This window comes from Epinephelus moara, chromosome 5 (assembly GCF_006386435.1).
Source record: "Epinephelus moara isolate mb chromosome 5, YSFRI_EMoa_1.0, whole genome shotgun sequence".
NCBI classification, from domain to species: Eukaryota; Metazoa; Chordata; class Actinopteri; order Perciformes; family Serranidae; genus Epinephelus; species Epinephelus moara.
The window spans coordinates 35,794,187-35,938,365 of NC_065510.1; the positions used below are offsets into that span (position 1 = coordinate 35,794,187).

Here is a 144,179-nt window from a genome sequence, read left to right on the forward strand (position 1 = left end):
GGTCCATCCGCAGGCTCTGCTCCATTATTAATTAGCTCATTAGTCCCCCTTTCAAATTTTGCTAATGTGGCACTAAGAAAGTTCAACTTTCCCATCAATACTGCCTGTGTTTACCCCGTTTATAAAAATGTTATAAACTAATTGACATTCATTTGACTTATTTCACTTATCATTCACATACTGGGAATGGTCGTACAAAAAATAACAGGATTGTATTAAAATAAATGTAATAATTGTCTATGAAATCAAAAGTAATGCGATGAAGACGTTGCTTTAAAGTAGGTTTTTTGTTACTTATTGTTGTATCTGTATGTTTGGTTCACTTTGGTGTTAGAACGTGGGTCTCAAAAACAAGATATAATACACATTTTTAAGTTATAAACACTGGTGGGTAGAATTAGAAATTTAGATAAATAGCTGTCTTAAATTAGACTTTGCGAAGTACAAGAATCTTGAAATAAACTTAAGGCCTTCCTTAAATTTTATGTTTTGTTTTGTTTTGTTTCTTAAGTGCACCAGACCACAGTGGTCTGTGAATTATTAAGACCTTAAGTAAAAGTGGAAATACCACAATGTAGAAATACTCTGCTAAAAGTAATAGTCCTGATTACAAATACAAGTGTTAGCATCCAATAATCTTACTGTAACAAGAGTAAAAGTGCCCATTATGCAGAATGGCCCATTTAGAAAAATGTTGATATTATATTACTGGGTTATAGTTAGTGATGCAATAATATGAAAGCATTCCTTTAATGTTAAAGCTGCTAAAGGCTAAGCTCATTTCTTTCATTTTATATACTGCTGGGTATTTTAATCTATAGGCTGACAATATGTCAGTGGATTAGATGATTAAAATCTGTAATAATAATCTAAATCTGCAAAGTAACTAAATAAAGTTGTCAGATTAAAGTACTGGGAGTAAAAAGTAATATTTGCCCCTCAAGTGTTGTTGGAATAAGTGTAAAGCAGCATATTAGTACAAGCAGCTCCACTTTGTACTTAAGTAGAATACTTGCGTAAATGTACTTAGTTACATTCCACCCAGGGGCGTAAATATAGATAGTGCAAGCAGTGAGGTCGCACTGGGGCCCGTGGGGTGGGGGGCCCTAGAGAGTGATTCAGATTGCCTTCTCAAAAATACAACTGTAATTACATAAGAAGTCATAGTAAACTATAAGTGGTGCCATTTGCTATTTGTGCCCACAAAAAGGCCAAGAAGGCCAAGTCAGTAGCAGTCTCTAGCAAAATGATGTGCTTATTCTACATAACCTATAAAAACTAAAAACTAAAAATTAAACTACAGTACATATATAAAAACACTGATGACACAATTATGACTGCTGGGTAATATTTATGTTGATGCTGTCCTGTGTAAAGTTGTTATTTGATCATGTGCTGAGATGCTAGGATGTATGGTAGCTAGTTTAAACTCAAAATCTGGCTCTAGGGCCCATCACAGTAATATGCCCTGGGGCCCATCATGACTACCTTACATGACTGATTCCACCACTGGCAAAACATGCACACAAAATATGACCAGTAATTTATAAGACGGAAGAAATACATGCTCGTGTTAGTACTGTAAATGGTAGTGGTGAGGGGTGACCTCACTTGGCAGGCCTTAAAGAGTGGAGCGCTGGAATGGCAGTAATGTACAACTTCTAAAAAGAGATGTCAAATTCTGTTTGATTTTAAAGCTACTTTTATATAACTTTTATAAAAAAAAATTTGCTTACCCTGTCATTATTCACACAACAGTACATGACATAAACTTTATGTTCCTCTCCTTGTGCTTTAATATCATTTGCTGAAATCTACCGCAGCTCACAAAAAATAACCAATAAGCGACTACCAATTATGCCAATAATTGCTCGTGAACTGCAGTCAAACTGTCAAACTAGGCAGTGCTGATCATATACGAATCAAGATTCTACAACTGCATATTTCTCATCTCAAATGTTTTCAGAAACAAATTTTAGCGCACTGTTTAGCTGTAAAATGAGAACGTTTTCTCCGGCCAGTGGGAGGTGCTTTGTTTTGGCTTGACTGTTTTCAACATGGCGGCAGAGTCACAAATGTTCTCTTTTTAAAACACAAGACACAGGACATTCAGTGAGGATAAAAATGAGCTGGAAGATCAAGTTCATCCATTTTGTTGGTAATCAACAAAGATACTTGGAAGTGTTAGCCGAGCCTGTAGTCTTGCTGGCATCCTCTCTTTCTGTCTCTTCTCCCTCCTTCGCCTCCATCGCCTGCTGGGCCAGCTAACAAACCACTTTGACTCTGGCGGTCTGGCGATGTCCAGCGGGATGTTGTTAGCCCTCTGGTTATCGCTTGAAACACATATAATATAACATGATCTGATGTCGCTTAGCTCTTGTCTAGTCTGCCTGATACAGAGCTGAATACGCAGACAAAAAACACACAAACTGGAGCCACTACACAAGTGCGCGCCGCCATCTTGATCCCCATTAGAAGTGCTGCAAGACAGAGTAAGCAGAGTATTATGATTGTTTTATTATCTGTCTCGTGAACTGCTGTGTGGCTTCAGAGACCGTTTCAGCAAACGTGACAAAGTGTTTTTTTGTTTGTTTGTTTGTTTTAAATAAAAGCTTCCAGTAGTTTTAAAGGGACGTCTTGTAAATAGTCACTTTAGAGCAGCGTAGTAAGGGAAACGTAAGAAAGAGTCAGTGCAATGCTTGTTTTTGAGTGAATGCCAAACAGTGCTATTCCAGGAAAAGGCTCAAACAGTCTGTTAGTGAAGGAAATATCCAATTCCACTAATAGACAGCCTCTGAGAGTGCCACTGTTGTGTCTGGAGAGAGCAACAAAGAAATCAACACTCATTGGTATGTGAGCATTTAATTCCCTTTAAAGCCTGGCTCTGTGTTGTAATTCAAGCCTTTCCTTTTAAATCCCCTTTATTTCGTTATGCATATCACCAGTGTTTAACCACACACCACTCAGTGTCTAACTGCTCCCTCTGCTGGCCTCTTCCTCCTTCATCATCTGCAGTGGGTGGATCCACGAGTGACAGCTGTGCCACGATTGGCTGCTCCAGGAGGAGGCTGCCATGACACAGTGGATGCTGCACGGAATCAGTTCCACAGCATCAGCAGGCAGCGGACCTCCATCCTCCTCGTTATCCCTCTCTCTCTTCTCTTTTTTCACCTCCTTTGCCTCTCCTCCTCTCACCACCACCACCCTTGCTCTCTCTTTTCTCTCCCTTCTCCTCTCCCTGGGACAGACACGCAGGCCTGCCTGGGCACTCTGCAGCAGAGGACGTACACACGCCAGCAGGAGCAGCAGCAGCAGCAGCAGGCGGATTGGTAGGTGTGTTGAGGCCTGTCTCCTTCCTGCAGCATAGGCAAGACATCGCGTTCTCCTCTGATCTCCGTCAAGGACTATCTATTTGAGAAGTGTGTGTGTGTGAGAGAGCAGGGATCTGGAAAGTAGGCAGAGAGGACTACCACACCCTGAGAGCATTTACTGCCACTGCTGGAGCTCCACTGGTTGAATGTTGCAGTAGATATTTTCATCCTCACATCCTCTCCCCTGTGCTTGTTTCTGTGTGCATACACAAGGATGTATATTCTCTGTTTCTCTGCTGGAGCTGTTTGTTGTTTTATCTCCATGCTACAGCTCTGGGATTTGCCTCGGCGTTGACTAGGCCTTGTGCGTCTGCACACGTGTGTTTTTGCTAATGAGTGTGTTGAATGTCTAACAAAGGTCACACCATTTGGCATGCTGTGTGCACGTATTGTCAGCCCACCTAATGACAGCCATCCTCTTTTCTTCCCAACTTCATCACCAGCCTTCCCATCCACTTTCTCCCCGCCTCACATCTTCTACTTCACCACTTTCCTCTTTTCTGTCCTCCTGCATCTCCTTTTTCTCTCATTCCATTTCCTCTCTCTCCTCCCTCTCCATCCTCATCTCCATCTCCTCTTCACGCCTCTTCTCCTTCCTTCCTGGCTGGCTGCTTTCCCAGGATGCCCTGTTCCAGGCCGTTCCGCTAGGCCCTAGCAGCATGGGCGCAGTCTGGGTGGGGAGAGAGAGCACGGATTGGAGCCTTCCCCTCAGGACGGGCGCGCTGGCGGGTCACCCTCCCTCGGCTTCAGATGGGCGAGGACGCTGAGAGCCCCAAAATCAACCACACCTTCCTGCGAGACTACGTCACTGAAGGTAGAACAGACGGTGTGTCATTGCTGTCTCTGTGGTGTCAGATAACATGCTGCTATGATTGAATGGATTCATTTCAGCGTCATGGGTGCATTATCCCTGCACTGAGAATGGATATTGACATTAATCATTCCATGACTTACTGGATGGCTAATGAAAGACACTTAACTGTTTTACATATGATTTTGGCATTGTATTCTCTTATGACAGATAAATATTTGATCATTATCATTTGGAGTTTAAGGAGCTGGTAGCAGAATTAACATTTGGTGCTTATTTTATTGTCCTATTGAGAATGTATCCACATCAGGCCCAAGCACCATGAGTAAGAGTTATTCTGGTTAAACAGGATACTTTCTATTGATCCAGTATTTTTTTTTCCTGTCCACATTTCTCTTAATTCTCTGTGCCTAATTTTCCCTGTGCCTACTTGATTTAATTCCTATTCTATCCTCTCGCATCTCTTCTTCAACCCTACATCTTTTATTCTAACCATTATTCTGCCATATCGCCTCAAATGTTCTTGGTCATCTTCCAGCTGATGTCATCTCTACGGTGGAGTTTAACCAGACAGGGGACCTGCTGGCCACGGGGGATAAAGGTGGCCGAGTGGTCATCTTCCAGAGAGAGACTGAGGTCAGTTTTACATCTAAAACTTGAAATAATCACCACCATTCTATATTCAGGATATCAGCATGGATTAATAGTTACTACCTACACCATAACTACAATATTCTGTGCCTCACTTTTCCCCAAAGAGATGTTCTTTCTATTATATCTTTACACATAAGTGTTCTTTCAAAGCTGTGTTATCTTCCTTCTCTGCCCCGGACAGTCTAAAGGAGAGTCGGAGGAGGGAGGGGAGACGGGTGACTCTGGGGAGTACAATGTCTACAGTACGTTCCAGAGCCACGAGCCGGACTTTGACTACCTGAAGAGTCTGGAGATTGAAGAGAAAATCAACAAGATCAGATGGTTGCCACAGCAGAATGCAGCGCATTTCCTCCTCTCCACCAATGGTGAGAAACCACTGACACCAGGAGACAAACCAGGAGCCCCATTACAAAAAAATATCCCCGGTGCTTGTCCTTTCTTAAGTGTCTTCCCTTTACAGATGCAATTCCTAAACTCTGTATCCTATCCTATCTGAGACCTCCTATCTTATGTTAAGAAATACTAACTGTAATTGTAAATTTGATTTGTCAATCGGCAGTCGTCCTGTTAGACATGTATCTATGTTTAAAATGTACCAGTAGGCCACTTGTTTTATATTTAGGACTGGCTCTATGCCATCCTAACTTAAGATTTCTAACTTGGAAAATCCCAAAGTTAGGACAGTTCTTAAATAGCTAAATTTCTATCTGGAGATAAGAGGATTTTTCCTAAATGTAGTTAAGAAACATAGTCCTGTAATAGCAGAAATCCTAAACATCATCCTAAACTGGGTTGAGATATAATTTCAGATTTAGGAAGTTTCAGTAATGAGGCGCCAGATCTCTTATTCCTAGCTAGGCTAAAGCTCAACTTGTAGACCGGTGCACAGTTGTACTGTGAGATATCCATTGTGAATGTGCATGATTTTTGATTGATATTAGAAATGACATGACTGGCTTCATCTTCTGTTACCAAAGTGAGATAATGTAACATCAAGCCAGTCGTTGAAATCACATTTGTGGCTACAGTATTGGCACCAAACTGCCAGTGTAAAAACCACAGAATCTAATCTGGGCTTTAATGATATTCCTGTCATGAGACTGAATCGTCCTAAAATGCTCATCTGAATTGCCATAGAAAGTTGTCACTTGAAGAGGAAATCATTGTCAGGTCTCTCCTCCGCTGATACCCCTTTTCCACCAACATGAATCGAGTTCCGTTCAGGTCCCCGACACTTTTTTCGAACCATTAGGAGCATTTAGACAAAAAATACATTGGTTTGGGGAGTTGGTTCCAAGCTGGAACCAAAAAATGTAAAGTTTTTCTTACCTGAAGTGTGAACTCAGATGACATCAGTGGGAGAGGAGTCTTGAATGTAATAGTATTCTATTTCTTCTTATCATTAATTGGTCCATGCTTGCTTTTTGGATAAAAACAAATATCTGTAATAACAGAGCAAAAGCTTGCAAGTAATCAATCAAATCAGCCATCTTGCTACTATCAAGCGCTTCTATTGTGCATCGTGCGATGCCCTCTGTTGTATCACAATCTTGATTACAATGGTTTCACTCAAATCTGGTGGAAATATGAGCTGGTTTGGTTTGATAGTACCAAGTTTTCGAAAAACCTGAATGGAAGTGGTTCAAGAACCGGAGCTAATATGGTGGAAAAGGGGTATAAATTGTCTGTGGCATTTATCATCAGCTTTCTCTCAACATAATCAACTTGTGGTGATGTGCAAATCTTTCTGCCTGTCACAGATAAGACCATTAAACTGTGGAAGGTGAGCGAGAGAGACAAGAGACCAGAGGGATACAACCTGAAAGATGAGGAGGGACGGATCAAGGACATCTCTACCATCACCTCTCTGCAGGTGCGCGCACACACACACACACACACACACACACACACACACACACCTTTATTTTGGTCAGCACGTATCAGGTTGATGCCCTCATATGACCCCTTACTCTCATGTCCTCTAATTCTGTCTTTCTAGTCTGTCTTGTTGTCTTTCTATAACCCTAGTTTTTACCCCTGCTCTCTTTCTGTCATCGCCTCTTTCATCAGTCCTCTCTATTGATGTATTTAAGGTGCCGGTACTGAAACCCACAGATCTGATGGTAGAGGTTCGTCCCAGACGAGTGTTCGCCAACGGACATACCTACCATGTTAACTCCATCTCAGTCAACAGTGACGGGGAGACCTACCTGTCTGCAGATGACCTCCGCATCAATATGTGGCACCTGGGCATCACGGACCGCAGCTTCAGTATCCTTCCCAACACTAACTCGTTTTATATTATACACATTTTATCAATACCACTCTGCTTGTAAACATCATGCTCTGCTTTGTATAACCCTGTAGTTCACCTCTGATTTTTGTGTGTAATGTAATCTTTTACTGGAGGAGGTGACTCAGATTTCACAGGGTATAAAATTCCCAGAAGTGAATCAAAGGGCTATCTTTTTCGCTGTTATGAAAGTATCAGTGTGTGTCATCACAAGCAATTCTGCAGCATCAATGTGAAAATTGTAATAGGATAATTTTTAAGTAAAAATCAATTGTCATAATGAGTCAATATTTTGGGGTTCAGTTTACATCCATTTAATCATTTTTTAAACCTAAAATGTCCCTATGTATGTTAAAGCGTTTGACTCGATCACATGAACTAGTAGTGTTGATATGCACCACATGCAAGTCTGCCCCCATGTATCCACATGCTCTCTGATGCTCACACACACAACTCCACCTCTTGAAATATACATTCAGATGAAATATACTTTACATTCCTGCTCATCTGAATTCATCCTTTATCTATATTTAATGTAAACAGCCCATGACTATGTTTGGATTTATGTTTTTCGATTAAAGTGCTGCGTGTCGCCTCAGAGTGTGTATTCAGCGCAAGCTGTAGCGTGTTCGACGGGGGTGCATTTGGTGATTTCCCATTCAAATGGAGGCTGACCTAGAAAATCACAGAGGCATCTATGGAAGAAGAGTTTAAATAATTCACTCAGCAGTACACTTTCTACTGAACCACACAGGACTACCACAAATAGAACAGAGAGAGGAGCAGAGTGTGCATGCATATTGGGGGTTGGTTGGGGAGCATTTTTTTGGGTTGTAATATGAAGTGAGGTGAAAGTGTGGAGAACATGTACTGAAAAATATGTCTCATCACTCTACTGCAAAAATATGATAACATACATCATGCCATGTGCATAGTCTTAATACCTTGTCTGTCCTGGAATACCTTTGTTCACTTCGATACCTCTTAAAAATGTGGTGCTATCTCTGTGGTGTTTAATCCCTAACAGACCTTTTTCTCAGATATTGTGGACATCAAACCAGCCAACATGGAGGATCTGACGGAGGTGATAACAGCAGCAGAGTTCCACCCTCACCACTGCCACTTGTTTGTGTACAGCAGCAGCAAGGGCACCCTGCGCCTCTGTGACATGAGAGCCTCCGCACTCTGCGACAGACACACCAAACGTGAGCATACTGACATTAGACATTTTATTCTCAGTGATGAAAACTTTGTTACATAGAATGGAGCATGAGGCATGTTGGTCACCCAAAACATAATCTGCAACTCCACACACTTAGAAATAAAGGTGCTTACTAGAACCACAAAGAGTTCTTCGGCTTGTCCCCATAGGAGAACCATGTAGAGCCTTTTATAAAGGTTCTACCTGGAACTATTTCAGAGGTTTATACCTATAACCATCTGTGAAAGGTGCCACAGAATCCCCTATGAGAGATTCTACAGAGAATTCTTGTATAGTTTAATTGTTCAACCCAGATCCCTGTTTGGGGGTTCTATCCAGATCCTTCCCACCCTCCAAGGAGTTTTACAGGAACCCACCCAGGGGGCTTTACTGAGAATCCTTATATATTCCAAGGGTTTTATCAAGAGCCCATTCAAGGGGGTCTCTAAAAATATTTTGTTGACTCGATAATCCACGGATCTCTGTCCCACTAATCATGGGACAGAGATCAAGGAACCCATGTAGAGCAGTGTTCAGGGTCAGGAGCTGATGTTGTCCAGCTAGACCAAATAACAATAATGGTTCACAACCATGTTTTTAGGGAAGTGGAGATTTCCTGAAATCACTACTACCACTACAGCCTTTACTATTTCAATGGTGCAGTAGGGTTGGGCATAAAGGACTTGGTTCCAAATTAGAATTGAATACAAATTTCTAAGTACCAGGTACCGTGAAGAAAAAAAAAGAGACTAGGACAGGATAGGATAGGATAGGATAGGATAGGATAGGATAGGATAGTGGCAGACCATGTAGTATTGTATGGCATGAAATGATGGTAAAGATATCAACTATGCCAAAAATGAATTGATTAAGTGGAGGCCGGACACATCTGCATTAAAAATACCATTTGAAACCTGGGTCAACATTTGAATATTTGAGGGTAAGAATATTCAATTTCAACAATCCTTGAAGAACTTTTTCCACCACAAAAGAGTTCCTTGGATGAAAAGGGTACTTCATGGAACTGTTAGTGTTACAAGGAACCCTTGAAAAATGCTTTTTTCAGAAAAGGGTCCTTCAGAAGCAAATTGTTCTGGGTAGAACCTCAGCCCTTCAGGAAGAATCTTTTGCAACCCTTATTTCTAAGAATGTATTTGTGAATAATCGATCACTCTTTTGTTGGTCAGTGTTTGAGGAACCTGAGGATCCAGGGAGCCGGTCCTTCTTCTCAGAGATTATTTCCTCTGTGTCAGATGTTAAGTTCAGCCACAGTGGACGGTACCTGCTGACCAGAGACTACCTCACCGCCAAGGTGTGGGACCTGAACATGGACAAGGGCCCCGTGGAAACATACCAGGTAAAGTGGCGCATCTGTTTCCTGATCTGTGTCCCTTCCATGCGTCAGTTACAATCTGTATCTGATAGAACGTATGCTCACCAATCCAGTTAATGCATTCCTTGTAGCCTGCGTTTGTCGTGTTGTTGAGGAATACGACATCTAAGCAGAATTTAAACTCATGCAGTCTGCTGTAGATGTTGTGCTTTGCCTGTGGTCAATGCACTGGACCACCATGTATAATTCTGCATCTACCCCAGAAACTAAGGTTGACTGTGTGTTTGATCCCCAGGTCCATGAATACCTAAGGAGTAAGCTGTGTTCCCTCTATGAAAATGACTGCATCTTTGACAAGTTTGAGTGTGTTTGGAACAGCTCAGACAGGTAAGTGGCAGAGATAAAAAGGAGTGAAGGACAGACAATGTACAGTATATTTAAGTCCACTTGAAAGCAAAGGAGCAGGGAGTGCATCAGCCTGTTTCTGCTTGCAGTGATTCCCTAAATGCTCTGCCTCTGCCATTATCCGACATTTAAATCAATCCCAGAGACAAGCTTTGCAGACTTCTAATCAATCCCTGCGCCTTCAGTTTTGTTTTCTTCCTCTCCACTTCCTCACCCTTCCATGAACCGTGCTTTTCTGCACTGCATTCACTTGCCCTTCTCAATATGTGACATCAATATGACATCTCATTATGCCAATCTCTCCTCTCCTCAGCGTGATCATGACAGGGGCATACAACAGCTTCTTCCGGATGTTTGACAGGGAGACGGGGCGAGGCGTAACCCTGGAGGCTTGGCGAGAAAGCAGCAAGCCTCGGGCCGTGCTGCGGACCCGCCGCGTGTACACCGGCGGCAAGCGTCGCCGTGGAGATGTGGGCGTTGACAGCCTGGACTTTACCAAGAAAATCCTGCACATGGCTTGGCACCCTTCTGAGAATATCATTGCCATAGCAGCCACCAACAACCTGTACATCTTTCAGGATCGAGTCAACCCTGAGACGCAGGTGCAGTGACAGGGCTTGGAACATGGACAGTGGCAGACACAGAGAAACACAAACAACGACCCAAATATATTTGGATGTCTTAGAGACAGCATGGGGAATGGACAGCCTTTATGAGAAGATTAAGTCAGAGCCAAGCTGTTTCACAAAATACTGCAACATTTGTTTGTGTTGATAGAAGGTCGGATTATTGCTAAAATCACAAGACTGTTAATTTATTTGATCCCCAAGAAAGGTGTATAATCATTTTTGTTCGATGCTGACACAAACTGACATCTCCGGTACCCATCAGGACATGTTTTTGGTCCCTATTTTGGAAGATGTTTGTGTAACTGCTCCACCGTAGGGGCAGTAAAAGAGGTGCGGGGACACCTCTCCATCTGCATTGACTCAGTGCTGTTGACCACACAATGTTGCACTCCTCACTGATGTGCTCTGGTACCTTTTGACACAAAATGGAAGATAGGTAATGACAGGGAATCATGCTACAAAACATAAAGGTCTTGAGTTGACGGATTCCCAAAAGACTTTGCCAGACAGTGCATCTAAATCTAAGCATTTTTTTTCACTATTGTGGAACATTAGGAGTGGTGTTATTGTACAGCTCTTCACAACAACATCCCAAACCTTTTTTTTTCTCTTTCAAGCGACAACAGCAGCTGAACCCCTCCTTTAGAGCAGTGCTCTTGGAGATTTCACTCATAAATGCCCCATAATGTTTGCCCTATTCACTTTGCAATAATATAAGCACTAACAGAAACACAGTGCAGCAGTATTTCTGCTTTAAAACATGAGCTCTTCTTCTACAGGTATACACTCTTTTTACTCTTAGCTGTAAATATTCTGTGTTCTTTTTTTAAGGTGGTACCAATTTTGGTTCCAGAGAGCTAAAAGATAAAAGATGCATTTTTATGTCTAGTACACTGCAGATGAAACTGGGATCTCATGTATAGAAAGATTGCAGAGTCACACTATTTCTGTTAAAGAAGGATTTTTTTCTTGTAGCAGTACATAGATAGGTATTGCTGGCTGTGGAGAGGGCGGATTGCATTGTGCACAAACCAACACCTACAGTTTTGTTGTGTATATTAGGCCCGTATTGGGTTTTAATTGATGTAATTTCATTGTCTAAAGTCTACATACCCATGTGGTAAATTACTGAAAATGAAAGAGACGTTTAGCTCTCTCACAAACGCTTAAATTGAGGTTGATTGGCGGTTGAAAATAATACGTACAAAAGTTTAATTTGTGTTAAGTGTTATGCTAATTTAAAATGAGCTGTGTTCATTTTATAATGCATAAGCACATCTTGAAAAAGTACCTTACAATCAAGAAAAAGATGGAAGCACATTGTTCCTAAATGAGGCCCCTGATTTAGCCAAGTTTTGTTGAGTGAGTTTGTGTCCAGTGTATTTGAGGGTCAAAGGTGATCATCAGTGCAATAGCTCATTATGTACATTGCTGAAATGTCTTTAACATTCAAACAATAATGTCATCATGTGAATTTATCATATCACAGATTCATAATGTCATTACACCGTATACCTCACAGTGCCACACGCTACTCTGGAGTGAAAACCCCGGTATGTACAGCAGGAGGTGGAGTCTGTGTCGACTGAATTCTTGGTCAAGATTTGATTGTTTACAGTGAAGTGCTTTGTTTTTAAGTGACCTTGGCCCTGATGGCATAATAAGTGGTCTGGATGTTAACTGTAGCAGGTGGAGTAAGAGAATACAGTGCAGAGGTGGAAGTTGCACTTTTTCCAAATCTGTCTCTGTCTGATAGATCAACATCAGTTTCACTGTGTAAACCGTAAACCCCAAGAAAACAAGGCAGTTGTTGATATATATATGTTCCACTTGTCTGCTCTCTCCTCACTTTCCACCTCTTTTGGTTTCAAAATCACAGCTCACAGACATTTCTGCTACAGCCTGTGGTCTAGCGTCTATGTTTTGGTCTTCACCGTCCAAGTGTTGTTGAATACAGACACAGTCTTGCACTGATTGGTTTCACAAAGTGTATCACAACAAAATCCACAATGACAACCCACAGGAAAATGGTTTACATAGTGACAGGCCACCTGAAGCATTATATAAGTTCCAGGGCTCAGTCCTCCAATGGTGAACTGTAGTTTAGAGCAGGTCAGTTGTAATCGCATCATAACCACCAACACCACAAGCAAACAGTGAGAGGATTTGTATTCAGGAGCACAGCAGCAGCAGCAGCAGCAGCAGCAGCAGCATGTTGCCATTACTCAATGCTACTAGCGTGTATATCTATCATACTTTAAAAAAGACAAATCTAACAATACAAAAAACATAACTCAAATGAGGTGAATGAAAGGAATGTGCATTAATAAAATAATATGAAATCTGACAAAAAAAGAGTGTTGGATCCTTTTATGTCTGTGTCTCTATATTTAATGGAACACTATTTTTTCCCATTCCTGAAACACATCACTGAAATACTCAATCTGAATCAAAGCATCCACAAGGTGTTTTTTTTTTTGAAAGACAAGCACTTTAATAGTCATTGCACGCTCCCAGAAACTCCATCACCAAATAAAAAGGCACTCAATTTCACAATATACAGGCTCAACATCAATGATTGTCACATTTCACATGTAAGTAGAAGTTTAACACTGTTCACATATATGGCTTTTAAAAATGTCTTTAAATCTGTGTATCTACAAAAACAAAAACAACAACAAAAAAACTAGAATTACCACCATGTGGTTGTATGCCTCCGTGCACCAGTCAAGTTGCAGTTACAGTTTCCATCCATGTCTGTGAAAACATGGATGCTTGACACGCATCTTCCCCCGGCAGCACAGAAGATCTATGAAGTCAGCACAGTTTCTAAGTGGACACATTATGATGTCACAGTGAAGTTGACCTTTTGGACATATAATGTCATCAATTCATAATTTTATCCTGTCAGACATTTGTGTGAAAATCTTATCATAATTAGTGTATGAATTCTGAAGTTTTGGCCAAAAACATATTTTGTGTGTGACCTGTGACCTATGACCACCAAATTCGATTAGTTCACTGTTGAGCCCAAATGGACATTTGTGCCAAATTCGAAAAAGAAATTCTCTCAAGGCATTCTTGAGATATTGCATTCAAGAGAATGAGATCGATAAGGTCATAGTGACCTTGACCTTTGATCTATGACCACAAATTTCGATCAGGTCATTGTTGAGTCCAACTTGACATTTGTGCCAAATTCGACAAAGAAATTCTCTCAAGGCATTCTTGAGATATAGCATTCATGACAATTAGACGGACGAGGTCACAGTGATCCTGACCTTTGACCTCTGACCACCAAAATCTAATCAGTTCATCCCTGAGTACAAGAAACAGTTGTGCCAGATTCTAAAAAATTCTCTCAAGGTGTTCTTGAGATATCGTGTTCACAAGAATTAGACAGACGAATGGATGGACGGACAGACAACTGTAACCTTAAAAAGGTAGGTGGAAAAAAGCCCCAATTTCAGCTTTGTGACTGCATTTTTCAGATAATCAGATTTCAATAATTGCTTTATACATTGTTTTTTTTTTGCGTAAAAAGTAGGAGAACTTTCCAAACCCTTAGAGAAACACGTAATACATAATACTTGTTTCTCTGCTGTGACAAAAAGCTAAGTTAAAAACTGTGACATTTATTTTGTCTTTATAAATGTGACTAAATTATCATGACATCAGAGCAACAAAAAGGCATTCAGTACTGTAAAGCAAAACAAATTACTTAAAACATTCAAACTATTGGCACTCTATTTCTACGGAATGAACAAAACAATGTTTTGTTGGTATGTCTAAAGTCGGAGATACCACCAAAAATAAACTTTAGGAATTAATATGCTATTAAGTTTTGATAAATGTTTGCTTCCTAGTTGATTTATTTATTTACATTTATTTTGGGTTTGTACTAGAACAACATGCTTTGATGGTTAAAAAACACTTTATTTTCCTCATACAATTTCTGCTGGAACATCTGTATACAATTTCTGCTGGAACATCTGTATACAATTTCTGTCACCCTGTCTGAGATGCTCAGTGTAAGCGCCTGCGTCGTTAAAATTCAATAACAAAAGTGTCAAAATCTTCATAACCAGACATGTTCCAACAGGAATATGATCTGAAATTGGGGTGAAATTAACAACATTGGCAACCAAGATTACGTTTCCCTGACGACAGCATGTAGCTACATTTAGCAGTGTACTTGCAGCCACGGGGAAGACTGTAACAGAGTATAGCTGCACATTCTACCATGAAAAATCCACAACAAAAGTTTTTAAATCAAAAATTTTACAACTGGAAATGTTCCAGCAGAAATATGATGCCATATCAGGGAGAAATGAACAACTTTGGTGACCAAAATCACATGTTTTCCTGACATTAGCATACAACTACATGTAGCAGTGTACTTGGAGCCATGGGAAAGACTATAACAGAGCACCATGGCCCTTTCTACCATGAAAAATCACCAATAAAAACTTCTAAACCAAATTCTTCGCAACCAGACATGTTTCAGCAAGAATACAATCTGAAATTGGGAGAAATAAACAATATCTGCAACCAAGATTGCATGTTTCCCTGACATTTAGCAGTATACTTACAGCAATGGGACTGACTGTAGTGGATGAAACTTTCTACCATGAAAAATCACCAATAAAAGCTTTTAAACCAAATTTTTCACAACTGGAAATGTTCCAGGAGAAATCTGATCTGAAATCAGAAATTATCAACATTTGCAACAGAGATTACATGTTTCCCTGATGTTAGCATATAGCTACATGTGGCAGTGTAGGCTAAGTGATGTGAGCACTTGCAGTAACGTGCCTGGAGCAGATGACCATATAAAGAAATCTGTCACAGCTTTTCTAAAACGTAGGGGGAAAAAAACAGAAACAGAGCATTTAGACCTGTCTGAAGAATGGTTTTTGCTCACAGGGATTACTTTTACATACATTTATCTTATTATTTTAAACTTTGGCTACGTTTAATATGAACATCCGACACTGCAACATTATAAATATATATGACTGAAAATAAGGAGAAGCATAATAGGTCCCCTTTAAGTTGCTGTGGCATTTTGGTGTGTGAACGTGAACCATGACACAGATGACAGCTGCATACTTTGGCAGGTTTGTGAGCTTATAAACAGCAACAAAAGGGATCAGTGTGTTATATTGGCTTTCCAAATACCATTTTGTGTCCATTGTAGCTCAAAGCACAAAAAACCTGATCAATAATGAAAAAAAGACTAAGATCAGAGTGTTTAAGACAACAAAGCTAGAGAAATCTTGGCTAACAGAGCCAAAAATATATATTTTGTGACACAACCTATAACCAATAAACACCTATAAATGAAGACATAAGTAAATGTGCATTTAAAAATGTATTCATGTACACACACAAAGTCACACACATACTGTACATGCAAACTCATTCCTCATACATGTAAGACATTCCCTTGATATAAAAGCAGCTGTCCTACAAAGGTCAATTTCGTAGTAATGAAAGATAAATTTCACTCTAATAATATTTCATTTTTAACAAATGTACAGTATCTAGGCATTCAGAAGGGGTCAACACCCAACATTGGCTTCCCTGCATTTAATCTGGCACCATCAAATTATAGGCTTTTATCCAATTCTTTAAAAACAACCCTGGATATTGAAACACAAACCTTATGAAAATATGACCCAGGACACAAACACTCTTTTGTTTTCTCTTGGCTCATCAGGATATAAAAACCGAAGCAACTGTGACATGGAGTCTCAAGCATGAACCGAAACAACATCTTTGTAAACTTGTGCTAAACGTATGTAGTAGTAAGTACTTCAAATATGAAATCATTTCCTAGACTCTACCTTATTAAAATTTCAATATATTAACATGAGCTGTAGATCCATGTCAGATCAAATTGTAAACAATACAATAAGTTACATTAGTAACATAATCACACAAGAAAGAAACAGCATGGCTTTCTGAAGATATTCAAGTGAGTCATTATTACTTCAGTTTTACTGTCTTTCTTCTACTGTGTCCTAACAGCAAGTGAGTGTCAGTCTATCGCACCACGTCAGATTGCATCGCATGCTCTCTGTCCTCATTGAATCTCTGTTATGATGTGTAAACAAATCACACTCCTATCATCTGTGTGCTCAGAGACATCAGACTGGAGATGTAACTACTGAAAAGATGGGTGAGTATTTACTTAATTGTTGTTGCTACTATACTATATCATACCACCATTTCCACTTTGTAAAACAAGCTAGCTAGCAAGCCCTGCTGAGAATCCCACACAACAATGCTAAACAGAAATGGTTAGTTACCTGCCAATCTCCCTCTAGTCAGATGCCAAATTAAGAAGGCTGGCATCTGAGAAAGTATCGTACAGATAACTCCTCATTTTAACCCTGTGAATCAACCGTTCCTCGTCCATCGTGCCACTTCAAATGTGAGCAGTAGGAATAAAATAGAAATGGCATGCTGCATAACGCTGTGTCACTTGCAGACAGTTAGGACATTCCAATAAAAAACAATGCAGTCAAACTGATTTAGTCACTGACGCTCACTTGGGTCGCATTTAGTTAGGACACATTGTCAGGCAGGGATTTTTGCCGATAGAAAGGGAGAGAAGAAAAAATCAAACGCAAACTTCAGGGCTCTCATTGTGGTGCGTCTCCAGTCTCTCTCTATCTTCACCTGTCTGCCCCCGGTCAGCAGGGACGAAACACAGTCCAGACAGTGGATCGCCTTTAACTCAAAGGCTGGAGCTTTGGATCCTAGACGGCCCTCCAGCTTGGTGCTAAACTCCACCATATCTCCAGGATTTAGGTTTAGCAAAACTTGCCTGAACTCATGGCTGGCCATTAGGATTATATCCCTGGCTGGGTCCTCTGTCTCCATACTACCATCCCGGAGCATCCCCACTGTCACCTCAAAGCGGTGACTGTCAAAGCGCTTGACATGGCAGGTATGTTTTGCCAGAGCCTTTATCTGACACATCTCCTCCTCTTCTTGCATTCGGAGCAATAAGGGTAGTGAAATGGTAGCTGACTCAGAACCGGCTGCCAAATTGGCAGCTGTCAGGTTTGCAACTGTAGCATTCTTTGGCTCACATTTGGGATACTTCTCTCCATACAGGCAGCGCAGCCAGTCTCCCATGAACACTGGCAACATGCTGATAACCGACTGTGCCCCGTTGTCTGTCTCGACCACGCGGACGTGTTTGAAACGTCCAACCCATGTGACTCTGTGTCCATTAAGATGACTACAAAAGAGCTGTGTCTGGGCCATGCCTTTGGTTTCCCAAGCAGGGGGCCCGCATGCCTGGCTGTACTGTCTCCAAGTCATGGTGGAATTGTACACCTTCTGTCCCTCTGCATGGTACACATAGATAGAGAAGAATAGGATCACCATGGAGATACAGAGTAAGATGAGTTTGACCGGGCCGCGGTGAGTAAGTGAGCTGAAGACATCCAGAATAGACGTGCTGAAGCGCGTCCACAGCCGCAGGGTGACAGGGATCGCGCAAACTACCAGAGTCACAATTACCTTTGTCAATTCCAGCTCAAGGAACCACTTTAAGACCTGTATCAAGACCATGGCAGCAAGGCCAAAAGCCAGGACAGGCAGGGCAAATAGGAAGAGGAAGTAGGCTACACAGGTGCGCATTAGACCCACAACAGAGGAACTCTGAAGGAGCACCACAGAGAACTCACACCACATGAAGCACACAAGGTATGGAACCAGGAAGCAGTAAGTCCCTCTAAAACCACGCATCCTGGCCATGCTGAAGGTGGAAACAGACAGAAGAGGAAATAAATAATTTTGAGGGCATGAACTTATCAAGACTGTAGTGGACTTTAAAACCCATTGACACAATATAGTGTCTGAAATAGTGTGTATAACATATCCAATCGCCCATATGCTCACCTGAAGAACAGATAGAACAGATAGACATAGAGCAGGCAGGGGAGACTGAGCTTCAGCACCACTGACTCCCCCAGTGGCAGTGTGGCGAAGGTGCGCCCCAGGCAACGCAGTACTGTCATGTTCTCTGGCAGAAACTGGGTCAGGCCACACAGAGATGATGCAACCTGGATCAAAAAAGAAAGCATGTACATAAACTAGATTTTGTTGCTAAACTTTGAGGGAACAATTTAATTTCATAATCAAGTGTGTTAGATTAAGAAGGAATAAAATAACCACTTTAGAGACTGTCAAATACAGATCATGTATGTGTAAAATTCCTGTTAAACATTTCTACAAACTTGCTTCATGCTTTGTAAGATTGTAGTTATGATGGTAACAATATTAAAGGAATACTTCACCCCCCAGAATGACCATGTCTATATTAATTACTAACCTCATGTTACATTGAATTTGGAATATGGATGCACAGTATTGGATTTTCTGCCAATATGCCCATATGCAACCACTCATTTGACCGATACAGATATCAATACATCCACTTTTTTCCCTACCTAATTTTAGTGATCATCAAGTCTCCTCTGTAGTGGAATTAACATGATATTATTCCCTCATACTCTTACTGTGATGGCCCAACAGCAGATGGAGACATGAAATACAATGTTTTTCAATGTACGTAATATTCATTCATTGTGCAAAATAAGAAAGAGCATGTTGGCCGATTCTGATAGTTCATTTTAAAGCTGGCCCTTATCAATGATGTGCTGATATCATTGTGTATCCCTAATTTGGGGAGATTTTTCTTGCATCACTTGATGGTGAGCGAAGAATCCAAAGACAGAAAAAATTCTTGAAGAATTTTCAAGAAGAATTGAAGTCGAACAACGATGCTGGACCTTAATAGGTTACTAGTTACTAGTAACACGTAAGAAAAATAATATTACCTTTCCCAATAACAAGTAGTGTAATGAATACTAATAAAGTTTCAGTGATAATATTACAGTTACCCCCCAAAACAAATAATTTGTGACAACCTTACTTTTGTTGTCATCCTCCTAATGATTTGAAATCCAACAATCCAATCACATCCCCAGTTTTATTTTCATAATCATCTCCACATGCACACCATAAAGCAGCCAACTAGTCTGGAGAATGGAATTGCTTATGTTCAGCTGCTTGGTAATGTTCCCATTACTTTGAATTTGGGGGGACGAAAGATGACGAGGACATTGTTGTTCCAGGTGGTGGTGATAAGACTATTAAGACTGTTTCCACTGCAAAAAACACCACAATCTCAAACCTCCTGCAACACCTACTATAACTGACAGCACAATAATATAAAAATCCACCCCACCAAAGGTGAACCCTCTGTGAACGCAGAAGATGGCTGTAGCCCTGCACTGGCAAAATGACCAAAACTTAATTTTAATTGTGGACAGCTGCAGGCTACAAGCAACAAGGAACCAATGAAGCTTGTGGCTGGATATGTGGTGAATGAAATGTTGCCTATCTCCATGATTGACTCTTGTCCTCATATTTCAAGCCGATCCTTGGGGAAATATCAGCCGCAGGCAACAGAGGGTAAAGAATCATTTGCAAGTTAGCCTTGGCTGCGCTTACTGGCTCATATGCTAATCTCTGTTTTGAGGAGAAAGGACACAATTACCATCTTGTGGTGTGTAACTGAAAAGTAATAAAAGAGGAGTGCTGGCAGGGAGAAAATAGTAAAATTATTTACTTTTGAAAAGAGTAACGAGTAATGAGTAGTACATTGTTTGAGTAACAAGCCCAACACTGAAACCGCACAGGTGCGCTGTACTCCTTGTCCGTGCCTGGGACTGTTTATGCTAAAGGATTTTGAATAGTAAGGTTTTAGCCAAACTGCATGTGTCTGAGCACACAACTTGAAAAATGAGACTTGTATTATACTGTACAAGTTAAGTATTCCCTTAAATATATTGCGTGATTTGCAGTTATTAGGCTACAGCATGCAAAACTGCAATTCAAATTTTTTTAGTCACGTTATGGCAGTGTCATGCTCTTCCTGACCTCTATGGCCATTGCTCGGTGTGCGTATGTGGCAGCAGTGGGGCTGAGGCTCTTGTAGCTGACAGCAGTGAAGAAGATGGCCACAGTGGAGAGCTCAGAACAGGGGATCCAACCCTTGTCAGCTACAGGGAAGGAGAAAATAACAAAGAAAACAGAGAGAATAAAATAGAGGTACGGTTCTAGGTTGTTCCAGCCAAAGTTGGTCTCTGCCTGCTCCACATCCAGGCCTGGCTCGAAACGTGTCAGCAGAGATGTCAGGGCGCTGAAGTTCTCCCAAGCCTGCCATAAAAAAGGGAAAGAAAGATGTTAGATCAAAGAGTGAAGACGACGCTGACAGATAAGATTGCAAGCATCCATATCTCTTCACTGCATTTCTGCCTGTTTTGAAACATCAGCCAATAGCCAACTATACTCACCTTGCTGCTCTGTAAAATACGCAGTGTGCAGATGATCATGGAGATGAAAGAGAGGTAGAAGACGAGCAAGGGGATGACAAAAGCAAACAAGTCAACAGTCAGGTTGCTGATAATGAAGAAGAAAATAAGTGCATTAACGTGTTGCGTGGGGATGACTGTGCTCAGCCACTGGACACCAGCCCGCGACGCCCAGTCGACCAGGTGCTCCTTCATCTCAATAATGGCATGCAGCGGGTACTGCAGTATCTGAAGTGAAGAGAGACATATATAGAGAGAGCCCATAATAATTAACATTAAAAAAACAAAAAAAGAATTAAGAATTGAATAATTTAACAACAGTAAAAATATCCACAGCAAAAGACCTTCAACAGAAATTTAAAGTCCCCCTCCAAATAAGAATATGTTTATGATTATTTCTATTGGTGCAAAGTTTGTCACCAGAGGTTTTCACATTCCTTTTCTGTGCACTTCCCTAAAATCTGTGATTCAAATATACGTTGGGCAAGCTAGATTGGGTATGTCACTAATTGAAAAGCCAATTTTTAACAGAAAACACAATGAGTGCTGCAGGGATGATATTCGTTTGTAGGCCGATGTGGAAGTTAGCGTCGCCCTGGTTCCCTCATCAAAATGCTAATGGGATTTTTCCATTGGGTTTTGGATTACTGGAGAAAATAAGCTCTGTGGCAAACAAAAGTTCATAATACTTACATGTTTTGTTCAACAAGATGAACACCACTTTTACATTTTTTAAAATGTAAATGCAACCAGCAGAAGTAAAAAGCTAACATTAGGCTTTAGACGAAAATGAATTTTTTAAGACATTTAAAAGCTTAAAAAATCCTGAGTGCTGTATTTACGGACATATTTTATGTTGCAGAACAAAATGTGGCTTAAGCAGACCTCAGGTAACTAACCGAAAACCCATTCAAAAAACCCATTTAACCCTAATTTTTGGGTTTTAGGACTCATTCCTGCATCACCTCCAGTGCAGGGTGGATTGGAGGTGGGTCCCCTTCAACAGGGGGGACTGCAACCCCTGGGTCTTTTGCTTTTTTTCAAAAATTAAAATACTACATATTGACAGGAATCCAACATATTATTAGCACAGATTCATTAAACCAATTTCATTTACAGTACACAACATTATGATAGGCTAACTGATATCCATGAATTCCTTTGCAATCATGTTAACTAGCACTAAATCGCTGAGCAGCCCGTCGGTTACAGCGAGATGAAGTGCTTAGCTAACGGTTATGTGATATTGAAACATACTGGCCAATAAGCTGTATCAGTTTTTCAAGATTATGGACATTACTCTGAAATACTGTCCACCTCAGGAACAAACATGATGTATCAACATATGAATCTGCCAGTGATTATTATTTTGAAAGCTTAGCATTGTATGCATCATTAAGGTGTGTGTTCATACATGGCACTTTATATATAAAGAAGAAAGCAGGAAAAGCTCGCACACTGATCAGAAAAATGGATTGTCCACTCCAGAGGTTCATGGATGTTAAGGTAGCATGTTTAATGGTTTTCTTTTTATTTGACTCCTTTCACTTTATATATAAAGTCATTTTTACACAATATAATAGGGGGTCCCTGCACTGTCTCTTTCAGCTAAGGGGTCCTTGGCCTGAAAAATGTTCAAGACCCGTGGTGCAGAGAGCACAGTTAGCATTAGCATAGTGAAAGTTTTGACAGCATTCAGAATTCAGAATACTTTATTAATCCCCGGGGGGAAATTGTTTTTGTTCCAATGCTCCGTGCATCGCATGGTAGAGTGTGCAGTTTTTGGAGGCAAACCAACCAAGATAAACAGACTATAACATTGTAGCAAATATAATTGTATGTTTCACGACTACTAACGCTGTGTTAGCCGCTATCGTTTAGCCTACAAGCTAACAAGCCAACAAACACCATTAAAATATAAAAGATCCCAACTATACTACTTAGTATTGTGATTTGCTGGTTGCCAATTTTGGTGCACAACCAACTCCTGGTCTGACTGAGGCTCAAATGTGTATGGCTGAATCTCTCCCATGCTTCCTCTAATGCTAACATTAGCTATCTCAATGCACACTGCTCTGTCGCTGATCAGCCTACTGCTAGTAGCGCAAAGCCAGACCTGTCTCCACACTTGGTTTCAGCACACAAGCAGCAGTGGTGGGCGTGGCATGAGGCCAGTTCCAGTATTTCTCAATGAGGGAGAAAGAGATTTGCTTCTGACCCCTTTTCAGAGTTTTTTTTTTGGTTTTACTTTTTATGTGCAAAAAAAACATGGTAAACAAAATAATCATAACCATAGCAGAGGATTTTACATACTTTACAACATGTCTGGAGGAGGACTTTAATATAGGATAATTCAAGCTATGAATTCTTATATTAGATATGATTACCATTAAGCGTGATTTCATGTCCATGGCTTTTTTCATGGCCCCATTCTCCCTTGTGTCTCCCAGCATCATCCCACTTCTGGCAAAACTCCATGAACGTCTATAGACCTTCTTGTATCCTGGTGGTACCAGCTCAGCCTTGTGCTTTGAAACATAATATTCTGAATAGTTACAATTAAAAATACAATGACATCTATATCCTTATGATCACAGATTATTCCCATTTTTGCTGATTTGGCTCTTTTACCTCCCGACTGCGGTTGTTAGGTGTAAGGCTTTCAGTCTTGGCTGTGACCTGGCTGCCACTCTGGGGCGAAATACCTTGTGCATACTTTTTAGTCATCTCAACAAAGTCATCCAAGTCCACCAACTGTGCGGCTGAGAGGACACAAACAAAGCAGTTACAGAAAAAGACACATTATATTCACTGTTTCTCTCTCTCTCTCTGTCTGTCTCTCTGTGTCTGCATACTTACCCTCATTCTTAACCATGCTCTCCAGTACTTTCTGTGTCTGGCCTGAGGTTGGGGCAGGAATCCTGTTTGCAGTGCCACCTACTGGTGAGAAATGACCACAGCATCAGTGAGTGATAAACATTTCCCTGGAGGCCAGCATGCAATATGATATTCTTCACCCTGACAGCTGCAAATACTGAAATCACAAAGGGGAATATATGATATATTTAACAGCAATGGCAGCTCTCATTATAACAACATGCCACAGCATTCTGGGCAGTCTGTAATACATAAGGCTGGGCTGTTGTCACAATTCAAAAAATACTTGATGGTGTCTTTCTCCACGTCTGTGATTGTGCGCAAGCATCCTACCTGGCACTGCATTGACCTGGCTGACATTTTCTAGCATCTCAGCCACAGCCACCTTCGTCTTCCTGTCTGGGTTGAGTTTCCAGTACATCATCATGGCTGCTTTACGCACTGCCAGCTCAAATTTACTTTCTGTTGACAACCTGCGCACATCGGCCTCATTCTCTGGGGTGATTCCTAGGAAAGGAGGACAGAGAAGGAACAGCTAATGAACCATAAACCTGAATACACAAACAAGCATGTGCTTTGTTGAACGGTGGGACAATAACCTTTTTTCTGGATCCAACAGCGCTGCAATGCTCTTGCTGCACCTTTTCTTCCCTGTTTAGCTGCTTTAATCAGCCAGTCAACAGCAACACCATTATTTAGCTCTGCGTCCTTCTCTTCAGCAAGAAGCAAGTAATGCTGACCCAGCTGTAATACAGAATAGAGGGGATAAATTCAGCGTGTGTGAGCTTGGCCTAACACAGTGGTGCTCAAACTTTTTTCAGCAATTTACCCCCTTTGAAGTATGTTTTCATCTGAGAACCCCATGACCATCACAAAAGATCTTTGGTATAAATACACAGTGAACAAGCGTAGACACGAATGTGATTGAATTTGTTGCAGCAGCTGACAGTTTACAGCACATAAAGCAAGGGTAATAACATGTCTGGAAACGGCAAAAAACCCAGTAGTATTTGAAAATACACCCCCACCCCCCCAGCACAGGGTGTCACGGCGGGCTGGTAGCCAGCAACAGCTCGGGATCTAACCAGTGTAATGGCAGCAAAAGAAAGTTTGCTGATCTGATGAGGAGCTGTCTGGTCCTCCAGAGCTTGCTGGATTTGAGTTGCTGCAGTGTTGACTGGGGGTCCATCTTCAGAGCTGTTGCCTGCTCTCCTCCTGGCGAGGTGGTCTGTAGCGGTCAGGGATTGAAACGGAGGATACACTGTGTCGAGGCTTTAGCTAATGTTAACTACATACACATGAACTTGAAGCTGCAGCTATAAGCCTTTAGCTCCTGTTAGCAGAAGGCTAAACTGCTAGCAACATTTTCTGTCCATGTCTGAAATGCTTTGCTGATACTGACGTGTTTTATGTATCTTACTGTCTGTCTCACATTTAGGTTGTCTTTCTGATAAGTCCTCTTTTCTTTTTTGGGTTTCCCTGCAGTGTGCGCAGTTGTTGCCGATGCTGACACAGTAACTTTCTCTTCAGGATTCTCAGCTATTAAATCAGGCTTTCACCGAAGAAACATGCACGCACATCTGCTTTTGTAGAACATCCAGCAGGAACCCTCTCTCTCTGAAATGATCTATGATTGGCCAAAGTCTTCTGTCACTGGCTAGATTGTCTAAATTTTGAAAAAAAGTCAAGAGAAGGTGCAGAAGTCAGGTTTCTCTCAGTCCACTTGAATTACTATACGCTAAAAGTTAATTATGGGAAAATTAAACCGATTACCCCAGATTTAATGACTGGATTGAAAATAGGAATACTACATGTATAATGACGTTCATCAAAATTACATTTACATTTTTTATTGCACTTATTATAGTATAATTATTATTATTTTTTTATATCTTTTTATTGATTTTCTTGAGCAACAATACAAATACAGATCAGTAATACACATCTCTACAAGAGACAACCAGTGTGACCTAAGCGTCGAAGAAACAAGAGTAACATGGCAATTGGAACTTCATGTGATACAACAGTATTCGTATAGTGCCTGTAACCCCCCGCCCCCCCCCCCTCCCCCCAGCCCCTCACCCTCATCTCCCATCCCTCCCGCCCCATCCCGTGTTGGTCACAACATCACAAAGACAAGAAATTAGGTTATAGTATAATTATTATAGAAAATATGCATGACTGATATTTTGAAAATTTCCATTAAAAAAAATCTACCCCTAGGGGTGCCCGTACCCCTGTTTGAGAAGCTCTGGTCTAGCTAAGTACAATCGGACAATGTCCCCCATTACTTTGGATAATCCGCAAGGTACATTGGTTTAATAGGGATCATTTCTTTGTTAGAAAGTGGCTCTAATCAGTTTACAGTGAAGTTCATGGAACCACATAGGCGACAGATGACTAAAGAGCCCATAATTCCCTTTTCCCGAGGCCATCAGGGTCTCTGTCATGGCTAACTACCAGGGGTGGAAGAGGCCCAGGGGTATATCAAGTGACTTGTTTTCTAATCTTAACTGTCATTTCATAACTTCCTTCTCTCACGGTTATCATTTAATAAGTCTGTTTATAGGGGGATGAGATATCACAGGAATATATTCCTGCTTCTCAGTAAGTATAATCTCATAAACTTGCTTAATTAGCATACTTTTTAAATTGTCCAACACTCATACTTCCCTATGTATGGCTGTAGGTGTATAGCATGTCTATTATGATATATGTACGTTATTGGAGTGTCTAATCCACTTTCACTGCATGTATATCTAACTACTGTCCCAATTTGGTCACTCGTTTTTGACATGTTCACTTACACACCCTGTGGTTATTTAGGTGCTTGGTATTTGCAAAAACGTGACGTATAGCATGGGAAAGTTAAAGCCATATAACAAGCCACTTAGGAATTTACCCTTTCAGAGCTGACAGGTCTTATATGCAACGTCTCAGCTCATCTTCCACCTACACCCCCCCCCCCCCCTTTTTCTTCTACCAGCACAACGTTTTACATTTGTATTTGTTGTTAGAGAACGAGGTGTAAAGAGAGTGTGAATATTTCATTATCATTTGTGCGAATTCAGTGTGGTGCTGCAATGCACTGTAATAATGTTCAGAATGATTTGTGCGTGTGACAGTATCTTGGTGTATCATATTGAAAGCCTAGGATCATCTTCCAAGGGGCCAAAAATAGACACATGCTCACAACCAGACTGAGTCAACCAGTAGGACTGAAAACAATGCCAAGTGCCAGTCTGTGTGCATGTGCTTTAACTCACCCGGGTCTGAGCTCTGGCATCACCAGCTTTGGCCTTCTCCTCCAGCTGCTCCATGGACAAATCTTCTTCTGGTTCTTCATCTGGAGGAGCGAGAGGAGATCAATGTTCACATATCCATCTCGATCAGTCTCTGAATCAATGGATTACACAACACGCTCGCCTCCAAACTTGTACAGCGGTTTAACTTTACTAAAGGAGCAGTGTGACTCAGTGCTGATTTTTACACATACTGTGTTCAAAGCCAGCGATCAACAAATCCCTCCTGACATATATCGTGTAACGTGAGAGTAACAAGAAGTCAGAGGTGGAGTAGATGTGAGAGAGTCTGTGCATCTGTCTGTCTGTCTGTGCAGATCATGTGACGACACCCCAGAGCTCCATCAACACCAAGCCCAGCTACTATGTCACACTATTAGTTGTCACTTGCATTGAGTTTCATAACGGTTACTGTCTCCCTAGTGTCCTTTAAGCAAAGGGGTTCAGGGGTTCGTTGCCTGTAGGGAAAATGTCAAATGTCATATTCTCCTATGCACAGCAAGATATCTAACTGGTACACCAGTTTGTTGGTTTCACTTCCAACAGCTCTGCAATATGACAGTGTAATATCACAATGTTGAAGTGACTAACTAATAATAATTGTTTCAATGTGGGTATTTTAGTTATTGCTGACAAAAGGCTAACAACAGAGCTTAAGCATGTTCAGATTCACCAAGACAAAGAGGCCAGTCGCCAGTAGGAAATGTTGGCACTGTACGTTTCTGCAAACCATAAATATGTTAAATTTTAATGTATCATATGTATCATATCATCATTTCTAAAGTGACTCAACATATGAACTGACTGCTACTCTGTAACCGCTGACACAACCGTTGAGTGGTCGGACAACTAGAAAGGCACTATACAAGTGCAGCCCATTTACCATTTTTACAGAGACATCGCTGTGTTTCCAGTGGGGATTAGCCCCCAGAACTGGGTATTTTAAGCCACCACATGGTCTTATCCCATCTGTAACCAAGTTACTGGTTATGGCATTATTGAAATGTAAAGGTTCAATGTATCCCTAATAACATGCAAAGTGTAATGTATCCATAGTTTGCATAAAAGTACAATGCCAACATTTTTTCTGGCAGTTGAGCTGAGTGGCTCTGTGACACTTAGGCACAGCAGTGCTTTGAGCTCAATGCTAACATCAGCATGCTAACATACTCACAAAGACATTGCAAACATGCTGCTAAGCAGGTAGACTATGATGTCTACCATACTCCCCATCTTAGTTTAGCCTGTTAGCATGCTAACATTTGCTAACATAAGCACTCAACACAAAGTACAGCTGAGACTGATGGAATGTTTTGCAGGTATTTAGTTATAAACCAAATTACAAATCAAATTTGGAGCTTATGATGACACCACATTAAAAGTTTGGTCAGAGAGAGGACCACCAAAGTTTTAAAAATCAATCCTAAGAGGAGCATGAATGTATGCACCAATTTCAATGGACTAACAATTAGCCAATCAGCGCCACAGGTGGGACCAATGCCATTGTCAAGCGTTTGTCGAGCAGTGCACCGAAACCACTGAAGAGTAATAAAAACAGTGGTGAGTGACGCTGCTATCGAGGCAACTTTGTTCCACTCCACTCTTAAAACCCTGGCTAAACAAGTAAGTTGGCATGGTTACACATCAGTAAGGACTTAAAAAGACGTTAGATTCAGAAGGTTATGTTGGTCTATAGTGGTTGGTTAGAGAATTGAAACCCTCTTCCCGAAGGAAATCGATTACAGTGGATGCAATGTCAGACTGAAGATGAAAACAGAGTGTAATAAGTTGACCCTTCTGTCTGATATCAGGCAATTGTAAACCTTGTGGTGGCACTACATGAAAACTGAGGGATCACCAAAGTTATTACGATTTATCCTCTGGCGACCATGAACGTCGGTAGAAAATTTTGATGGTAATCCATCTAGTAGATGTTGACATATTTCAGTTTGGACCAAAGTAGTGACTGACCAACCATTTTCATCCCAAAGGGCCTTGCTGCTAGCATGACTAAAGCATGCTGCAAGAATATTTGTACGCATGTTCACTACTCTGAGCCTGCCAGTCATACGGTAAACAGGAGAAGGTAATGTATATGCAAAGGCCTTGCTCTTTTTCTCTGTGGAATTTCTTTCAACACAAATCAGTCACTGAGCAAAGCCGGTGGTCTAACAAGCAGGGATTCAGATGTTGAATTTAACTGAACCATTGGATGATGAAAAAAATATTTAACTTTATGTATTGCATTAATTTCTGTTCTTGTATGACACAGAGATGCAGCCCATGGTGCTTCATAAAACAAGATTACAATGAGTAATACTGCATTCTGGCCAAGAGAGATGTTTATCCAAGGGTTGGGTTACCCTGTTACACACGGAAACACACTCCAAAACATAGCTCAAGGCTTAGCACCACAACACTGCAATTGGGTGCAACTTCTACTCTCAGGCCCATTAAAACTCTCAATATGTCATTTAATTCCAAACTCAGAACAAATATTCTTACCATCCTCTTCATCATTGGCGTCCTCCTGTGCTTTCCTGAGTCTCTCCTGTATAATCACCCTTTTGGCCATGGATGCAAAGGTACGTTTCGCGGGGGCGGATATAGTAATTGCAGGAGCTACAGTGGAAGCAGTAGTAGAGGGAGGAGGAGTAGGGGAATCTGTTGGAGTGTTACAGGTCAAGCTCGGTGATGTAAAGGAGGCAGATGTGAGCTTAGAAAAGGATGACATTTTAGGGGTTTCAGGGGTAGAGAGGTTAGAAGACATAACAAGTGGTGTTTTGCTGGGAGGAGGCGAGGACGGTTTAGTGGGAATAGGTTTAGATGTGGGTTTAGAGGGCCCAGCAGGAGTTAAGGGCTTTGACCCCTTCACAGAATCCATCGGTTTAGACGTGACTTGAGCGGATGTTTGAGAGGAATAAGATAATTTTCTAGGTTGTGCAGCGGTCTCTGTTGAGGATGGAGGTTTGGCAGGGTGAGAGGGAGCAGCAGAGAGGTCACTGGAGATCACTGAAGGAGGAGTCTGTATGGGGGAGGGAGGAGAGGGTCCATCCATGGCAGGGCATGACCCCGGGGTGTTGACACCAGTAGAAATTGATGCCGAATCCTCCATATTTTCTGGAATTAAAAAAAGGGTGTGAGTCATTTTTCATGTAGCTAATAACAACCATGCACTGCAGCAAAATAATTGAGGTCATTTCTAATAGTGAGTCATAAGTGAAAACACAGCTGGGGGGTTGAATCTGTGAACACCCTGTCAGAGAAATTGGAGGACCCTATCCTCTGGAAGTTTTGCACCTAAATATGATACCTTCACTGTGAAAGGAGAGGAGTTTTGACGAGGATACAAACCTCAGTCAAACCATGTTCTACTCAATTTCAGTCCACATTAGGAAGGGTGTTAGATATCTAATAAAATATATGTTGCAATAACATGCAATTAAACAAAATAAAGTGGCAAATAAAAATAGAATCACTCTCTTAAGGCTATTCAAACTTTGAAAGAAAATTATAGAAGAGTATTATTAAACTAGTTTTTACAAGGAGCACATGCGGACACTACGTGTGCAAGTAAAAGAGAACTTCATGCAAAGTTCTCCACATGAGACCTGCGCCGTGGCAGCACTGAGTACAACAACAGATAGAAACCTTACCTTGCCGATTTCTTCAGGATAAAAACTCAACTTTCCTCCTGAATTTAAAAGTTGTGTCAGTAGTCCATGCTGAGCTCCGTGCGCTCCGCACAGCTCCGAGAAACCAGAGACGCACTGGCCGTGGTCAAACTCTCATGTGTCTGGTCTACAACAACACCGCAACTTTACGGTCTGCCCTCTTTAAATAGACTCGGCTCTGATAGGAGGAAATAAATGCCCATCAAACGGCTGACGTATCCGATTGGTTATTAGTGCGCTCTTGGTTCTTGAACTTTTGAAATTTGTATTCCTCTAGGAACAATTTGTCTTTAATTATTATCTCAACTCATTCACTCTATGTCTCTTCCTGTAGCTTTAAAAAGCTTTTAAAAGGAGGGTTCAGTGATGCTGTATGTGCTGTTATTTCCACTGAGCGGCCGCTGCATTTAAGTAGATTATGGGGTTCCAGGTCAAAGGCCTGCTCTTAATCGAGTCTGACTCTCTTCCATATGGCACCCGCAGACAAGAGTGATCACTGAGATGTGGGGACAGGCAGCGGTCTGATAGTAAGGTTACACTTTATCATAAAGGTACACCAAGGGGCTCTCATGATTAAGAAATGAGGATAAGCTTACATGTTTTCACCTGACTACTAAAACAGCCTGACAACACGTACTGTTCATAAAAGACAAGGGTCTGAAATGTCATCTTCCATTGGATTTCATGAAATTTTGAACATCAAAGTGACATGATTATTTCTTAAAAGTGAGCAACAGGAATTCGAGATACATTAATTCATGCATTTGATCATAATGAATCATGTTAGTTATGTATTGCTTAAGCAAATGATTTACACTATCTAATGAGTTACCCAGTAATAACAATAACCATGTCATGTGTATATGGAGGAAGGAAGCTGCCAAAATCAAAAATAAATCAAATTCAATAAAGACTTGATAAATACCATTAAATGTATGTAAATATGCCATTAATTGTACCAAAATAATATTTGAAATCATATTAAAAATAAATGTAAACATGTATTAATTGATAAAATGTGACATAAATTAATAAATAAATTAATTAGCTTCTCTACTTATTTACCTTTAAATTACCTCCCGTACTTATTACGGGAGGGAATCACCAGAGGATTAAAAAAAAAAAAAAAAAATTTATTTTTTAATTTTATATACTTTATTAATCCCCCTGAGGGGAAATTCAATTTTTTTTACTCTTTTGTCATTAACACACAGGTCCGAAAGAGGATCCATGATACTATACTATCATGATACAATATTGTTGTGATTTTAAATATGTTGCGATATGCTGAGTATTGGGACAATACATATTGCAATACATTGCAATTAATGACCTTTTTTTCAGCTGTAAATTATGTCCCCGAAGGAAAACTATGTCAGCGCCTGTTTTATTTAATAAGATAAAGTTTTCAGTCTGTTCATCTGACTTCAGCCAGTTTTTAGCAGCAAAATGTATCTAGTGGACTGAAAAAACAATAAATTAAGCTACATTATTCTAGTAGGCTAAAGTTTAATTTGTATTTGTCATATTAATAATTTATAAATGATAATTAGCAAAAAATGATGTAATGATACAATATCGCCACACAAAAATATTGCAATACTATGCTGTATCCCCCCCCCACTGCTACACCATGTACCTTTCTATTATAAATTTCCTTGTATTTATTTATTTTTTATTAAATTTCAAATTTAGCTATATATGTTTTCTGTATTTATTTATTTCTGTAGCTTTTGCAATTCATACACACACACACACACACACACACACACACACACACACACACACACACACACACACACTCATATATATGTATATATTGACAGAAAAAAACCATGTATCAATTAATTAATGCATGCCTACATTTTTTGTAAGAATTTTTTTTTTTTTTTTTGGTTGACTCATTTATTTATGTATTTATCTATCTATCTATTTATGTTAGATTCTGGCCACTTCCATCTTCCATGATAGGCCTGTTTCCAGATATGTGGTATACATGTATTTTATGTATGTATGTATGTATGTATGTATGTATGTATGTGTAATGCTTTCCAATAGGCTGTGTGTGCTGTGTTGTGCTGCTGCTGCTGCTGCTGCGCTTCATGGTTTGGTGCATTGTTCCTCTGGGAGCTGTCCACCTGCGTGAGTACTGAAAAGACAGCTCCCAGCTTCTCTCTCCTTCACTCTCCCTCTCTTTCGCCTTTTCCCAGAATCCCCATGGGCCACAAGAAGGACAGTCTGTTGCTGTCTGGAGCAAGACTGTCTGCTCACATCAGCAAACATCCCATGAGTACATTCAGGTCACTGGTTTCGGCCCAGATGAGATACCTGTTGCAGCCTGAAGTCTCATACCTGCAGGTTGCACACATTCAAGGCTTTCTTGCAGGTTGCAATAGACCAGCACCCCCTGTATGTGGTCAGCTCTGAAAGCACATACACCATTTAACAATCTGTTTTTCCCTCCCTCCAGATGTGGGTTAAAGCATGACACATGCTGGTTTAATCCTCTGATGGTGTGACCTGCTCACGCACAGCCCCCCACATTAAAGGATGGGTGGTAGGGAGACTTGCTTTCCTTTTATTTATCTGTATGTCTGTGTATGTGCACGTGTGGTTATTAACTAGGCGTTTGCATACTGAAACTAGTTCACTGACACTCCACCACCCTCTAAACTGGAGCACTGCATCATTTCACTTGCATGTGTGCGTGTGTGCGTTCATAGGTAGCCCGGAGAGAGCCGCTTTTCACAGTTCACAGCATCAGAGCGCGCTCGAGGGGCGGGGCCGTCAGTGACCCGGTTAGACGTAAGACAACCGAGGCTTCTGTCTCCATCGTTTCAGATTTTGGGGGGAGTCTCCGTCTGCTGTGGAAGCCACAATGTCTGACTGCAGAAGGCAGTGGAACCGGGAGGATGAGCTGCCGGTGTACCTGGCGGGGCCGATCACCACCGGGCCGAACCAGCGGAAAAGCTACGGGATGTTCAGCTCCGTGGAGGGGGCGTTTGAAAGCAAGACCATAGACTTCGATAACTACGCAGTGGGAAGGAAAGGGAGCCGCACCCCGAGAAGCGGGAGCCGGGAGAGGGTCTTGGACGATGGGGTCACCATCGGCAAGGCGTCCAGCGAGGTCCGGGAGGGGTCACTGACCAACTCACCCGGGGACACAGACGATGTGCGCCCCGGTGTTGAGATTAGATTTTCCTCGGGGAAGGAAAGCCCAAATGGGGAGGTAGGACTCAGGATTTTGCTTCTTGGTTTTTTTTCCCTCTGGTTGTCTTGTATAGATAGATTTCCCTAAAATATGATTGATAAATTAAACAGAAACAAACACGCCTGTAGACTGGTAGAGGACTACTGGCCTAATTAGAGGAAGAACAAAGACTATTGGTTAATGACTGAAAGCATAAATTTGAATAATTAAGTCTTAATATGTGTTGTGTTAGCCCAGAGCTGACATCCCCTCAGGAGTTGTTCTTCTGATACAAGTCTGCATAAATGATGAAGTTTTGTGCTGCATTGCAGTTTGGCCATTTTGGTTTACGACTACGTAGCTCGTAAAAAATCTCCAAAAAGATGCAAACGCACGCTGACACAGTGAAGCTCCTCTCAGTGTGTGGTGCTGAACCGGACAGCTCCAGACAGCGTCTCTCTCTGTATTGTTTTTCTGCTCTCACGTGAGCTGTTTATGTGCGTGTAGAGGGGGGTGTGATGTAGCCTACACCGTCTTTCTCGGTGCCGTGAACGCCACCGGGCAGGCGCTCGCTTTCCGCACGCGCACGCACAGGATCGGCAGGTCTCGTGACGGCGCGCGCTCCACGCATCCCGACGCAGCCGTAGCCTTCGGCGGCGGATTCATCGCTGTCCCTGTCTCTCTCTCTCACACACATACACGGAAACAATAACCAACACATATCGGGGGAGACAAAGGGGCGCAGAGCGCAGCGCAGGGCGCCGGAGTCATCGCAACCCGCTTCTGAGTTGACTGCCCGGGGGCAGAGCGACAGAGAGAGCATGTCTGGGACCGGTTACCAGGGGAAGAACAGCATCCCCCATCTGACGGTAAGAGACCCGGCCTGGTCAGCGGCGTTGGCTGGAGAGGCTCTCCGCTTGTATGCAAATCCCTGCTGCCAGTGCCGGCAGTGAAGGGATTAAATTCTTAGTGAGGCGGCAAAGGGCAGAAGGCCCTCCTACAGTTTCTCCTGTGTGAAACAGCAAACCCAAGATGGAGAGGTGACAATTCTCAGTGTCTGTGTGTCAAATCGAGCGCCTGGTATCACTCAGAGCTGGACAGTGTTGTGTAATCTCGCCGCCTGTCAGAGGGATTAACTCGGTTGACGTGACGGTGTCACCAGGACTCGCACAGGAAACAATGACTTGCATAAAACAACACAAAAGTGTGAGGCTGGATTTGTGCAAAGATTCATCCCTTTTCAGCTACCTATATTAAAGCATGCACTCTGCAGAAAGCCTCTGTCATTTTTAGAGTAATATCAAATCCCAAATGAATCCAAAGGCCACTCACAATTTATATAACTAAGCATTACATGTCATATTGTAACAGCGAAGAACACATACTGTTTTCACGTTCCTCCTTTTGTTAGCATCCTTGTTGGTTAAAGATGCTGAGAATTAAACAAGGCTGTCAGCTGCCTTCATCTCAAACCATGGGTGATCACTGGTTACCATGGAGATATAACATCTTCCTAAAGCTGTTGCTAGGCACTCTGCATGGTGGTAGAGGGTGTGGACATATAGTAGTCTGAGGAAAAGATGTGCTTTTTTAACACTGCTTTTAGATATCTATCTGATTGTACTTATAATATCATCCTACCTGCAATGAATGCAAATGAAAGAAGAAGCATACAGCACTAATATTAGCTTTTGTGAGACCCCACCCATGCACAGCGTGTCTCTCCGCTCTCATCCACTGCACTGTCATAATATTACTCTAAGGTCAAGGATTACATAACGGATTGTGCAACACATCAAAATGTCAGGATTGAATTCAGCCCCCGTTGTACCTCTCCCTCCCCCCTCTCTCTTTCTCTGTACTCCTCCCCTGCAGAGTGAAAGGCTGTTGATCAAGGGAGGGCGGGTGGTCAATGATGACCAGTCTCTCTATGCAGACGTCTACATTGAGGATGGGCTCATCAAGTGCGTATATAAAGAGTTAAAAGAAACATAAAAATGTAGATTTGCAAAAAAAAAATGCAGTTGATAATGATTTCACTTCACTTATTAACCCTCATATTCCACAACCTGTTTTCATCCACGCCCAATTATTTTCCTGCACTACACTTTATCCCATCCCATCCCTTCTCTACATGCATCTGATCCTTGGCAGGCAGGTGGGGGAGAATCTGGTTGTACCTGGGGGTGTCAAGGTGATTGAGGCTAATGGCCGCATGGTGATACCAGGAGGGATTGATGTCAACACCTGTCTGATGAAGCGTTACCTGGGCACACAGCCTGCTGATGATTTCCTGCAGGGCACCAAGGCTGCGCTTGCTGGCGGCACCACCATGATCAGTGAGTGTGGATGCCGAGATGCACGCATGCAGTCACAGTAACCACATCTTCATTCAAATGTTGAAGAATATTAATTGCATTCTTTCTATCTTAACCTTTGACCCCCTCGCACCTCCCAGTTGACCACGTGACCCCCGAGCCTGGAGAGAGTCTGCTGGAGACGTTCGAGCACTGGCAGGAGGCTGCAGATAAGAAGGCGTGTTGCGATTACTCCCTGCACGTAGACATCCCCCAGTGGGATGAGAGTGTTAAAGATGACTTGGAGCTGCTGGTGCAAGAGAAAGGTGTGTCACTTTTTAGTTGCTCCATAACATTTCAGCACTACGGTCTTTGCTGTAATTCTCGCTTCAGTTCCATGTTCATCCTCCTTTTGGACCCATTTCACAAAAACAATAGGGACAGATTTAGAAACAATTTGGCCCAGTGTTGAATCCTCTTATAGCGAAGGCACGGCGAAAATCCATTGTTCTCTACAGCGCTGTCATGGTGGTAGTGTTTGAATTCTACTTGTAATCTGTTTTAAGTAAAAAATCACTTTACTTCTGGGGCAAGCTACAAAATAATTCAGTAACTGAGCCAAGGCAGCTGCTTGTGTGACCAGCTCCTTTCCAAGATAAATTTGAGAGTTGTAATTCTTGGCTCAGATGCGAGACAAAAACAAGCTCTGGATGCTTTGTACGTCAGGCGAGGTAGTGGATCACTTTCTGTATTTTGCAGCTCCAAGTTTTCCTTTTATCTCCTCTTTATTTATTGCATTTCATGATACAATATTTTGGCTACACTCAAATTGTCTTTGTAATCCTTGCTGCTGAGTTTTCCTTTTATTAGCTTCTTGTTATGAATACATTTTCCACTGTTGTCAGGTATCAACTCCTTCCAAGTGTACATGGCTTATAAGGACATGTACCAGATGTCGGACTCTCAGGTGTGTTTCATAATCACTACTACTGCACTAATTTCTCATGTAAATCTGTGAATTTCTTTCACTATTAATCTCTTTTTTGGACTCATCCCTCCCTCAGCTCTATGAGGCATTGTCCTTCCTGAAGCAGCTGGGTGCTGTGGTGTTAGTTCATGCTGAAAATGGAGACCTGATTGCTCAGGTAAGTGCAACATGACCTCCTCTATTTTTGTCTTTAAGTGCCCACCAATACCTCTTGTAACATCATCATCACCTTTTAGTGTTTTAACCTCTAGACAGAGCAGTTTACTATGGTGAAATAGCGAACTATATATAATGTCTAGAATAAATCATGCCCAATGTTCTACTTTTATAGTCTTTCAACCTCCACTGCAGTTGAGAGATATTCTACTTACATAACTCCAGCTCTCACACAGAGAGAGAGGATTAATGCTGCCGAAACCACTGAGCATGACAGGTTTTTTCATAGACCACCCTGGCTGGTGATCGTTATTTTACTAATGACGATGATGTAACGGTGATTAAGATGGCGAGAGCGAAGGTGCTGATAATGCTGACAGCGGTGATGAGAAGTGGTAGTCGCGGTCACGGAGATGAAGGTCCTGATTAAGGGGACAATTAAGGCGGAAACCATGATGTATGTGAAGATGAATGAGGGTAATGAATGATAATGGGACTGCTGATGAATAATAATGACATACTTGTTGCTGTAACTGTAATGGAAATAGAGAGATGGGGGATGAAAAACCTTTAGAAGCACCAACCCACTTGTGAGCACATTATTAAATTTAAAAAAAAATCTGAAAGAAAGGAGAAACAGGAAGGGGGTGGGGGTGGTTTTCATCTCAATTTTGCCGTTCTCCAGACAGCGCTGTCAGAAGCACAACAAGTGCAGCCAGCAAAAGCTTCCCACAGTGCATTGGCATTCTAGGATTACAATGCACACTTTAGTTTCTTTGATAGTATGACAGACCATGAGATTTTCATTTTACAGCCATGAGATAGCAGCGAAGGCACTGCAGAATATGCAAAGTGGGTAAAACATGATTTGACAGGTACTGTATGTATTGCTGACAGTTATTATAGTGGGCATGAAGATAATTATAATTAAATTAAGTTCATTTGTGTTTCAGGAACAGAGAAAAATCCTGGGAATGGGAATCACCGGACCTGAAGGCCATCCTCTGAGTCGGCCTGAAGAGGTGATATCATTTTTGTATACTCCATTAACGTATCCTCATACAATGATCATATAATATTCTATGAATTAGGACCCCATGAATTGGCGCCCCTACCAGTTAGGTTTGGTTTCGGAGAAGAATTGTGGTTGGGCGTCATCACATTTTGTACTTAATGTAAAGTTATGCACTTAATATGGATTAGGTTTAGAAAAATAAAGTTACTTAGGTTAGGTTTAGGAAAAGAATCATGGTTGTGCATAGTGACATTACATACTTAACATGAAGTTACATCCTTAATGTAAAGTTATGTGGGTTAGATTTAGGGTTAAGTTACATCGCTTAGGTTTAGGAAAGTAAAGTTTAGTATGTAACTTGACACACACAACCATGATTCTTTTCCTAAACCTGAGCTACATAACTTTATGTTAAGTACGTAACTTAACATTAAGTATGTAAATGACGCCCCCAACCATGATTCTTTTCCTAAACCTAACCTACGTAAATTCACTTTCCTAAACCTAACCCATGTAATTTTACAATAAATATGTAACTTTACGCTAAGTATGTAAATGACAACCCACAACCACGATTCTTTTCCTAAACCTAACCTACGTAAATTCACTTTCCTAAACCTAACCTATGTAAATTTACTTTCCTAATTCTAACCTACTTAAATTTACCTTCCTAAACCTAACCCCTTTATGTTACGTAGATAGCATTATGTTAAGTATGTAACGTGACGCACAGACCCATGATTCTTTTCCTGAACCCTGCCTACATAGATTTACTTTCAAAAACTTAACCTACATAATATAATATTATGTAAGTAACATAAGGTTACATAGGTTAGGTTTAAGGAAAGAAAATTGGTTGGGCATCACCACGTAATGTCATGTTGTCACATGTAATGACATCGTACCTTAGAATAACTCAAACTTTACTTGGTTTTACACTGGTCTTCTGGGGGAAAGTCCTGTGTCTGTTTGACCCATCCACCCCAACCTACATCCTTATGCAGAGTTTTGCTCTTTAAAGTACTTCCATCTTTACTCCAACTTTACATCATTTACTCCCATCTCATGTAATCACAGTCATCATGATTACGTGGGTTATATTTGAATTGTGGTGCATAACTTTTTGTAGGTATATGTATAAACAGTGCATGAGAACAGCCTGAACCCATCCATCCATCCATCCATCCATCCATCCATCCATCCATCCATCCATCCATCCATCCATCCGTAGGTTTTAATGTTTTCTTTACTCCCTCTCCATGCAGCTGGAGGCTGAGGCAGTGTTCCGTGCCATCACTCTTGGTAACCGTGTAAACTGCCCCGTCTACATCACCAAGGTGATGAGCAAGAGTGCAGCTGACACCATCGCCCAGGCCCGTAGGAAAGGTCAGCCTCTCTTTCTTCTCACTCAAAACATTTCAGCCATTTCATGTATCTGATTCTATTTTAATGACTCTTTCTGAACATCTGCTTTTCACATCCTGACCTGCGCTGCCTCACTATCCTCCCATCCAGGTTCTGTAGTTTTTGGGGAGCCGATCACAGCTAGCCTGGTCACTGACGGTTCCTACTACTGGAGCAAGAACTGGGCCAAAGCAGCTGCTTATGTGACCTCTCCACCCTTGAGTCCTGACCCCACAACCCCAGACCACCTCAACACACTGCTGTCTTGGTACGTCTTAAACCTTTTCACCAATGGATGCACATGATGCAATCTAAGTAAATGCACCAAAGTCTCCTTTTAATCCAAAGCCCCTGTGTTTTTCGGTATGTGACGATCATGCTCTGAGAAGCCTGACTAAATATGTAGCCTTCAGTATATTTCACTAACACTGGGACTTGTAAAAACTTTTTTAATTAATGAGGGCAGCGAGAGCAGACCAAGTGTTTAATTTAGTTATAACCTCTGCAGAAAGTGAAATGCAAATCAGCTTTATGACACCAAAGGTGACACCTACAAGGATCTAACTCTCACTCTTTGTCCTTAGATATTAGTTTGGTATTCACGCCACAAACAATTGCTTATGTAATGCACAATATCAGAACAGTTTCAGTGAAAAAGATAAACAGATGGAGAGAGGGTGAAGGTGTGTGTATGAGGAGAAAAGGGACAGACAGAAAGTGGAGGGAGTGACTTAATAATGGATAAGCACTGCACTGCATCATTTGCAAGTCACTGTAACTGCATTTAATACTTCATACTATTATACTTTATACATACATTTATACATGTATAATGTATAAAGTATACCAGTGTATGTATACTATTATCAGTGCAAAACAAATACATTTTATTTCAGTTTTAACTCATGAGTGTCACAGAGAGGGATGAAGTGCCCCAGACCAAACCCACCTCACTTCTCACTTTACACACTCATACACAACAGCACATCCTGATACACTTTTGACTGTCCCCGATTCCATAAATAGCACAGGAACTAGAATCCTTCATCATCTGTTGCCTTGGCTACCAACAGCCTGCCTCCTCATCCTCCTCCTCATCCTCATCATCATCATCACTCCTCCTCTCTCCACCCTTCCTCTGCAAATCCAGCTTCTCTAGGCGGGTCCGTGCTGTCACACCGGTGGCGTGATACTGCTGGTGTCTTTGAGCGTCTGCTGAGGTGACAAGGTGTATTTTTAGGTTCTTTTTTTTTCCCGAACAAAAGAACAACACTTTTCCTCTCATGTCTGCCATGCTCGTTATTTCCATAATAAGTACTCTCATGGCATTGGGGCCGATGATCCCAAAGCTCACTATCATGAAGTAATCACTATAATTAACGAACGACTAAAAGACCTCAGATGAGAAATTATCCTAATCATAGCTCTTCAAATCCAGCCTCTTGTATATTAACAGGTAAAGGCAGTATATATGTTGATAGCTTTCTGATGATGCAGTCTCTCTTGTGTGTGTGATGTGGTCTAGTTAAGGCTGTAGGGACTGGTACTGCAGCTGCATTGCATCATCCGGACTAGTTCAGCTGGCTGTTTTTTTTTTTTTTTGCCCCAGGCCACAGCATGACTTGTTCTTTAACTCCGATGCTCAATGAGGACACCTGATGGCTGAAAGTAGAAATATCCGTCTTTATGTTCATCACAATTGCTTGAATGTGAATATTGTCTTGAACCATAGACAATATTCAAAGGCTAGGCTATGCACTTTTGATCTTTTCCCGTCCTGCTGTAATTATTTACACTGACCTCATTCCAGTCAGCCATTACATTACCTAAAATGGCATGCTTTGAAGACCATCTAATTTTTTTTTTCATCTGAGCCCTTCTGTCCCCGCTACTCTTCAACACACGCCCTTGTCTTGAAGTGATTTGTGCAGCCTCCTCTTTTAACTGACCTTGTGATCACAAAGATTGAGCTGCCTTCAATAGGTCGAGGCATTTCAAAATCCTGTGGTAAAAAAATATAACAATGTACAGGTTAATCACTGCAGTGTGAAGTCTGTGTTGATAATTATATATCATTTTGTTTCCTTGATCCAGTGGGGACCTCCAGGTGGTGGGCAGCGCCCACTGTGCGTACAGCACTTCCCAGAAAGCAATCGGTAAAGATGACTTCACCCTGATCCCAGAGGGAACCAACGGAGTGGAGGAGAGAATGGGTTTTGTCTGGGACAAGGCCGTGGTGAGCGATGAGGACATATTTCTATGTGTTTGTGTCTTTTGTAAAACTCTGACAGTGAGTTTTGACTCTAAACGCCCTCTTCTCTGTCTCTCAGGCCATGGGGAAAATGGATGAAAACCAGTTTGTGGCAGTAACATCTACCAACGCTGCTAAAATCTTCAACCTGTACCCACGCAAAGGACGGATAGCGGTGGGTTCTGACGCTGACATCGTCATCTGGGACCCTGACAGCATCAAAACCATCACTGCCAAACTCCAGCAGTCGGTGAGTAAAAATAATATAGGAGAAAAGAGATAGGAAATATGGTAAAAGAAAAAAGGCAGGATGGATAAATTGTTGAATTGAATTCAAGGGATAACAGGGTAATGAAACTGATGTTCTGTGATCCTCAAATGCTGCTTTGGTTGAGGGAGCAGAAGCACATGAAGGAGAGGAGGCAGGAGAGAAAGGTTCATCTGGGAGATGGCTGTGTGTGAAATAGGATTAAAACCAAAAGCAGAAACACAGGAGGTGAAGTAGGAACCTGAAATGTACTTTGAAGTCGGAATATATTATTCAGTCAAGCCTGGCATTACTGTGAGTGATATCATGGCATATTGCACAGGTGTGGTATCAGAGTAACACAATACATGCATTACATTAGATACAAGGATACACAGCCTGTTTAAAAAAAGCTGAAATCCTATTTGACAAGTGCATAAAGGGTTTATCTTTAAATGGTCAGTTTGATCGTTTTTGAAGAGGCATCTGGCCATGCAAATGGTTTTTGGAACTTTTTCTTTTTGGACAATGACATTGAAGTTTCCTCAATAGAAAATAGTTACAGTAAAAGGGTTTCATAATGAGTTCTGGGTTTTATTGTGTTTTGTAAACCTTCGTTTAGAAGAGCCATATTCTGTTAAACACCCTTGTATTGGGTTGGCATCAGAAATCTCCATGACCAATATTTCAAACCTGAGACAAATAAAACAAAAGCTCTATGCATGGCCAGATTCACTAAGAGCTAAGTATGGAAATATGTTCTTTTTTTCTTTATGCAATTTAAGTGATCCCAGCATTTCATTATTTTTTTTTTTTTGGAAAGATATGTTTGAGGGCTTTTTTGCTTTCAATAGATAGGACGGCATTAGTATGAAAGGAGGACAGAAAGAGAGGGGATGACATACAGTAAAGGGCCATGGGTCGGAATCGAACCCTTGGCCATTGCGGCAAAGGCAAAGGCTTTGTACATGGGGTGCCTGCTCTACCAGGTGAACTACTGGGTGCCCCCCAGCGTTTAAATTTCAAGAGAAAACAACACATTTAGAGGAACAGTTCATCCCCAAATTAGAAATACATATTTTTCCTCTTACCTGTATTGCCATTTATCAGTCTAGATTGTTTTGGTGTGAGTTGCTGAGTGTTGAACATATCAGCTGTAGAGTTGTCTGTCTTCTCTCCAATATAATGGAACTAGATGGCACTCAGCTTGTGGTGCTTAAAGAGCCAAAAAATACATTTGAAAAACTCAACAGCAATGTCTCTTTCCAAGAACCATGACCCAGTTACACAAGATAATCCACAGACGTTGTTGTGAGCAGTTTCATGTAGGTGCTATTTTGTTTCCACCGAACTACACCTGCCAACCGTACCACTGCGCAGAGGAAAGCATGCTTCTACTCAAAGACAAGAGGCTCGTGCTCGTGACAGTGTGAGATGAGATGGCATCATCCTTGGCTGAGCTGTAATGTTAGCTAGCTCAGTGATTCCAGGTGAACTAGCAGTAGATGCACTCTTCCCTCTCCATATTGGCACGGTTAGCGGATGTAGTTTAGTAGAAGGAAAATAGCACCTACATAAAACTGCTCACAACAAGGTCTGTGGATTATTTTGAGTAACCAGGTCATGATTTCTGGAAACAGACATTGCTGTTGAGTTTTTTAAATGTATTTTTTGGCACTTTGAACACCACAAGCTGAGTGCCATCTAGTTTCATTATGTTGGAGAGAAGGCATCTCTATGGCTGATATCTCCAACACTTGGCAACTCACTACAAAAAAATCTAGATTGATAAACAACGCTGCAGGTTAGAGGATAGATATGTATCTTTGATTTTGGGGTGAAATGTCCCTTTGAACTCAGCAGCATGGCCTCAGAGGTGAAAATTGGCCTCGAGCAATGTGACACAATACAGTGACGACATTAGACAGTGAATAATGTATTTGGTCTGCTGCGGTGCTCTATAAAGCCCTAATCCAGACTGGTGCCAGCTTTCGGTTATAATCCCCCTTCACCCCTCACCCATTCTTTGCTCCCATCTCTTTACCCATCCCCCTGTATTCACACTGTCGCTCCTCCTATATGCCCCAAGCCTCTCACTTATTCATCCCCCATCTTCTCAAATGCTGCATTTTACTGCATGTATTAAACCCTCTGACACAATGCTTGCTGAAATAGCACAGTGGGCCGCGACTGTGCAGTATATCTGTTCTGATTGGTGGAGGGGGGGAATGAAAGAGCTCTCCCTCGTTTATCGGCTTAATTCCCTTTTCACACATTTCTTTGTCTTGTATGTTTTATCACTCTCCATGCAGGCTGCAGAGTACAACATCTTTGAGGGTCTGGAGTGCCGCGGGGGTCCAGCGCTGGTGTTGAGTCAAGGTCGGGTGGTTTATGAGGAAGGCAAGCTGCAGGCCCAGCAGGGCACCGGTCGATTTATTCCCCGCAAGCACTTCCCAGACTATGCTTACCAGCGTATCAAGTTCAGGAACCAGGTATTTTAAAGACATTTCTACAGTAGGGGTAAAACATGAAATTTAAAATTCCAGCTGGGCAGCCAACACCCAGTTATCGTTTTTCATAACTGTTATCAAAAAAACTTAAAACAATACATATTAAATACACTGATTTATAATTGTTTAATTTGGTTTTGTGTGCATTCAGCAACTTAATACATCCTAAACAAACAAAAACAAACAAAAAAATTGTAAGTCATCTTCTCTAAAAATAATGCACCAACATTGGCTCATATAGGACTCACACCTCAGTCCCCTGTGTGAAAGTCCTGTGCTTGACCCACTCACCCACCACATTTTACTCTCTCCATGGACTGGTGTGCTCTTTATATCACGCCACCTGTCCTTCTGGCAGTACATTTGTAATTTTTCCATGTAAATTTACCACTTTAATCTCAGAGAATACCCAAAATTGGCTCATACTTGCCCTAACAATGTCCTTTTTGCCCTAACCCTGACCGCTGCTGACCTTGATGCATCAACGTGATGAGTACTAGCCGATCAGAACCCACAGTTGGATCCAGGGCTACATAATATGCAAAAAAAAAAAGTCATGTTGCTATTATTTTTGACGGATTTTGCGATTTGAGTCACACTTTGGGCGAGAATGGTAATTTTTACATTTCATTTTTCAGTGTATAAAGTATAATAATGATAATGTGATTTTTGCCGGGGTCTGTACCAAACAAGAAAATCCCTTATGTCTGGAATATAAATTGTAGGCTGGGGTGTCTGTGCAACACTACAATTCTTTATCTATAATGATATGTTTTGACACGTTTACCATTTTTAAAAGATTGCAGCTTCTGGGATTTGAATATTGCACTTGGCGATATTGAGATTTTGATAATATTTTGATAAATTGTGCAGCCCTAGCAGAATCCTTAATAATGTGTCATAGGGATGGGTGTAAATATTCGAATAGCAGCAGTGTGCAAGAAGACAAAGACACTCCAAAAGATACTCAGAAAAAGGTGAAATATATAAACAATTGCTAACTTTTTTTCAGGTAGCAGTAGGTAGTGGGTTTCAGGCCATTTTGTTTTTGAAGAATTACTAATAGGTTTGTTTTATGTTCGTGTCTGTGTGTTTTCTATCCAGGTGACGTGCAAGCAGGGCGTTACTCGGGGGCTGTATGATGGCCCTGTGTATGATGTCGTTCCTACCCCCAAATATATTACTCCTTCTCCATCAGCCAAAACTTCACCCACCTCTCACCAACCACCACCCATACGCAATCTTCACCAGTCCAACTTCAGCCTATCAGGTAACAGAAATAATATATTCAATCCAGCGATGCTTTTAATGTGTTAAATGGAGGAAACTGTAAATGTCAAGTATGATGTCAAGATGTTCTGTATTAAATAGATTTATAATATTCAAGTAAATAAATCTAATGTTTCAATTTTGTCTTCATTTCCCAGGGGCACAGATTGATGACAACATCCCTCGTCGATCTGGTCACCGCATTGTAGCACCCCCCGGTGGTCGCTCCAACATCACTAGCCTTGGTTGAACACTTGACTGTGCACAAAGTGTGGTTGTTGTGGGGTTTCACCTCTTGAGTGTGTGTGTGTATGACTGAGAGTGTGAGCACAACTGGCATGAATGAATACCTTTGTATTTTTTCGGTACAAAGGTGACACGCTCTTTTTAGACCTTTATGATTTTTATCCGTTCGCCTTGAGTCACAGAGAAGAAGCACATTAATACTTCCAATTAAAAGAAGAGTGTGATATACAATCAACCAGGTCGTTCAAAAAGACAAAAAAACTCAACAGGCTCATGACTGAGGCGCTCACACACACACAGATCCAGTGTGGGACCCCCTTCAAGCACCCAAATATGACCCTGGTGTTATGTCATAATGTTGTTACCTCCTTTCCCATGAGCATGACTTCCTCCTTCTTCTTCCTTACATCCCACGTCTTACTGTGTGGGTCTGCTCAGACACGGTGCTCCCAGCTGAAGAGAGAACAGATTTCTCCCTCCTGCATCTGTTTTTCAACATCTCAGCAATATTTGTTTCAATGTGGCTAAAGTGGATCAGTTATACATATTGCATGGACACGTCTTTAGATGTTGCACTACTTGTGGTTTATTGTTGCTGTGGAGGAACACTTCAAATTGTACTCAAGGCACATTTGTATTCAGCAGCACAGACATATTCTTATACTGGTAAATGTATGCTTTGGACACATAATGACATTCACTGTGGATAGAGCCAGCTGTTATTAGGTTCAAAACACATTCAGTCATGTTAACATTACTGTGAATTTCAATAAAAGCAATGCAGTGTCCTCTCCACCATCAGATCCTATATGCAAACGTGTCAATACTCTCCTATAAAGTGTGAACAGTAGATGAGCAGTTGGAACAAATACAAAAATGGCTGTGCACTGAAAAATGAATTCCTAGATTGCTGTACCTACATAGAGTTTCACTGTAAAGACTTGATGATGTGTGTGATAGTTTTCTGCCAATCACTCATGCCAGAAATAGATCTTTGTTGTAATGACATGCTCGACTCACTGCTGTAAAGGGGCTTCAGCTCCCACCCCTGCTCTTTAAAACTTCACCGAGAATCTTTTTAAGCTGTTTTTCATTTTATTTGATTGATTCTGGATGTTTTCTTGGTACATTTAGTGTTTCTATGCCGCTCTGTTTTGTTGCTGTTGTCTGGTGTCTCCAATGGAACCACTAATGATCAATAAAGACTTGACTGTTGTCAGAAAATGATGGTAAGACAAACATTCCTGAGAGTTTAATGCCAACTGTGTCCTTTCCCATGCCATGTCTTTGTCTTTGTTTGCTGAATTTCTCTGGCACAAATCATTTGCGCCAGTTAATCCTGTCAAGTTAAATTTGCAAGTGCTTCAGCTAGGACAATATGGGTTCAACACACAGCCCCTGAGACACACACACACACACACACACATACACACACCATGCAAAAGGGAACTTATACACACCAGGTGGGGTGGAGTGTGAGGGATAAAATACCAAGTGCCACATTTATTTGGCATTGTTGGGGTGCTTGATTTGCAATTAGAGCAGCCCAGATTATTATGGCATAATAGACTGCAATTATTTAGATATGCACATGCTATGCTCTATGCTAGAGTAGGCAGTCATGCACTGCCATGTGGAATAATCATTAGTAAATGTAATCATAAAAAGTTATAAATAAAAAGTAATAAAAGTCATAGTGTAATATGTCATAAAAAGCCATAGTATAGTACATCATGTCATACATAATGTCATAGTACGTCATAAAACACTATTGAAATTTCATAAAAAGTCATAGTATGTCATAAAAATGTCATAAAGTCATAAAAAAGTTAGTCAGTGTGGGAACTTTTCCTCTGTGACCCTCAATGATATACTGGCTCCCTAAAATGGTAATGTTTCAAAATGCTCTAAAATAGTCTGTTTAGCTCGTTGAGTTTCTGACGATTTCTCCTGAGGTAAACAGGCGAATTGCAGGTAACCTGCAGGTAACATACTTATGATAACTAACATTAACGATGGTAGATGTATTAGAACTCGCAAATTGGCCCATTTTCATCATAGAAGGCATTTTGAGCATATTTGAATGTTGGGGGATGGGGCCCCCCTAAATATATATCTGATTTTTTTTCCCCCTCTTCTTTGGGCTTTGCTCAACATGGGCGGAGCTGCTCCAAAGCTGCTGTCTGCTCTCCTCCCATCTAAGTAGTCTCATGTGCTGCAGTGAGATGGAGTGACTACTGGTTGCAGTATGGTCTATCTCCATGCATTATGAGTGCAGTAGGTTGGAAAATAGCATGATGGAGCACTGAATTTAATTAAAATACGCATTATTATGGATCCCACTAATTTTCTTGCCATGTCCCACCCCAAGAAATCCCCCCAGAAACAGACTAAAATCCGCAGCTCCACAGCCAGGGGAATGTGGACACCGAAGGGAAGCTGACAGAGGGGCATGGGCATGAGCCCCGCCAACCTCCCGCCCTCCCTCTGGTTCTCTGGCAGAGAAGCAGAGCACCACCTGTACAGAGGGGCTTGCTGAATGTGAGAGGGGAGCTGAGGCCCTAAGGACATACTGGAGAACCAGAGGGAGTGCAGGTGTCCACACACCCTTGGATGTGGAGCCTTCAACATGCTCTGCAGGCCTTGGCTCTCCTCTCATTCGCTGTGACTGCCCCTCCAGCCCTGGTAAAACCTCCAGCATGCCCTGTAGGCCCTGGCTTGACTCTCAGCTGCCTGGCTCTATCCCACAGCCTCAAAGCAGCCTCCAGCTGACCCACGCTGCTCTATATGCAGCCAATGATTTATTATGATTATGTTACAAATACACTGGTTTGATATGTTTTCCAGGCTGCAGTGTCCATAATTTAGTATTTCATGAAGTATTGATGTCCACTTTCAGACAGTGCCATTGAGTTAGCTAAATTTGCTCTATGTGGGTGGGGTTAAATGTTTGACCCCGCCTATGTTGAGCGCTGTCTAGAACTGGACATGCCAGTGAGGGGTACTTGACTAAATCCTACACACTAGAGCTAAAATCTAACATCTAGATCTAAAATCTCTTTATTGCCTGCCTGTTGTGTATAGGATCCAGCTCAAAATTTGTATTCTTGCTCACAGAGCACCACACTGTCAGGCTCCCACTTAGGTGGCTGAACTCTTTTATCTGTATTCTTCAGCTCGCTCCCTTAGGTGCGATGTATTAAACTTGTTGTCTGTCCCTGGCACTCACCTTGAGACCCATGGTGATCTAAGTTCTGAGGCCGTAGCACCTACATTTTGGAATGCTCTGCCTGCACGGTCTGCTGACTCTTTGGTTCCTTTAAAAGCCTACAAAGGGCACACCTGTTTAGACAGGTGTTTGGATAACTTGTTTGCACTAGCTTTGCATTTTCTTCGTATTTTGTCTATACTTGTTGTGTGTTTGGCTTTTTTTTAATTATTTATCTTCTGAGTTTTTACTCTTGTATTTTGCACTTGTAAAGGACTTTGTGAGCTATGTTTTTGAGAAACACTATATAAATGCATTTTACTTACTTACCTACCCTTAAGTGGATGCTTTGTTATGGTAAAAGTGCAATCGGGTGAGTTTTGAGGGTCACTGTGCCAGGCAGCCATGAACTGTGTCTGATTAATCTCCAGGCATCACTTCTTTTTTGACAAGGGGAAATGCGTCAAAGCCTTGAGAACTTTGTGACAATGATGAGGATAAAAGGATGCCTGAGTACAGACCTTGGAATCTGCCCGCTCCACTGAGTTGACTGAAGATGAAGATGGAAACTGAGTGCAACAAGTCGACAATTTTGGCTGATATCAGGCAAGATAAAAGGTTGGACCCTATATAAATTGAAACCAACAGGGAGTCTGCACCATCAGGTTCCAATTCAATTGCAGGCTCCCTGTAGGTCTCAATTCAATTCATGTCAGAGTGGTTTGATTTAGAAAAATGTATAGAACAGCAGCACACAAATGACTAAAACCAGAAATCTGTTACCTCAGAAGCCAATATTACACTGTGTATGAAATTAACATTCTACATGGATCAGGACTGAATGTATGCTATAATGACATTTTAAGCTTTATAGCAATGAATTTAGTTCTGTGTGGGGAGAGGGAATGGATAGATAGTGAAAGAAAAGGGAGGACGAACAAATTGTTAAATAGAATACATAGAATAACAAAGTAATTAAGCTAATCTTCAATTACTCCATCAGTTGAGGAAGCAGGGGCGCATAAGAAACGGGAGGCAGGAGAAAAAGGTTTCATGTAATGACATAGTAAAAGCTCTGTGGCAATGAAATTAGTTCTGTGTTTATAGCTTCCTTTCAGAAATTCATTCTGACAAATTAAACTGAAAAATACTTTGATGGAAGTCTTTTGTGTCTGCTGTTGGGGAAATAAATGGACAGAATAAGGACAGGAGAGGCACTAATTGTCATTTCCTTCCAGTAGAACTATTAAGGTGGATATGTTTCATGATTTAAGGCTAATGAGTGTGCTGGAGAACCAGGTTGAAACGTAACATCATTACTAAACTCATGTTGAAATAATGGAATATTAACATTACACCTTTTTTAGTACTTTCTTTTTAAATGCAACATATTAAATTGTGTGTAAGAGACACCATCCAATAAGATGACACACATTTGACTTTTTACTTTACAACCCATTGAGCACACTTTACCTCACAAGTGGTGGAGCCTGAGGCTGACAAAGTCTGTCAGTCTGACCCTCTGTTCAACATGTCCACAGAGAGATGTTTCAGTGAACAACCTTCCAGACTGCAGTGACATTTGCTATAAAACTGAAAGACATGTTGCAGATATAGACATTACGACTGTGTAAAAACAATACTGCTCGTGAACAAGCAGTTAGTAAGTTAAACCTGTCAGCCTGTGGTGAATAAGTCAGGTATACTGGTAAACTATAGCTTCTTGTTTTACACAGCTAGCAGAAATAAACAGGCAACAATAGGTCACCTAAGCCTGCCTGTAAGTTAAAGAGACAGTTCCATCCCAAATCAAAAATCTGTTGCCAGTGCTATTTATTAGTCTGGATTGTTTTGGAGTGAGTTACAGAGTGTTGCAGATGTTGGCTGTAGAGATGTCTGACCAGATGGCACTCAGCCTTTGATGCTCAAAGCACTGGAACAAATACATTTTAAAAACACAGCAGCAATGTCTCTTTTTAGAAATCATGACCTGTTTACTCAAGATAATCCACAGACTTTGTTGTGGTGAAAGTGAAAGTGATATAACTGATCAATGTTTTGGCTCAGTCCATTGGCCGAATAGTGCAGGATAAAGTAACTCAGGAGACAGTCACTTTTCTACATGCTCCCTGCCTACCAACTGTTGGGGCAGTCACAGGCACAATAAATCATTTCCAAACTAGAATTACCATCTTGCAGTTGTATGCCTCCACAAACCCGTCAAGTTGCAGTTACAGTTAACATCTATGTCTGTGAAAACATGGATGCTTCACACAGAAGATCTAAACAATCAGAACAATCAGTTCATTCTTGAGTCCAAGTGGATGTTTGAGGAAATTCCCTCAAGGTCTTCTTGAGATATCGCATTCAGGACAATGTGACAGATGCAAAGTCACATTGACCTTTAACCTTTGACCACCAAATTTGATTAAATTAATCCTTGTGTTGAAGTAGATGTTTGTGCCAAATTTGAAGAAATTATGAGAATGAGGTTTTGAGAATGCAACATCTGAGGTCACAGTGACCTTGAGCTTTAATCTATGACCACCAAAATGTAATTAGTTCATCTTTAAGTGGATGTTTGTGTCAAATTTGTGGAAATTCCCTCAAGGCCCTTTCGAGATATTGTGTTAACAAGTATGAGATGGACACAAGGTCACAGTGTCACAGTGACCTTGACCTTGACCACCAAAAATAATCAATTCATCCTTAAGCACAAGTGGATGTTTGTGGCATAATAATTTCCTCAAGGCATTCTTGAGCTATTGCGTTTGTGAGATTGGGACATACAAGGTCACAGTGAACTTGACCTTTGACCTATGGCCACCAAAATGTAACCAGTTCATCCTTATGTCCAAGTGGACATTTGTGACAAAACAATGCTCCAGCCATGGCTGTCCTCGGTGTAGAGGCATAAAAATAAAAATACTTCCATGAATGTGTTAAGTGAAGAAGCACAGTGGTGGATATATAATAATACACAGCAATTCAATAATGCCAATTTCTCTGGAAAGCTATCTTGAAGGCGTTTACAAAGTAATATTGATCTTCCACATTGTGAATATTTGTAACTTATATCACTTACAGTCTTCTTCTGAAAAAAAGTTTGTCTTCTGTAATCTGGGGGATTTGAATGTTGCTGACATTTCTGCTGGGCTTTGAGACTGGAAAAAGTGTGTGGGGGTACAATACGGTCCTCTGATATAGTGCAGGGGACATGTCCCCTGTGTCCCCCCCTGTGAATTACACCCCTGCCTTTGACTAAAAGTTCAGGCCAAGACAAGGTATCTTAAAATGTAACCGCCAAGGCTTTAAACCACCTGATGCTTATAAAACCACATTTTTCACTTTTACTGTATCAAAATCTCACAGGCAAACTGTCACGAGCACAATGCGGTTACAGTCTCAAAGTGGCATTACTTATATAACAAGACATAAACCACAAAACTTTTAATCTTGTTGTATACTGTAGTTGTCAGCTTGTTATCATCTTTAAAGTGCTTTCACTTCCAATGTTTCATAGCACCGTATATAATTAATTATGCTGCATCTGTAGTATATCCACACCCATCTGTGGTCCCAGAGGAATGTTTCCCTTCATTGTAGTCCCTGACAATAACAGCTAATTTACTTCACTTAATTTTCACGTTTCATCTGGCAGAGATTGGCAGCACTTGTTCTTAAGTGTTTTCTCCAAGGAAAACTCTTCGGTAGATGAGTTTGTTCAAGATGTTATTCATAAGACAGTTGCATAGATATTATGATAAGTATCACATAAAAATGCACTCTTTCATAAACTGTGACACACTTGAGGGTTTATTTAGAGTCATAAGCTACTAAGATTCTTCACATGCATTTGTAAGGTTCAAGACCAGACAGGAAAATGACTACACTGACAGTGTGTGTGATGAGATGTTTAATTTCTTTCCCACCTTTAATGCTCAACACATTATACATCATTTCCAGCTCAAGCTTTGTCCTTAATCTTGCCTTTACAAACAATGGAGCAACTTTCCAATCAGCCCAGTCACTATAAGAAAATGTTGGCACTGTACATTTCTGCAAACCATGAAGACATTACATTTGCACATTTCATACGTATCTTATCTTTTCTAAAGTGACAAAGTGTATTAGTTGACTTTGCCATCAGGAAGTGGAGGGGATGGGGGATGGTGTGTTGCCAAGCTGCAGACCACTGTTCAAGACCAACAAACAACAAAAACATATGTGATTTAATGTTATTGTGTTGTTTCCAGCAGTGTTTTTAGGCACGAAATGTGGGGGATTTACAGTTACCACCACTGTTTTTCCAGCGGGGATATGGAAAGTGGTTATTTTTTCCAGAGACATTGCTGCATTGCCTGCAAAGACTATGGCACAAAAAGCGCTAATTTTACCAAGTCATTGCTTCATTGTTAGCCGCAGTAGTGGCACGAAAAGCGGTTGCAGACATTGCTGCATTTCTGGCATGAAAACTGGCTGTTTTTCACCAAGACATCACTGTGTTTCCTGCCAAGATAGTGCTACAAAAAGCAGTTGTTTTTTTTACTTAGACATCACTGCATTCCTTACTGCAATAGTGGCATGAAAAGCTGTCATTTTTTTAAAGACAATGTTGCATTTCCTACTGGTATAGTGGCATGAAAAGCGGTTGTTTTTTTACAGAGACATCACTGCATTTCTTGCAAGAATTGTGCCCCCCCAAACTAGGTATTTTAAGCCAGAACGGTATCTTTTCCTAACCCATAACCATGTGGTTTTTGTGCCTAAACCTAACCACACATTAACGTAAACGTAAAGTTTCAATGTACCTGCTACATCATAATGCACAGTTGTAATGTATCTGTGGTTTGCAGAGACATAGAGTGAAAACATTTTTTTCTAGCTATTGGTTTGTTCCCATTTTAAATGTTCATTAAATATACAAAGATCACAAAGACTGTCAGCGAACCAAGTTTTAACTATAAGGGATTTGAAATTATGTCCCAGCAGATAGAGATGTTCTGTACACATGTTAAAAATGTATTGTTAAAAGCATGCTCTAATGCACAGCAGAGTAGTATAGCACATACAGTAGTTTGACATTTCTGCAGTTATGTGATCTCCCCAGTGAGGCCTCTTTGAGTCGACTGGCTTCAGATATTTTCTATTTATAACATACAGATATGTGAAAAGAACATTTTCCAGCTTCTTCTCCAGATGAACTGATTCCAGACATCACCTTCACAGAAACCAACAGAGACCTACATTCTGCCGCTGCCATCTGCTCTGGGAGCAAACCAAAGAGATGTAATATTGAGCTCGTGAGACTGAAATTATGCAAGTTTCCCGTTTTATGCAGCGGGTCATGAAATCACAGTAATGGAAAACAGTGGAAAACAGAGTCAGTGTGTGTTTAGGGTATACAAAAGTCTAAACAGGTGCCATAACAATGCTGAAACTTCCTATCCCTTGAAGAAAACGGGCTGATGTTTGGGAATAACAGGGGGTTGACTGCATCCAGGCAAATTACTGAGCCAGCTGTGCCATTCTTCTACGGCTGAAGGTCCCTGCTGTGCATATCAGAGCTGTATCCAGCTACTATGCAATAAGCAAAAAAATATGCTAGATTTCTCTTCTGAATGCAGCCAGATTGTGAGTAAGATCCAATCAAAAACTAACAATAAAGATGTCTATTGACCTTCAATAAATTCAATGGATTTTATAGTAATTTCAAGGGAATACAACAAAGAAGAATTTTTCTCTGTCAGCAACACATTTCTGGTTAATTCAGGGATCAAAAGCAATATGTGATGTAAAAAAGTCTTTATTTACTTTTTTTTTACATATCAAAGTGCCATTCATATCACATTATTTTCAAAGTATTGCAAAAGCTGCATGATATTGAGGCTGTAGCACTCCCATTTGTCCAGTTGGTGTCCATGTTGAGCTTTGTTAAAAGGTCAGGCCTGTCCTTGAGGCAGCCCTACAGTCGATGGATGAGGATTCACAAGACGTTTTTAAAAAATTTACTTCGCCTTGACCAAGGTGAACCTTACTTATCTGACATGACATGGCAAGACTTTTACCAGATGCTCTCAAGGATGACCAATTTATATCGAGTTTTAAAGGACAGCTTTTATTTTTATTGTGAGACCTTTGTCAAGGTGAAGTATGCCCAAAAGCAAACAGTCACACTTAGTTTCGAAAATCCCCAAATACACCCACAAGCCCCTTGACAGCTTAACTCTTACCCCTGAGTTTTTAAAAAAAAGAAAAATAGTTACAAGTTTCAAGTACAGGCTTGAGCTGCTCAATACCTGCCTTCAAATCACAACTGTCACAACTGCAGCATGAAGCTGTCACTTATCTACACACAAGCCAAACACTCTAACAATTAGAAGTTAAAGCACACAACAGCAACAGAAAAAGATAAAAAGAGAGAGAGAGACAGAGAGATTGGAACCAGAGTCTCAGGTCTTTTAAAAGCTAGAAGCTGTAAACTATCTGCCAATCAGCAGATGAGACTCACCTCTGCAATCACTTGAAGCATCAAATCACACATCAGCACCTGCAGGTCATCAGCTACACACGCACATCTATACAGGTCTTTATTACTTTCTGAGGACCCCAATCTCAAGGTGAGGACACTCTGTCTCACTGGATGTAGACTGTGGCTATAAGCTAGCTATTGGCTGGTTATTTATGCCGGCGTTCCCCTTCTGCTTTGTATGTGTTACCGTTTTCAAAATCCCCTTTGCCACAGGAAACAACAACTTCCGAGCTAACAAGGTACGCACTGAAACTGGCAAGTTTTGATGAAGACTGACCCACCAAGGCATACCTGCTTTGTTCTTTCAGTGAACTGTTGTGAAGAATTACAATAACTAAAACAACTTGTCAATGCACCTCAGAAAAGCCCAAACCATGTCTCGCAGAACTCTCGTGCCTGATGTTGATCTGTTTTCAGACACAGCAGGCCAGAATTGATTTGCCACAACTTTTGAAACATCTCCAGTAAAATGATTTCTGAATACAATCCTGTTTGTGCCAGGAGTCTGATTTCAGACCATCCCGAATCCCTACCAGATTAGCAAACTTTCTTTTTGCTGCTGTCAACAGAGTCACTCTCCTGCCAGAGACTGTGGTTAGCATGAACTAACACACCAGCACTGCTAACACCAAACACTTGCTGTTAAACGGTCCCAACAAACTCACACCGATAATAAAACGGCTTGTTGTTAAACCTGTTTACAACTGTAAGATGCTAACAGTGAGCCCTGTCACTGTGTGTGCCCTGTGTAGCCCTGTCATTCTATTCTGCAAGGGCACCGTTGCTGCATCCTGGGCTTAGTGCCGCCCTGGGTGATTGCGATTGGTTTAAAGAAACAAAAACAAGTCAGAATGTTTTTTCCCCTACAGCAGAATGGTAATATTGTGACTCCAGACCTTTCTCAAATGCTGACACAGTGCTGTGGTGATAGACCTGGCTCTGGTAGACTACTGTGAGGACAACCTGTTCTTGCCTGGAAAAAAAAGCTGGTACTGTACATTTCTGCAAACCATGTTACATCTGCCTATTTCATAAGTTTCTCAACAATGTCTTTAAAGTGACATTGTATTTCAAGGAGCTTTTTAGACAACAAATGTGGTTGTATTGTAGAGACCAATTGCTGTTTTTCCAGCTGAAATTGTGGCACAAAAAGCAGTTGTTATAATTACCAAGACACTGCTATATTTCCAGTGGGGATTGTGCCCCTAAATTTGTGTATTTTAAGCCAAAACATGATATTTTCTATGCTAAGTCAATGTTTTTTGTGCCTTACACTAAACACAAAAGTTTCAACATATCTGCTACGTAATAATGTGTAAATGTAATGTATCTGTGGTTTGCAGGAACGTACAGTGCCAACATTTCTTTCTGGCAGTTGGGTTGGTAAAAGCAGTGTCAATGTTTAGTCTTCAACAAACCGCTGCTAAACAAATAAATTAGATGTAGGCTAGTTTGGAAATTAATGGTGGAAAAATAACAAGCTAAAAGTTAATAACTGCAACAACATCTTTTACAGTGAACACCTTTTCTCATAAAGACTGAAGAACATGAATAAACCCTAAAAAAAATGTGAAAAAATAAATCTGAAGTATTTTTCTTTGTGGCTGATACATACTGTACTTATCTCATCCTGAGATACGCTTTCATGTAAAACCACGCTGTGTATGAGTTATTTCCTGCTATTTTACCAAGAGTAGTGATGGCGCAGCTTTGATGAGTTCAAGCTGATGTGACCATGAAAAGATGAAGAGACATAAATGACAGCCTACGGAGGAACACAGGAAGGATCAAATCTCACATCAACCGCCCGCATATCAGGGAGAAAAAATGTTTACAGCTCAGCTGCAAGGCTTTCCTGAACAGAGGAACACAGCACTGACAGAATTTATCACATCTGCAAGGCTTTATGCTCAGCTGTACTGATGCTGGATGTTTCTTTGGTGTTGGAGGGATGCAGCACCCTGCTACAGATGTTAACTGACTGGACATCAGAAAACATTTCAACATATTACACGATTATATCTTTTCCACTTTGAAGCTGTGAGCCCTCTCTTTCTGCATGTAAAGGCAATTCACTTCAGCTCACTTTTACTCGGAAAAGGAGTTTTCTTAAGCCCCTGAAAGCATCTGACAACTCCAAAGACCATTTGATATACTGGATAGTGCGTGAGGAGGTTAACATTCTGCGGTTTACTTCACCAGGCACCTCCCTTGCAACCTTTTCCTCTATCTTTATAAAATCCATAAAATTCACATCCACTGGGTCTATCCCCAGGATTTAATTAAGAGTTCAAAGACACTGACATTCTTTCTTTCTTTTTTTTTTTTTTGGAATCACCAACAACTCCCCGTCCATTTATCTGGTGAAACTGTGTGATTTATTTACAAAGCCTTTTATGGTCAGCACTTACATGAAATGTCTTAGGACAAGGAGTTGATTGATACGATACCTGATGCTTTTGATGTTTCAAAAAAGGTTGCTAATACCTTTTATTGTGTGGTGTAATGATTTTTCTTTTATGTGTGTTTTTATGGCTTTATTGCAGGCTGCAGAACAATCGGTCCTTCGGGGATGGTAATGTCTGGACTGCTCTTTCCCGAAGACCTAAAATTGTGGTCAGTAATTCATAATTTTCAGTTGAAAATAGACTTTTATTGGATGTGACACATGCTGGCATTTTAATACAAGCGATTACACTAATTGCAGATAATGAGGATACAAAATTATATGGCCTTGGAAGTCATAAATTGACATTTCAGCTAAACCCATCAGCCTAGAAAAACACTGTTTCAAACCTTTCCTGAAACAACATAATTTGTTGAACCTGCGATGTGAATATTAAGTTGAAATTGTTTGAAAATTTTAATTAGTAAGTTGCAGTGGATCTACATTGAGTGATAGGCCAGGTACAAAGTGCAGACCAACTTCCTGGCCTGTTGGAATGGAAAACAGTCTAAATTTTGCTTTTTCTGTTGTTTTGATGATAATAGGTAACTGAACATTAAAAGATGTTTGGTTTGTTAGTACCAACCACGCATCACCAAATAATGATTAGCATGGTCATTATGAAAACATCATAATCATATATATACTTATTTTTCACACTGATTCTACTATTAAGGTGCACTGGTTGTGGAGGCAGAGGTGGTATTTCTTATAGGTGACAGAAAGGGCACCAAATGTTCTAGGTCTGGCACTACCTGCAAGTGGTGTTTCCATAACCCAAAAACGTCATAAAAATGTCATAAAAAAGTCATAGTGCAGTATATCATTAAACAAGGCATTCAAATGTCATAGTATGTCATAAAAAAAAATTCACAAAGAAGAAACAGTGTGTGCACTTTTCCTGTGCGGCCCTCAGTCATATGCTGGCTTCTCCAAATGTAATTCAGTCATCAAAACTTTGAAAATCCCTGATCAATTTTTTTTGTCCAAAATGCTCCAAAATGATCAGTTTAGCTGTGAAACTTCTAAAATTTGTCCAGAAGGCTGAAAATGGTCCCCCACCCTCATGTAAAATAAGTGACTACGGCCCTGGTTGGTATCATTTGTAATGGTGGTTTAGCTATACACAAATGTAAAAATAAATAATTACTGTGCTTTAAGCCTTTTAAATCTTTATGCATATAACATCCAAACCATACAGGCAGTCACAACTCCCTCACTTTTTCTCACATTTACACTTCTACATTACACCTACAGTAAATGCATCATCCACCTATTATCCATTTTCATATCTGATATGACATAAATTGTGAAATATGAAGAGCCTTATACTCATAAATTTTCCAGATTGCTATAAATTAAACTAGCAGGTGGATCTTCCAGCTGCTGGCTCAAAAGAAGCAGCCTTCAACTGAACATTCAAAGAAATGTATTTATAGCTCTTCAATATTGTACTCTCTGAGATTTATTTGGATAAATCAATTTCTTCCTCGTCCTTCTGCTTCTCTGCTGTCCTTCGCTATGACCAAGGTGAATCTGACACAAAGGAGAACTGCTCACAACATGCTACAGAACCATCATGTGCACTGCTAGAAAACTAAAGTAATATTAATTCATGACCACATGGTGTCAGTGTTGTATATTGGACTAAGGGGAATACAGATTGCGGGACTTTTTTTTTTTTTTTTTTGACATTTTGAGTCCTTCACACTAATCTTTGCAGCAGTTAACACCTCGGAAGCGTTTTCTGATAAGTCTAAGTCCAAATTGCCCTCTACATTTTAAAAGTTTTCTTGCAGCAGGATCCGGTTCAGAAAATTCACCTTTCAAAGATAAAGCTGATGGATTGTGCCACATTTAAGTGATACTCTCCAAATATATTCTATTCAGCTGGCATTTCAGCCAGGTGCAATTTGACATTACACATTAAAATAAGAGTATCAAGGTGTCATTCTGTTTAATGGGAGGATTTTGGCTCTATTGGTTGGGCATGAAAACGGTTTAAAAATTGAGCTCCACAGTTCAGTCTTGACCTTGTTAACAGAGGATGTCAGTACCATCTCCACTCACTCAGTCGCTTGTTTTGGAGCTTTCAACTGTATCACATGGTCTTCTCTGCCAGATGAAGTTTGCTCAGTTGTCATGGAAATGTCAGCTGTAAAAGCCAGTCTGGTACCATTTTCTAATGAGGCACCCTTAAGTTGGAAATGTTAGCAAAGCATGAATAAAGGGTCAAATGTTTCTCACATTGTAATGAGCCATCAGCAAAAGAACAGCCAGTCACCTGCAATTATACGCCAATCATTTATAGAGTTTCTACAGCTATTCATCAAGTCTGCATGCCATACACTAGAAGATTTTGAAAAGACTTATGCAAGACTAAAGTCTGAGACCCTATCACACCTAAAGAAAAGGTCAGTTTTAAGCCACACATTTTAAGACTTTGCAAATACTGGGAATCTTGCAGAATCACTATTTGCAAAGCTACAACTAGATTTCTTTTGAGATTATTTCCCATCCTGCTCCTGGTGGAAAATATTGTGCCAAACTCTGTTTAGGATATATGATATATAAACAAATGTAATGTATCCACAGAAACATATAACTCTAGAAACACAAGATAAAAGGTGTCACATGCTGACAGTATTCTTTCAGCATTAATGTAATCCATAAAGATAAACTGTTTTTGCGTACGAAAGCAACCAGCCTCCGTTGGTGAGCTGCGCTATCTAAGTGGAAGGAGACCGTGGGAATGAAAGCTAAGATTCAAAAACTAAGATTTCTCACTGAAATATGTGCTGCTTGGAGGATCTGATACATTCTGAATTAAACACCGACTCTTGTTTACTCCAAAACTCCACCAGTTTCTCCTCCTTTTCCACAGTATGAGAGAACTTGTTCACATTCTTGCTCCTCCCTGGTGTGCCCTCCATGTTTACTGTCTACCCGATGTGCTGCTCCTTGTTTGGTGCTGGAGAGCATGCAGCTATTGTTTGTTGACAGTGTTCACATTTCTGAACTTCAGCATTTGCATGAGCCCAGACTGAAAACTTACAATAATATAAAACATGTTTGATTTTGTCAGAATGTTAAGACAAGAAAAACACTTAAAGCTACAGTTACAGACATATTTGCTGTAACTCTCGCTGTATTCTACGTGACAAAGATCAAAATCATGACCCTCCTCCTCTTCCAATTGCCTCTGGCATTCACTAGAATTGACAGCAATGCACCAAAAGCAACCATCAGAGCCCAGGAGTCTCTAATGCAGCTGTCGATCATGTCAATCACTGCTCATGAACTGTGGTCAGACTGTCAAACTGGGCAGTATTGATCAAATATTAATCAAGATTCTGTGACTGCGTTGCCTATTTCTCTCCTCAAATACACGTTAGTGAACTGTTTGGCTGTAAAATTAAGAAGTTTGTGTCCTGGATGCCATGTTGGAAATAGTCGGTGAACTTTGGTGTTTTACAGCTAAACAGTACACTAAAAATGTTTATGAAAACTTTTGAGGTGAGAAATAGGCAATGCAGTAACAGAATCTTAATTCATATTTGAGTAATGCTGCCTAGTTTGACAGTTTGACTGCAGTGCACAAGCAGTGATTGACATGATTGACAGCTTTATTAAAGACTCCTTGGCTCTAATTGGTTGTTTTTGTTCACGTACAGTAAAGCTGTCAGATGTGCAATAAGGCTTCTGACAGATTTAAGCAAATATGAAAAAAGTGGATTTCATTAAAGTTATCAACTACAGCTTTAAGACAATTCGGCTGAGTTTTATGACCACCTAAACCAAATGATCGAGATCCTGAAAGTGCACATCGACTGAGGTAAAACTCTCATGATTTTTGTTTATGTCATAGTTACTGACTGTGCGAGTTCTCTAAAAGTTAACAGACAAACGAGAAACAAGAGTGTTTGAAGTTTTTAATGTCAAAGTCAAACCTTTACATGATTCATCTTCATACCAAACCATTCGTCGACAGCTCCTCTTCCTCGTCATAGCAAATGCAATTAGTTCATTATGTAATTACAGGAAGGGAGCAGCAAAAAACAGAGCCAGCCCCCGTAAGAAAAGAAAACAAACAAGAGGAAAATAAAAATAACATTTTTTTTTTTCATTTTTTTCTCAAGTGCAGATTCGAAGACCTTAGGCATGCCATTGTCTGTTACGGGTTCCAGTTGTCTGTTCTACAGTGTAGTTTTATCTGTACATGGCTATAAGGGGTAACAGCACGAGGGGGATGACAGGTACATGATGTGCGCTGAAGTGTCTTGTTTTTAAAAATGTCTCCATTAGTGGGTGATGGTAGATCTCAGACGGTACGCTCTTCTCTGTCTGTCTCCCCTCTCTGTTTTGCAGTAGACTGAAAGATATTCATGTTTAAACGTGCAGTATAAAAAAAGATACACACCCACACAGATTCATGTACAGCAAGTTCCCTTAAATCCGGATGGGAGGGTCTGAAAGGTGCCATAATGACACTGCCATAAAACAGCAGTTTGAAGAAATATCTGCCACTGTGAAGAGGCAGGGCTGTGTCAAGAGTCTCTTTCCAAAGCTTCCAAACTAGACGTTTGTTCTTTAAGACCCTTCTGGTGTCCAAGGGATTGGGACACACTTATCTTTCTCCCAGAGAAACAGCGTGTGTCCTTCTGTCTTTCAGTGTATGAACTCCGCAGGATGTTGTGATTGTTTTCACCAATCCCTTTTCAACGTGAACTATCCATAAACAGATTAACTCCATGCGTTGGGTTACATCCTCAGCACAGTCCATCAATGACAGAGCTCAGTAAACAGCCATGTTGGGGATTTGGGGGTAATGAAGGCTTAGGGAGTAAGTACATCAGTGGCCTAAAACAAGCTAGAGGGAGTCAGTCAGAGTTGTAAAGTTGAAGGTATTTACAGGTATACAAAGTGTAATCACACACATGGAGCACACCCATTTGTCAGGACGATAACCATTGTAAAACGAATGTACAGGAGTACTTTACTGTGTCCACACGTTGGGTTACCTTTCAGTGAGGGGACAGTCAAGCAGCAACAGTGTGTGGGTTTGTGTGTGGCCAAAAACCACAAGTAGTTAGTGAACAAGTTTGTCGCACATCTTACCTGAGTGTTGCTCTTCTTTCTAACTCTACAAGAATCTAGGAACTAAATTGTAGCACATCCTTAACAAGCATGTCTCCCTCGCCTCACCTCATCCAAAACAAGCAGAAAAATGAAGAGACACACTTACTGGCAATTTCCAGCAGTGTTACATTCGCCAATCCAGACATTAATGAGATCAGTGCAGATCAAGGGAGGAGAAGAGAGGAGAAAGGAAACTCATTAAGACCACAGGGACGACCTAACCCTATTATCCCTATCACACCACTGAACCACACACTGATGATGGGAATTAAGATGTGCTGGCCTCGATCCACACCCACTCTTCAGCCCAGTGCAGCAGAGTGTGTCTGGAGTCGTGCAGTAGCTGCTGGGAAGGACGAATGTGAAGGAGTCTGTTATCTGTGCAGTTCAGCACAGCAGTATGGGCGTGTTCAGGTCGGCACTGCGCGGTGAAACGGGGTGCAGCAGTACTCTGCGCTCCCACTACATTGTGTTCCTTTTTGTTACAGCCTGCGGCACCCTTTTGTGCCAACTTTGGGCCGTGGAAAACTGAGAGAAAAGGCCCAAGGTTACCCCCAAACCCGCTCCACGATAAAGCAGGAACAGTTTAATCCACTAAAGCTAACTCCCTTGCTGCCATCATTATCTCCATGTCCCCATAAGCACACACATATAATACAGATTTATCCAAATAGGCGTTGTATCCAAAAAAGGCGTGTGGTTTAAAAAAGAGAGACAAAAAGTTAGCATTATCTTTCTTTCATGCAGAGTCCTTTTTTCGTGTCCATTTTTTTTTCTTACAGAAATTTGGTTTTTCTATGAGTCCTACTTACAGTATGCAGAATATCCCATATTCCCACATTGTCTATCATTACATAGATGAAATGTCTGAAATTCCCTTTAATGGAGCCCCACGCATCAGTCAGAGAGATGAGTAATTATTATTTAAATACATTTCATGTTTAAATACTGGCTGGAGGGGGAGCAGGCAAAATGCTACAGCTAGTTCAATGAGAGGCAATATGTTAAAAAATTATGATTAAGAGCACATACACACATAGTGCATATGAACTGCGCACATCTTAACATGGGTTTGTGTCTTTACTTAGGTCTTAATATGCTGAATGTGTGTGTGTGTGTGTGTGTGTGTGTGTGCTTAATGTACTCTGTATGAAAGTTAATGCAAGTTATTATATACTTTATGTTACATGGCCACTGAATCATGTCATAAACTGTGGCCCTACGCATGTTCACATTCTGTAAATGCACTGTATGAGTTCGTGTTTACATGCTTAGGTCTGTGTGTGTATGTCAGTGCGTGCATGCGTGTGTGTGCATGTGTGTGAAAGAACATTTATGATACATGAAACACTGTTAGGATACCGTAGGTTTGCAGTGAACTCATCACCTCAGTCTACTCTGAAACGGTCACAGAGAGATAACACTGCCGTCTCGTCAAATACACACATACAATATATACATACAGACTGGGTGTGAAGGCCAAAATAATAAACACATATTTTCACACACGCCGGAATTCTGTGGCACTACTGACACTCTATGAGAACCATGTATTCAGAATTACAGTTGATTACTGTAAAAAAAACACATTTTCACATTGTTGCAGTTTGTTCTGAATTGTTCATGTTTTTAAAGATACCTGATTTTAGAGATCAGCACATTTTTTTCTACCGTGTAACTGTACAGTGAGAACAATTTTGTCCGTACTTTGATACTCTGTTTGTTAAGATTCTCACGGGATTAGCAGTTTGATTGGTTAATATCCCCGTCTTGTGTTACGATAGAGTCAATTAGACATTAAAAAAGTTTGATTGGTTTGAATTAGATCCAAAAAACTCAATCAAAGACCCGTTACTTCTTTTCATCTATTTTCGGCTGTTTAAGACCTCGGTGATATTTTCAGCAGATGGTTCACCAGTTGAGTCCAAATCTTGCCTGCTGTAGCCTCGGTGAAAGTTTTTATATGCACCGAGGCATTTATAGCATCAGGATTTACTCAGTCTCAATCTCTCTCTTCTTCACACAGATCCCTCTGTGGCAGAGGGTCAGGCATGCATTGGATTCAGGTAAAAAGAAGAAGAGATGAAGTTGTCCTCCTCCACATGGACATAATAGGATATTTGCCTGTAGGCAACTTTCACTAGTAGTTAAAAAAGACTTCATTTTTTTTAGAAAGTACTCGTGGTCAGAGCTCTCCAAAGAGTCGATCCATCACTTGCTTGAGTTTAGGTGCCTATAAATAATAATCAGAATCCAAGAGTTCCAATTTGATATACGGCTTTTGGAAAACATCTTTTCTGACATTTTCACATCTTCGCGGGTTTAAAAGGCCTTCCAAACTGACGACTTTACAGTAAAGTCTTAACCCTCCCTGTTTTTCAGAAAAGGGAGTGGTGCGGTGATGATTGCTCCATTGCGAGGCTGTCACAGGTAGACCTCTCGGCGTGACAACGTGAGGCAGGAAGTAGTCTTGTAGTCCCCTCCCGTCCGCGTCAGTGGTATGACCTCAGGTGGGTTCTGGCCCTCTCCTCCTTCCTCCTCTTGCTGGCGCCTTCCGAAGCCTGCGCTGCTAAACGTGTCATAGGATGCTGAAGTCATCTTGCGGTTGAGAAGGTTACGGTTGTGATCGCCCATGTTCCTGTTGCGGTCTCCGCTACCCAGGGTGCCGAGAGGATCCCCATTGGCTAAGGGTAATCTCTGACCTTCTCCGCTGACGACCACCCCAGGTTCTGAGCTCCCTGCGCTGCCGGCACTCTCGCTGTCACTCTCATGGTCATTGCCACGGAGGTTGTTATTATCGTCTCCGGGGGCGAAAGTTGAGAGCCGTGGGGGATCGCTGCCGTGGCGCTGACGCTGGCGAGGTGAGGGGCGGACGGGCATCCAGCAAGTGTCAGAGTGGCCAAACTCATCACACTCCCTGGTACACTTTCCTGTCAGAGCTACGTCTGGCAGCTGTCTGGCATCTGGATAGAGGGGTAAAAAGAAGAGAAAAAAATAAGGATTTTTGCTGCCTTCATTTGATAGTTTTCAGTAAACACACAGACAAGAAATATGGGAGGAGGGCATGACATGAAGCTAAGGTGCACAAGCAGGATCCAGTGGGGAGGCTGCCGTTGCACAGTATGTGTTCTAACCATCAGGACAATCCAAGAAGAGACAATCAGGATTTCCTCACATTTTTACCAATATTCAAAATGTCTCCATAACTTTCCCACAATATTTTACCCCATTTCTATGACCTTTTTTTAAGTAGTTTAAAATGGGTAGGCCTATATAATGATGCAGCCATACATTTTAAACATGTACTCCACTGGCATTTGCAGATAAGCAGACTGCTAGAGCCTGCTAACTTTACTCACTTGCTTGACATTCCTGCCACCAACTAGGTGCATTTAACAATAGAGCAGACTGGCATATAAGGGTACTTTCATAAAATGAAGGTCTTGCCCCTTTTTGGCGATAGAAAACCAATGATATCAATGCAATTTGATGTGAGTTTGGATTATAATTTTGATCTTTTTTGGATTTATTTCTTGATATTCAATCAAATATGTATATTTGACTGGATCATCAGATATCGTTTGGCTAAGTGTTGCCTGTAAATAACTGTTAACAGCCAACTGTTTAATCTATAGGCTGAGATTTAGCTGGAGACAACAGTCTGATGCTGCTATACTGAATGACTTTACTCAAGCTAACGTTAGCTATCCATCAGTAGTAACTGTCACCAGCATCATTTAGCCATTTACCAAAGTGACAGTGAATATTTATGCATATTTTGTTGCTCAGATCTCAGTGTGAAAGCCTTGGTTAACCCACTACACATCAGCTTTTAAGCATTTTCTTGTTTCTCTCCTGATGTGACAACACGTTTCTTCCCCCCTTAAGAGGTGCAGCCTTGGCGATGACACAATACTGGTCTGGTATATGTGTCACTTGATACTAGTGATGTTTCAATGGTTACACAGCGCAGTACCAGATTTTAAATAAGTATAATACCAGGAATGCATTTTGCATAATGTTAGGCATGGTTTGGGTTTTTATGGACATAGTTTAAACAAGTGGTTCTTCACCTTTTTTGGTGTCAAGGTCCCCTAAATTGATACACATTAGGTGACAAGACATCGCTTCAGGGACATCCATCTGAAGATATTTGGGTTGTCTGACAAGATTCAAACCAGAATTCTTTAGTTGTCAACTACAGTTGAAAAGATAAGTGTGGAGGAAGTGAAACCTATGATTAGAATCATCACCGTTGTGAGTCTTACTCACATTGGGCTCACTTCTATAGTGAATCAAATGGTGAAAATAAAATATATACCCCTGGGAGACCCCTTGGAACTCCCTCAAGGACCTCTGGTTGAGAACCACTGTTTTAAACAATAGCCAAAACAATGTATATCAACATTTTTACAAAACAATCTATTTATTCAAATACAATCCCAGGCCTGGAAAACAATTCTACTTTCACAGCTTTTCCAGGAATTTCATGACCATGGGAACCCTGGACAGTCGAATAAGAAAGTAAAGCAGACAGAGTACAAACAGAGGAGATAAGCTGAACATTGAGGAAGACAAGACAAAGAAAAAATGGTTAAAAAAAACGGGACAAAGGTTATAAGGGAGGGGATGTAATTTGAGGGAAGCAAGAAAGGCAAGAAAAATGCTGGTAGAGCAAAATGGAAATTGCTGACTTTGAAAGAATGTTTATGAAAAAAAATAGCAGCTGTGCTCAGCATTACATGAAAGGTGAAAGGTGAGGTCAAAGCAAACAACTACTGAGGCCAAACTGAAGATAATTGTCAGAAATTTGAGTGACAAATCTAAATTTCTTCACATACAGGGAAAAGATTAAGTGCCATAAATGTTGGTTCAAAAGGTGAGTGAGGCCAACAGAGATGCTGATGCTGATGATCTACAGGGGCAAGTGTCAAAGGTTCTGGTTATTATCTATGTAAATCAGTCATTTATGAATCAGTACTGACATGGTGTTAAATGGAGACAGGACATATAATGATGATAGATGAGGTAAATGTGACTTTCCTGTCAATTACAGAAACTGTGTCATGTAACAGATAGTTAAAGTTAAACATTCCATGCACATCTAATGAGAAACTAAAAACAATGCATTTATCCACTGTTTGAATTTCTAAATTCTGCCTTACTTGAATTTAACACAAGAAATTAAATATTCCTGTTGTATTCTGACAACTAATTTCAGTTTAGGTGCCTATGTACAGCAGCAGCAGCAGCAGCAGCAGCAGCAGCAGCAGCAAATCCATGTGAAACCAAACAATCATTATACAGTATAATTATAACCAACACAATAAATTCTCTGTTCAATTCCTCTCTCAATCTGACCGTGAAGAAAATGCATTAAACCTCACAAACATCCTCAAGATTTCCACGTCAGGCAAAAAGCAGCATTTAACCCTGCAGTACAGTCAATCACAGTCCCCAAGGTCATAGTGACCTTGGTGTGTTGCTTCAGTTGTTCCCACTTTGGCGAGACCAAATAAAAAGAAAAGATATAATAAAAAACCTTTTCTTTTTGCTTTTCTCCATCCTTGACAGAGACCCGGTTGGAAAAGGTAAAAACACAATTTCATTGGTAAAAGGGAAAGTTTGGGCTGCTGACTGACAGCAAGGCCACTGATGAGCCTCTGGCACAATGCACTGCCGCACATTAGCTTTTCTAAAGAAGCTTTTCACATAACACACAAGCTTTCAAAGAAACATATGTGCAGCACATGCATACACACACAGGACAACTGCTTTATTCATAAAAGAGAAGAGAAAAAAGGCTTGAAACCTTGACAGCAAGTCAAAGTTTCAAAGTGTTTGACTGTGTGTGTGTGTGTGTGTGTGTGTGCATGTGTGTGTGATTGAGAGTGTGCGTATGATAAGAACATGTCTATGGCATTCAGAGAATACAGTACATACAGTAAAGCCTTGAGAGACATAATACGAAAGCAAATGTGTGTGGTAGCCTCTTGACCACAACTCTGAATGAGTTCAGTGAATTTTATTGGCTGTTTACTGTATGATGTGTATTGGTGTGTGTGTGTGTGTGTGTGTGTGTGTGGTTGCTCTAACCATTCTCCACATGCTCCTCCTCCCCCACACTGCCCTCTGGTGTGGTCCGCTCGTAGCCTTCCTCAGGCAGCGGCAGAGCACCCAGCCGCGGCCCAGATGAACTCTTGCTGCTCGGCGTCTCCGAGTCCTCCAGGCCACTGTCATAGCAACCGCCGTCCTGGGGCTGGCTCACTACCGAGAAGGTCACCCGGCGAAGGGTCCCCTACGGGGAACATACAAACACAATATGGGATTAATCATCCTGCATTCCTAATCTGAGATTCTAAATCTGGGGATTAGGCTGGTGGGCAGGGGTCTGCAAAGACATATTGAGATTATCTGATCGTGTTCGCCTTGATTATGAGCTTAGCTGCTACAATGGAGGGTAATAGTCATCAACCAATCACGGAGGTCTTTCAAAGTTTTCAGTTGGCTTTTAATCCCAGTTTAGATTAATGCTGCTTGGACATGGCTGATGTTTACAAACCTCTGGCCAGCCTGGAGACACTTATTTTTCATCTGGAATGGTGCCCAGTAGCAGCAGCTGGGTAATAGACTCCACTCTCAAAAACACTTACTTGGTGCTCCATTAAAATAAGTGAAAGGTGTTAAATGAAAAGTCTGGTGATATTCTATATTTTTATTACAGTCAACAAATCCTGCTGAAAGAACAAAACCAGTAACGCATTGATCTTATTAACAAGACTTGACAGTGTATCCAAAGCCTGATATAGCTCCATCGTAGTCAATTAAACACACATCAATGAGCCATACTGTGGCAATGGATGACATGTTACTTTATAAAAGATAACATGGACACTGTGGTCTATTTTAAGTCACTCCCAACTACTGTGTTTACACACACACACACACACACACACACACACACACACACACACACACACAAAAGAAACAACTATGTATTTATGACCTGTTTTTACAGATTTACATCCTCAGAGGGAACAAATGGGCTTTTGGCTAAGTGCCACAGACAGGGTAGGAAAGTTGGAAACTATGGGAGGCAAATTATTGCATTGATGGTTTAGCTTTTTTCGTTGAATTTGTTAACAACAACAGAAATAAAGAATATTTTTCTCTGCATACCTCGACAGTGAGTGAAGAATCTGAAAAGGGCAAACGTTCTTCATGAAATGAAGTCATTGGGATCCACAAAACTATATCAAAAAATCCATTTACAAACTTTGCAACAACTCGAACAGTATAATTAAAATCTAATTTTGGTGCAGGCCTGTGTTGACAGGTTAGAGCAGCCACAATGCCCGTGTGAGCAGTGCTGCTCAGCTGCAGCACATCTAGAGATTTGGAGGCTCACTTATTTTTTCTGTGTGACGTGAACAAAAATAGACAATGAAAATGGTCTTCTGATATTCATATTTACATTATACCACCTTCATCTATCACCTTTCACTACAGTTTCAATGTCTAGATCACTCACAGACATCAAGACATTTAAACACTTGTGTCTTACTCAACCTTTCCTGTTTCCGTTTCACAATAAAAGCACTCTGACAACGTTTCTATGGACAGAATCCCTTCATTGGATAACACAAGGCTTTTTGTTGTGAAATATTTGCATGACCGTGTTGTTAACAGTGCAGTAAGTTGCTTGCATGGCTCCATAAATGAGTGGAGTATCGGCACAATGCTCTCTGTGTGAACACCCCAAGCGTGTGAGCAGCAGTAGTTCAGTGAGGCAGCCATCACATGCTGCACATGCATACAGCTTTGGCCTGGGCCTCATCCATCCATATGCTCGGTACTTTCTAAACACATGCATTTTCACAAAAACATTACATTATAAAACACTTGCGCCTACAAGTAGATTGATCTGAGTTTGCCTGAGACTGTTTGTACTGGCATATTTCAAATCGTAACGTTTAAATAAAAATGCATGTGTTTGGGAAGTACTGAGTGTACGTTTGGATAAATGAGACATGAATTATACTGCACCAGTTGTTTGTGAGTTTGTCAATTGATGTTTTGAAAGTTTTGTTGTTGTTAAATGCAGTCACTGTTTACTTCAATTTATGAAGAATGATTGCCTTTTTGGATTCTCCTTTCACCTTGTGTGCCTATGAGAAAAACAAAGTTTTCTTCACAAATTTCAGGTAACACTTGGTGTGTAATTGATATACAGATGGTATTCCTTAAAGCAATGTTGAAGTCAACTGGGATGTGAATAATACAATTTGTGAAAGCTTGAAGTGCAACCATGTGGCTTTGAAAAGCAAATCACTGTGAACACAGAGCAACAGGCCATCTACCACCACTGACAAATATCCCAATCCTGCAGTGGAAGTGGTGGTGATTCAGTAACAAATCACATCATTCACTCAAACTGAGCATTACACCTGCTGTGATTTCACCACACAAATCACCCCAGTCTAGTTAGCAGACCAGTTTTCACTTTGGAAAGAGAAAAAAGGGACTGTAATAAGTCCATGCTGAGAGAATATCTGAGGGAGTTAAATGACTCCGTCTGGCCTGAGGGATCACTCTGCACCAGGAAGCCTGTTTCCATACAACACCCCTCCTATCTCCTCTCATACTCATTTATCTGCTTGCAAAATTATAACCCTTTCAATTTAGATCTGCTTTGTAACACGCGGCGTATAGCGAGGAAGTGAGGGAACAGAGGGAAGACGCAGATTAAGGCGGTAAAAACTTCAGCTCGGAACGTCGCCTCGGGATAATCTGGAGGGAAACGGATGGACGACTGGCATGAAAGACCAAACTGAACCAATTCTTCTTTTTCCTCCAAACACCAAAAGAAAAGGGAACATTTGAACATTTCACCTAATGAACATGCAAGACAGGAGGAGAGAGGAACACAGCAAAGTTAATTAAGCAGGAGAGGGGAAATTAACAGAGCACTTGTTTCTTCCGCCATTTCTTGACAAGGCTTAGATGAAAAAGGGATGAGAGAAAGTGACTCAGACAGCAAAGATTGTGAGCACAAGCAAGACCGAGGAGGAGGAAGAGATATTAGATTCTAATGGAAAAGGAGCAGTTCTTGGAATCTCAGTGGCTTCATCTTAACTCTCCACAGAGAGAGCAATGTATTTTTAGAGCATTAGTTTAGATGAAGCAGCCCAACCTCTTTTCCACTCGTTCAGACCAGGGGCGATGGCACAGAGAAGAAAAAGTGGGTGAATAAGTATAAGGGGCTGAGTATTAGAGGGCCAGAGAGGGCACGGGTAAATATCATTTTTGTTGTCATGCGATGAGAAGAAAGTTAATTGTGTGATCTCACCATAAGAAGTTTTTGAAATCAGTGATGATGACATCACAAATAAATCCTCTATTTCTTGACTTAACAGGCTGTCAAAACTGTTCTTACGATCATAGCATAATGACAATTCAACATCATGGCTGAATGTTTTTTCATGTTCACAGAATAATTATTTCATGATGATGATGGTGTAAAATGATAATTATTTCTGATCACAAGACAACAAGAGACATTATTTCTCTGCACACGTTTCCGTCTCTTCTAACCATCTGGAGGAAATGATATTCCATAATTTTTAACCAGTTTCTGGAGATGTGCCTCATTTTTAAACCAAAGACAATAGCTGGAAATGTCATCTCCTTGCTCAAGTTTTATGGAGCCATGCCATTGTTCAGACAGCTAATAATATCAAGGCTCCAATAGTCTGGAAAATGTCCCACTGGACCAAAAGCCCATTTGTATGACTGCTTGGTATCTCAAAAACAAATGGCATTGCTGTGAAGGTCCTGAACAAGAGCACATGGCTAATAATCATGCAGGATGAAGTCATCTAATGTCCTACCACAGAAGGCATGACCCAACCTAGTCTGCCTCTAATGGGCCTATCTTGATATTCTTACCCTCACCCTAACCAATCTCACTCGTCATGCCTCAGTCTAACCCACCCAAACAACAAAGGCGACAAGTATTTGCCAAAAATAGGGCGTAGGGCGGTTCATGCCTTTGCCATAGTAGGAAGGTCTGATGACATCATTCTGCATAATAATTAGCCATGTGCTTTTGTTTGGTAGACTGTTTAGCACATTTACACAGAAAAGTCCCTTTTATTTTATGTTTAAATGCAAAATAACACATTCATATTTGCTTGTGTTTCACAAAAACAGCAAGGGCATGTGTAATTTTAAGCTACCTGTAATAGGAAATACACACCCTGGAAAATATGTGAAGGATGAATTGATGTTTTACTGTGCAACAGATATTTTTTCATCCAGATGGTTAGAAGAGTCTGTGAGGATTCTGGAAATACCTTCAGAGCAGCCGTTAAGTTCTATTAAACAAGAGGCTCCAGCCATGCTAGCAACTCTCTGAAGCCGTACTTGGGCACAGTGGCGCTAATGCCAGCATGGTAACAGGCTTACAATGGTGATGCCAAGCAGGTATAATGTTTACCATGTTTATCTTAGTTATCTTAGTTTAGCCTGATAGCATGCTAACATTTGCTAATTTCTCTGTCAGCACAAAGTAGACTACAGCTAAGGTCAATTTGGAATGTACTAGTATTCAGTAGGTGATTCGTTAATTTTGGGGGATGGACAGTGCCACAAATGCTGTGCTGATTCAAATATCATAGAAAAGCTCTGTCAAAAATGAATAATTCTCAAAAAATTATCGCTTATAGGTCATTATAGGATCTGCATCTGGGGGATGGAAAGGGATGGCAGCCTAATGAGGGGGATGCATTTTGTCATTCTGCTATCAAGGGGGATGGCGTCCCCCCTTGTCACCCTCTCAAACTGCCTTAGTATTAGGCAGATTGAAATGTTGTCCTGATGATGGCACCAGCATGTCTAAAAGCCATCTGGATTTTTCAAAAATTGCTGAGTATTTATTTTTCTGAATAATGGATGCTTAACTCTATGACTCAAATGTAATGATAATACATGAGAGGCACAAACTGTGGATATAGGATTACTATACTAATGCAGAAATCCAGCCTGCGCCACAGGGCCAAACTTGACTGACAGACAAGAAGAGGCACTACTATTGGAGGCCTGCTGGTTGCTCTGTGTGTGTGTGTGTGTGTGTGTGTGTGTGTGTGTGTTCTATTACAAAATTCATCTGTTCAGCCATGATTCCATCTAATTCAATTTCCCCCTAACCCTCTTTCTGGCCAGAGCTGCCCCCTTTCATTCCTTTATCCCGATAATTTTATTTTCTATTTCTCTCCTCTATCCTCCCATCCTTCGGACGATCCTGCAGTCAACTCTGCTTTTCACAGCTGCAACTCTCCCTCTTTTCTCTGTTCCTCCCTCTCACTTCCTCCGCCCCCTCCTCCCCATCCCCTCTTCTCTTGCTTGTCAGCTTTATGATGTGGCGATCGATGATGTGTCCTTGACCTCGTTATGGGTCCCTCTCCTCTTCCCCACAGCAGGCTTTATTGACCCATAACTCCCCTACACTCCCTAACCCCCTTTTCCCCTCCTTTTCTCTCATCCTCCGTCTTCTCTATTTAAAAGTCTTTTGCTCATTGACAAACCTCTCTAGTATTCTTTTGCCAAATCCCACATTTTGGCATCTTTTAGTCATTAAATTCTACTAATTGTGCAGTCTACACATTCTGTCCCTGTCCCTCTGGCCTCATATAATTGTAGTTTCACTTTTCTTTCACTTACACCGCTACCGCTCAATACTTATTCTAACATTTCCCATCAATTTGGTCTTTATTCAGCTTTTAAGATCTCTGTCTTCAATGCTCATACCTTAAATTGATTTTTATTTCCTCTCTGTTTACCCGCTTCTACCTTCCTCTAAAAAAAACCCTCTCAGCACCCAAGTGCCCCTTGATGTTTTCCAATCTGACTCACAAAGCACAAAGCATGTTTGGCTGAGCAACTGCAATAAAGCCCAGATTACTGAATATCCCAAATATCTACTGAATGTGGGCACACATTCATATGTGTGAGCACACACACACTCACTCACACACTTGTGAACACAGACACATACGGATGAATTGGCGAAGGTCCAGTGTGGCCTATGAATTCATGCCTGATGGAATATTAATTGAGTTTGACGGAGGACATAAAAAACCTTCCCCTTAATCTGACACGGGCCATTACAGTTCAATACTGACATGGGAGCTTCACTCATTTGCAAGGCATAGAGAGTGTGTTTGAGTGGGTGTGTATGTGTGTGCATGTAATGCAACTGTACTGTACAAGGATATGAGCATCCTAATACAGTATGGGAGTTACTGTGAAGTTATTTCTGGCGGATAGGTATGAATCAAACAGATGCATGATGGATCTGAACTCAGAATAAACTTAACCATCTGAATCTTGCAGCTCTGAACAAACTGTGAAAAAAAGAGTTCCTAATATAGCTTTCATTTCAGGGCAAGAGTGTGTTGTGGCGCACGCTTGTGTGTGCATATGCTTATGCTTATGAGTGAGATTTCGCACCTTTATGTTTGTGTTTTTTTACGGCTGTGTATGAGTGTGAGACTTTCAAAGCCTGCAAGATGTGTTATGTCAGCCTGTGAGAATACACGTGTGTGTGCGTTTGCAGTGTGAGGAGGTGCACGTGTGTGTGCATGCGCAGGTTGGCTCAGTCATCAAGGTAATTAGTGTGTAAACCTCCTTGCTGTCGGTTCAAAGAGAATTAACGAGCTCTAGTTAATTAACAGTCTCCCTCTCTTCTCGTTACATGTGTCTGCATATTCAACACATGTGTGTGCATGTGTGTATGTGCAACATCTGCACATCTGTGCATGTGTGAGCACATGTGGATGTGAGTGTGTTCGTATTTGTCTATGTCCTGCTACACTCTGGTCTGCATAATGAATTGACAGGATGCAGCTTATGCATAAACCAAAACTACAAATATGGCTGTAGGACTAAAGCCACTTTTCTCTTTGACTGTCTGCTCAGTCTCATTCATTTTTGACATCATCTAGGTTCAGGAGAGAGTCACTATGTAATGGCTGATTCTATTATTTATTAGTTTGTTCAACGAATCTTCATACAACAGTTTGTGTGATATTTTATGTAAAGTTATGTACCTGGTTCTTATGATATCTTATGAATTAGCACCCCTACTTGTTAGGTTAGGTTGAGGACAAGATGATATGATAGGGTGTTATCATGTTACATGCTTTATGTAACTTAAAATAACTCAACATTTACTTTTATTTTCACACAGGAGTCACGACACGAAGCCTGGTCTACTGGGCGGAGGTCCTGTGTTTGATTGCCCCAACCAACGGCAAGTACTTGGACATTCTCACTCTGTCTACTACGTTACTGCCACAGACAGGTTGACATTGGCCTTGTGTGTCGCTACTAGAAGCTGCGAGCCACTGACTAAACTGCTGTATTTGACACCCTGTAAATGAGAACTGGTTGTCCTTACATATACTAAAAAGACTGTGGTCCTCATAAAGTAATAAAGGTATGTGTGTGTGTGTCTCTCTCTCTCTTATATGAAAGATGACAGTCTGCCGTGCATAGGTCATATGATCACAGCCTCCTGGCTCATGATTAGATGGGCTATATATAAATTATAGTGCATTACTTTTCATAGGTAACAAGTGTTTTAGTCATACCACCACTCAGAATGGAGGTAAGATCCCCTCTGCAGGCACTTATTTGTTCATCCAATCACTAAAGTCATGTTGCATGCAAGCAGAGAGAGGATGTCATGCATAATCCATAGCTGGCTAAAGTGCATAGACCAACATATTCCATTTTAGATATACCACTACATTTACTTTCCAGTCAACATTGCCATACTAAAAAAAAACAGCGTATTTAAGGCTAACATTTTTTTTTTTACAATCAATATCCACTGACAGTGTATGATAGCTTTTTGCTCCTGAATTGATATTTGATAAAGTGGATGTACCCAAATTAGTTGACAGAAGCTGTTCAATAATTACATTTGGACTAAACAGCTCTGAGATTTTAATTACATAAAATATGTGTTTTTTCTTGCCTGCTTGCTTTTCTTTATTAAAATGTATCAGACTGTGGCAGAAGGAATTCCTACGTTTTACTGACCGAGAATGAGGGATGATATTTTCTAATATTTCACAAATGTTCATCAGTTACGATGCCGTTTGCCATTCTGATGCATGTCTTCCAGCATCACAAGTGATAGATCATGCTTTTATATTTCTTCATCCAGTACATTTCACTTGCTTCCCTCCTCGCTGCTGCATGTTTGCATTTGTAACTGTGCTGAAATGAGCAAGTGGAGGCAGAAAATATATACTTTCCTTTGTGATGGTCATGTTTTTGTGTTGAGGCAGGCAGATGTCGGACAGTTTTGTGAGCCAAATGTCAATCAAGCAGACACCTGACATCCAATTTGTAATCACTCCCTCCAGACACCTGGAATTTTCCTAATGTTGACTGAGGGGTGTAGCTTTGCGTGCTAATATCCCTGCCAGTGGTCTGTCACTGGCAATTTCAGCCTGTGGGTGCGTGATATTTAATGCCAAGTGTCAATATTTCTAAATGTGATTATTTTCATGCCAGAAATAGGATTGTGTGACCCTCACGGGATGCTGAAAGTCTCAATTAAAGGGCAGACTTATGGAATTTTTTAAGTGGCTTGGCAGCTCTAGTGGGCAGGATGACCTATTGAATGTTTAAAACACCCCTGGCATTAACACACAAAATATGGTTTTAGTAAATCATTACTTTACTAAAAACACATTTTAATAAGTGACTAAAACTTTTAACATTTTGATGTAGCTTTCAGGAAATCTCAACTGCACTCGACGAAGAGATATCTGATATGCAATGCATGATCAATATAACAGTCTGACATAACTATTTATATCATCAAATTATGTCGCCTCATCCTGTTTCTCATAACGTGATAGCTTATTTACTACCTAAAAATAATTGAGCTGATAAAATGTCAAGTCTTCTGCATATTACAGCTATAACTGTGCAGAATATGTAAGGTGATATTGCACTCTGCTACCACAACACACAATGAAAACTAATATGCCTCTGTTGACACCACATTGGTATAGTCCCAGACTTCATATCTGGAATGCTGATCAGTCAAAATGACCTTTGCCTCTGCTCTCTTGTTTTAGAAATCGTGTAGTGCTAATGCAGCCAGCAAATGTGTATGTGCTCAGAGTGGAGTAAGTGTTGGAATGAATAAGTGAACTACAAGTTTATTATATATCAAATGTTATTGGAAAATAATGAGTTTGCATTGACTGTTTTTCTATTCAAATTATTGAGCAGTTTGACAGCAGGAATGCCATCACTTTGCATGATTAAACTGTCATGTAAAGACGCTTTGTGTGGTGATAATAACTACATAGATCGATTACACACTATTGTCTAATCTGTATATTCAAAGTGAAAGGTCTAAGTGGCTCTACTAATGACATGTTTCATTACTTGCACTTAACCTAAAGTGTGATTGTTCTTGCTGCTCTTTACTATTGTTTTCTACCATTTTAACTGTGTTGCCATTGAGATTCTCAAACACACTCCTGATGTCTTCATTTTAACAGATTTTTTTTTTTACACGCACCTAAAGTGTGAACTTTGGTGGTGAAACATCACATGAATATCGTGAGTGTTCTTCAGCAAGACACTTTTTTTCTATTGCATTTCCTCTGTGATTCGTCACATTGCCAATGAGGCCAATTAATAAAACTAAACTTTGACTAAGCGATTGAGTCAACTGGTCAGATGTCTCTGTTCTTAGGTTACATCTGCCCAAAAATCTTTGAAACGTTTGCTTGAAAATCCTTTGAAACCCTTTGCTGTCGACTGTTAAGTTATGCATCAAAGGCGAGTGAGGGAAACAGTGAAATATGCTGACAGAAAGCATCTCACAGGGGCTGTGTGTGAACAGGACAGACGTGTTAACAATTCATTTGACGATGATATATTTACACTGGTTATTTAAATATAGAACTGATCTAAAACCACGTTCAAAATCTTGTGCTGTAATGTGGGGTGACGGATGCGGTGTTGGAATGCGGTTTCCCGAGGCTATACTGAAAAGACCAGACGTCCTGTTTACACGGCATACCCATTAGGGTCAAGCAGACAGGTAGAGACAAGTGTCGGGAGACCAAGTGGGAGAAAGAGGGCGACAGCTGATGAATAAAACAACTGATAAATGGGTGACTGAGCAAAAAAAAGAGAAAAGGACTTTTAATCAGTATGTGTGGCAGGGTACAAATGCTCTAGGAAGAGAGGAACAGACTTGTAAAACTTTGACCACAGACTGTCTGAAGCTGAAATGAAAAGACAAAGAATGCTCTTTAGGGGAGAGGGGCTGGACTATGGTGGTATTTGCAGAATGCAGAAAATGGCTTTGAGCAGGTTGAAACTCAGCTCGGGGAGGGATGAAGCAATATGAGTAACATTTCTTCAGCTGTCTGACTCGCAGATGTTGATGAGCCAAGGCGCCTCGTTACCACAACACAAACAGTCACACAGCTTCCATGCAGATATGGTAAAGCCACACATTAGGCACACCTGCTCTGCTTATGCTCACACTTGCAGGTGTGCACGCGCACATTTATAACCATGCAGCGTGTATGTTGCAGTGGGACCACCTCTGCAGTAAGAGCAATCCTCCCTTCTCCATGCTTCTGCTTTTTCCCCCCTCCCATATTTCTCTGCTTCCTCTCACCCCTCGTTCACTCTCCCTTCTCTCATTTCCCCTTTCCTCTCCTCTTTCTCCTTTCATCCCTCTTATTCTGCAGTCCACCCCCCCTCTCTTCTTTTCCACCCTTCCCTTCTCTCTTTCCTCTGTCTCTCTCTCTCTCCATTGCTCCCTCTAGAAGCAGGTGATGTAGAAGGGTGCTCAGCAGTATCTGACTATCAGGCCTGACTCTGTGAGAGGAATGATAATCACTGTGCTGCACTGCAGAGAGAGAAAGAAGAGAGGGAGCAAGGGAGAAACGGGGAGAGAGAGAAGAGGGAGGGAAAGGGGGCATGAGATAGAGCGAAAGGGGGGCAAGTGCGGCAGTAGAAAAGAGGGGGCAAAATAAAGCGGGGAGGGGGTGAGGGGAGGAGGGCAAGTGAGCGGGACAAAGAGAAAAGAGGGTACAAAGAAAGAGTGAGAGGATTACAGAAACCGAGCACTGCTTTAGTAACATATACCTCCTCGGTGTCATGCACCCACTTTCCCCTAACACAAGCACCACTTTCCCCTCCTGCACACACACACTCACTCCAACAACACCACCCCTACCACCACAATAGCTTGTAGTACAGCAGCCCCGCGGTATGAGGGAGAGCCTTAGCCTTGTGTCTGAGCGCCAGAGAACATTAACTGCAGCAGCGAGGTCATCTGATCGGCACTATGCGGTCCCTCTCTCTCTCCCTACTCCTCTTCACACTGCTGCAGTCTGCTGCCGGCCCCCCCGTGGACGCCAGCGGAACTACCTGCCACGCTGTCCACTGGCACGCCTGGTCCGATAAACAGTTATTGCGGCGTACAATGTATGTATGTAATTTGCCGGAGCTCGCTGTCCATAAATCACTTCCTCTTACCGGGAGCAATTAAAGGCAAACCCTGCGGCCACTTCTCATTATCATTTTCCTAACTAGTTACTGCGAGCGTGTGTGTGTGTGTGTGTGTTTGTCTTGTAGGTATGTGTGTTTGTGTGGAGAGGCACAGACAGAAAGAAGCGCTTCACCGCATGCGGGTCTACTGCATCGCCATCCACCACAGCTTTGTTACCATCAAGCTGTCCACTCTGGCATTGAGCTTTCTCCCTTCTCCCTGCCTCCATCTGGGCTCTCCACCCTGCAGATACACATTGAAAATCACTGACTCTATTCACAGCATCGGGGCCTTTGAAATGTTTATCCTTTTGTGTGGCCGTGGCTGTCTATAGGGGGATGAACAAAACAGAAACAAAAAGCTCATAGAGTGAGACGTAAAGCGAGGCTTACCGGACAAATGCCCATGATTCAGATTAGCCCCTTTGTTGGTGTGTTTGTGTGTGTGATCGTGATGCTCATCGCTTTCCACTGCCAGTCTCTAAAACAGTCATCTCTCTTAATATCCATGACAGCGGCCATTGTTTGGAAAGATGCAAACAGGATGGTGGCGTACAACTGGCCTTCTGTGTGCGCGTGTGAGTAAGAGAGACCATACATATGTATGCGTGCTATTTAGATGGCATTTTACTGCCCATTCTGTGTGTGTGTGTGTGTGTGTGTGTGTGTGGACCATTAGACTAATAGTATGCGTGTAAGGAGCAGGCTTTTCCCACCCACTGCTATTGTCCATTAAGGTTGACCAGAGGAGAGTGAACAATGGCTTCACTGTGGGGGCCAGTGTATGAAAGAGTAAAAGTGAGGATGAGGCTAAAGATGCGTAGTCTTACAACACACGGACAGGCACACACACACTCACACACACACACATAGAAACACAACCTCCCTGTTGAGAGTGATTAGGAGTGCTGCTGTGAACAATAGACAGAGTCAATAAAGGACCTCGGAGACATCCGGATACAAGCGCAAGGTCTCTATCCCTCCACTCCCCCTCCACCTCCACCTCCACCTCCGTTTCCTCCTCCATATTTTCTCTTTTTCTACATCCTGCACACTTTCTTCTCTTTTTTTATCGCAACAAAAACAGCTCTTTTCCTCCACTTTCAAAGCAATTTTATTTACCTTATCTGACCCTGATTTGCTTTGTATCTCTCTCATTTTCTTGTTGTCTCTGTCCTCTTTCTCCTCTCCTCTCCTCTCCTCTCCTCTCCTCTCCTCTCCTCTCATATACCCAGTCTCCTTTGTGGCACTCCTGTCTTTTGTAAAATGGGCGGACGGGGCTGAGCTGACAGAGGCTGACACGGTGGAACGCCACGGCAAACTGAAATCCATCCTGTCAGTTTAGAATCAGTGTCACTCATTTTACAAGGTTAAAGATAGCTTTGCCTAATGTGCTGTCAGATACAAACAAACACGTACGCCACATCGGCCTTATTGCCACACACACACACACACACACACACACACAAGTGCACGTAAAAGCCATAAAGTGCGCTCACGTGCACGCTCTGCACTCCAGGAGAAGACCGCATTAAGTCAGCCACCTACATGACCTAAAATGGTAATACGGCATATCTGTGTATGAGAATTGGATATTTCTGAGTGTGTGTGTGTGTTTGTGCGTGTGTGAGTGAACCCCATCTCAGCCCTATCACCCCCGTGACAGACACAGTGCCACAGAAATGTCTTGGGGCGCCTCGCCCAATGTCTTGACAATAGTCTCAGTGTGTGTGAGTGACAGAGAGTGACTTGGGGACACAGAGGGGGCGTTATGCTGGGTAGACGACACGCACGCACACACACACAAACATTAAAGAGGGAAGACAGTGCACTCTTTCTCTCCCTCTGCGCTATTTCTCATTCCCTCTCTCCCTGACGCAGAGAGACTCAATCATTCTCACACTCTGTCTCCTTTGACGCAGAGGAAAAACATAAAACAACTGCTCCCTCACTCTCTCTCTCTCACTCTTTTTTTCTGCGCTTGTGTGTGTGTGTGTGTGCATGCACAAGCGCAGACTGTATAATTAATACGGCTTTCAATTTCTTTGAGCTATGAAGTATGCTTTTGGTATGCAAACAGACTTCTTGCATGTGAGCGTGCGGATCAGTGTGTGCGTGTGTGTGATTGTGTGTGTTTGTGCTGTTCGATACACCAGAGACCAAGTGCAGAGTCAGGCCATTGAGCGGAAGGAGAAGGAAGGAGGAGAGTTAATGAGAAAGCAGGGGAGAATCCGACCCGTTCCCATCGATAACCCCACACCACACTTCAAGCATATACGTACATTGGCTCCATATTTGCAGTCCCCTTTGAAAATTATGGTTCAGCATTAGGGTTAAGAAACGACTTCAGTGAAGTCATATCCAGCAGAGTTTCAGAGAGCTGAGCCTTTGCTGAGGAGTCGGCCTGATGATTATGCGACTCCTGGCATTAAGAAAAAAAAAAAGTTTAAAAATGCAAATTATTCCACAGCTACTGCGGTAAAGAAGTTAAGCTGCAGCTGAAAACATGTTTGCTGCATACTAAAACTAAAGGTATATACTGCACTAATTACTGACTTATAATGAGTAAATGTATATTCTCTTATCAGTATGTTAATGTATGTCTACCTCAGCTGTTAGCAGAACCTTATGGGGGTCATTTGGGGATATGTAGCATTAAAGGGGGCGTAGTGTGCTTTTTTTTTGTTCCAACGTTACAATGTCAGACGTTCATATTAAATGTACGTTTCAACTAATGAGGTAAACATATGTAAAAGTAATCCCTGAGCAAAAACCTCAGACTTCAGACCTTTCTTAATACCTCAGCTCAAGATGGATTTCTTCGAATGGTCATCTGCTCCAGGCAAGTGTTTACATAGAGTACCCCAGGACTGAGTCCTAAAACCCAGAAATAAGTTAGCTTTTTAGTACTCCTGGTTCCCTCGTCTTAAAGTCAATGAGTTTTTTGAATGGATTTTTGGTTAGATGCCTGAAATAAGGTCTGTGGTTAACACAAGCTTGTGCCCACTTGTGAATTTTGAAGCTTGTAGGTGTCTTAAAAACAGCAGTTGCTAATTACTGGCGAAATGAGACTACAGAACATCATCACGCCAACCTTGTCTTTACAACATCGCTATGGTAGAATGCTGAGCCACGAGACCAAGGTGTAGTTTGTTTATTGCCAAACATTAGCTTTTTACTTTTGGCAATTGTATTGAGGATTCAAAAATCTTGAAAGTGGTGCACATCTAAGCAAAATGTGTAAGTATCATTAACTTCTGTTAGCCACAGAGCTAATTTTCTGCTGTCATCCAAAATGTATTTGAAAAATCCTATTACCAAACCAGGGTGGCACTAACTTAAGTGTCAGCACACACTGCTACATGTAGGAACAAGCTATAACATGTAGCGTAATCATGGTTGCCAGTGTTAAATTTCTCCCTGATTTCTGATCGTATTCCTGCTGGAACAGGTCCAGTTGTGAAGATTTTAGTTATGAAGCTTTTATTGAGGATTCTTCATGATAGAAAGTGCTGCTATTGCAGGTTACAGTCTTTCCCCAGCTGTAGATGCATTGCTACATGTAGCTACGTGCTAACATCAGGGAAAACATGTAATCTTGCAGATGTTAATTTCTCCTTGATTTCAGATCACATTCCCACTGAAACATGTCCAGTTGTTAAGATTTTGGTTTAAGAGCTTTTATTAGTGACTTTTTAAGGTAGAAAATGCCACTATACTCTGTTAATCATTTACTGGCTGCAAGTACACGGCTACATGTAGCTACATGCTAATGTCAGGGAAACATGTAAACTTTGCCAATGTTGTCCTGCTGTAGGTTAGCTTCCCCTTTGTTAACCTGCCATCCCCTCTTTTTAAAAAGATGCAATTCAATTCTCCAAAGCCTATGATACTGAGGGTAAATGTTGTATAAACGTATGCTTGTTGTATCCATCCAACAGTCCAAAATTTAAAGATATTGAGTGTCTAATCATAGAGGATTATACAATTTCTAAAATATTAATGTGATTATTGCCATTTTGCTTCTAAAATGACAAAACACTGATTATCAAAATTGAATTTCTGTTGAAGAAATAATCGATTGACTGAACAATCATTTAAGCTTGAAACTATTACACTTGGATAGTGCTGTGAAAACTATGTATCTCCAAAGTGTTGATTATTCTTTAACTGTAATACAGACTTGTTTCACGTTTTGACACCATGTAATTTTGTCCAAACGACTTCTACGTCCAATGACAAACCAATGACTTTTTAAAGCTTTTAAAGGGAAAATTGAGCAGTTGTTAACCCATTAATCCTTCACTTTATCTGAACTGAAAATTCACCAAGATATATGGTTTTGATGGGACAGCAACAAGATCTCTCATGTAGCCTATATAATATTTGCATAATTTAACTCTTTGTAGTGAAAGGTCAGTCTTTGAAATGGAGCACTTTGTAGATACAAGTGCACCAGCTAATATCTACACAAGTCAGAACAAGCTGTGTGTAAATTGGTTCCCTAACAATCCAGATTTCAGACTCACATTCTACATAAAGCCCCATATGGGAGTAGGGAATGAATTATTAAACCATTCGTAATGATCATGCCATGTGAGAGTAACACCACTTTGTAAAAGTCACACAGAGCCATTTTTCCGGCAGCAGCTACTCAACACGCACATGAAAATAACACCAGCTTCTTTGATATTCAATTAGTAGTTTAGTCAATAATTTTGAATTCAACGTTTGATCACCCTTGAAACTCCACTGCTGCGGCGGCTGCTGCTGCTGCTTTGTGGTTGAGATCCACTTAAAATGTGGCCAAGCTGCACGCTTGACTCCCGCCTTTTAGAAAATTCTGAAAAAAGGGGGAAAAAAAGAAAAAAACCCATGGAGAGCATGTTAAGGTGAAATCGTCGATTCAACATATTTTTGATGGAAGGCTCCCTGCGATGGCTCTGCTGGATTTAAAAGGCCTGTCGTCAGCAAGGGCCGGCATTAAGAGACACTCTCACACATCTAATTCTAATCAAAGCCTGCTCTCTTTAACAGCCGTGAAAGCTTTCATGTTAACACGACACCGCGACCAAAGCTTTATTCACGCTTTTAAAAGCAACTGACCAGTCAATGAGCATGCGTGTGTGTGTGTGCTTGCACCTGACAATACGCCATATCTATGTCGACACACTCTATCCTTGCTTCTCATCTTACCGGCGATACTGTGCCTGACTCCCCCAACCATGCATAAATTGCCAGTGATCCCCACTTACGCTGTGTGTTTGTTTGTATGTATGCATGCATGCGCACGGGGGTGTGTATATTTTCCAAACCATCTCAGGTTGTCGGCTCAGATGTGAGCATTCTTTTATCCAGCCAATTAGAGTTTGCCATTTCATCCCCATGGAAACCTGTTTGGGTCTCTAATTGGCAGACAGATTTGCATGACTTTGATTAAATTTTTTTGTATGTGTGTGTGCTCGTGTTTAAGTTTGTCTGTGTCTGTGAATCTGAGTTTATGTTCAAAACCAGTGTGTTGTTTTGCTTCTCTCATTTCTCTTTTTTCTCAAGCGCTGTTTGTTGCCATCTTCATAATATCTCTGTATTTGTGAAACAGGAGAACAGCGTCACTTAAATAATGCATGTCTGACTTGTACCTGTGCAGTGTTGACCCATTAAGAGCCAGCTTTACTGTAATGCTGTGCAATTACTGCGCTGTATCAGGAGCATGCATCGATTAAAAGTGCAGTTTAATTCATCAAAGTTCCCTTTGTTTTGGTTTGGGAGTGTCTGGATGTAGATGGGTAAAAAAAGAAAAACAAATATGTTTTCTTATATATTGCGGCTGATGGTTGTTGTGGAAGATATTCATTGGTTATGGCCACGGGAGAGAGTTAAAAGCAGTGCGGTGTGGACGTGTGATTATGCAGTCTGTGTGAGTACGTGTGTGTCAAACAGGTCAAACTATTTTAATGCCTGTGTTTGAAGGCACCAAGGGGATTTCTCTCTGGCGGCTTGACCGGCTAGTTCTTGTAGTTCAGCTCTACCTGTCTCCGTGTGTGTATGTGTGTACGTGTATAGGTGAGCATCTCTTATCTGGTCTATTTCTGACATGAACAGGCAAGTGGGGCTGAACAAGGATCAAAACACACACACACATGCACACATACATTGAAAGTGGTATAATATGGGGCACTGCTGCAGGCAGGGGCCAGCCCACTCAGATTTATGTAACTTCTTCGATAGGGCAGGTAGAAAGCTCTCATTCTCTCACACACACTTACACACTCACACCAAAATAGCCCGAAGAGTCTGAGCTGGCTTTACTCGCAGAGTGAAGCTCCCCCCTCTCCTCCCCTCTCCGGTCTTCTTCTAACCCTAGACCCATATACCTCATTTCTATCTTTTTCATTCCATCTCCTCCTTCTCCATTCTCTCCATCAGCTTTGCACCCCTAGGCAATACCTACGAACACATTCTCATCTTGTAGCTTCACATCTCCCCCCTACCACTCACTAAAGTGTCGTCTTTTCTCCCAGTTGCCTTATTTCTCCTCATCTCCCTGCCCAGCTCTCATAACTCCAAACCCCCATCCTCTCCCCACCCACCACCATCCTCTTTCTTCTAAGCCATGGGCACTGACCAGGAATTTCTCTTCTCCTCCTCCACTCATTTTTATGTCTCCTTCTCTCCCTCTTCCTCTATCTCCATCTTGATCTTCCAATTTATCTATCTTCCACCAACAATTCTAAAACAGATGGCTACACCACGCCTGGGGCAAAAACATTGGCTTTGGACTACAGCACTACCAGGGCCAGTCTTTCACACTCACGCAAGATCTAATAAGCTGATATCCAGCGAGAAATGTGCTCCGATTCGCCAGTAGCAAAAATGCATAAACCATATTGCACAGTGCAGATATTCACACCTTAGGCTTATTCCTTGGTAGCATGCTTAATTTTATCCAATCAGAAAAAATGAAAAGCAAAGATTAAAGCTGACTTTAACTACGGTCTAAAACAGAGCAGGAAGGGGAGTGGAAAATGGAGTGGGTTGTTAAGAGCCATTTGTAAAATTTAAAGAAACTATTAAGTGTTATTAAAAAAAAAGTTTGGAACCATTAAAAAAACAGGTTTTGAAAAGATGGATCCAGATGGAGAGTGATGAAAAGAGATGAAACCACTTAGGGAGAACAGAGAGATCAATCAGAGGGAAGACAGACGGAGGAGGATGTGGGTGTGTGGGCCTGTGCGTGTGTGTGTGTGTGTGTGTGTGTGTGTGTGTGTGTGTGTGAGTGGGAGGGGGGAGCAGACAGACATTGGGGGGGATGGAGGGTTGGAAAGAGATGCTTTTTTATTGGATGAGTTACAGAGCAAGGAGTTCAGAAGCAGACAGTGCAGGCGACTAATCTATGGAATATTCAATCATTATTAATGGTGCACTTGAAAATCAAGTTTTTTTTCCCCCTTGTCATCCTAGTTTTATAAGTTTGTATGTTTGAGTTTGTACCTGTAAACTCTGTTTTAAAAAGTTTGCGTCTGCATGTGCTTGTGGGCTTAATTTTATAAGTCTGAACATTAGGTTCCTGCCTGTATAATCTCTTGCAAATTTGTTCATTCAGTTCCATGGCTTCAAGCTTATTTTTACAACTTCTTCTCAAAATAATGAGCAGGTGTCTGTCTGCATGTTCACAGACTCCTGACAGGCTTTTTTCTAGGTGGCTGCAGGTGATCTGAGGGGGTATGCCAACCCCCTTGTTAGCAAAATGACCAAAATGCATCCCCTTTGTTAACCTGCCATCCCTCTCCACCCCCTGAGTCTGGAACAGGACACTGTGCTATTCGTAGGCAGAGCAAAGCGATTTCTTTTAAACCTGCTTCACAGACTCTTTGTAGCGTGTGGTTGGAGCATGAAACATGGATATGATATGATGTTGAATAATTGCCAGAAAAGTGTTTTTGAAGAGCATCATGATGTCACAGTGAAGTTGACCTTTGACCTTTCGGATATAAAACACCATCATTTTATAATTTTATCCTAATGGACACTTATGTGAACCTTTGTCATAGTTTGCGTATAAATTCTTGAGTTTTGGTCAAAAACATGTTTTGTGAGGTCACAGTGACCTTGGCCTTTGACCAAACCAACAAAACATTTGTGCCAAATATGAAGAAATTCCCTTAAGGTGTTCTTTTGATATCAAATCAGGGGAATGAGACGGATGCAGGGTCACAGTGACCTTGACCTTTGGCTACCACAATCTAATCAATTCATTCTTGAGTCCAAGTGGACATTTGTGCCAAATTTAAAAACATTTCCTCAAGGTGTCCCTGAGATACAACATTCACAAGAATGGGATGGACAGATGGACAGAGTATGTACATATACCCGTACGTATGTACAGATAATCCGAAAACATAATGCCTCCAGCCACGGCTATTACCAGTGCAGAGGCATAAAAACCTTAAATGTGATGTACCTATCTTATTATAAAGCTTTGCTGAGTCCTTATTATTAGGTTATTATGGAATGAACCCTGACAGGGTGACGCAGGTCTTGAATCATCCTGAAGGGATCCCTTGTGTATAAACCCTATAAAAGAGGGACTTATATGGGCCAAATGCCCTATATCACAATGTTAACAAAAGTGAAAAATAATTTACGTAGTCAGATCCACTCTAAAATGTATAAGATTATCCCTTAGCCAATGCTTCAGCCTCTCCCCAAGTTTTATGGAAATGGAGCCAAGAGGTTTTTTTGGAAGACTGCTGACAAACAGACAAACCAAACTGAAAACAAAACCTCCTTGGTGGAGGTAATCAACGCCTCAGTATGCTAACTGTAAAATTAAGTGCTAATTGGATTGTTGTTTTGTAACTTTCAAGGCAGACAACCTGACAGTCATGCCCACTGTACGTAATGATAAGTCAGGTATGTGTAAATCAAAATCTAAGGCAGGGTTTGAACTAGAGGTCTTCATGGGTCTACCTGCACCCTTGGGACCAAGACCAGACCCAGGACCTGTATGGGTTAAGATCGATGTTTTATTATGGTTAATCAGATCTGGGTAGGGTCCATTACTGCAGGTCCTGGGTCTGTTTATCATTGTGTCTAATACCTGAGTGAATCTAAGAAAACCTGTGATCAGTGCTGAACAAGAGGGAAACACATTAGCGCTGTGTGTGTTAATGTGTGTGATGATTAAACTGACTTAAGATCAGATTAGAAGAGCAAAAGTAAGGTGACCAAAAAAAAATAAAAATTTGGAGGCAGAATGGAGGAAAGATAGTGAGCCCGACAATATTCACAACTTGTAGAAAAATCCTTGAATTTTTGATCGGTGGACCCTTAACGGACAAAAGGAATATAAATAATTGAGGAATGGACACATACAGTACTCTGACTTTATAAGCACTTAAAACGGAGGACGTCACTACTGTTTTTCCTGTCTCTTCTGTTTTCCATGCCGTCAGTAAATCTGCATGGATTATACTTTGGTGCTCATAGATTCTGTAATATGAACTGGACAAATGGACAATTTACCCAATCTAACAATGTGTAGCATGTCTCTTTAAACATGTTTACGTTTAAACGTTTAAACATGCATACTTATATGCAATCTAAGCTGCTTAGAACTATTGCAAACTGGTCATCGGGCAGGTGAAGGTCACTACAACAAAGAGAACGGCATCTGCTTTGTCCATTCCATAAAATAGTACGAAGATTTGAGACCCGTCCAGGTCCTGGGTCTCTCTCACCTTGGACATGCTTATATATATTGGGCACCAACAGGTTGGGTTTTATATATTTTTAAATCATCTGCCCCAACCAGATCTCAAAACAGATTTGGGTTTGGATCCGTCATTTTGGACACATGGGGACCTCTAGTTTGAACTTCTCTGTCAAGCTGAATTCTGTCTCCTTTGAGGAGAGACTTTCGGAAAATGTGCACACTTATCTATATTTTAAGATTCAGTGTGTAGCTTCATAAAGAGTTCTTGGAGAGGATTCTGTGAGACAGTGGTATACAGCCTGGTACAGTGTAAACGATTTGGACTTTAGACGTAGTCGACCAAGACATTGTACAACCCAGTTTGCTTCAGGCATGCAGAGCCCTTTAGTGGTGGACAGAGCACTTGTGTAATTTTTTACAGCGCAGCTTGTAAGATTAAGCTTGAAGCCATAGAGGCGGCTGCACAAACTCACAAGTTTACTGACAGAAACCTTAATGCTCAGGCTTCAAAAAAATGAAGCTGCAGGCACAGACCTGAATATGTAAACTGTCAGAGCACAGTTTACAGCAATGAACTTAAATGTACAAGCATATAAAACTAAGATTACAAGTGCAAAACTTTGTTTTCAGCAAATCTTTAACAAAATGAATCCACAATAATAATCATTCCCATACTGCCCTGTGCGCTGATACCTGCAGCATCTGCTGGCAAGGTAAACCAATTCACTCCACCTCACTTCACTTCGCTTCACTTCAGTTTGATTCAATTTGAGTTAACTCAATCTGACTTGATTCCACACAATTTGAATTATTTAATTGAGCTGAGTTGGGCTGAGTCCAATTCAGTTCAATTCAAAATCCATTCAAGTCAATTTAATTCAACCCGGCTCAATGCCACTTAATGCACTGAAGATTCTTTTGTGTAGGTGGATAAAGCCAGTCACAGGGCTACTAAGCTGTCTTGAATCCCTGTCTAGTGCGAGAAAGAGAGCTTTTGTTTAGCAATATTGGGTAAAATTGCTCAACCCACAGACAGCCATTAAGGTAATGCTGGAAGGCAGATGAGCTGAATGCAGAGCTGTTCAATACAGAGCAGAGTCTTCAAGAAGCAAATAAAAGGAAGCATCTCAGCGAGGGGCTTGCTATGTAGGTCTTTGTGTGTGTTCGAGTGTGTGTGTGTGTGTGTGTGTGTCAGAGTTAAGAGTTAGTGTGTTTGCAAGCCTCTACGGATGTGTGTGATTCTAGGAGACAGAGTGTGCCCGGGTTTGTGCATGTGATTCGATCCAGAGGGAATGGAAGAAGAAACTGATGTAAGAGCCGGAAAACTTTCCTCTCTGCTCATGTGTCATCATATTCTTATCGGAGTTCGTCTGCTCGCGGTGAAAAGTGTATATGCATAAGGATCTGGGAGGGTGTGTAATTATGTGCTATTATGTACACACAAGAGCGTGTTTCACTGGGCACGTCTGTGTGTGTTAAAATCACACGTCTGACAGCGTCTGCTGTGCGCGTCCCTGCCTCGGCTTGTCTGCGTAGCGTGCGTGTCAGAATGACATTCCCACATTCCTGCCATTTCACAGAGAGCTTGAAACAAAAGCTGAAGGGAGGAGTTGTTAACACAGAAACATTATCAGCTGAACAGCCAGTCTGTATTATCTTGTGTGGTAAACAGCCAAGACAGACAGGGGACTTCCAATCACATTCCAGCTTTGGGTGACCTTGATGTGTGAGGAAACAGACAATTTCTCTCCCTCTGCCTACCGCAATCTCACTCCCTCTGATTCTCCTCTCGCTTTGTCTGTCTTTGTCCTGAGCTCACACACATAGAAACACACCCACACACATCTTTGATTTAATACATTTCTGATTTTGCACTGACTTTCATTTCATGACTCTTAAAACTAACCTCAGCCCTCGCCGCTACATGCCTCCCCTTACCTTAACCTGAATTCCATTATGAACACCCAAAAGCTTTAAAGAGAGGGTGACCAAAATATAATTTTTGACGACAGTTGAACTTATGCCTCGTCTACTCTGGCTGCATAGTGAATGCAGCACGTCAGCAGAGCAACAGTAGCTGCAGTCCCTCGTCACCTTCCACACTCACCCCCGGCACCTCTGTTCAATCGGAAAGATCTTGAAAGCAGCCCAATACACAACGGCCCTCATTTATCAATCTAATGAATGAACCAACGTAGATCTGAGCAGAGAAATCATCTTAGGATAAAGTTCATGTGTGATTCATGAAACATTCTCATCTTGCCAATCACAGCGTAGGAATGGTCGGGCATTGATCAACATGCGGGCTGATAACAACATGTCATTAACATATCCTTTCCCAATATATTCTAGGTTTAAAGGCCTCGCCCCAAGAGTTTACGACATAGAGAGATGTAATACGGCCAAGAAGCTAGAAATGGAAGCGCTGACTTCCCAAGTCCAGTTTAACTAATTGGTTCTGTTTGGCAGCCTGTAAAGTGGCATCAACAGAAGTCGAAATAACGCAGTATGGAATGAAATCACTGCTGTGGTCAACAGTGTCGCAGTGGACTATCAAACTCCAGCTGAGGTTGGAATATTTCATTTATACATCATTGATATGTACTAACCTACATGGATTACTAATATTGGCCTATTTATTATATAATATTGCTATTGTTATAATATTCATAGAAAATCTCATAACTGACCCACACCATGGAGCACGTGACTGCATGTATTGGATTTGCTTCATTTCAGGCACAACAGGTAGTGGAGGAGACACAGGCTGGACTACAGCCCACTAGTCTTTGAATAATACTGCTGCAGGGTTTATTTTTTTCTCTTTAATGATGTTTTAAAGATTAATGATATGGCAGCACCGTGGTGCAGTGGTTACTATTGTCATTCACAGCAAGAGGGTTCCTGGTTCGAATCTGGGGTGGGGGAGTTCTGTGCGGAGTTTGCATGTTCTCCATGTGTCACAGTGGGTTTTCTCAAGGTTCTCCAGCTTCCTCCCACAGTCCAAAGACATGCAGCTTACTAGGTGAATTTGTGACTCTAAATTGGCCGTAGGTGTGAATGTGAGTGTCTCCATGTGTCAGTCCTGTGATAGTCTGGCAACCTGTGTAGTGTGCACCCTGACTCTTGCCCAATGTCAGCTGGGATAGGCTCCAGCCCCCTGCGACCCCCAACATGATAAGTGTTTATGATAAATGAATGAATAAATTAGAGACGGGCATCAGTGGTGGTCAGCCTTCGGTCAGCCTGGAGCCAGTCCCACAGAACCAGGCAACTGTGAGCTGTAACAGAGAGCACGTGTTCATGCCGCGGTTATATATTTTAAAGTGATGAATACGTGGCTGCAAATACTAAGATGCTCATCAGAATATGGTCTAATAACAATTCTCCAGTTCAGCCAGATTCACTTTGCTGCACCACCAGTCCATGCTGACTCAAATTTGAGTACACAAGTTGAGACCTGACTTGAGATTTGATCGTAGCCTCTGCTATGTTGCGCGTATCCACATTGATAAATGCTGAGCTTTGTGTAGAAATAACTGTATGCCCTGATTGTAAAATCTGTCACGAAGAACAGCAAAAAACACTATCTACTGTAAAAAAACTAGTAAATCCCTGTGCACAGCAGCGCAGTGCTTCTTCTAGGTGCCAGCTGGTGCAGGACAAATCACAGTCAAAAGCCCAAAAACTTCCAGCGCACACCAGAATATCAGGATTGACACAGAGTTTATTCAAAAATTTTTAAAAACAAAAGGAGCGAACAACGCGTTTCGCATGTTGCTTCATCAGATTCGCTCTTGATTGTCATCAGGTGTGTGCTTAAATAGTCAGGGCAAGTAACAACCAGACAATCAATCAATCAATCAATGAGAAACAAATACAAAATACATAACCTAGCTGTAATATTAAAGGGAGAGTGCATACAATATAAATAGAAATAGATATCAAAACAGTGATACAAGAAAATACTTTACAATTGCACAGTTCATCATCTGACAAGTCTCAACTCTAATTTTGAGGTAGAGTGTGAACCATATACATAGTATAGATCAAAAAGGAAGAAAAAATGTTTTTACATACTTGTTAAGACCCATTGCAACAATGAGATATAAATGCAAAATACATAATCTGGCTGTACCAACTCATACAAACAGGGGAGAGTGAGTACAGTATAAATAGTCAAATAGTCAGATTTTTTTTAGAAATACATATCAAAAACAAGTGGGCCAATATAAGAGATATGAACAAAAGAGGAGATACTCCAGAAGTTACAAAGGTTATACCACAATCTACAATATCTACTCAAGCATTCCTGTCTACACAGGGAGAGGAGGGGAGGGGGGTGTGCCAGGAGGGGTGAAAGTGGCTCAACTTTCACCCCTCCTGGCACATCCCCCTCCTCTCCTGTCAATCCTGATATTCTGGTGTGCGCTGGAAGTTTTTGGGCTTTTTACACTATCTACTGTGTCAAGATTCTCCAAATCCATGATTCAGTTTGCCTTTCGATTTCGAGGTCACTGCTTGATTTGACTTTTTTTCAGCACTGGGGGCTATATCATTGTCACACAAGATCAATTTGTTAAGATCAGCAGATCATTGGTTTTATGCCATATTTTTCGGAATGTACCACATTAAGGTCATATGGTCAAATTTTAATAACTGACTTAAAACAGTAACTTATTTCTTGCCTGATATCAGACAGAACTGTCAATACTCCATTTCCATCTTCAGTTTGACATTGAGCTAATTTCCATGGGAGAGAGGGATTCAATTTTCCCTAACCAATCACTAGAGACCAACATATTCCCCTGAATCTAATGTCATTTTGAGTCCACACTGATGTGTAGCCATGCCAACATAGCGGTTTTGCCAGAGTTTTAAGATTGAAGTAGAGTGAAGTAAAACAAACTATGATGTCGGGCAACTTTGAGAGGAAAATGTTGATTTAGAACAGCCTTGATGGCAGCGTTTATCTTGTCAATAGCACTGGCTATTGCTTTTATTACTCTTCACTGGCTCTTGCTCACCACTTGACAACTTTTAACAACAACTTAACAACAAAGTTAGTCCAATAGGTGGCACTGATTGGCTAATGGAGTTCCCTTGCAGCACTATTTAGTTGTTTTTATTATATCTAGTCACAACGCAGGAAGAAACAATCTGCTTGGGCTCAGTGGAGTGGGCGGATTCAAAGGTCTGTAACCAGGCAAACTTATTTCACCAGTCAGTTGGGTACAAATAGAAGAGCCAGTGATGGCCAAAGGGTACTTTGCAACAACAGCCTGTGTTTCTTCACTTGAAAATAAGCAATTAGATCACTTTCACTTCATTAGCATAGTCTACAAACTGTAGTTTTTCTGTCAACCTTCTCTATAACTCAGAGTGCATGTTGGCACATCACTAACTTCAGGTGTATAGTGTGTATGGTGTGGAGTGCAGCTGCAGGCTACCAGTGAGCTAGGCTCATTTCAGTCAGTTTCTGGCTTAAAATTGAAATCATGGCATTTCTACTGAACACCATCATTTGACTTTCAGTGCAGACCAAACCAGTGGACATCTATGAAGTTAACTTGAACCATAATGAAACACGGTTCATTCACAGATGCTGTGGCTGAGGATACAGTATGTGACATCAATATAAATATTAAAAAGCTTAACTAAACAGATTTACAGGATTTGTTTATCTGCTGATCCTAGCAAATGAGCAATTATCCCTCTCCGACACAGTTACCAAAGATTATTTGGTAACCATAGCAACATGAATGCATTTTTTTCTCTAAAATTTCTCATTAAAAACTTTGTTAAAGTTAAGATCTTTGTGACTGCCAGAGAGGATATATAAAGCCAAAAGCTGCAACAAAGGGCAACATGACTTGTGGTCAGATACCAGAATGGGTTTTTTTCTTTGTTTTTTTGCACCAGCTGCTTTTTGCAGCATAGTGCTGCAGGATGACAGATCATTCAAAGTGATTTAATAATCTTGGCTCAAGTTTAATGGTATGCTACGCTGGATTTTTCTATAAAACAATGCATATACAAAAGTAATCCCTCTCAATCATCACTTATGACCCACGAGAAGTGTGTGGCGGTGTATTTGTCTGCAGAGAACCCTCTGCCTGTACTGTCTTATTCTATTCTTATTTTGCTGTGGTCAGAAAGTTCCTGGGCACAGCACTCAAGTGAGGTTGGGACTTCATTTAAAGGTAGCAACCAGGTGCCAGACCATAAGCAGAACATATCCAAAGGGGAGTTACGAGAATCACAGACACAGCGTCGGATAAAACAAATATAGTAAGGCAAAACGCGTACAAAGCTTGATTCATGAGAGCGAATCTGGAGTTGGCTTTTGAGACTGTTAATAAACAATAATCAACAATTCCTGCATTGTATACCTTTAAGACAAAAAAGACCCTGAGTAAATGGCACTAATGTTTGATGATTTGTTTATGGAACTGATCTGCACCTTTAAACACAGCTATTTTTAAGGCCTCCATACAATCCTGGTCAAGTGGAAAATCAATATTTACAGGGTAAGCATGTGTTCCATCTCCACAAGCAGAGCATCTAACACAAACACACATCTGTCTCCATTTTCCCGTAATGTTTGAACCTTTCTTCGTCTCCTCTCATCATCTGTACCTCGCTCACTCGCTCTCTCTGGCTCATGTTCCCTCCCCGATGCCCACTGACTCTCACCTCCTCCCTGCCCCCTCCCCTTCCTTCTTTGTCTCCAGGTCAGTAGATCAGTTTTCAGTCTGGCTCGTCGGGTGATCCCCGCTTTGGTTACCTCGTCCTTCTCACCTCTCGCTTACCCCCACCTCCTCACCTCCCCACCTACTTACCCCGTGAGCATATGGTCGGCAGCACGACCTGAACTCGCGGTGGCTTTTAATAAATACATCAGTGCTTTGGTATCACCATGACAGGGGTCACGGGTCGATTACAGTGTGTGTGCGTGTAACCGAGAGAAGGAGGGAGGGGTGAGTTTGGTGTGTGTTTCTGTTTTGTTTCTGGTTGACAGTGCCTTCACCCCTGTGACCCTAATGCACGCTGCATGTGATCACAGGAGGTGTACGAGTGGATGCGTTCATGTGGTGAGCCCGACTGCGCGGAGGGGTGAGTGTGAGTCTATGACAGACGCTCATCATATTTAATCCTGGAGGGATTTCGTTGAAATGAAAAGCTGCTTTTCAATTTTATAATCCAGTAGACCTAATCTCTCCGCCAGCGCCCGTCCATACAGTCCAATTAGATGGACGAAACCGGCCGGATGAGTCCTATTCGCCACAAAGTCATCTCCATAGCTTGTCCTTGCTGTGTCGAAATGCTGTGGCACCCCGTGTCGTGAGAGCCCAATGCTGACCTTGACAAAGCGTTGTGAAACTGTGCAATGCACAAAAAAAAAAAACTGTGCTGTCAACCCACCTGTTTGTGCTGCAGTCTTGGCCTTGTTAACGGTGCATTGATTAGGCTTTGGATCTGTGTGTGTGTGTGTGTGTGTGTATGTGTGTGTGTGTGTGTGTGCGTCTGGTTCGATTCAGCCTTCGTGGCACCGCACTCTCTCACCCGCCCCCACACACACGCTGGGTCCAGGGAGAGAAAGTGCTCACTACAGTAAAAGAAGAAGTCGCACTAGTGAAAACGCTGAGTCGATTTATTCTCAGAGGTCAGTGTGGCGCATGGAAGACGCAGAGGTAGCAGCGGTTGGGTGTTTAGATTTATGACCACGCATATGGCAAAGAAAGCAGGGATAACTGTAGAAAAGGAACAAAAGGGTGAGAGTCAAACGGGGAGGTGAAAAGCAAAGAAAAGGACGGTGCGAAGTGCAAATCGAGACTCGCTGTAATAAAAAAAGAAAACGATCCAAACCTGAGAAAAGTGAAAGAGACCTGCTGAGATCAAACAGCCACTATGACCTTTGTTGTGGTTGATTGAGGACAGCAGACAGGGAAAAAAACAGTTTTGTGGTGGAGTGTGAGTTATGTGTGTGTGTGTGTGGTAGCGGTTAGAGGGTAGAACGAGGCCACTTTGCCCATATTGACTGCAGTGCCATGTGACTGCTGTGATCATTAATGTGTCCTGATGCCAACGGGTATCCTGATGACCCACATCTCAGCAGTCCACTCTCACTCTCTGGCTGCTTCCCAAACCAGACCTCTCTCTCTCTCGCTCTCCCTGCCTCTCCTCACTTGGAAGCACGTACTCCAACCTTCTCCTTTACACTTCCTCCATCAGCATCAGGGCCGGGTATCGAACCTCGATACTCTCTGGTGCCGACCGAAATGTGTCTGGGGCACTGAGTATCAAAAACAGTCAAGTAGCAAATGTTTGTAGGCTTGTTTACTCATCATTTTTTTGAACATCTACTGTTTTAAATTACAGTTATTTTTATTTTAGACTTTATTTTTCCTCTTACAATTAGACAATACTTGACTTTTGACAACGTAGGCTTCTTTTCAGCCAAATTAGGAATTCCAATATGTTACTTCCATGACCATGGAAAAGTCAATTAATGTTTGTGAACATTAGCTACTTGCTCTCAAAGCCGGAAACCAGAGAAGTCTCAAACCTGTGATATATTAGCAGGGATACTCAACTTACTTTTCTGGGGGGCCACGATTGCAAAATAAAAGACGACCAGGGGCCAGTTAACAAACAACCATGAAAATGATTTATCAGTACATATAATAAACAACATTCCTGTGTTCAACCTTTTGATATTTGCTGCCCTAACTCGTTTTTGCCAAGAGGCAAATCCAGTCGAGCCAACCCCGTGCAGCTAGATGCAGCAGCCATGCAAAGGTCAGGTGTACGCAGGGGCGTTTTAAGGATTTAAGGACATTCAACCTCTGTCAGGGGGTCTGGGGGGAATCCTCCCCTGGTACTTTTACTTAATAAACAAGTTCTATTTTCATGTTTTAAATGCGCTCTGGCACCTTATTTACATTCACATTACAAACAAATTTTCATTATGATTTTCATTATGAATTAGAAAATGGTCAGTGGGCCACTCGACACCTTGTTGCAGGCCAGATTTGGCCCATGGGCCATAAGTTGAGGAACACTGGTATAAAGTTTGGAGCTGCTTCGTAGACAATGAATGACAGCCTGATTTTGTGGACCCTTAGAAGGTTCATTCAGGTATAAATTGACTTGTTTAGTCATTATTTGTATTGAACATTTACTGTTTTGAGTCACAGTTTTGCTCATTCTAGACTTTATTTAACTTCAAGAACTTTAGCTTCTTTTATGGAATGAAACAAAAAGGTTTTTTTTGTAGAGAAACAAAGTAATGCATTGCATAACTGTCACACAATTCTCTGTGCATATTGTATGTGCCCCTATCAAATATACATTGAATTAAAGAAATGATTTTTGCAGACAAATCTACAAGGTTGGGATAAAATCATTAGAGTTTAACCTCAGATGCTGTGCGCTCTCTGTGATCTCGATCATTTGATGTAAGGTGGTCATAAAACTCACTTCAAGCATAGGTGAAATATGAGACAGTGGGCCCCTGGGCACAGATATGCAAAGGGCTCAAACACCTCTCCTATACAGGAGCAAGACACACAGACTCTGTGGTGGTTTTGCAATTTTTTATGGTCATTTTGTGTCTCTTTGTGATGTTTTGTGCCTCTTTGAGAAAATATTCTGGTCTTTTTTGGTGTTTTGTGTTTCTTTGTAGTCATTTTTGTTCCCTTGTGATTGTTTTGTGACTTTTCATAGTCATTTGGGGCTCTCTGAGGTAATTTTGTGTATGTTTTTGGTGGTTTTGTTTCACTTTGTTGTCATATTGTGTGTCCTTGTGGCTGTTTAGCATCTTTTTGTAGTTGTGTTGTGTCTGTTTGTGGTTGTTTTTCCCATTTTTGTACGTATTTTGTGTCTCTGCAGTTTCTTTGTATCTCTTTGTGGTGTATTTGTGTCTCTTTGTGATAATTTTTAGTCTCTTCCTGGTCAATACATGTTAATTTGAGTGACATTTTGCAGTTGGAGGCCAGGGCGGGGACCTGACACTTTAAGCCCCTTGGTCTGTGCCCAGTAGGCCCTTCCAGGAATCCATCAATGAATCCAAGCTGTGTGAAGTCAGTCTTTTTTCTCACTTTGACGTTCTGAGAAAATCAAGCATGTCAAATAAGATTGCAAGTTTTTAGTCTTGGCTCATGCAAATACTGCAGTTCAATGACACAAACAACCAATAGCTTCGCTCTCTCCAGCACTAAACAAGAGGAAAGGAGCAAGAATGTGAACAAGTCTCGGTTCTCGTGGACTGTGGAGAAGGAGGAGAAACTAGTTGTGGAGTGAACAAGTGAACAAGAGTGCGTGATCTGATCCACCAACCAGCACTTATTTTTAATGAGAAATCTTAATCTTTGAAATGACTTGCCTCTCATTCCCATGGTCTACCCTCCACTGAAATAGTGCAGCTAACCAACAGGGGCTGGTTTTGAGTTGAGCGAGTGTGTGATCACTTTGATGCTGAATTGATGAGAAAACTGTCGACATATGACGCCTTTTATCTTGTGTTTCTGGAGTTAGGTGCTTTTGTGGAAACATAGTAAATTGTTCAAATGCCATTTCTTAAAGGGGGTTTGGCGTTACGTTTTCCACTAAGAGCAGGATGGGAAATAATCTCAAAAGGAATCTAGTTGTAGTCTTGCAAAAAGTGATCCTGCAAGATCCCCATTTTTTGCAAAATCTCATTTTCTTTAGATGTGAAAGGGTGTCTTTGAAAGTCTTTTCAAAACCTTCTAATGTATGGCAGGCATAAGGTTTCTAAAAAAGAAGAATAATTTTGTTAGTCATACTGAAACTCGGATATGATACTTGCACTAATATCAGATGATACCTATCCCTTATCAAAATGCAAAACACACACACACACACACACACACACACACACACACACACACACACACTGCTCTTCTTTCTTTTTATTGGCTCACACTCCCTTTTACTCTATTACTGCCCCTCTCTCCACTGCACATATCTTTACCCCTCTCTACCCATTCAGCTAACCTCTATCTCTCCATCCTGCCGCCATGCTCTCTTGAGTACACACTCTTTCACACACTTCTCCTTTTTCCCCTGTTCATTTTTGTATTCATTCATTCCCACTGATATTGATATTCCTCCTCTTCCCTCTCCTCTCACTTTCCTTGGTGAAGAACTTTGATTTAAAAAATGCCCAACACTGTTGACTGAGCTTTTTTTTATCATGTTGTTGCCTCTTTGATGCAATCTTGCTCTTCACCCATGACGCCCAGTTTTTATTATTTGCTGTTTTTTGCGTTCGTTTTTTCCCTATTTGGAGCACCCTAGTTGGTCTGATGATGTGCTGACTTCAGATAAACAGTTTTTAGAGTTTTCACTGACCCAGTAAAGTAGCTTTGAAATTCAAAGTCTCCCCCCCTTCCCCATCTCGTTTACTCCATCTTCCTCCCCTCCTAACCTCCTATAATTCTCTCCCACTCCTGATCTAATGCTATTCTAAATTCTGTCAGCGCCCCAGTTCCTACATTTGGCACATACTCGCCACCTATTACTCCCTGAGTCTATCTCTCACTTGCACTCACATATAAAATGCATATGTCTTCATGAAATAAGCAGTCCCTCGAGCGCAGTGACAGGCACCCACCAACACAAACCGGCTCGTGTCGCCAAACTGTTCGAGTTAACAAATTCTGACACGTACGTGAACGCAGCCACACACGAGCGCCCAAAGTCTTAGACACACACGCAGACGTACACACACACAGACCTGTGTGTGAAACCACTAGCTGCTGGATATTTTTTTAAAAGGGGCGGGGGGGGGGTGGGGTAGGGCGGGGGGGCACACTCAACTGCAGCAGAGGAGTTAATTACTCCATACGATCAATAATTCATTACGCTGTCAGTTCGTGGGTCTACGTGTCTCCGTATGTGTGCTGGCATGTTTTGAGTGCACGTAAGCATGAACACCAAACTCTCCCAGTAAGCATTTTCTTTCCCTGGGAACGGCAGATTAAGAGGATTGACTCCGTAATGGATTAACCTCTGGAGTGTGTGTGTGCGTGCGCGTTCCCGTGTGTGTGTGTGTGTGTGTGTGTGTGTGTGTGTGTGTGTGTGTGTGTTGAGCGGGATCAGAGAGCCCATGTATGAATTGATTAGCCTAAGAAGCTCCTCTCCTTCCTTTTTAATGACCACATCAGCACTTTTTCACCACGGGGAGGATAAATGTAGAGCTGTCCATCACGGAAATGAGACGCCGCCCCTTTAAGAAGGGTTAGCTGTCACTCAAACATCACTCCTGGGAGCACTCGCCATGGACTAGGGAGACCCTGCTGTGTCAGTGTGTCCAAGATGATAGATGGTGCCTGTGTGTGTGTGTGTGTGTGTGTGTGTGTGTGTGTGTGAGTATTAGTATGTGCGCGTGGGTGGAGGGGTGAGTGACCGTCTCTATGCAGTATTTATTTGTCAGCAGGCTGGCTTTTAACTGAAGCTTCTCGAGCAAACACTAAAGCCAGCGCATCCATTATCTGTGCAACTAATATTGTTTATGGAATAAACATATATGCTAAATGAAAGNTGGCTTTTAACTGAAGCTTCTCGAGCAAACACTAAAGCCAGCGCATCCATTATCTGTGCAACTAATATTGTTTATGGAATAAACATATATGCTAAATGAAAGAAAGATAACAGCTTGACAAGGGAAACTGAAACACAAAATGACCAATTACCCTGTTGGAGGCAACTATTCGCCCACTCCCTCCGTGTCCTTACTCCAACTGAACTCCTCAGGGGTTTACACGCACGGTAAACATGTGTTACAAACACACACGCACGCACGCAGTCATGCATGTATACACAGATGCACATTCACATATTGTTCGCCTACAGTAGGGGGTTGACTCATGTCCCCTGCATTAGATCTTGCTAAACAGTGGGCTGATGTTTGACACGGAGCACACACACACTCTGACAGCAGGGTACCGTCACACTGCTCACAGGCTTAGGATGCTGACAAAGACACACGAGTGTGCGTGCGGGCGTGTGTGCGCACACACTGTCAGCTATTTTGTGGAGATAAAATGGTGTTTAGACGTTAGCGACGGGGCGTGCGGAAGAGTATGTCAGCAGATGTGCGAAAAGAAGCTGGGAAGGAGGAGGAGGAGACAGAGATCAGGAGTCAGAGAGCGGACAAAGTGTCACAAAGAGCTGACTGAGATTTTTTAAAGATAGATTTAAATAAAGAGGACAGAGCAAACAAAAACTAGAGTTACCCTCATGTGGTTGTATGCCTCTAAAAACCACTTAATTTGCAGTTACAGTTTTTACATCCATGTCTGTGAAAAACACGGATGCTCCCTCCTGGCAGCACAGAAGATCTAAACAATCACTGCAGTTTCAGCGTGGGCACAGAGATTAGTGTCACCAATTCAGTACCTGACCAAATGTCTCCCCTTCTGTTCCTGAGATACGATGTTGGGTAATGGCCAGAAAAGTGTTTTTTTGCAGAACAGTATGATGTCACAATGCAGTTGACCTTTGACCTTTTGAATATAGAATGTCATCACTTCATCCTTGTATCCTATTAGATATTTGTGTGAAATTGTGTCATACTTAGCGAGCAAATTCTTGAGATATGGCCAAAAACATGTTTTGTGAGGTCACAGTGACCTTGACCTTTGATCAACAAATTCAAATCAGTTCATCCTTGAACTTCAAGTGGATGTTTGTGCCAAATTTGAAGAAAGACCTTCTCGAGATATCGTATTCACGAGAATGAGACAAATGGATGGATATACATACAGATGATTGGACAGCCCAAAAACATAATGCCTCTGGCAAAGGTTATCACTAGCGTGGAGGGATAAAAATTGAGGATCCACAGAAAGTAAGTCATCCCAGTCCCTTCCCAGAGCTCCTACCTGTTTGCTGTACTTGTTCCCAGTCTGGCAGCCATACTCTGAGCACTGGTCAGATCCCAGGGACATGGCATCTGCATTACCACTGCCCCCGCTACTGCAGCTGCTGGAGCCGGCGCTCCCCACACAACCCCCACTGCCCACAAACGTGTTGGAGGGAGGCAGGTCCTGGACCGCCTGGTGCTTCTTTCCCTCAGCTGGAGGGGAGTGTGGCTGTAGATTGACTGCGGGGAGAGGTGAACTGGATTTGTAGTGCCTGGCCAGATCTGGGCTCGACTGGTGCCTCCTGCCGCCGCCCATCCGTGGGCTGCCAGGGTCACCGTCCATTGCACAGTAGCGGGCTGCCAAGCGCTCACTAGCACTGCTCAAATCCTCCTCATCATCATCATTGGCATGGCGTCGCAGCCCGTTGACCGTGACAATACCGCTGTAAAGCGATCTGTCCGCCTTCCCTCCTCCTGCAGCTGCACCGCCACCACTTCCATTTCGTTTGTCCCGTCGAGGTTTGCGTCCGCGGTCTGAGCCCCTGCTGCGGCCGGCCTGTGGCTGAGCCCCCGGGGGACTGAAGAAATCCTCCTCTGGCTCCTTCTTACCGGCCTCATAGCCATTCTTGCCTTGAGCACCACACTGCCGAGCTGTGACTACAAGGAGGATAACCAGGATGACCGCTGCGGCTCCCGCCAGGACACCGATAGCTACACTGAGGCGTTGTTTCCCTAGTGCACGCTCGCTGTCTGGGTCCCCTGCAATGTCCAGTGACAGCGGAGCAATCAGACTGCGGGCCACCTGGGGTGAAAGGTAGAGAGGAGACAAAAAAGAGAGGGAGAGATGCCAAGTAAAGGAGGGAAAGAAACAAGAAGAGACAATGAGGAAAAAAGTCCAAAGCAGCATCTGTAAAAGATGACACACTGGGTGTGAGCCACAAAGACACATCAAACAGCATCTTCCATTTAATTAAACTCATCACCGTCTTTTAGTGGGGGAGCTCCTCTATTATTCCCAGACACATAGAATGTCACTAAATATATAATTGCTCTTGCTTCTCAGTTGCAGCATTTCAAGTCGTAATTCTCCATTTGTGATCTCACATCATCTGCACTGGTGCAGGAAATGCCTGGGATTATGCTGTTTAAAGCTGATTAAAAGAATAAAAGGAAAACCTAAGGTCAGAAACAGTTAGAAGAGGGAAAGTAGGAGAAACAGTCAATAAATGTGCAAATAAAGGCAGAAGACATGCTACAACTGTATCCCCAGAACACAAACACATCTACTGTCTCATCAATGAACAATGTCCCTATTGTAAAAGATAGCGTAGGCGTGGATTTGTTGAGGATTTGCTATCACAATTTTTTGCACTGAGAATTGGGTGGATAGACAGATAGAGGGCTACTGTGAATGTGTGCGCTCTACGGAATAATTTTAGAGACATTTTCTCTCTTCCGTTTAGGGTCTTGAGTTTGTTGTTCTGTTAGCATAATAGTTTTATCTGACGAAAGGCAAATCCACAATGGTCTGTTTAAACCAATTTATATAACACTTATAAAATATGTTGTATTTGGGTTGAAGATAGAGGAGACAAACAATAACCTGTTATGAGCACATATACATGGCTGAGAGCACACACACACACACATACACACACAGACATGCTCTGAGCTTGTACACTAATAAAAGGATCATTACAAGAAAGTGGGTTATGCTGAAACACAAACACAGCCATTACTGGTTATGGAGTCTTGCTCTACAGGAGACAATGAGGCTGTGGAGTTCTGGTCTGCAGAGCCGTGGTGGTAATATGGGGCAGGGCCATGAATCTGAATATAGCTAATCAATACATAGCAACTATGTTGGGAGAATCATTACGCAGAGACCTGACAAAATACACACACGCACACACACGCACACACACACACACACACACACACACACACACACACACACACACACACACACACACACAAATGTATGAATGCTCTGACACAAGCCCACACATTGTGTAAGCTGTCCGTTAGCGAGACTACTCATTCTGCAGCCCTGACACCTCGTCTCAGAGCTCATACGACAATTCCTTTGGCCTGTCAAGGCTGCAAATTATATACTCGTGTAATCCCTGCTGCCTTAAGAACGGTGGGTAATAAGACTCGCAGGAATGAACGTGAGAGAGACAGAGAGCGAGGAGAGAGAAAAGTTCCATTTGAGCCCATACGGTTTGCTATAGGGCTGGGCAATATTTTACTATTATATCATATATGAGACTAGATATCATCTTAGATTTTGCATATCATAACATCGCAACTGTTTCCCTTCCTTGGTTTTAAAGGAGTACTTCGCCTACTAAATGACAATGTGTTTATCAGCTAGTCATGCCGTGTGACCTTGAATTCAGGAAGAAAACTTTGTTGTTCTTGCATGCCTTCATTTGAAACAGTGAACATATTAACAGTGCTGGCAGGGTTACTTTTAAAACACATTCCACTACAGACTACTGAATACATGCCCTAAAATGTCATTTGCAATGTAATCCATTAGATTACTCAAACTATGTAATGTATTCTAAACACTTTGGATTACTTTTGGAATACTTCAAAATTGAGCTCATTTGTTTGGGTCTTATATTTCCAAGTGTCCTGGCTGTACATCTCCTTTGTCATTGTCCTCTGGCAGCTGCAATGCACACACTTATTAAAAAAAAAAACTGTTAATGGAAAATACGTGCCTCATATGAAACATAAATCGTGTCCTAACAGCAAGTAAGCGTCACTCTCTGTCCACAGTGAATCCATTAAATATGCACTTCTGTTACATCATGCAAACAAACCATGTGGGTCATCTATTAGCTGTGAGCCCGACTGGAGATGTAACCACTTCAAAGATGCGTGAGAATCTTTCTACATTTGTATGTTTTAAAACATAAAATACATTTAATTTGTGATATCTATATAGCCAACAAAAAGCAGGTTGTTATTAGCGATAATCATTGGCCAGAAACTTTCAGCCCCCTGGCGATCTCTCTACAGCCAGATGCCACTTTGTTTAGGTTTTTATAGTTAAATTAGGAAGTGTTGTGTAGATAACTTTATAAATCAGCCATTTCTCGTCCACTGCGGAGCTTTCAAATCGAGCAACAGGAGTACATAGAAACAAGGCCTCTGCCAAAAGTTCAGCTCAAAATGGCAGCGCTGCATTGCTCATGGCCAACTCGCACATTCACGTAAAAAAAAAAAAATGCAAACAATCTGTAAAACAAACAAACAATTAAAACTGTAACTGTAACAGACTTAAGTGACTCATATTTTGTATTTTAAATACATAACTTAGTTACTTATATTCTGTAACTCCCCAACCCTGCATATTGAGTTACTGATTGATCGAGGACAATGGTTAACAACAGCAAAACTATTGCTCCCACTAAGTCCCATTTATTCAGTATGCTCAATACTTGACAAACACCTGCATTTTTACTTAAAACCCTTAGTATTGCACTATACTGCATGGATTGTGTGAAAGTTTGTAAATGGATGTTTTGATATAGTTTTGCTGTTGCTTAATGTGGACCCCGATCAATCAATAAATCAATATGTTCGCCATTTTCCATGGAGGCATGTGAGACAGTCAGAGTTTTCTTCAAGAATTCAAGGTAACACGGCATGACCAACTGATTTACAAATGGTCATTTTGTTGGTGAAGTATTCCTTTAAAGGCTGCTTTACAGTAAAATGTAATTTTCTGAATTAACCATACTGATCTATAATTTACCTCTACCCACTTAGTCATTATATACATATTACTGATAAGTTGTTGATGATTTGTCAAAAATGTCATTTTCTCTTTCGCCCTAGTTTGCAATAACCAAATAAAAAAACTACAGTATCACCTGGAGTATTGGTAATACTCCAGAGAGTGCTGCTCACACAACTGCACTGTGTAACTTGATTATTACATTATCCGAGGCATATTATTAGACTCTCTCATATAGAGCCACATTATTCACTCGCACTTCTAGTTACCCCCGAGCTAAGAACGGGGCTGTGTTATATTTCATTGTTTCATCGCCATCTATCTCTGGGTTAAGTTTCATTGTTTTTGAGCAGAGTTGTGTTTGCTTCTTTTCCATTATTCCGCTTCTACTGCAGAGGGCCTCTCCGCCAGGCTCCGCTCTCTCCTCAGCCCCATTGTTCTTCTTTTGCCTGCAGTATTCCTTTCCATTCTCATTCTGCTGGGCATCTCCCTGGCTTAGCGCATCCCCGCGCTGTCTGCCGTATTGTGTGTGCAAAACACAGAGAGAAAATAGCGATGCAGTGCCATATGTGTGTACACTATGTGACAGAACAGCCAAGTTTTTGTGTGTTGGGAGTGTGCATGCAGGCATATGCGACGGAGAGAGGCATTAGTAAGGTGTATGGCTGTGTGTCAAGTTACAAGCTAAGTGCAAGCTATGTATAGTCGTCCAAGTGCAGGTGTGTATACTGTACGTGTGCGTGGGCGGGTGCATGCAAGACTGTTAAGTGTTCAGCAGGATAAGCGCAACAGCCAGCTCTACCGCCGTGTTGGAGTGCATCCCTGTGATGCATCCCAAACTCCCAGTGGAATCTTCCATTCTGCTGCATGAGCTTTGTTCCAGCTGGGCTTAACACCACCATCTATCTGCTCCACTCTCCAAGGACTCTGCTATCTGCATGTCACTGCAGATGCCGATGCTGCGACCACGGTGAGGAGTTCTCCCCTGACCACACTATTGACCCAGGTGCCTGATCTTAGTTGTAGCTCGATGCATCCACAGTACAGAGAGCCGCAGTTTGATAATTGTTAGCTATTATTCATGTTCACAGAAGGCTGACTGTACATATTTAAAGACATGGAAAAATTCCACATATCAAGATTAAAAAACCCTCTTGATATGAGATGAAACACAAATTGTAAGAATGTGAAAATATCACCAAGAGCCTTAATCAGATTCACAATGGAGTGTACTTCTCATGTACAAAGTTCTCCAAATGACAGCCATGTCTAAACTACCACAACTATTTCTAAGTCATTCTTTCTCGAGCTCAAACTCTGCAGTATCATATTGTAGCTAATTACCCAACATGTGGTTCACCCAGTACTGTTGGATAGAAGAGACTGGAGTCATTTTCTGCCGCGGTGCTGCAGCAGAAGCAGACGTTTTCCTTCCCTAATTACATCTGGCATGCATCCACCACTCAGTTTGACTTCATTATGAGATGGAGGTATTCTCTCTTCAATGACTTCTACTCAATTACTCCGCCAAGTTCCTCCCTACAATCAAACTAAACTATGCATATTGTAATCAAAGACGGCTTTTATACTGGGCTTGGACATATTACACCCTATTGTTCGATTCAATGGCCCCGGTCATTTAGGCACACTGCAGTTAATTCCACCTGTCAACACCATTGTTCCACCGCTTACCAAGTGTTCTGTTCTAATCCTCACCCCCTTGATTGTTCAATTTGTACTTTTCATTCTACCCTTAAGTGAAAGCCTTACATTCATGAGGTGTTCTACATACCGGGTGGCGCTCAAATACGACACCTTCTATCTGTGCTCAGTCGTGCGTCTTTGTGTAACAAAAAAAACAACACTGCAATGACACACAGCGTTCTTTTTTTGGAGGCCAGGTTGCCTCCATATGAGGTGAGTCAAAACTCTCAGGTTGTCATTATACAGAAGGTGTTTTTCTCCTGCCAAAACACAAGATTTAGTTTTAAGTGCCGTTCAAAAACAAGGATGCAGAGAACTCAAAGGGCACACAGAGCACAGTGTTATTGTAGTTGCTATGCTACCCTCTAGTATGGCTATATAGTAACATAACTGAAAATGAAAAATGAGCCAAAGTTTACATTATGTACTTGGAAATCATACATTTTTTTAGTAGAAACAACTAGGAAGGCACCACAAAATGCAAACTTATCAGTACAGACACTTTTCCTCCAAACATCTGCACAATAAGGTGTGTCCTCTGAGATCACAGTCCTCGGTTGATTTTTTTCACACAGACAAGGTGCAATAAAACACCTTTTTTCGAGTGTTGGCGGGATGGCATGGTATTTTGGACAACCAACACAATCTGTGTTTGACACATTTTTGGAGATATGCATCTCTTATCTGTCTGACTGCTCTTTCCCTCTTAAATGTCTCAGAGCTAACTTAGGCTCGCACTGCTTACGTCATGTTACATGCACAGACCTGACAGCTGAAGACCTTTTCCTCAGAGAAAATATGAGAATGTGTTCTACACCAAGTTTCAAGTGGGGGGGTTAAAACCACAAGCTGTTAGTTTCAGAACAAACGCTGCAACCACAAGACCACTGAGGCGATTTAATTATTAGTCAATACAAATTACTTTACCCACACCAGACACCAAGTTTTAGTAATTATTACCTGCCAACATTTATGGCTCAGTTGAACATTTTTTAAAGCATAATGGGAAGTTCGTTTGATTAATACATTGAGGGCAGAGAAGAAAGGAAGATTTCCGCCAGTGTAACGTACGCTAAATTTGAACTCATGTTATTTCTGGTATCTCGGTAATGCCTTTGAGTCTAGTCAATTACCTTTTCACTTCAATGTGGATCCTTCAAGCCAGCTCTAATCTAAATCACACAGATTCATTCAATAATAGCGGATGTGTTAGTACACACATATTTCACACTCTCTTTATTCCCTCCCCGTAAAAATTATTCATTCAAAGATTATAGTGGCTTTCAGTTACTTTCCTCTAAGTTTGACCACTTGTTCTGCTCAGAATGGGCTGCCTGACACAATGAAAACTCCCAAACCTCATCAATATTCAGGCATATAGTGAAGAGACACTGCTAAAGTACAATTTCTATTCAAATGAACATACTTCAACCTACTCTGTATTGAAAGGCCAGAACTGGGACATCTCTAACACACTCACCCTTAATACTCGCTCTCTCTACCTCTCTCTCTCTTTCTCTCTCTCTCTCTCTCTCTCTCTCACACACACACACACACACACACACACACGCACACACACACACACACACACACACACACACCTAATGCTCTCAGCTCTGAGTTCAATGTACCATAAAAGAAGAACCACTCCAATAATGACAGTTATTTTAACCACATAGTCATTATAAGAATGCATTCTGGACAAAGAACATTCAAACTACAAAGAAGCAGGCATTGCCAATAGCCTTCAAAAGAGGGCTTCTTTATCTGGGACAAATATAGACACAATTATTTCCTCAAAAATGGGCAGAAAATTGCAACACCATGCAGACTGTAGAAATTGTGCATTTATCTCATTCTATCAAGAAAATAATCTTCTTACCAGTTTTAGTTTAAACAGCCACAATCAGTTGTCATTACCACCCTCCTCCATTGTAATGTGTTATCAGAGTGGCCATTATTTGAATGGATCAAAGGACAATATCATCACTGTCATTATGGGTTATCATTTACCAACTGTGTGGATTAATAGAGGTCTGCACACATCAAAATAGCACAGAGGGTTTCATTACCTTTTCTACTTCAGACGTATTCATTCAAGGTACATGTATTTTTTGATGTTGCTGAAAAATATATATCTTTACATATAAAGATTACCTGTGCATCCACTAGGGTGGCATTGGCCAAGCTCTCGTTGATGAAGACATGGACCAAGGCAGTGGCACAGAGAGAGGGTGCTCCACTATCATTGACCCGGACAACCAAGCGATGCAGACCTCTGTGGCGCCGCTCAAGAGGTTCTGCCAGGGTGATCACTCCATTGGTGTGGCCAATTTCAAACAGTCTGAAGGGATTTCCCCCCACTAGAGCATAACGAAGGTCTGCATTTGGGCCGGTGTCTGAGTCTACAGCTGTTACAGTCCTGACGATGGTGCGGGCACTGCTTGCAGGTGGAAGTAGGGTGTAGGATTCATTGGCTGGAGAGGTGATTGAAGGGGCGTTGTCATTTTCATCAGTTACAAAGAGCGAGACAGTGGCAGTGGCAGTTTTGCGAGGCTCCCCTCCATCCACAGCCCGGACACGGAAGGTGTAGGTGGAAAGCTTTTCACGGTCAAATGATGCAGAAGAGAAGATAGTTCCCGTGTTGTTTTCGATGGAAAACACCTCTTCACGCTCCTTCTCGCCATCTTCTCCTTCTCCATTCTCTCCTGTCTTCTTCTCGTCACCTCCATCCATCTCCACAAACAGACTAAGTTCTGCGTTCTCGCCTTCATCAGCATCAGTCACAGTGACCATGCCAACTGGGCTGTTGGCGAGCAGGTTCTCTTTCACGTAGAATGTAAAGATTTCCTGAACAAATTTTGGTGCATTGTCATTTCGGTCTGTCACCTGAATGACAACAGTTGCAGAGCCTTGCAGAGAGGGGGTACCCTTGTCCTTGGCGATAACCCGGAGTTCATATCTCTCTCGCTGCTCACGGTCCAGAACCCCGGTGGCACGGATATCTCCATTATCTGCATCTATGTAAAATGGCCCGTTACCAGCAGGGTCCAGGGAGTACGCAATCTCAGCATTCTTGCCGCTGTCTGCGTCCGTGGCTACCACAGTGACTACCCTTTCCCCAGGTGAATTGTTCTCAGCAAAGTGGACCTCCACAACACTCTGGGCGAAGGTTGGGGCATGGTCATTGATGTCTACCACTCGCACCATCAGTGAGCTGTTGCTGGACAGACTGGGGCTGCCAGAATCTACTGCCACAATGGTAACGCTGTACTCTTTGGTGGCCTCGTAGTCCAGCAAGGCAGAAGTATGTAAGAAGTATTTTTTCTTATTCCTGTGAAAATAATTAGAAAATATATTTCATGAATGTATTAGCAGCCCTAGATGTTAATTTTACAGATCTTGTCGTCAAAGTAGTCATAGAAAATATTACTGCTAATATTTTGCCAGTAGTCATTGTGCTGATCTTTTTATGGGGAATGTTCTATTATATATGAACAAAATATCACAAATTAGTGAAAATTTCTAATTTTCATTCCACGGGGCCCAAGGCAACATCCTAAAAAATGCCTTATTTCCATGTCCAACCAACTGTCCAAAGCCCAGAGATATGTAGATTACAATAATTTGATACAAAGGCAAGCAACAAAACCTCCAATTTAATTTAAGAAGCAGGGACCAAAAAATTTAGTGGAATATTTCCTTGAAGCGCTGAACCGATTGTCAAAATAGCTGGCAGTCAATTTTCAGTCAATAGACCAATCGATGAACCAACTAATCATTTCAGCTCTAGTATGCCTTGGTCTTTAATAGACACTTGATTTTAAGAGATCTCCCCGATTGACTGCAGTCATCTGCAGAGAGACAATAATGGTGGAAAAACTGTGACAGATTTTTTTAATTAAATGTCTTGATCGATTTGCTGAAGAGCTCTCATGATTATTACTTTGACTAAAATTCCTTTAGTCAAGGACAGCGCTTTACAACAAACCAGCCTTACTGCACAGGTGTCATAAGCAGTGGCACTGATATCCTATGGCCTTCACTATTTTACCTTACTCCGTCCATTCAATAGCTTTAGGAAGTATCTTTACAGTTGACTGAAGAGTACTGACATTTGCAGCCTGCACGGCAATAATATTATTATTAAAAAGTCTAAAGCCCTTGACTTAGATGAATATTTGCTCAAAGTTTACAGACTGTATTCTAACTACTCTGTAGCCTTAATGAATGAGTGGCACCACTTGAACCAAGCTTAAATGAAATCTGCATGCAACAACACTCCACACTTCTCTGAATTCTCTGTGGGAAAATAGAAATTGTAGTAATTCCTCCTGGAGCAGTAGAGTGGGTGAGACTTAAAGCAACTGCATGATGAATGTGAAGTTGTCAAGGTCAGAGAACATACGGTATAAAAACAGTCTCAGCCCCTGGTAAAAAGACTTACGGTTCGTCTGTGAATAATGTTAACTTTTACATTTGCTAACTCTTCACAAACATTATACAAACTTGGGAAGCTACCTAGGAATGAGTCAAGAAGTCTCTTCAAATCAGTGTATAGGTCCTGAATATCTCTGAATTAAGGACAGTCTAGTAGAGAATTTAAGAACAGACTGCTAAATGTCATGTTAATGAACCAGTGTCTAAACATTCTGGCCATTTCCTTAATGAATAATAACCCGTTTAAAATGAATTGTTCCTTGGGTTTGTGAATCTGGTGCTTAATGGCACATATCCAAATAATATTTGCTTATCATGTGCATAGTTGTTTTTGTCCCCCCCTTAGGTAAAGTGGTGCATTATACTGAGCTCCTATTTAAAATGCATCATTACTTCATGATTACCTCATCATTAGTTAACCATTTTGTGTTCCCTCAAGAAAAGTAGTGCATCATCCCAGCCAAATGACAGGGGCTGATTATTAGATACAGGTTCATCAGTATCTAGCAGTCTGTTTTCAAGAAACTAACTATTAATTGTAGTCCTTATTCAGAGTAATTTAGGAAGTGCTTATTTATGAGCAGTAATGACTGAGCATCTCTGCAGCTTACTGTGATGGGTTACCTTTAGTTTGGCTTACCTGTCAAAGGCTTCATCTGCAGGTAGGGGTGGGAGTGCTGTTTCACCAGCTGGCTTCAGTGTGAATGGGACATCTCCTACAACTGTGCACGTCACTGCCCCATTCTCTCCCTGGTCTCGGTCTGATACCTGTACCAGAGCCACTGGCGTATCCACCAGGACATTCTCCGGTACTAACGCTGCTCCATCTCGAACAGGGATCCTTCCAATCTTTCGGATCTCTACAACTGGAACGTTGTCGTTTTCATCCCGGACAGCCAAAATTACAGTGGTGCGATCGGTGCGGGGTGGCTGACCCCGGTCTCTGGCCGTTACTGTGAACCTCAGTTGAGCCACATCTTCCCTGTCAATCCTGTGAAGGACGCTGAGCCATCCAGTCGCCTCGTCCAGCCGCAGGAGTCGCCTGACAGATTCAGTGGCCGCTCCAAAGACATACTCCACCTGCCCGTTGACTCCAATGTCACGGTCTGACGCTCTGACCTGGAGGACAGGTGTACCTGGAGGAGCATTTTCAGCCATTTCTGCCTCATATGTGGACCTCTCGAACTGTGGGCTGTTGTCATTCACATCAGTGATGGAAACACGAAGCAGGGCTTGGGAGGAACGTGGTGGGTTCCCTCCATCCCGAACCCTGAGAACGAGCTCATATGAGTCTTTTTGCTCACGATCCAATGTGCCTTTCACAATGAGCTGTGGCTGTTTTTCACCATCTGGTATATCTGCAACTTGTAGTTCGAACACAGTGCTCCTGGGTCCTCCTCCATTATCTCCACTTCTACCCCTCCGGTCCCCAAGTCCATCCACTCTAGCAATGGGGTTCCCTCCTGTTGTGCGTCTTGCTGCACTTGACCCAGCTGCACCATCTTGGATCAGCTCATAGCGGTCAATACCGTTCCGCCCAAAATCCCTGTCTGTCGCTGTGGGCAGCAGGTAAAGGGTTCCTATTGGGCGATTCTCCTCAACTGAGAGCTGGAGCACAGGTGAGGGGAAGGAAGGTGTGTTGTCATTGATGTCTGTTATGACCACCCGGCCTTCAAACAGGTCCACCCAGCTCTGCAGCGGCCCTATCACTGACACCTCAAAGTCCAAGAAACACTCATTCTCATCAAATATCATCTGGCACTGTGGGAGCTTCTCTCTGTCGATGCGCCGTGGGCCTGTTGTCAGCTCACCTGTCACATTGTCAATCTTGAAGAACTCTGAGCCGCTCTCCAGGGCGAAGGTGACATCCCCGCTGCCCGTACCTGCCGTGAGGCCCAGGTCTGCGGCCACGTTGCCTATCTTGACGTCAGGTGGGCCCTCCTCCGCCACCCGGTACCGGAGAGCTGAGTCGGCACCCGGTAGCTGAGTCAGCAGCTGCAGCACTAAGACCACGAGGCTGAGAGCCTGCGCCGCGGAGGAGTGCACTGCACCAAGCCTCTGCATGGCTCCCTCTTCCTCTCGCCTCTCTCCTTCCCGCTGTCTGCCTCTGAGCTGCGGCTTGTTTTTTCTTTATTGGTGTTTTGTGGTCTGGTGTAGCTCACAGCGTGGGTGTTTGATTTATCCTTTCTTACCTTCTCCCTATCGCTCTCTGCGGACTGCCGCCTGAGGTCCGGGGAAAAGCTTCCGCACTCTCACTGTAGTTCACTTCAGCGGTGCAGGCTCCTTTTCTTTTATTCCCCTCCAATACTCAGCAGTGCTTTTTTCAACTTCTATAATAATAATTTCTTGCTGGGCTGTTCATGCCACGAAGATATCAAAAAATCCATCCTGCTGCGTAAAAAAGGGAACAACTAATTCATCAGCCTTTGATTAATCCACTTCACTCTTTGCCGTAAATCGGTGAGCTATCCCGCTGTCACCCGAGGACGCTTATCAGTTCATAATGCCATTTGTAAGTTCTTTTTATTCCAGTCACATTCGGGACAGCGGCTTTTCTCGCGTTTTTCACAGTTAGAAACTGCAATGCAGCACCGCACAAAAGGAAGAAAAAAACACACAACACTGCTCAGCTCTCCGGACGCCGAGGAAAATTAACTCATCCCCCCCAAAGAGGAAAACAGTTTTAAAAAAAAAGTCTTTGGGATGATGCTACTGGATCTTTTCTTACCTTCAGATCCAGCTGCGTTTTTTTCCTCTTTTTCCCGCAGTGGAGCAACGTGCCAAGCCGTCGGATTCCTTCACGTAAGTTATGAGGAGACAAGAGTGCTTTTCAGAGCGAGTTTCTCTTCATATATATTTTCCCCTCAATAAAACTAAAAAATCAGAGCCTGTCTTGATGGGCTAAAAATGGAGATTCCGACATCATCACCATCATCATCATCATCATCATCATCAGTTTAACGTAATCCTATGCAGCCTGTGTTCGGGATGGATGTCTCGGTGATGGACCGAGTGTAGATGCGTCTTTTTCCAAGAGTCCCGCATTCTCTCTCTCTTCCTCTCTCTCTCTCTCTCTCTCTCTCTCGCTCTCTCCCCCACATGCGCCTCCTCCTCCTCCTCCTCCTCTGGCTTTTTTTCCCTCTCACCTGCACTGCTTGGGACTGCTGCTGCTGCTGCCGGTCTCCAGCGATGCTGCAGTCTCTCTGCCTCCTCTCTCTCTCTCTCTCTCTCTCTCTCTTCGCTACTGCAACATTTTTTTTCTCCCCGGCCGCGTAACTCGATCGCTGAGCTGTAACGGGAGAGGCAGCAGAGGCGGTGTTGGGTCGCCGTGTGTGTATGTCGGTTACCGGGGACAGACCTCACCTCCCCCTGTCATATAGGAAGATTAAATGGCTTGGTGTCCCGGCTGCTGACAGCTCCTGGTGGGAAAATATCTTTATTCACACATTCATACAAAGGACAAAGAGAGACGGGGAAGAAAAGAGAGTGATCTGGCTTTAATACAAGTCAGCTCAGTGCTCAGTCACATTTCTGCTGGTGCAGCTTTTTTTTTTGCCGGGGCAAGTGTAGAAGGCTTCATTCATTCTTTTCTGCAGGAGACAGAAATGGTCACATACTCTCTGATGGGAAATTACAGTGATACTCAAGGCCTGCAGTAATTTATACTGTAGGCTAGTTGAACACAAAGTACACTGTCTAGCCTAATGGTACTATAATCCACTGGTCATTTATATCCCACTATTACAACTAATATTGCAATGGCAAAATAAATAACAACAAAAATAAAAGCATATACATACTCTATATTCTTATTATTTCTTATGATACTCAGACATGCTCTGCGTTTCTTTGTTGGCAGTAACCTGCACCTTATACACACACACACACACACAAGCATGCACACACACTGCCGTGAGGATGTTGTCTCTCGGCGGACCGACCTGCTCGGTGAGGAGCGCAATGCAGCATCGGTCTGCTGCTATTGAACACTACCGGGGCTTCCACGCTGCTGCTCTGTTAAACCCCCTCTGCATTTCTGATTTCCAAGCCAGTCAGGACTCAACTGTCTGCGCCGCCCGGCCTGGCTAGAAAGTAGGGAGATCCTCCCTAACATAATGTTATTGACCAAGAGAGTGTACCGGCTATTAGTGAACAGTTTATGTCTGGCAGAGAGCAAACAGAGACTGACCAACTGCAGAGAGAGGTCACGTATCTTTATCTCTCTTGTATGCCCCCCATCTCCCAGTCCTGTCTCCCCGACTTTCCCCTTATGTTTCTCACTTCCCTTTGCATCTCTCATTCTCTCAGCTGCACCAGGAGGAACTTGTGCGTGTGTGTGTTTATGGGCCAATATGCTTAGCATTCCAAAGGCATCGACACGCGTCCGCTCCAAGCGCACCCACGCCCTCTGTCGTTCGACCTACGCGCGCTTTTATTTCCCTCGAAATCAGTCGGGGATTCGCCCAGTGGTGTGTGCGCGCGTGCATTAGCATGCGTGTGAATTTCAATTGAGAGAAAGTTTTGGAGAAAGAGAGATGTATGTGTGTGTGTGTGTTTGTGTGTGTGTGTGTCTTTGCTCCCTGGGTCAGCTCAGTTCACTTTCCCGCTACTTCAGTTGATTTAGGAAAATTTCAGTCAGATTCGACCTAATGAAAAAAATCATCTAAAATAAATCTGTTGGCCTGAGCATACTGTTATATCCAACCCATTAAGATATAATTGAGCATGAATCCTCTTTCATCAGCAAATGAGCTGCAGTTTCAATTTGCATATTGAATGAAAAGTGAACTGGTGTGTGTGTGTGTGTGTGTGTGTGTGTCTATATGTGTGTGTGTGTGTTCTAGCTAAAGGCAGGATGTTCTTCTTTGGAGAAACATAACCTGGGTTGACATCCGTTATAGCCTAAAGGCCTAATCTACTGTTTGTGCCATCACAAAAGAGGATCACAGCTTCACCACATGGTCTACAAGGATAACTGTGGACAAAATGAAGACAATCTGCATATCTGATAGCATTTGGCAACTGTTATTTAAGTGAAGTATCAGAGATCAAATTTGCCAGATATCCTGAAGGCATTTTGTGCTCATTCCGCAGGCTCTTTGTAGACACAGGTCTGGGATAATGAACCTGTGGATGACTGTTCATCCATCCATTGACAGGGTATCAAGAATACAAATCACAGCAGCTCAGACACACCGGTAACATCTTACACTTTCTAGTTTTCAGTACCCTTAGTTTGAACTGCTGATACAAAGAAAATAACTTCCATATCTGGCCAACAGCCGCACTAGTCATTTAGCAATGAGACATTTTATGTTGCCTTCCAGTTTCCATGGAGCTCAACCTTTATGCAAATACATTTATGCTTTCAACTTAAAGAATAAGGTTGCTTTTTATTCTATATTTATTTTATTGTCACTGAATCACATGATCAACAATCTGTGGCGCTCAGCCATAAGATAATTTGTTCTGACTGAAGGTGTAGGTCTTTGAAAACAGGTCACAAACAGGGGTGATCTAGGATTTAAAGACACTGGGAGCTCAGCCCAGACCTAGGAGGGTACGGGGGATCCTATTTTCTTGCCTATCTATTTTGATCCATTTAAAAAAACAACAACTTTGGCACCTTATTTATATTCAGAATAGACCTACATGTCATAACCATTGACAAATTGAAATGTATACCTCAGAAATGTTGTCAACTTTCCAGATTATGAATTCTCATGTTAGAAAATATTAAAAGTTGTTAGTATTGAGTAGAAACAGAATACTTCACAACTGTTGAAACATTTATTGACAAGAGTTGGAAAAACATTTAACTGTAGTTATGTTGTTGGAATATTAAAAAGGGTTTCTTACACATACACACACACAATTCATTTTTTTAAGATACAGTTCATGCAGTGCATCCACTGTTCACTTCTCCATCATGTGCTGCTGTCTGTCTGTCCTTCTGTCTCTCTCTCTCTTTGTTGTGACTGTAATGCCTGGTACACACTATACGATATCAGCCCGATTCGAGCCCAACGCAGTGGTGTACAGTATCGGCATGGATCGTGAACGACAATGAGTGTTGAAAGCCGACCCGGGATGATTGGTGTGGACGATCATGTAGTGTGTCATGTCTGTCAGCCAAGTCATGGCACGATTTTATGACTCCACAATGGTGTAATGTGACATAGTGACTGTCGGAATGGACAGAAATGTCGTGTAGTGTGAACCAGGCATAACAGAGAGTTTTTATGCCCCTTCATCAGCCATAACTGTGGCCGGAGGCATTATGTTCTGTCCGTCTGTCTGTCCCATTCTCATCAATGCAATATGTCAAGAACACCGCAAGGACATTTCTTCAAATTTGGCACAAACGTCCACTCTGACTTAACATTGAACTCATTAATATTTGGTGGTCAAATACTTACCCTTCCTTCTCTGTTGGAAAAATCCCAAAAAATTTTGAAAGAGTTTTTTTTTTTTCCTGGACCTGTATGCTCTGCCACTTCTATTCTACTTTCCTTACTGTCAGACCCCCTGCACACACACACACACACACACACACACACACACACGCACACACAAGAACACGCACACATGGTTAGTTGAGGGACCTGCATTTATTTTGAAAGGCTTATTTGTTATGAGGACTGCACATTCACACACACCGTGAACACTTTGGATATTATTACTGCCCAGGTAAAGAAGTTTTAGCAGTTGTCTCCAGTTACAAATATCTCTGTATTTGGCTTGATGACAGCTTTTCTTTTAAACCTCAGGTTGATAATCTTCTTAAAAAGCTGAGGCTGTAATCAGGGTTTTATTTCAGAAACAAATCCTGTTTCTCCTTTGAGGCCAAAAGAAGACTGGTCTCTGCTACCATTTTACCTGTTCTTGATTACTGTGATCTGCTGTACATGAATGCATCGCACATTTTTTCACATATTAGATACCGCAAATTATAATCATAGTGCATTGAGATTTGCAACAAACTGTGAAGCCTTCACTCATCATTGTACGTTTTACTCCAAGGCTGCTTGGCCATGGTCAGCTCAGCTCAGTCATTCGTACTTATTCATTTATAAAGCTATGCTGGGTAAACTCCTTCATACATTTGCACTTTGATTGCACAGAGATCTGACTGTACATATTCTGTGATCTCAAGATGTGGTCTTGTTGTCTGTTCCAAGTGCACGGACTTAGCTGAAAATGAAAGCTTTTATTTGCTTTGCTTCCCTCACTTGGAATGGCCTTCATAAAGTCAAAGAAACTAAGAGAATTGGTCTCTCTGCCTGATTTCAAAGCTCTCATAAGCACAAGGGTGAATGAATCAGTCTGTACCTGTCACTGTGAATAGGTATTTTAATATCTTGAGATGTTAATTTATATCCTCTGTGTTTTTTGTGGTTATTATTTTTAACTTTTTATGCGGCTGTCTTGGCAAGGTCTCCCTTGTAATAGAAATCATTGGTGTCAGTGGAAGTTACCTGGTTAAACCTGGTGTGGTGTGTGATTGCAAGTTACTCACTGGGATGCGGAAATCAACTCACCAGTCTGTAAACTCTCTTTCTGTTGACTTCTAGCTAGCCAAGTTTAGGTTTTTTAAATGTATCAGTAAATACTGAGGAAAGACAATGGAAAAGAAATGGGCACGAGCTGAACTAAAATCCTGCTTCACAGACATTGGGGAATAAACTGGACGACCTCCGTTTTGCATCATTTTCCTACGGGACATGAACTGTAATGTCCTTTGATTCACCATAACTTGGCTAAATCCTAGACAGTGCCACTCAACCAGATGACTCTTTTTCTATATGCCAATCTGACAGACCAGCAGATTCAGGCAAGAGAAGGAAATGAGGTGTGTGTGTTGTGGTGAATAAGGACTGGTGTGACGCGGGGAATGTGAGGCGCTGTCCTGCTCCTGCTGTGGATCACTGCTATACACTGTGCAGAGCCGGCTGCAGAGCAGTGTCACTGCCTGTGTTTGGGTGGAGCAGCCATATGGCTGTTTAGGTCAGGATGTGTGGACAGACAAATCGTTTCACAACCAGAAACCATTGATTTCCAGAGCCATCCAGAAAACAACAACACACATTTATAAAGCAGCGAATGCTGACAGGATCACATTTTGCTGTAGTTATACCTTGTACAAATTCATATGACAAATAATAATTGCTTTATTTAATTTTAATTTTTTGTGCCTAGGAGGTGAACTGGCACCTCTCCAGCTACCAGTCCAAGCTCCATATTTTTGGTCTGGACGCGGACTTGAAGAGGCGACCCTCCGGTTCCCAACCCAAGTCCTACTGCCGCCCTATTGATTGATTGATTGATTGATTGATTGATTGACATTCGGTGTTTTTAGTCAGTATTTACATCAGCAGGATGGTGTATGTGGGATTGACTCAAAGCAAATTATATATCACTCAATTCAACCATTTGGTTTTGGTCTACACTGGAATTTCTTGACAAAAATAAGAATGTAGAATGTCTTATCCTGTCATTATTAGCAGTCATTCATATGATTTAAGTGATTATTTGTTTGGGTGAGTTGAGGAGTATTCACATGGATAAACATCACAGAAGGTGGAGGTTGCTAGGTCCCCCACTTAAAATAGGTTTCCAGCAAATTTAATTGAATTAGCATCAGGATATGAAGTCTGGAGAGTGCGCGATCTTGGAGAATACTAATTATTTGCCCCCCAGTCCAATTCCCAAGAATATTTTTTAAAATCTTGGAGTTTTCAACTGAATTCTGACAACGTTAGAGGTGCGGTCAAGAGAAACTAATAATAACTAATCAGTGGGATGAAAATAGTGGGCTAACAGTGGGAAATAGTGTGAAGTGGCATGTGTGAAAGATTTTTAATCCCTTTAATTTAGATTCCAGTGAGTGTTATTTTACAATTGACTTCATCCAGAATTTATTACAGAGCCCCAGCTCAGTTTAAACTCAACCAGCTCTTAAAAAGTTCACTCACCTACATTTATAACAATCTATATTGCACTGCTCCTTTATTCACCTTGAAAATTCTTTGGGTTTCTCATGTTTTGCACACAATCGACAGTTTAAATGAGCACTGCAAATTGTTTATTGATTTCTATTTTGGTGCAGGCACACACGAAAGATCGGAGGGGCTGTCTAGTGACACAACACTAATTGTAGTGTACTTGTGGCACATTTGGTTGTTAGAGCACTAACACTAATGATGGAACCTCTAATTAGCTGCTCTCAACCGTAGCAGTCCTATCCATGGAAGACTCTGCATCAAAGGCCTTAATGACTACAAGCCTGACCTTAGTGGTCAAAAAGCCCTCTGACAGTCTTGAGCAGACTCACCTGAATCGCATCACAGGCCACCCACTGGATCCTCTGAAAGTCACCTCCTACGCAGACCAGAAGATACATGTACAAGCCTGGGGATATATGGAATGATCCTGCCTGATGGTGGACTTGAGCTCACTGTTCACCACTTTGATCCATGAACTGCTTTACGCTGAGCTCTCCCAACTCACCATGTCTGCCTCCACCTGTCATGGGATCAGCAGCTTTCTGATCGGCAGGAGAGAGCAAATGAGGCTAGGAAAAGCCAGATCCAATACCTTGACAATCATCAGTGGTGAACCCCAGGGATGTGCGCTCTTTCAGCTTTGGCAACCCCACCAACCATGAGCAAAATGTGATCAAAACAGTGGAGATGAGGGTTGACTTGAGAAGAAGCTTCCTGTCTCTGCATGCCTTTAACTTGGAACTGTGATGGCTGTGGTGACCTTCGAATTCCTGTTAACCACACTCTGAGATAAGTAGAAGTCTATGAATACTCTGTTGTACCAAAGGAGGAGACATAACAGTTGGTTACACAGAATAAGGGCCTAATCACACAGAATTCCATCGCTAGAAACATGTTGCCAGTAAAACATGTAGCCGACAAAACACCTAGCCTGCATCCTGCCTGGCCTCCTCATTCCTTGTGCAGCATGTCACATTACTCTAGCATTTGTAGAAGCGCCTATAAGTTAAAATATTTTCAACTTTTCAGCACAAGATGCAGAGTCGCATTACTCTTCAGTGTCACAAGAGGTGGGCATTGCTACTGTTTTGATGCTGGTAGATGTGGTAGGAACAGTGGGGCAATCAACTGCAGATGAAACATGGATATTGGCTGTATTAAATGACGATGGTCACCTTACAGTATAATTCAAACACTGATGGGCGATTGCATGCAAGAAGATGCATGCACAAAGGTAAATCTCTCTGGGGAGTATAATGGTGTTTAATATGCTGATAAATAGGCTAGCTAGCTAGTTAACTATTTAGCTGTGCGAGAGTAACAGAGTATGTTTTGAGGAAGGGGGAATTCACATCTCATGTCATGATAGTTTCAAATAGGTTACTGTCTTTGGGAGAAAGACAACATGTAGGGGTGGGTTTTTCCCCTGATCACATTTGATTGCCCGGTTGTGCACACAGCCTTGCTCCTCAGGCACACCACACTGTTTCGCGCGATGTCTGACGCCTTGCTAAGACATTTTTAAAGCAGCCACGTCTGTTACAACACGTCTCATTGTGACTGGGGCCTTAGTGATTCTGTCCTAACCATTTCTGTCTAACTGCCTGGTATGGCTGTGTCACCAAAGAGGATACAAAGAGCCTATTATCAGTTTTACTAAAGAGTATAGAAGTTAAAAAAAAAGGCCTGGGGTATGGAGATCATGAGGTCAGGCATTGATGGAGATCAGAGGGATATAACTCAGGGTGGGGCAAAGTCCCCAGTTGAAGTCTTCAGGCCAAATTTCCCAAGGAAAAAAGAAAATGAAAAGGTTACAGAAGCAGTGAGAAATGGATTTAAGACAGTTGTTAGGGTAAGGCTGATTTATAAGGGATGAAACCAGTAATAAGCAGTTTTGTGTAAGTTGCTGAAAATTTGCCATTAGTGATAGTTACTAGGTACTTCTCTTAAAAGTCATTGAATTACATTGCTAGTTACTAGGCGGCATGGTGGTGCAGTGATTAGCACTGTCGCTTCAAAGCAAGAAGGTTCCTGGTTTGAACCCAGGGTGGGGTAGCCTATCTGAGTAGAGTTTGCATGTTCTTCCTGTGTCAGCGTGGATTTTCTCCGGGTACTCCGGCTTCCTCCCACAGTCCAAAGACATGCAGGTAATCTTGCGACCAGTCCAGGGTGTACCCTGCCCCTCACCCTAAGTCAGCTGATAATAAAAGTTGCTCCACCATAAATTATAGTCACCCTCAGATAGTTTATGGAGTATTTGTAATATTTCAACAGTTGAGATTCAGCAATTCAATTGTTATTTGTCTTTAGATGTTTACCTACATCTTTAATAGATGCTTAGAGTTTTTGTGACAATTCACTACATATGCTCAGAATGATTTAGTTGAACTTAAACTGCTCCTTCAACTAAATAGTTCAAGTTCAACTAAATTATTCTGAAAATATGTAGGTGTGTGCATTAATTGTCACATACTCTATAGATAATCGCTTAAATCTCAACGAATTAGCAGTTGAAATGTTACAAATATCAACTATCTGTAGGTGGACTACCCAAAAAAAGTTTTACCATAGTTGGTTACTTGAGAAAGTAAATTTACATTACTTTTAAATGTTTGGTTCAATTCTTTTGTTAGTGCACACATATTGGGGAAGTATTGCTGTGGCACAGTGTGGGACCAGACAACTGTCAAATTTCATCTATGACTGTACCCATTATCACAATGATGAAAAGCGGAACAATAAAACAAACTAGATATGTTTTGATAGGCCTATTTATTATGGCCTTGACAGGCCTTCAAATCAAGCAACTCAAGACAGTTTAAATGCTCTTTTTTACCCTTTGTCTATAGAGTAATTGACATGAAATAATTTTTGAAAAATACATTTTATTTCATTCTTTGCTAACAATACGACATCACCATAGCAACATATTGTTGCGCGTTTTGTTTTGCTGTCCTACCAATCCGTCGGACTGTTGTTTTTCCTGTGCTGTCCAGAAGCTGTTGTCTGTCTGCCGCCTACCTAAATCCACGTAAATGTAGCATAATGCTGACTGATTGATTCATGCCATTTATTGCTCCACCATAAAATCAGGTATTGTTAGATCGCAACCCTGAAAAAGTCTGGGAATAGGCTGCGTTTGTCTGCTATGATCAGGACAAAAGTAACAAGCCCATTTAAATTTCAGTAATTGTAATTAGGTTTTATAATTTGAAAAGTATTAGTTACATTTCTAGGTAGCAGTAAAAGTAGTATCCCTCATGCTGCCATATACTTGAATTCCCTTTGTCAAGTGCTTTACATCACAGTGCAACAGACGGATCCCTCATGAGAAAAAGTTTGTCATACATGCTGTCAAAAAGTTAGTCTGGAGTGATGGTAAACTGAATAGCTGACAAATAGTTTATTGTCAAACAGTTACACTGCACATATTGTGTGTCTGTACAGAACATTGGACTGCACCAATTTATTATCCTCTGCAATATATAAAGAGCACAGAAAGAAAAGCACAGAGTAGGCAGGAGGCTCATGTCCTTCACTGTGTACAATACCTTCACACAGGACACTCAGTTGCCGATGCACTCTTCTTTATGATGTGCTAAAGAGGCAGCGTCAAGGTTGGTAAAGGTAAATGACTCAATAAGCCGGTCAAGAACACCAGCTCTGTTGTAGGCCTGAGTCCAGATTGTTTAGAGGTAGTTTGTGAGAGTAGGATGAGGACCAAGGTTAAATCAATCCTGCATGACCCCTATCCTCGTGATAGAATCAACAGAGTAAAGCACCATCAGCACCAACGAGGGTCCCTGGCCCTCCTTTATACTAACGTACATTTGGTCTACATTATTTCCTGTATGCATTTCCCATGTAAACAGTTCATCAAATTAGACTCTGTAATAGCTTAATCACAACTGTAAACACTGCTGCAGAGGTGGGCCATATTAGGTCGAATGCCAATTAGTTGGTTTTGTCAGTGAGATAAAGACCTAGTAGTCAGCAGTTTGATGTCTTTTCAAAGCAACATGAAACAACTACTGTAACAGAGCTCTAAAGAGGCCAAATCATTTGCGCTCTAACCGCCGGAGTATCAGTCAAACAAACTGATAAAAAATGTATTATGTCCAAGGGATGACACTCCAAAATCGTGATAGCATATGCCAACTCAGACAAACTGCAGTGACAAAGAGGAACAGCAGCTGCAAGCTGAAACTAAGCAACAGGGATATGACACATTTACAGTACAGGGGGCTGACAAATACTGCTAATTGTCCTGCAACATAATATGTCTAATTGTTGTAGTATTCAATGACTTCATAAAATATATATTTTTAAAGTGTCTCTCCCTTCTTATCCATTTAAACTGAACTTCATCGTGTACTGCTGCATCCACTTTGCATTTGTTTTTGTATATTGACTGCTAACTAGCTCAACCCTCTTGTGCAAATGTCCCTACATGCCCCTGTGGGCCTATATAGTTATATTTACATCACTATTGTTATGCTTATACCCCTGTTGACGCTGTAAGCACAGGCATATCAGGCTCCTACAGTAAGATGTTAACTGTATTTCTGTAACCCCCTAACTTATTTGTATTATTAGCCTGGGGTACTTCCTTTATTTTTCATGTTTATAATTACATGTAATGCAGGGATTTTACATGGCTCTAAATGTTTTAAATCCATCCATCCATCCATTGTCCAGGGCCGACACAAAAGTCAGACAACCATTCATTCTCACATTCACATTTACGGGAGGAAGCCGGAGAACAAGAAGAAAACCTATGCTAAAATGGGGAGAACATGCAAACTCCAAACTGAAAGGCCCAAGCCAGCAAGTGGGTTCAAACCTGGTATTTCGTTTAGGTGACAGTGGTGGCACCGCTGTGCTGCCTGTAAATGTTTCAAATGTGTGTAATGATTTAGTGATGACTTTGAATGCAGCTCAAGGGGCTATCACACTGCTGTGCAGTAACTCTCTACCTCCAATGAGGGAACGGTGGCAGAGGGAGAGTGGTTTCAAACGAGGCTGTGGGGTATGAAGTGGTTGCCACCCACATGAACACAAACAGATTTTGCTCTGCCGCAAAGACTTCACGGTCTTGAACCTCTGGCAGTTGCCGCTGGCTTTGGACGATCAAATAGTGGAAGCAGAAAGAGGACAAGATGAAGGAGCTGAAAATGTTGGTGTCTGAATACCCCAAATTGTGGCACAACAACTTTTAAGGACAACCAGAAGAAAAACTGGGTCTGGAATAACATTTCCACTGAACTTAAGATGAACTTAAGATGACCGTCAAGGGGTGCCCCCCCTGGAGCAAGCGTTGGATCTGACTGAGAAACCTTGGGCGTTATCAGCAGACAGCTTATCACTCAAAGTGGCCCGCCCTTCATTATGCCTAACTTTGAGCCTTAATAAAATGTGAGATATAAAAAAATTCATCCACCGAACATTTGTCATGGATGTTGAAATTAGCCATAGAGACTAAAACTGTTTTTTGTTCCAGGCTGTAAACATGTTTATTTCTGCTGTGAAGTTCGGCATTTTAACATGCGGGACAGTGGGGATTAACTGGCTTCTGGAGCCACCCTCAAGTGGTCATTCAAAGAACTGCAGTTTTTGTGTTGGCTCATTTTTCAGCCCTATAGATTGTCATGGCAGTTGTGACCACAGCGGCAGCAGCCTAAAATTCACACACATTCACAAAACACATTCATTACATTGTGGCTTAAATATATTGTATTATATAGTTTATTTTTAACTTTGTTTTTTTTACTTCATTTTTACAACCTTTCTGACTAGATAAGTGAGGTCGAATGGGTTAAAGGTGCAACAGAGTTGACACACTTAGACTATTTTTTCTGTAAGCAGGCACTCACCAACTCAATAATACAGCAAAAATGCACAGGAAAGATGACATTACTATTGAGTTGATAGTAACTGAACCTAAGGGTGCTGTTCCCACAGCCTGGTGGAGCAGAACAGTGCTCTGATTCTTTTTCTGATTTATATTCTGATCTATACACTGTGGATTTGCCTCAGAGGACACATACAGTATAGTTTTCTAGTTGGCGACGTCACATATGTACTCACTGTTTTACCTTTATGTTTTTGGAGAACATTTTTTGGTTATTATTTTGTCATGTGTTTTTTTTTCTCCCAGTGGACACATCAGAAACAATCTGCACTGAGACACAGAACAAATCTGCAGTGGCTGTGACCACTGTGAATGTTTATGTGGAGCTTCCCTTTGGGATTTATTTTCAGCACTGGCAGGATAGAATGACTGAATAGACTCCAACAATCCCTATGGGGAATACTGGGTCAGGTGGGATATGTAGTGTCTTGAACTTACCCTTGTGTATCAGCCCAGATTCTTATCACCGACAACTTCACTTGGTAGGCTGCTAAAATAACTGATGAATGTTTAAATGGCCTAACACCAACACTTTTTAATATATACAGGTGTTTGTATTTCAACGAAAGGTGTGCACTTCGATGTACTGTAAAGTGAAGAACCTGTGAAACCCTGTGAAATTCCTGTTTTAATGTCAGTGAAAGATTGTCTCTTTATAATAACACTGGGAATAGCTGGCAAAATATGATTTGAACCTTGGTCTGTCTGAGTGGTCATACTGGTTAGTGAACAGTTGCCTATTTACACCACCAGCAGATATAGAACATTAGCATTCATTTGAAGCTGATGAATGTAAGTTCAATATTCATCCAATGGTCAGTATTCACTTACCTTTTAGCCCTGTTTTGGGTTCCACCAACTTTTGAGGGACTGTCTTGCTCTTTAAAGTCTGGATTGTAGGATTTAGAGGCATTTAGCGGTAAGGTTTAGGTGAGATTGCAATCAGCTGAAATTTCTCCCATGAGACAAGCCTGTAGACGAACTACAGCGGCAAACACAAAACACTAATGTGCCTATCTAGAGCTGCTGTGTTTGATTTGTCCGTGCTGGACTACTGTAGAAACAATATGGTGAACTCCATAGAAGAGGACCAGGCCTCCAGTGCTCCTGACTTTGAGGCCAATATTCATAGTGGTCAAACAGTGGAATTACAACACCCGAGTAAGTCACATGATGCCATTAGGCCCCAAAAGACTTGTACCTGTAGACTTACATTGGTATAGAGTTGTCTGTAAATTAGTGGATAATTTTTTTGAGCACCACAACCCCCACAAAGTGACTTGTTTTCACTAACAGGATTCTTTTTGTCTAGTCTAGAAGAGCCACAAAATCAAATCATTGTATCCCCATTCATGTGAGGAGCACTTAATTGGAAGTAGCCAGTTTGACCAGAGGGAAGTCTCCAGTATGCCTGCTCTATGGGCTTGATGATGCTGAAGCAGTGGCGATCGTCTGGGTGACATCATAGTGCGGACATGCTTTTTGGTTTCATGTGCTACTGAGCAACTTCCATAGGAATGAACGGGATGCGCCTTCAATCCTGTATCCAGGTCTCTTATACATCCATGAAAAGGACCCACTCTGTATGTAGATATAAACGGCTAATTTTAAGGTAATGAAAACACAATGATTTCAAGTAAATTATACACTAATTAAAACATAGTTATGGATATTATTTTCAACTTCTGCCAAGAGATCCTCCTAAATCCTAAACACTAGATCTTTAAGCAGCTATTAAAGTAATGTTGTAGTAGTCATGTCCATTGTTAATATGAAAATATTAATTATAGCCTTGTGAAAAAATGCTGATTTAATGGACACCTTGGTGGCCTAGAGGTTAAGGTATTGACTTATTGCATAAAATGCAATATACTCTGTGTGCATTTGGCCACGGACTTATGTTGGGCTTTTGTCATTTCCAGTCACTTTATCCTCACATTTCCTGTCATATCTCTACTGTTGGCTTTAAACAGGGGCTTTCCATGCTGTGTGTTCTGAGAGTGGAAGTAGGAAAAGGCATTGGAGACTTACTTTTATCTTCTTTTCGGTCTGTAAAAACATGAGCCCTTTTTAAACAGGAATTGTGCAAATTTGCAGGAAAGCCCAATCAGTCTTCTTCAGCATTGGCAGTTTAAAAACAAAATCTGGGAGTGCAGCAAAATGCCGCCTACCTACTTTTGTTTATACAGAATGCGCCTTTTTCGGGGCAATGGGGGCGTGAGCAAGTAACAAACAGTGTAGCTCAGCGTGTGACGTAAACAGTGACGTGGGAGGGAAGCCATGGCGATAGCCAGACGGCGATTCTCTCGTAAGTTGGGCCGTTCTTCACCGTTCCTGTCATCTGACGGTTAATGGCCTCTTCATTTGCGAGGGCAAAGAGGGCGCGCAATTCCTTGTCTCCCCAGTTGCTCATCTTTACAGTGTCTGTCAGGTTTGTGTTTCCCTCTTGCTACTAGCTGCTCGCTAATTCCTGCTATCAGCTGTTTCCTGTTTATCCACCGCCAGTGGCTCACACATGCGGCGTCATCAACAGCTCCTCCCACAAGTCATCAACAGCCCCTCCTGTTGCGGAAGGCTGCCTCGGTCTGTTAAAACTAAAAGGGTTCCGCCAATATGTCTACCCTACGAGGCGGAAAATTGGGCACCTCGGATCAACTCGCCAATTCGGCTCTGTGTGTCTAAACGCTCGCAGCTTGCCGGCAAAACGGCCCAACATTCGTGGAAAATCTGGTAGTGTAAAAGGGGCTATAGATAGTAGAGGCTAAAAATGATTTTGACCATGCTTCTACACAACCTACCAAAGACTACAATAACTGATGTCAACAGAATCCCCAACACATTTCTGTCAGGCTATTGCAGTATTTGTGCATGCTAGTGTTGCATGCAAGTACAAGTGTTCTAAAACTAAGTTAGCACACAGTCAAGTTTTCATTATTATGTATTACAAAAAGTTTCCTTTTTGAGTTTAGTAGCCTATCATATTGACTCTCACGAGGGAGCCAAACACAGGACTCCTGGGGGAAAGTCTTGTGTTGTTTGAACCATCCACCACCCCAACCTGCCTGCTTATGTGGACTTTTGGTCTTAATACTATTTCCTTCTTTACTCCCGTTAAAGCATTGGTCATTGATCGCAGCCTTGCAAATTACTTGGGTTTAACACAAATTACTGGCTTATGATTACGTTGGTTATACAAGTTGTAGTGCATTCGTTTTCCAAGGTATACGTATAAACAGTACATGAGAACAGCCTGCGAGCTAACATCCTCCTGACATCCAAGAAATCCAAGTCGCTGATCTAATACACTGATTGCTGTTTTTGGCTTCTTCCCCAGTTGTTCAAAACAAACCTCAAAAAACAGCCACATTTTTAAGATGTCTAAAGCCTTATGGGTTAATAGATGTCATCCTTTTTAAAATGAAGACTCGGACATAGGTGCTCTCATGAAGAATTTTGAATGTGGCACCCTTGTCTCTTGTGATTGCTGTAACCCAGCAAGTCTGGAATCCATCATCCAATGGAAAGTTGTGGAAACTCAAATAAGCCTGCATCGGCTTGTTGTTGGAACAATACAAGACTCTACAGTGACTTTTGCAGCTTGATTGTGCCATGGTTTAGCTCAATTTCTCAATCTCAGTGATAGCGGGAGTTTTTGTCAATGCCCAAATAATAAAAAACTGCAGATTAGATTTCAGGTGAAAAAGAGTAGCTGTTCTGCCTGTACTGAAGTTATTTATTATTGTTGTAAATTCTTTAAACAGAGTTGTGCTTTCATGATCAAAGTTGGTTGCATTGGTTTTGGACTGTTTGAAATATAAGTTCCTCAATAAAGGAAAAAACTACAAAAAAAGCATTTACTGTTAAGTTCAACCACTACTGTCTCTATTCTACATGACTATCATATTATTTATTTCCACAGGGCTGAATAATTAACTCTTGCCTCTGTGTTCACAGAGGCTTTTTAAATTTTTAATTTTTTCAGTAAAATGATCTTTTAGATCTTTATGCAAGGCCATATCAGTACTGGAGCGGATCCTCAGTGCAGTTAGAAGTGCAAAATCCATCTTCATAAGTTTTAAAATTGACTCTTTTATGTTCAGCAGGGGATATTTCACTTATGTGTTTTGAGAAACATGCCAGAAATCCCATCAACTATATTCATTAATTCACTGCAATATATAGTGTGATTCTGATTCATTGCCACATTCGTGGATTCTCAGAAGAGAGCTGAAGCTGAGAGAGAGAGATGTCTGTACTTTCCTTTCTCTCTCACTCAGGCATTCTCACCTCCACACGCACGCATCCATCCATCCATCCACCCACAGACACACACACACACACACACACACACACACACAATCACGATGCAGGAAGTGGAATTTCTAGTCACCTCACATGCATACAAAACAAACGTGGTCTAAAGTATGAGTCCACAACATACATAATTGCACATATGCTATTCTTGTTTCCTTTTACTATCTCTCTTACTGAAGTCAGACATGCAAGCATACAGACACACGTGCACACACACTCACACACACACGCGTGCGCACACTAACACAAACATCCTCTCTTCTATTACTACTTTTTACTTCCCACCTGTCAGTTCTCGAAGAAAGGTATACGAGCAGATAGGTCTCGACAGAGCAGCGACTATGCACAATGCATGTGCACGCACGCACACACGCACGCACACACACACACACACACACACACACACACACCAAAGTCAGTTACTTGCTTTATTTCCTAGCGATCCTTCATCTCTCTAAATCCCTCTCCAAGGCTCCTCTCCTAACCCTCTCTTATGCTGTCTATAAAGATGTCTCCATTCTTTTTCATTCTTTTTCTGACAAGAAATTGAGAAAGGTTTCACATATCTGTCTCACTCTTTACTCTTAAGCTTACACATACAGTACACCATAGCTCTTATGTCTCTTTGAAAAAGGAAAGAAATAAAAGAAATCCCTCTTGATCCTCTACAGTGGCCATTTGCTTTGTTAATGCATTACAATTCAGCCAGCTTTGCTGCAGTGGAAAGAGAGGAAAAAAGAAGCATCCATAATGCTGAGCAAAACTGTCAGCATTATTGTAAAAATTCAGTCTATGCCAGTATTTTATATAAACCTGCAGTTCCACACCATCTGAGATGTCTATTTAGAACAACTGCTCAGTCAAAGAAATTAGCAAATGATTGAATTATTCAATTAACACTCGAATAACACACAATAACACACAAATAATTGTCAGTCACAACAAAAAAAAAAACACAAGACTCGTGCTTTTTTCCCAACAGTTTCATAAAAGAAATGTCCACATTCTCATCTGATTTCCACCCAAATATTTGGTCCCACACATCCAAATGTTGTTGTGTTTCCTGCTGCAAGCAGTCACTGATCATACAGTTAACAAGCTGCTCCTGCAGCTCAGAAAATACTTCCAATAAGTAAAGAGAAAAATAGTTAGAAAACACAGATGCTGGATATGCACCAGAGTAGAGCCCTGTGCAGGACTGTTTTCTTCCCACCCGCTCCCGCAGTGTGCGTGTTCTACTCCCACCCTCTCTGCTCCCACAGTTAGAGTGACTGCGCTCACCAGCACCCGTGGCACTGGGGGGTGGGGGGCTGAGTACACACGCACAGCAGTCAGTAGCCTTTTTCACACAGTTCGCCCTATAGGGCCACTACGAAGTCCCTTCTTTAAGCTGCCTTTTGCATTTTTACACAGAACCAAACAATGGCAGCATCGTAGCACTCCAGTGTGTGATTTCAGATAGCATGCCTTCATCTTGTAGCAAAAGAGGCATTACGGGCATAACATTTAACACAACAGCATTAGCCTCTAGTGTGACATATGACATTGGTGTTTGCTGCACTTTATAAAAACTAACATGGCAATAATAATTGTTTACCAGCCCTGTTGTCATCCTCTGCTCTGAGAGTAAGGAGCTTCCGGACCTCAGTTTTCCCTGTTTTCGACATTTTCGCCTGCTGTTCATCTTCTTTGAGGTAGCTGCTAACTGCAGCTGGCTGCTTTTTAAGTCTCCCAGTGGTGGATAGCACACATAACACGTCGCAAAAATATTTCACCTGTCCAGTCTATGGCCCCGTCTTGCTGGCCGTTCCATTTACACACAGCCACTGATTTGGTGTCATTACTACATCTGCTGTCGGCTTAAAGGCAAGACAACTCTGTGCCCCATTCTGTGGTCAAACCATGTGTACAGAGCCCTGACGTGAAATAATGGCCCAAAAGTCCTGCCTTAAACAGTAACCCTAACCTACACAAAATATGCAAGTGTATATCACATTTTGAGTCATGTTTTAAGGTAAATAACTCCAGCAATGGTTATTATTACATAATCATAATCACAGGGCTTGCAGTTTATTTTTTGACCGTCTGCTCCTGTAAGATTTGTGTTGGGTCCTGAAGGATCCCTGTCCCAATGCAATCCTCTACACCAGAATCCCTTTAGGTATTGAAATAAACACTAAATAATCAAAGTACATAGACTGCACTCCAATTTTCACCAAGATTGTTTTTGTTAATCTTACAAATGTGATTAAGAAAAAACACACAATGTAAATAAACATTTATAATTTTTTTTTTGAAAAACAAAAAATGGCAATAACATACTTACATACATCAGAAATCCTTCTGCCATATTAAAATTGGTATTTATATAAAGAGTAAAGGTTGAATTATGTCTCAGCTCTTCTTTTGCCTCTTTTATAATCTGTTTAAGAATATTAATATAAAGCGCTTTTGACAAGTTCTTAGTCTTAGACACACACACACACACACACACACACACACACACAATGTCTCTCACCCTTGCCAATAATAGTTTAATTCAAGCAGTGGCAGCTTTAGTCTTAAACTCTCAATTCCTGTGTTGAATAGCTCTCCCAGCAGCTCTCCCCTGGAACGTCATCAGCTTTGGAAATGCTGACAGACTGAAAAAGCAGCTGAGTCATTCTTAATGAAGATCAGGAAGCTTTTCCTCCTTTCCTCCTTTCCCTCCATCATCAGAATAACAAGCATGCTGGCACAGACAGCATAGGCTTACCCCACTGGAAATTTACTGCTACAGCACTAGCTGTCAAAAAGTTACAGACCGTCTGCAAATAAAAGGCAGGACCAGAACAAATTTTTACTTTCCGCACTTCACCTTTATTTGTCAGAACAGGTTCCCCCTCCTCTTCCTCCTCCACGAATATTGGTACTTGATTTGCATTGTTCAAAATCTCATAAGAATGTTGTTGAGTCAAACCATTGAGGATGGCCGCAGAGTGACCGCTAAAGTAATACCAAGGGAGAAATAGCAAAGAAAAGACTCTATTAAAGAATCAGCAGGCTCTAAATCTTTTGTAGCTGATATCCTTTGCTGCAGAAAACATAGTTTACTGTAGCCACAATCCCCTGAGGCAAGAGGAAACTGTGTACACTTGGCTGCAAATAATATTTATTGACATCTGCGCAAATATTATCCCAGGCATGAAACCACGTTGCAGTTAAACTCTGAATTTCCGACACTGTGTGCAGACCAAACTATATGTCACGGATTCAGTCATGCATGGAGCAGAAACTAAGCGCGGTTGTCAGGCAGCATACATAAATCTTGGACAATGTTTAGAGAGAGAAAACTGTCTCAGTAGCAGGATCGTCTAAGAATGCAGATTACGACAGAAATTCCTGCTCTCTTTTATGCCAGCAGCAGCTGATACATTTGGCCTAGCTGGAGATGCAATGGATTTCATTTCAATTTGTCCAAATACTTGTGAAAAATGTGACTCCACACTTGGCAACCAGCCGGCTGATATTCAGTGTGGTTGTTGACGGTTGAGGCTTTGGTGTCAGATTTTTATAAGTCAGCTTGAATGACTTGAATTTCCGCACTTGAACATCAGTGTTGCTTCCAGGTCCTGTTTGCCATAGAGGAAAAGAGATGCAAAACATGACACTGCAGTCAGTGTTGCTAGGCAGTAATTATAATATATATACTGGAGGGCTGTTCAAATATGCTGAAAATGCCTCCCCCAGTATACCGATAGAAAATACAACAACAACAAAAAAAAGGGTTTTGGTATGCTATGACAGGCAACCACGCATCGCGGTCCGAAACAATCATCAGCAAATTTCTAGGTTCTAGTTTTATGGTGTACTTAAATTCTGTGAGAGGTTTGTTCAAGTGGTGTTGCTGTACTCCAGCAGAAGTAGTTGCTCAACTGCTGTGGGCACAATCATTGTCGAAGACTGTGCTGTCTCTCTCTTTCATTACTTTCAAATTAGAAAACTAAAACTGAATATGAATGATGTGTAGGCTGCATCACTGTTGACTGTTATAGTTCTGATAAAGTGTTGGTATGTCAATTCCTACAGTATTCATTGCTTAGAAGGTTTTTAACCCGGAGCCAAATTCTCCACAGAGGTCCCTTCACTTCCAAAGCAAATGGCCCAGGTGATTTAAACCAGTAAAAAAAAAAACACTGAATAAAGCAGTTTCAAATTACAAATCAATGTTTCTCCTACCCTGTTCGGCATTTCGTAGGCGGCTCACTTGCCCAGCACCTGCTATGTGTGCACACCTTATTTCCGATTCAGACGTTCAAGAGAATTCTACCATGAGCCTGAATTACACAGAGGTCTTTTCCTCTCCAAAACAAACAGACCCGGTGATTTAAACCACCAAAAACACTGAGTAAAGCTGTTGCACATTACAAATCAGTGTTGTTCTGACGCTGTTTGGCATGTTGGACACAAAATGCTAGCCTACCACCTGCTAATCTGTCGTCAACTTTTTTCTCTGATAACTTGAGATCCAGATGTTCAGAGGGTTTTTACCACGAGCCAAATTATCCATATAGGTCTCTTTCTCTTCAAAACAAACAGACCCGGTGATTTAAACCCATAAAAACACTAAATAAAGCAGTTTCACCTAAAAAGACAGTGTTGGTGAAAGTATTCAGATCCTTAAGGTAGGTAAAAGTATTAATGCTAAGTGACTAAAACTATCAGATTATTGTAGTGGAGTACAAAGCACAGTATTTTGCTGTAGTGTGGTGGAGTAGAAGGAGAAAGTGGCATGATATTACTCAAATTAAAGGTGCCTCAAATTTGTACATTACTTGAGTAATTATACTCTGAGGGGCTGCTAACTATGGTGGGCAACATGAAAGCATGAAAACACAAATTGCCCTGTCTAGTGCCAGTGTTTGGTTTGTCAGTTCTAGGCTACTGTAGAAACATGCTAGTGCAATGTGGTGAACTTGGGGCCATCTGCCTCTGTAGATAAAAAGAGCTCAGTCTGTGACAGTGGTTCCCAGCTGGTCCAGCCATGGGGTCCAGATTTCTCCTTTCATTATTTCAAGGTCCACACAGTTTAATAAAGTCAGTGTCGTACTTGAGGTTGGCCATGTTGTCGAGCTAGTTCACTGTCTCTGTCAAGTAGCTAACTATTAGTAACTTACTCTACATCAGGAAACATCACTTCAAAATAAAAGCTCTGTTCCAGAAATTCACTGTAATTAAAAATGAAGTTTGTTTTTTTACACACTTGACATGTTTGCAAGTCACTTTAAGCATTCAGAATGGACCCATGACCCACTTTTTGACAGCAACCCAACAGTTGGGAACCACTGTTTTAAGGTAACGAAAACACCACAATCATATTTTTAAGTGAATATGCATTAAGGATATATTAAGGATATTATATATTAAGGATATTATATTATACTCCATTTCTGCCAATACTATATTCCCATAAATCCTACACACTGGACCTTTAAAAATGTCGTATTGTAATACATCCAGAAAAGTCATAAAGAAGTCAGTGTTCACTTTTATTGTGTGGCCCTCAATCCCACGCTGGCTCCCAAAAATAGCACTTAGTCATCAAAACTTTGAGAACTCCTAATCTTAAATTATTGTTTCAACATGCTCTAAAAACAGTTTTGCGGTTAAGTTTCGAAGCATTTCTCCTCAGGTGAATTTCCCACATACCGCTCTGGAGGAAAATGGTCCCCTGCCAATGTTAAATAGGTGATTACAGTCCTGTATTGATGCAGTAACAAACATCAGTGTGTGTGGAGTGACGGGTGGGAGATGGGAGTTGCAGAGGAAAGTCACATGTTGGAAAGACATGTCTGATAAAGAGAAAAAGAAAAGAGTCAGCAGTTGAAGGGAACAGATTAAGCGGCGTAATGAATGTGCTGTAATCTTGGCAGTGTTGATCTCATTATTTGTTTATTTCTCCTCACACCTGCCTAGACATGCCGTTCCACAATGTTTCCCCTCTTCATTAGTAAGGAGCTGCTGCTGTGCGCTAATGCATGTACTCGGCTGATGTTCATGTCCTGGGCGTTTTGTGTCTGTTTGTGTGTGCGGCTCGGTGTCTGCATATGTGTGTGTGTGCACACCGGCATATTTTTTCCTTCTGATTAAACTCCTGCGGTGAAGCGATACCACCCGTGTCTCTGCAAACTCCTCCTGTTTTTGACCTTTCTGTCGAACGCGCGCGCACGCAAAGACACACGTCACGTGCACGCATGTCTACACATGCTGGTGATGGATGGTGTTATTACCTGAAGCTTTTAAGGGGCAGAAAGGTGCTTAAGAGAACAAACACACCTGCCTGTTCCTGCTTTATCATCAGGAATTAACACTCAGATTCACACACACACACACACACACACACACACACACACACACACACACACACACACACACACACACACACACACACACACACACTTATCCAACATATGCAATATTTTTTGGAAACATTAGCATTTAGTGAAGGAAGACAGTATGTTCTCACCCAATTTTGTTTTCAGCTTTTCCTCGCGCACACTCCGTCACCTGTGAAAATTATTCATTAATGATTTATTGAGACTCACACAAGCCACCCATGCTTAAGAAGCTGAATTAAGCTTTGCATTTCTAACACAGCATTAAATACAGATAAACACACTCGCACACACACATATGCATTTTTTATATTCTTATTGTTGCCAGAATGGATCTGCATTAGGGTATTTTAGCACTCGGGATGACCTTGCTTTGTTGCTCGATGGAGTAAACACACTGAGAAAGTTGTTTCCGTGGGTTGATCATGCTCCTGGTAAAAGTGATGATTCAAAATGCATATCATTTTGCTGATAGTCCACATGTCACTCCAGGACTAGTAATAAAGACATATTACTTTCATCCGTCTCTCTTTCTTACTTCCCCCCTCTCTGTCTCCCCCTCTTTTCTTCCCCCTGTCTCCCCCATCTCCATTTTTGCTGAGTGCTTTGCACCATTAATATTTCATGTGTAATGTGGCTCTTTTGGATAGTGTGAGCATGTGTATGTGCCCCCGTAAGCCTGTGTCGGTGCGTGTGCACGTGCACACACATATACGCGCGTCTGCTTCTGCATACGTGCGCGTCTGTGTTTGTGTGTCCGTGCCGCAGTATCAAATTCTGCTCTCACAGCTGTCGGCTAGTCTCAGTTTGGTTGTGATCTGTCTGTCTACCTCTCAACCTTCAACCTCTCCTGTTTCACTCTCTTTCTTCCTTTCTTCAGAGTTTTTCATCTGCATCCCTCTGTTCTGCATCCCTCTGTTGCTCTCTTCTTATCTTGTCTTTTTCACCGCTTCCTTGGTTTTTTCTTCCACAGCATCCTCCTGCCTCTCTCCATCGATGCCCTCTCCATCCCTCCCTCCGAGCCATTCCACCCCCCACCCCTTTTTTTTCCCCTCTTGCATTACTTTCAATCTCTGGCTTCACTCTGGCTGTTTTCACCTCTCAGCCCTTTCTTAAAATACTTTCTCGATTCTCCTTTTTTCAAATCTTGGCTTTTACTTGAGAAAGATAAAGGATATGTGAAAACAAAGAGGCATGAAACATTGAAACAGAGGTGTAGTTTCCATAAAAGGTACTTTATGCAGGGGCGGAAGAAGTATTCAGATCACTTACAAGAAAAAGTCCTGCATTAAAATTTACTCATGTAAAGGTACTAACGTATTAGTATTAAATTGTCCTTAAAGTTCAAAAAGTAAAAGTATTCTTGATGAAGAATTTCAAAAAAGTTATTAAATGATAATTATTGATGCAGCAATCTCGTGACACATTCGCTATCAGCCTGACGGCGACAAACCTTTAGGGGCAACAGCCAATATTTTTTGAAATCTGGTGTTACCAGTGCATATCCGGGCGAAGACTTAATCTACTGCACTGCTCATTTCAGCTCATCTGTAAACAGATATCCACTGATGACAACGCATTTTCATCCCAACTCATCAAATATCACTGTTTGGTCAATGGATTTTCATGTCCACATATGTCCACATATGACACATTAGGTATCCTCCCTGCGTCTGTTCTTAACATTCTGGGACACTGTGTCAATTTTTCTTTTCACATGCATTGTGTCTCTTCAAAATACACTTTCATTTTCACAAGAAATGTACAGTTTTTACTCGTTAGATGTCTTTTTCAAAATAAACTTGCAACGTCAGTAAAACTCACTGTGTTTACATTTATTTCCTTGTGCAACAAAAGCACATGGAAAAAAACATCATGGTTGGGCTCAACATTCATAGGGGAAATGAACGGCAGGCTTCTGGGTGAAAGTCCTGTGTTTGTTGGACCTATCCGTTCTTCTCTTCTACCCATCCTATAGGGACTTTCCAGCTACCAGTGGCATTGCAATTTGATGCTGCCTACCGCCGTGAAAGGTGCCTTTTTGCATCAGTATGTGATGCAAAAATCACTGACGAAGTGGTGGTATTTGATGACTCCAGAATGAGAATGATCTGCATATGAATGCAGATTAGTTAAAAAAAAAAAAAAGCTTATATAAATTTTAATTGTTGTCAGATGATGGCTGATGGGTTCTGAGAGTGCATTTGGGCCAGTGGTCAATACCACTCAGACTACAAACAGAAACCAAAATGTTTCTGATACCAAAATCTTGTCTGCATACATATGCAGATATCTGTTTATAGAGATCATTGATGCACTAATATATACATCACTTTAATGTTGCAGTTAGTAACGATGGGGCTTATTTTACTTTTACTTAGCTTATGAATTCCAGTTGGAGATCATTAAAGTCTTATTTTTAATCCATAATTATTAGTTTGTTGATTACGATTTGTCATATTACCCTCAATCTACTGACTCTACAGATTCCAGACGTACACTTCCTGTCATATCTCACAGGTGCTTTATTCTATCATTCCAAGTTTTCAAGACTTTGTCAATCAATTTGTTCATGTTGAGGTCCTGGGGGACCCTACTCAAAAGCACCTAATTCTGCCTGTGCAGTTTTAGTAGATGGGCCATGGGTCCTATCAGGAGAGGTAGGGTCAATCTGTCAGTCAGCTCAGGTCGGTAATTTTGAAGCAGACAGAAACAGATTTCCTTGTGCTCTGTTGATGACCCAAAATACTGCTCATCTTTAAGTTAAGATGATATTCAAAGTCAGATAGGTCACATAATTTAAAATGATATATTTTATGACTATCACATTCAATTGATCAATTCAAGTAAAACTCTACTTGCTATTGTGGGCGTCCAACCTCGGCTGGAAAAAGGTGTGTCCTTTGCTCCCAAACACAGACAGGAAAGTAGCAAATGTTTGCTCCTCCTGTCACATGTCAGTATGCCCTTAGCACCGTTATGGGCCACATCATGAGCTGTAACTGCCTGTAGCGTGTGGTGTTCATAGTTCTTTGTAAACACCATTCATTTTTACATCATGTACAAACTGAAAAATCTACATGTGAATCCCATTTATTCAACCTTTATTTTGGCAGGGGGTCATAGTGGGTCCAGGGTTTCTATCTACTTTTGTCTTGAAAGACAAAGAGCTCAGAATGACTGTGAGTTTATTTTAGTTATTTTATATTGTGGTCAAAATCACCCTGGTTGGTGTCACCATATAAATATAACATGCAATGATGTTTACTAAAAGTCCAGCAAAACAGAATGTTGAGCTCACGTCATCAGGATGGTCTTACCAGGCTATTTGTGTCTTGCAGTATTTCATTTCTGGGGTCCCCAGGGACCCCAGTTGGCAGTCTTTGAGTGTGTAAAAACTGTATGTTGGTAGAGCAAAGGTTAATCTGAATCTGCAAAGAAGCCAAAGTTATCAAAAAAATCTAGTGGAGTAAAAAAAATCCAATATTATTATTATCAATATTATTAATATCCCTCTGAACTGTACAGGAGTAGAAGTATAAAGTAGCAAAAAATGGAAATACTAGAGTATCTCAAAATTATGTTCAGTCACATTATTTTTCTTTCTGAAGGCTGAGTT

General features: G+C 41.5%; 4 protein-coding genes across 6 annotated transcripts; 2 read left to right on the plus strand and 2 right to left on the minus strand.

The window, feature by feature from the left end:
- The first annotated feature begins 3,026 nt into the window (after positions 1-3,026).
- On the plus strand, positions 3,027-13,000 carry ppp2r2ca (protein phosphatase 2, regulatory subunit B, gamma a). Of its 2 annotated transcripts, none has more exons than XM_050044493.1 (10): positions 3,027-3,333; positions 3,815-4,185; positions 4,721-4,818; positions 5,018-5,201; positions 6,597-6,709; positions 6,930-7,107; positions 8,170-8,334; positions 9,518-9,687; positions 9,959-10,050; positions 10,382-13,000. In XM_050044493.1, the coding sequence occupies exons 2-10, from the start codon at positions 4,122-4,124 to the stop codon at positions 10,677-10,679; spliced, it is 1,362 nt and encodes a 453-aa protein (XP_049900450.1). In that variant the 5' UTR covers positions 3,027-3,333; positions 3,815-4,121; the 3' UTR covers positions 10,680-13,000. The 2 variants fall into 2 exon arrangements, with proteins under 2 accessions (XP_049900450.1, XP_049900451.1); XM_050044494.1 differs by having other exon boundaries at positions 3,027-3,329.
- A 186-nt stretch (positions 13,001-13,186) lies between these two features.
- On the minus strand, positions 13,187-31,042 carry wfs1a (Wolfram syndrome 1a (wolframin)). Its single transcript, XM_050044583.1, has 12 exons — positions 30,933-31,042; positions 29,782-30,396; positions 27,241-27,320; positions 24,574-24,718; positions 24,308-24,481; positions 23,957-24,034; positions 23,729-23,859; positions 23,485-23,625; positions 21,080-21,325; positions 20,664-20,942; positions 18,618-18,781; positions 13,187-18,474 (listed from the first exon to the last, which is right to left on the minus strand). The coding sequence occupies exons 2-12, from the start codon at positions 30,389-30,391 to the stop codon at positions 17,283-17,285; spliced, it is 3,240 nt and encodes a 1,079-aa protein (XP_049900540.1). The 5' UTR covers positions 30,392-30,396; positions 30,933-31,042; the 3' UTR covers positions 13,187-17,282.
- Positions 31,043-33,658: 2,616 nt separating this feature from the next.
- On the plus strand, positions 33,659-47,750 carry crmp1 (collapsin response mediator protein 1). Of its 2 annotated transcripts, none has more exons than XM_050045261.1 (14): positions 33,659-34,179; positions 36,016-36,104; positions 36,295-36,479; positions 36,599-36,763; positions 37,343-37,404; positions 37,502-37,582; positions 38,535-38,603; positions 39,862-39,982; positions 40,112-40,268; positions 42,095-42,236; positions 42,331-42,501; positions 44,811-44,990; positions 46,113-46,278; positions 46,436-47,750. In XM_050045261.1, the coding sequence occupies exons 1-14, from the start codon at positions 33,829-33,831 to the stop codon at positions 46,525-46,527; spliced, it is 2,031 nt and encodes a 676-aa protein (XP_049901218.1). In that variant the 5' UTR covers positions 33,659-33,828; the 3' UTR covers positions 46,528-47,750. The 2 variants fall into 2 exon arrangements, with proteins under 2 accessions (XP_049901218.1, XP_049901219.1); XM_050045262.1 differs by lacking the exon at positions 33,659-34,179 and adding an exon at positions 34,754-35,009.
- A 14,890-nt stretch (positions 47,751-62,640) lies between these two features.
- Positions 62,641-118,051, minus strand: pcdh7a (protocadherin 7a). Its single transcript, XM_050045326.1, has 5 exons — positions 115,597-118,051; positions 112,674-113,850; positions 105,078-105,860; positions 69,945-70,146; positions 62,641-66,811 (listed from the first exon to the last, which is right to left on the minus strand). The coding sequence occupies exons 1-5, from the start codon at positions 117,018-117,020 to the stop codon at positions 66,273-66,275; spliced, it is 4,125 nt and encodes a 1,374-aa protein (XP_049901283.1). The 5' UTR covers positions 117,021-118,051; the 3' UTR covers positions 62,641-66,272.
- Positions 118,052-144,179: the final 26,128 nt, after the last annotated feature.

Excerpts from the sequence above, each read along its gene's own strand:
- ppp2r2ca (XM_050044493.1), top strand. The coding sequence starts at position 4,122 with ATGGGCGAGGACGCTGAGAGCCCCAAAATCAACCACACCTTCCTGCGA. Across the intron at positions 5,202-6,596 it reads TTTCCTCCTCTCCACCAATG|ATAAGACCATTAAACTGTGG; the intron begins GTGAGAAACCAC and ends TGCCTGTCACAG. Across the intron at positions 8,335-9,517 it reads CTGCGACAGACACACCAAAC|TGTTTGAGGAACCTGAGGAT; the intron begins GTGAGCATACTG and ends TTTGTTGGTCAG.
- wfs1a (XM_050044583.1), bottom strand. The coding sequence starts at position 30,391 with ATGGAGGATTCGGCATCAATTTCTACTGGTGTCAACACCCCGGGGTCA. Across the intron at positions 18,782-20,663 it reads ACCGAGCAATGGCCATAGAG|GTTGCATCATCTCTGTGTGG; the intron begins GTCAGGAAGAGC and ends TTTTTGATCCAG. Across the intron at positions 18,475-18,617 it reads CTGTTCTATCTGTTCTTCAG|CATGGCCAGGATGCGTGGTT; the intron begins GTGAGCATATGG and ends TTCCACCTTCAG.
- crmp1 (XM_050045261.1), top strand. The coding sequence starts at position 33,829 with ATGTCTGACTGCAGAAGGCAGTGGAACCGGGAGGATGAGCTGCCGGTG. Across the intron at positions 34,180-36,015 it reads AGGAAAGCCCAAATGGGGAG|AGTGAAAGGCTGTTGATCAA; the intron begins GTAGGACTCAGG and ends CCTCCCCTGCAG. Across the intron at positions 38,604-39,861 it reads CTCTGAGTCGGCCTGAAGAG|CTGGAGGCTGAGGCAGTGTT; the intron begins GTGATATCATTT and ends CTCTCCATGCAG.
- pcdh7a (XM_050045326.1), bottom strand. The coding sequence starts at position 117,020 with ATGCAGAGGCTTGGTGCAGTGCACTCCTCCGCGGCGCAGGCTCTCAGC. Across the intron at positions 113,851-115,596 it reads GCAGATGAAGCCTTTGACAG|GAATAAGAAAAAATACTTCT; the intron begins GTAAGCCAAACT and ends TTATTTTCACAG. Across the intron at positions 105,861-112,673 it reads CCACCCTAGTGGATGCACAG|GTGGCCCGCAGTCTGATTGC; the intron begins GTAATCTTTATA and ends CTTTCACCCCAG.